The sequence below is a fragment of the Lethenteron reissneri genome, chromosome 20 (genome assembly GCF_015708825.2).
Source record: "Lethenteron reissneri isolate LAM-NWPU_2019-01 chromosome 20, ASM1570882v1, whole genome shotgun sequence".
NCBI classification, from domain to species: domain Eukaryota; kingdom Metazoa; phylum Chordata; class Hyperoartia; order Petromyzontiformes; family Petromyzontidae; genus Lethenteron; species Lethenteron reissneri.
This window is the reverse complement of record NC_083798.1, coordinates 11,619,975-11,763,332: the sequence shown is the minus strand read 5'-3', so window position 1 is coordinate 11,763,332 and position 143,358 is coordinate 11,619,975. Positions and strand designations below refer to the sequence as shown.

Genomic DNA, 143,358 nt, shown 5'->3' with positions numbered 1-143,358 from the left:
ACGCAGGAGTCCACGGGCACGTGACCTGGTTCGATGAAATGCAAGCGGAGTGCGGAGTGTATTTTAGTAAAAACAGCAACACTTAATACACATTGCAAAATTACCATCTGAGAAATTCTGATTTTAAGGCAATTATTGGAGGAAAAAAAACACATACTGATTTTACTGCGTTTCCTTGTTCAATGTTATCACACGTTCACTGGTCGGCATGGTTACAAGTCTGTATTGGCGTATTTTTCCGCATAATAAATGCATATACCTTTGTACACAAGACAAATATACTCGTGTAGCCTTAACAGACTGTTGGGGCAAGTACTGTTAACGAGCACTATGAAGGCCACCGCGGCACACCAGGGGGGTGGGTGGCCAGCACCACGCCCGGCCGCCTTTGTCTCCCCCGTGGCGATGTTTACACACCACACCGGGTAGTCGTTTGAGGCTGAGTCGATCTAGGGGAGCCCCATTACCGGTTCAGATAAGCCTCACTGGTGTTGGCCGTGGGCGGGAATCGAACTTGGGTCGCCGGGTTCGTAGTGCAGCGCCCTAACTGCTGCACCACGGCTCCCCACACACCCACAAACATTTGGAAACATAAATATAGAAACACATTTTAAGATGTCATTTCCATCGTAAATATAGCGGAGCAAAACACGGCACTTGTCTGCGCCAAATGACCCTGTAATGGCTCGTAATAAATGTTTATGTATTGTGCGCACCAAAGCCCAGGCAGACGCACAATCCGCACGAGGAAATGCTCAATTGTCATTCGACGGCGATGCTAAAGCTACCGCCACTCTTGCCTGCAGTTGGCGTCGGACGCACTCGATTGGGTGATTAAAGAGGAAATGGGAAGACGACGGGAGGCCGTAAATGTTGGCCGCGCCGCTCGACTCCCGTCAATCAGCGCGCCCCGTGGGCCGCCAAGAAGCCCTCCCGCGTGCAGCAAGATGACGGACGGCTAATGAATGAGAAGGGACGTGCATGCAGGACAGCGAGATAGAGAGAGAGGAGGGGGAGAGATGGAGTCACGTGGCCATGACTCCTCGATGAGAAGAGATTGGTCTGACATGACGGGCATGAAATGTCAGCCGGCAACATCATTCGTTGACATTTGGTTGTTCTGCGCGGCATCGCCTCGAAGTTTCCTGCCTCAAAATTAAAACTCCACATCGGGCGCCTGCCGGTAATTTGGCCGCTTGCATTTAATAGCCTTAAGAGGGATGCTGCCCAGGTTCAGAGCAGCCTCGGCATGGATGCAATTTATTGAGTAATTCGCCTAATCACGTGAACAAATCAGTCGTGCTGTCCAGTAGTAAAAATCAATTGTGAATGCAATTTTGGAATTTAAAAAAATATTAAAGCACTGATTTGAGAAAGGCTGCCATTGCCAAGATGCAATAAGAGTAGTGGGTACGGTGTTCTGTGCCGACACGCCGGATCATAACCTTACGTGCCAGCCGACACATTCTCTTTAGCACGTCTCGACAAATCGAGGGAAAACTTTTTTTTTTTACATGGTAACAGGCACTGGTACACCGCTTGGATGCCTGAATGTTATATTTTTGTCCTGGTGCAGTTTGAAAAATGCCGGCGATGTGCAAAAGGAGTAATTTATTCAATTTAACATTGCCACCAAGTGATATGGCGGTGCTGTGAGTGTAATTGAACCGTTTTGCATTTATTTGAAAAGTGAACGCCCGCGCTGGACAAAATGATGCATTGGGTGAGTCGACTAAACGCGCGCGGGAATGAGTGTAGTAGCTCTTATCACATCACCATAAAATATAATTCATTGTCCAGGTCGTAAATTATACATTTGCTCTCTTGCCAGAACATACCGTAATATTTCAAGTAAATCAAACTTTGTAGTCTCAACACATAAAACAACTTTTTTGTTTCTCACCACATTCTATTTTATTATTATTATTATTTATTTCCCCGTTACAAAATTAATTCAGGTTTTTTTTCTGTTACGGCCACCAGAAAATTGCACGGTTTAGGGGCACGGCCAACGGAAATGCATTTAAAGACCACAAGGCACAATTGCCCAGTCCGTGAAACGTAGAGCTCCCCGCTCTTTCCCAAATCTACGGCCGCTTGCGAGGAAAACCCCAAACGCGGAGAGGCTCATGAATCATTCATCTCGGCAAAGAGCAGCACATTCGTAGAAGTGTATTACTCTGCCGGAAATTAGGATTCACACCCGTAAATGGGGAGTACAGCATATTACATTTTCCCGTAAGAATAATGTTGTGCGCTCTTAGAATAACCATGGAATACTCTCACACACACATATACACACACACTGTATATGTACAATTTTAATAGTTTACAACGAACAAGGAAGCGGGTGGGGTGGGCGTATGTAGTGGAGGTGGGGGGAACAGTTTACAAAGGGATATGCGGTATAATCTGAATACAAATCAAGTGCGGCGTAGGAGAGGCAAACGTCATCAATGAAGAGCCCTACACAGGCGGTGGGTACGGCAAGATAATGTGGGGGGGGGGGGGGGGATAACCCCCAGTGACCGCCTGTTACAAGCGCTGCTTTTAACATTTTTGTTCTTGAATTAAGGTGCATATGAGCTGAGCCGCCGGCAGAAAGAGAGGTTGGGTGGGCGCCCTGCCACGGTCACCCCGCAGGCATCATGAACCATCAAGGAAGCGGAGCTAATAGGCAGAAATACGAGGAGCATTACAAAGAAGACCTCACTCGGAAGCCACCACACCTATTACAACGCGTGGCGGCGTTTCCCCGTGACAATAACGCGTTCGCATCACTCACATTCCCTGCTGTATCGGTTTTTTTTCACTTACGGTTCCAAAAGCTGTCAGCACCATTTTGCCTTTACACGAGGAAAAAGTTTTCTCACACACGCAGCAGCTACGCAGCGTGAAATCGCATTCCGAGTACATACGGGAGGATGATGTTTGTTGGAAACTTCTTTAACACCTAGGCTTTTGCGACCGGTATTATTCATATTATCTGGTTCTTTCGGTAAAGTCACATAGATAGAAAAAATAAAATAATTATAAAAAATACAGTTAATGAAAATAAAAACTAAAACCACGACGTTTCGATCGCAACACAAGCAGTCGTCATCAGGAAAAGGGGGAATAGCCTCTAAAGGCAAACTGTTTATAGAGGTTTAGAGATGGGCGTAGCCCACGTGTGTCAGCAGCGTGGGCAGCTGATGTTAATGTAGCCCAAGTGTGTCAGCAGCGTGGGCAGCTAATGTTAATGTAGCACCAAGTGTGTCAGCAGCGTGGGCAGCTGATGTTGATGTAGCCCAAGTGTGTCATGCAGTGTTGGCGGGGCAGCTGATGTTGATGTAGCCCACGTGTGTCAGCAGCATGGGCAGGGCAGCTGATGTTAATGTAGCACCACGTGTGTCAGCAGCATGGGCGGGGCAGCTGATGCTAATGTACCACCACGTGTGTCAGCAGCATGGGCAGGGCAGCTGATGTTAATGTAGCACCACGTGTGTCAGCAGCATGGGCGGGGCAGCTGATGTTAATGTAGCACCACGTGTGTCAGCAGCGTGGGCAGGGCAGCTGATGTTAATGTGGCCCACGTGTGTCAGCAGCATGGGCGGGGCAGCTGATGTTAATGTAGCCCACGTGTGTCAGCAGCATGGGCAGGGCAGCTGATGTTAATGTAGCTCACGTGTCAGCAGCATGGGGAGGGGCAGCTGATTTTAATGTTGGCCGGCAGTGGGTCTCCACCGAAAGGGCCTCCAGGCAATCACTGCACCTCGCTCCACACACCCACACTGCTGACGGTGGAGGTTGACAAGAAAACACAAATCAAGTCATGAACCAAAGTGGTTGATGACATCTTTCCAATGATTGCTGAGTTTATAACCATCTTCTCGGTTGAAATTGTGTCTGTGTCTGTATATATGGATGGCTTCATGAACGGATCTTTGTTGATATCCAGGGGTGCTTGTGTAAAGTAGGAGCCGACACCAGATTGCAGGGGTCTCGTCCTTTATTCCTTTCCTTCCACCCACACCTGTCCCCAGCCGTCCCAATCTCGTTCCCGCCAAAGGCCCCCTCTTCCCGCCCGTTCTCTCCTTATATCTCTTCGATCACCCCTCCCACTAACCCATCTATTGGTGGGAATCCTTCCCCTGACACCCCTACATCACCCCCCCCCCCCCCCCCCGGAGAAAAATAACCGTCCTCGGTTCTGCCTCCCCCATGGACCATTTAAATCTCCCCATGCCTCCCCCCACTGACAGTGACGACAGCCCTTACCCCCCCCCCCCACAACCATACAATGCAACATAACACAACGAAATCAATTGCGCGGCCTGCCCAGGTCTCCAGCCAGCATCCCGTAACAGCCCGGACATCCACAGGCAGCAGATGACCGTGGCGGCCCCCTCCTTCGAAGGCCCTCTCGTCGCGGTCCCTGGTTCGGTGGTGCCGGTGTCGCCTTGCCTGGCGCCGCTGTCTCTCCGGCCCCCGCTCGTGCCGCCGCTCCGTCAGGCCTCACATGGGGTGCTGTAGGTGACAAGGGAACACAGGGCACCGAACCCCCTGCCAGTCGGCGCGTGGTGGTCGGCGACCTTGGCCTGGGTAGGGATGATGATGATGTTGGCAGTGATGTTGGTGGTGATGTTGGTGAAGATGACGGTGGAGAGATGTATGGCTTAAGGCGGGTGGGGTGTACAAACCATCGTCGCTTACCCAGTTGGACCTGGACGCACTGCGGTCGGAGTGCTTTAATGACCTCGACCGGCCCTTTCCAGGGTCGGTGCAGCTTTGGTGAGAGGCCAACCGGCACCTGAGGACAGTGTAGCCATGCCTGGTCCCCGACTTTGAAGGGCTTGGCTGTCACTGTCCTCTCCCGTATCCGTACATTACTCTCTTGGCTCGTGGCCGATGCGGCCTCAGCTGCTTGGCGGGCCTCTCTCAAATAAATGAGGGAGGTCTTTAGTGCCTTCGGCCATGCGTCGGCTCTTGCGGGAATGTCCGTCAGCTGCACCTCAATAGGCGGAACGGGATCCCGTCCGTACATCAGGAAAAACGGCGAGAACCCCGTCGCTGCATGTGGGGCCACCCTGTACGCCGCTAAGACAGATGGAATGTGGAGGTCCCAGTCGGAATGGTTTTCGTCCACCACTTGGGACAGCATGGTCGCTATGGTGCGGTTAAGCCGCTCTACCATCCCATCGGTCTGGGGATGATACGGAGATGTTCGGACCTTTTTAGTGCCCAGGATAGAGCAGACGTCCTTCAATAGCTGTGAGGAGAAATTCCTGCCCTGATCCGTGAGCAACCGCTCCGGTGCCCCCTTATCAAGGACATAGCCTCCCACGAAGGCATCGGCGATGGTCTGTGCCGTTTGGTCCGGGAGGGCCCACGCCATCGGCCACCTCGTGCAGTACTCGACTCCGACCAACAGGTATTTATTTCCCCGTGGCGTGACCGGCAGTGGTCCCAGGATGTCCAACGCAACCAATTCGTTGACCCTGGTCACCATGATGGGCTGTAGGGGCGCCCGGCTTACCCGGGGTAGCGGCTTTCGCCGCGCACATTCGACGCAGGTAGCAACCCATCGATGCACGTCAGTGGTCATACCTGGCCAAAAGTACCGACTCTGTAATGTGTACAGTGTCTTCCGCCCCGCCAGGTGCAGCAGCTGGCGGCCGTGTACGTCCATAACCAATTGTTGACGCAGCGACTCCGGAACTACCAGGCATCGTCGGCGCCCTGTCGGGTCCCATCGCATGAGGAGGTCCTCCCATACGATGTACTCCTCCCCCCCTGCCTCTGCTGAGGCGCGTAGCGTTCGCAGTGGGGCTTCCTCCAGCTGTAGCCGTCGCCAATCGTCCAAGGTCAGCCCCAGGTCATGGTCGGTCAGCTGGACCTCACCCTGTGCGTCCTCCGCCGTGCGTACGGGAGCGATGACTGTCCCCTCCGGCCTCGCCTCCTTGCAGCGTGCCCCGCCTGTGGTGCATGCACAAGGGCCCTGGGGCGCCAGTCGGGACAATGCGTCTGCGTTGGCATGTCTGGTCCCTTTGCGATGCACTACTTGGTACCTGTACTCCTGCAGGCGCTCTATCCATCTGGCCAGCTGGCCCGAAGGCTGGTCGATGCGGAGCGAATACTGCAAGGCCGCGTGGTCAGTGCGGACCGTAAATTTGCGACCATACAGGTAGGGTCGAAATTGCTGCACGAAGTGAACGACTGCCAGGAGTTCCCTACGTGTGATGCAGTAGCGCTGCTCCGCTGATGAAAGCACGCGACTACCATAGGCGATAACCACCTCGCGACCCTGCTGGACTTGCGACAAAACACTGCCGATGCCCACATCGCTGGCGTCCGTGTCCAGGATAAAGGGGAGGCCAAAATCCGGAAAAGCCAATGGTGGTGCATCTGTCAGACGTGAGCGCAGCTGCTGGAATGCCTCTTCCTCCAGAGGGCCCCAATAAAACCTCTGGTTCTTCACCGTCAACACGTGCAAGGGCTTGGCAATGGTTGCGAAGTTGGGTACGAACCGGCGGTAATAAGAAACGAAACCCACAAACCGGCGTACCTCTGGAACCGTTGTGGGAACAGCCCAGGCCCTCACGCAGGCCGTCTTTTCCGGGTCTGTAGCCACTCCAGACTCACTGACGACGTGGCCCAAGTAGCGTACCGACGACTGCATAAGGTGGCACTTCGACGGCTTGAGCTTCAAGTTCGCGTTCCGGAACCGCAGGAAAACCTGACGTAATCGGTCAATGTGTTCCTCGAATGATCGGCTGAAGACAATGACGTCATTCAGGTAGATGAGGCACGTTTCCCATTGGAGGCCTGCTAAGGCCAACTCCATTATGCGTTGGAACGTCGCCGGCGCAGTCTGGAGGCCCATAGGCAGGCAGTTGAACTCGAACAGGCCCTGTGGTGTCCGGAACGCTGTTTTAGGCCGGGAGTCCGCGTCTAGTGGGACCTGCCAGAACCCGGACAATAAATCCAGCGTACTGAAAAATTTTGCTCCCGCCAGTGCATCCAATGAGTCGTCAATACGTGGTAGGGGATATGCGTCGGCCAGCGTGACGGCATTGAGGCGTCGGAAGTCCACACAGAATCTCAGTGACCCGTCTGACTTCTTGACTAGGACCACCGGTTGCCCCCCAGGGACTCGAGGATGGAGAAATTATGTCGGCCCGCAGCATCTCCTGCACCGCTTGTTGAATGTGCCCTTTTTCCATTGGGCTCATTCTATATGTGTTTTGGCGCAGGGGTGCGGCATCTCCCGTGTTAATGTGGTGCTGCGACAGATTTGTGCGCCCTAGGTCGAACGGTCCCCGGCTGAACACGTCCGAGAACTCATGCAATAATGAGTGCAGCTGCTGTTTCTGGTCGGGCGGCAATCCCGGCTCAGGCCCCGCCAGCTGGTCCATCCACGATTCGGCCCCTCTGTCCTCGGACTGGCTGATACTGCCTACAAGCTCGGGCTTTGTCCCTGGGGCTCCTAGTGACAAGGGACTAACGTGGGCCAGAACTGTTCCCTCCTGCACCGTCGCTGTTCTATCGGAGGTATTCAGCACCTGAATGAACAGATGCTGGTTCCTCTGTACAATAGTTTCGGCTTCCACCAGCGCATGGCGATCCATGGCAGCTGACGCCGGAGACACCAGGATGGGTGAGTCTGGTCGGGCTGTCACGAGGGGAGACCGATATTGCAGCGGAATCAGCATCTGGGCTGCCGGGGGAATGGAGACAGACTTACTGACCAGAGCCTGCACGTAGGGTACACCCCGGCTGGCCCCCTCCGCCTTTAGGAAATGGAGATGCGTTCCCTGGACTTCCACCCGCCCATTGGCCAGATCGATTTTCATTGGCATCCGCCTCAGAAAGTCCGTCCCCAACAGGCAGGGTACGGGCAACGTTGCGGAGACAAGGATGGGTCCTGCTACCGAAAGCTGCCCAATCTGTATCGGGGCTTCAACCTGGCCCAGGAAGCCCATGCTGCCTTCATTTGCTGCAATGAACGTTGTCTTGACGGGGACTAAAGGTCGGATTTTATCCGGCAGCATCTCGTGCATGGTGCTCGAGATGATCGTGGCTGATGCCCCCGTATCCACCAAGATACGTGCCGACACTCCCGCGATTTCACCGACCAGGACCGAGGTTCCTGACGTGGCCGCTACCACCCGCCTTGCCAGCTTCCTCCATTGTGTGGCTGAGTCCGGCCACTGACCAGGCGGCGTCTCGTTATCCTGTGGTGCATGGTGAAATGATGGGGGATGGATGTGAATGGACTGAAGATGGGGTTCCTCCCTTTGGAGTGCGTCGCAGCAGGGTGAACGCGCCCTTGTTACATAGTGTGGGCTTACCCCTGGGTTGCGGGCTGGGCTCTCTATGTGGTGCAAATTGCCCCCCTTTGGTGACGTAGGATGGGCCCCCCTTGTGGTGTGGGGGGCCCCCCCCATTGTAGGGGGCAGTGGGGACTGGGGGGTGGGCCTTCCCGTGAGCCCCTCCCTTCTCCCCTCCCTTCCCTTTGTCACGGGGGCGTGGTCCCCCTGGTTCCGTCTCGATCTGCTGCAAAGCGGTGGTGAGGCGGCCCGTGGAACTGCTCCAGGGCGCACTGTCAATCTTGTGGGCTGCCTCCGCCCCCGGGCCGTTGCCCCTGGCAACTCGCCGGCATCGCAGGCAACTGGTGACGTCACGCCCGCCGGCGACGTCACGCCCGCCCGCGAAACCACGCCCGCCCGCGACGTCACGCCCGCCGGCGACGTCACGCCCGCCCGCGAAACCACGCCCGCCCGCGATGTCACGCCTGGCCGCGAAACCACGCCCGCCCGCGACGTCACCTCCGCCCGCGACGTCACCTCCGCCCACAACGTCACGTCCGCCCGCGACGTCACCTCCGCCCGCGACGTCACGTCCGCCCGCGACGTCACCTCCGCCCGCGACGTCACGTCCGCCTGCGACGTCTCTCCCGGCCTCGGCGCGACTCCCGACGCGGTCTCCGGCCCCGGCGCGACTCCCGACGCGGTCTCCGGCCTCGGCGCGATCCCCGACGTGGTCCACGGCCCCGGCGCAATTCCCGGCGCGATCCGCGACACCACTTTTGGCCGCGACGTCACTCCCGGATGCAACGTCACGTCCGTTCGCGACGCCACTCCGGGTCGCGACGCCACTTCTGGTCGCGACGCAATCCCAGGCCCCGGCGCTATCCCCGGCGCGATCCCCTTCCCCCGACCCGGACAATGGGGACCGAGGAGACTCCCGGTAAGTTCGCGGCGTCGGAATTATAATTGCTCGGCCCGACCGAGAGGCCGGGCGGGACGGCGTCACTCGCCTGGATCCTGTCGGCGTTCGGCCCCGGCGAGTTCCAGGTGACGTTGGCGGCCTCCGGCTCTGTGCGGCACCCCCTCGCCACATGCCCCTCTCGCCCACAATGGTGGCAGACCCACGGGGCGTTCCGTCGGGGGGGCTCGGCGCGATGTTGTAGAGGCGGCTGCCAGCGACGCGGCGGTTGGTCGCGCCCCTGGTCCCTCTGCTCCGCCAGTCCCCGGATTGCCGCGTACACCTCCCGCAGCGATGGCTCCGTCTCAGACGTCGGGGGTCCGTCCCCAGCTGCTCCACAGGCAGCCTGTGGCGACGGTGCAGGTTCGGCGGTTGGTGTCGCTGGACCCAGTAGCGCCGCGGCAACGGCTCGGCTGTTCCCCCCCGCCGCGCCAGCCACCGGGCCCACGGGTGGCGCCCGGCCCATGACCTGCTCGTGGGCTTGGATGGTCCGGGCAGCCCACAGCGAGGTGCGTTCCCCCGGCGTCACCACGGGCATTACAACGCCGGCGCGGCAAGCGTAGGCGAATGAGGTGCTCGACCACGAGGTCCTCGAGCGCTTCTTCAGCCAGGCGAGGGAAAGCTCTCCTCGCCAACACGAGCAGTGCACCCCTGTAGGCTAAAGGGGATTCTTTAGCCCCTCGCTGGCGATCCTGGAACCGTTTAAAGGCTCCTTCCGCCGGGCAATAGATCTCCCCCAAAGCCTCGTAGGCCGCCTGTAGCGTGGTCTTGCTGTGCGAGGGAAGGGAGGTGTAAGAGGCGAGTGCTTCCTTGCCCAGAACGGATGGCAGCGCTCGTAGTGCCTCTTCGTCTGTCCACTCGAGAGCGTGGAAGGCAGCCTCGAATCGGCGGACAAACTCCTCCCAGTCTTCTTCCTCAGCCACGAACTTGTCGACGGGCCCCAGCCGACGCAGCCGTCCGGCCACCTGCTCTCCGTGTTGGGTGGTTAGCCCTGGGGGTTTTGGCGGGACCGGCGGCGGCTGGCGTGACGAGGTTGGTTGCGGCTCTTGCCCGGCCGGCTGGTCGGCCTCCGGGTCCCGTGGCCTCTCCTCCCGTAGTACGCGTGGGGGTGGGGGTCCCGGTGCTGGCGGGCCCCCCATAGGGAGCCTCTGTAGGAGCTCCTGGAGTGCCCTCTCCACGCGGGTCATGCGGTCCTCCATGGGGTCCTCCAGGCGATCCGGGCCCCCTGCTGCTGCTTCTGATAGCAGGCCCCCTTGTTGCCCGGGATGGGAAGGATCCCCGGCCCCTGCTTCCTCCTCCCTTGGCTCTTTCCCGCGGGGATTTTTCTTTGTAGCCATGAGATCCCACCGCTGCCACCAGATGTAAAGTAGGAGCCGACACCAGATTGCAGGGGTCTCGTCCTTTATTCCTTTCCTTCCATCCACACCTGTCCCCAGCCGTCCCAATCTCGTTCCCGCCAAAGGCCCCCTCTTCCCGCCCGTTCTCTCCTTATATCTCTTCGATCACCCCTCCCACTAACCCATCTATTGGTGGGAATCCTTCCCCTGACACCCCTACACTTGCAAAGTACCATCATCTTAGATAAATCAATTTCGTGTGAGCCAGCTGCATTAAAATAATGATCAGCCACGGCAGAAGTATTGGTCCTACCGTGTTTTGTAATCTGCCTTAAGCTCACGAACATGGTCTGAGACATGTCGCTTAGTTTCCCCAATGTAATTGCTGCCGCAGATACCGCTTAGTTTGTAGACGCCAGGATACTGCATGTCCTCGAGCCGCTCGCAGCATCAGTGTGATGCCAGCGAGTGCTCACAGTGTCCACGTGACGCCGTGAGTCCAGCTTCGAGTGACTGGGTTCGTAGTCAAGCTAAGCCCTTGTTGCGAAATATTTCCCCTCCAGGTAGTGTGTATTTGCGCCATGAATAAACTTTAGTTCAGAGTATCGGTGCAGTGTGGTTTCTGTGTGTGTGGTTAGAACCTCGGCGCGGTGTTGGTAATATGAGCGTGTGTGTGTGGCGCGCGTGTATTAAAGGATACACGGCCGCCGATGCTGGCGCGTGTGTGAAACACTAGTGCCTGCAGTGTGCCGCGTGAGTTATTAGCGCGGGGTGCGATAAACCTGCTCGCCGGCGTTTACACGGCGTGTTTACACAGCAGCAATAGCATTAACGGCGAGGCATAAGCGCAAATTCATACAGCCCTTTAGCATTAGCCTTTATGTGCAAGCGGATTAGGGCTTAGCCACCCGGAGGTGCGCGTGCATATTCATACCGCCGTTTTCTTTAGCGCTAACCTTTGCGCGAAATAGGCGCCTGCAGGGGCACGCGCGTGCACGCCTCCGCGTCTGTGGTGGTGTACGTGGGCGCGTGCGGGATAACCCCAGGCGGTGGTGAGCTAGCCAATCAGCTATGTCCCTCATAGAGGACGCTGGCACGGGGGGGCCGATCACCCGATCGGCGGGTGCCCGGCGAGAGGGGCCAAACGGCGCGGTCGAGGAAGGAGTGGAGGAGGGAGTGGAGGGGGCAAACGTTGCGCTCCACCTGCCAAACGGGGTGGACGTCGGCTCCCACAAAGACAGTGTCAGATGGTGAAAGTCGAAGGAAAGAGATTAAACGTGTTAAAGACTGAATGGCTACAATAATGCTCAAATTAACAGAGCAATGAATGCCAAACCAAGACCGAAGAACAATACTGCTGAAAGTGATCAGATTATCAAAACAATTACAATACCATATGTCTCGGGAGTTACTGACAAATTAGCCCGTGTTTTGCAAAAGCAAAACATTAAAGCGAGATTTGGTACGGTACACAAATTTAAAAACTTAGTGTATTGCACTAAAGATGAATTACCGAACTTATCAACAGAAGGTGTATATCGGATCAATTGCTTATGCGATATATTTTATATTGGACAAGACTGAAAGAACACCAAAAAAACATTAAATTTTCCCAAACACAGCTGTCAGCAGTAGCAGAGTGTGCGTGCCAACAAGGACATTAAATTTATTTTGATGACGTTGAAGTGTTATGCAGAACTAATTATTACTGGCCAAGACTAGTTAGATAATTAATCGAAATTGAGACGAATTCAAATAATTTCAACCGCTGTGATGGCTACAGACTCAGCGCAGCCTGGAAGCGTATTATTAAGTAATACACAACACATTGCAATTCCTTACAGGTGAGTCACATGCTAAGTGGCTGATTACTGATCTATTACATAATTGCATACACCCCCACCTCTAATCTCGATACGTGATGGGGTTCAACAATGATGACGTCTCCGGCACTATTTAAGACCGGAAGCAGGTGGATGGCTTCACTATTGTGGCAAATCGCCCGACGATGCTGATCGCACCGAGCCGAGCTGGATCACAGGTGGCTCATGCCCGTGACCCACCGAGCCGAGCTGGATCACAGGTGGCTCATGCCCGTGACCCACCGAGCCGAGCTGGATCACACGTGGCTCATGCCCGTGACCCACCGTGCCGAGCTGGATCACACGTGGCTCATGCCCGTGACCCACCGAGCCGAGCTGGATCACAGGTGGCTCATGCCCGTGACCCACCGAGCCGAGCTGGATCACACGTGGCTCATGCCCGTGACCCACCGTGCCGAGCTGGATCACACGTGGCTCATGCCCGTGACCCACCGAGCCGAGCTGGATCACAGGTGGCTCATGCCCGTGACCCACCGAGCCGAGCTGGATCACACGTGGCTCATGCCCGTGACCCACCGAGCCGAGCTGGATCACATGTGGCTCATGCCCGTGACCCACCGAGCCGAGCTGGATCACATGTGGCTCATGCCCGTGACCCACCGAGCCGACCTGGATCACATGTGGCTCATGCCCGTGACCCACCGTGCCGAGCTGGATCACAGGTGGCTCATGCCCGTGACCCACCGTGCCGAGCTGGATCACATGTGGCTCATGCCCGTGACCCACCGTGCCGAGCTGGATCACAGGTGGCTCATGCCCGTGACCCACCGAGCCGAGCTGGATCACACGTGGCTCATGCCCGTGACCCACCGTGCCGAGCTGGATCACATGTGGCTCATGCCCGTGACCCACCGTGCCGAGCTGGATCACATGTGGCTCATGCCCGTGACCCACCGAGCCGAGCTGGATCACACGTGTCTCATGCCCGTGACCCACCGAGCTGTGATCTAGCAATGCCTGGTGTCAGCTGAGCCGTCGACACGACGGGCCTCCTCAATGACGACTGATGGTGTCGTCAGAAGTCGGGTGGTGGAATTGCGTAAATTTGAGACTGTTATACCCGCTGTGGGCTGCTGAGTGGTCAAGAGATGGAAATATCTTCTAGAACAGGGGTCCCCAACCCCCGGGCCGGGGACCGGTACCGGCCCGTGGCCTGTTAGGAACCGGGCCGCGCAGCAGGAGGTGAGAGCGGTGAGTCCGCACGTGGCCCGCCCCCATTGTTTTATTATTGACCAATTCCGTCTGCGCCTCTTCCCCGCACTGCGCACTTGTCTCAGTCACAGTGTTGGTAAGCACACAACGTAACCCCTAGTAGCCAAAATGAGTAAAAAAACAAACGTCACTGGAGAGCTTGTTTGCAAAGGGGAAAGACCCAATGATGACCCCCCCCCCCCCCCCGGTCCGTGAAAAAATTGTCTTCCACAAAACCGGTCCCTGGTGCCAAAAAGGTTGTGGAGCGCTGCTCTAGAATCCACCTGTGAATCCACCTTTGAGTGAGTCATCCCCGAGTGCACGGGCTTACAAGGGGATCTCTGGTTGCCTCCCAAAACACAACAAGACTCGTTATACAATACAGCACAATTGAGATCTACAAAGCGTCTAAATATCGCAGCATCTCAAGATGCATATATCTCGAGAGCTTAACGAAGAGAGCGAGGTTGGAAGATTAAATTTAGAGCAGGGAATAATGGGCACGATGCTTTGAGCCAGTGAGGTGGTAGAGAGAGCGCCACGGGAGACACATTGATGAAGACGCAGTCAGATACAGATGAGAAGTCTTGAGTCTGAACTTGAACAAAGTGGTCTCAGCAGTGTTGACAATTACAGCGAGCAAAAGTTGGCCAAGCATCTCAATGCAGGACCCTTTTGATAAATAGCGGGGGACGTCGCCATACAGACGAATGGATCACGTGGCAGTGTGGCACGCAGCAAGCTTTGAGAAACATGTCTTTAAAATGTTAAGCATTTACAGTTGATTAGAGAGAAATATATGTAGGCCCCCACATCATACATTAACGTAGGCAGCATACAACTTGCAAAGCTGTTTTCAAAATGTTATAGACGGTAGACAACCTTTGGCAGAGGAATACCTTTTTGCCAGAATGTTTTCATTAGCACAGGAGCCGGCAACTTGCTGTCCTGCAATATTTTCAGGATTCACCACGTGATATACGTCGTTTCGCTCCACGTACTGAAGGAGCTCCCACCATGTGGATCGAACGTCGGACATCAGTACAAACCGTGGACACCTGCACGGTGATATTTTCAGTCTCTGTCACAACAACAAGGTTTTTGCCAGGTGTGACTATACTTTTTTTCTGTGGGGCCATTAAATGAGAAAGAGTGCCTCTCAAATCCTAGTGGATCAATTCTGCTAAGTGTCTTGAATATCTATGACAGTGGGAGTACGCCATCTGCAACTCTTCTTCCAATAGTTCCGGGAAAAGGACAGAACACCCTTAATGAGACGAGGAAATTAATGATGCGCATTGATAATGGAAAGCAACGGGGTTTTTTTTCCCCCTTCCACAACACTCTGCAAGACGACACCCGCTTGCTTGTTGGGCTGATGCTGGAGCGTGGCGGAGGGGTGGCATGGGTGAGTGGGGAGACGCACCGGGGGCTGTGATTTTTTTCCCTCCAATTTGGGGCTGTGAGGTCCTCGCTTTCCATGGTGGCAGCAAAAGACCGTGACCCCAGCAACGACGTACATCGTTAATGATTCACAAATTTCAGCAATAAGGAACATTCTGAGTTGTTTTTGTTCCACCTACAACGATAAGCACGAAATGTATTGCAGATCAAGGTTGGCATCGGGTAGCTTCAGGCAAATGATAAATCCATGGCGAACAAATCGATGCCCGTTCTCGTTGGATATCGGATGTTGGAACGTAAGCAGGGATGATCCTGGTTAGTACTTGGAAGCATGACCATCAGGGCTCCACAGGTGTTGGATGTGTATGGCTGTGAGAGATGTGGCACACTCATACGGGTGGATTTTCTCTGGTTTCCGGTTTCATTCCATCTCATCAATGGGATAGGGCAAAAATCACAATTCAGGACCCTCCTGTAAGATTCCTGACACTCTGCGGATTTCCTGAGCAAATAATGGGCATTTCATAATAGTGGTGGCTTCCGTGGATGGTTTTCTTATTTAAAGTAATTTTTTTTAACCAGGGGAGAACTCAAGAAACTAGGATGAGTTTTATTTCCAAGAGATCCATGAGTGACCACAATTATAAAAGTGATAACTTTAAAAAGAAAACAATGACATCAAATAAAGCGAAGATAAATCAGAGGAAAAACAACCGAATAGAATTTCCATTCCGGGTGGAATCTACACATCACCTACCACTCGGTTGATATAAAAAAAAATTGTTATCATGAAAGCAAAAGGCCACTTTATACCCCAACAGCAGAAAAATTACCCGGCAGGGTGGCTGTTACTGATGGGCGCAGACAAAATATCTGAGCAAATGACAACTTCCAGGAAGATCACAAAATTCCCTCCGCGTATATTTCATTGCATCTTGCAACCCCGCGCGTGTGTGTGAGAGAGAGAATAAACAGCACAAGGCGAATAAATAATTCAGCGCATTTAATATTAATGAAGTCATCACGAACGCATTTTAAACACTGTTCAAATAGGAACATTGTCTGGCGCATCAGTGTCTGCATATAATTTGAAAGACTTTCATTGCGAATTGTTTACAGCTATTAATGTTACTGCTTCTATTGATTTAAAACGTATAAATCTTACGTGTATAACATTTATACTCAACTACAGGCGTGACAATGAATACTAACGATATAGTTATTATCGTTATTGTACACACACACACACACAAATACACATGCATATTCCATACAACACAAACACATCGACCCATCTTTATCACGCAAACTACATGTTCAATTTAACATAAGTTCAACATCACTTGTTTACAACTTACTAATTTCTATGGCAATGCCCTACACCCACCGGATGATAATAATGCGATTATGAAACACGCAATGACCACGTGCTTCATTCGGACCTCCTGCATATGTAGTGAGGGAAAAAAATTATTTTATCCCCTGCTGATTTTGTACGTTTCCCAACTGACAAAGAAATGATCAGTCTATAATTTTAATGGTAGGTTAATTTGAACAGTGAAAGACAGAATAACAACAACAAAATCCAGAAAAACGCATGTCAAAAATGTTATAAATTGATTTGTATTTTAATGAGGGAAATAAGTATTTGACCCCTTCTCAATCAGAAAGATTTCTGGCTCCCAGGTGTCTTTTATACAGGTAACGAGCTGAGATTCAGAGCACACTCTTAAAGGGAGTGCTCCTAATTTCAGCTTGTTACTGTAAATGGAACACTTCCGAGGACACGTCCGCCGTGGAGATGGAGCAATGCAATCAGCTCGTGTGCGGATGCCAGGCTGGCTTGTTGTGGTGGTGGCCTCCTTCCAGCAGTGGATCGATCGTGGCTGACGACGAACATCCGACATTCGGTGTGCTCCCAATTTCGCAACCGGACTTTGTGGAAACGCCGCGTACCCTGTTTGCGACGCAGATCTACTCATGCCGCCAACATTCGGAGGAGACAAATGACCTAAGGATTTGTTGTTCCAAAGCAGAGGAGGCATCCGAACTATAATTTGGGCCTCTTTTTTCTCTTTCCATCGCGGTTTTGCCAGCCTGTAATTGCAGCCAACGCATTGTATGGCTCGTGCAAAGAACGGCGCCCGTAATTACAATTCGCGTAAAAAAATTGTCCGTAGGATGTCCAAAGCCTTTGAGACAGCCGTTACAATCTAGACTGGTGAAAAATGGGCCCAAATTGCTACTTTGCGCAAGCAGGCACAGGCCGTATTATGCCGCGTAAATTCAGGTGTACGTCTGTGAGTTCATACGAGTGTGTGCGTGTCTTCCGTGCAGGGTACGGTGACTCGCTGGTTAGCGCACCGCGCTACAAACCTGGCGACCTGTGCTCAATTGCTGGCCATGCACACCGTGATTAATTGGATGCCGATGTTGGCCGTGGCATTATGCGAGGTAAACTCAGCTTAACGCGAGCAAGTGGTGTAATGCGTCAACATCTGCACAAGGGAGACGAAGCCGTGCTGGATCCACTACCCCTGCGGGTTCAATGCCAACCTGAACAATTGCTTGCTAATAACAATGGAGCGACTTCGTGATGTCCTTGCACAATAGGAATGGTGGGAACACAAAATGTACTGAATTAATGATATTATTATATTCTTTGGGTCTTTCGCTAAAGCCACGTAGATAGAAAAATAATAATTAAATAATAACAATATCACGATATTTCGAGCGCAACACAAGCGGTTTTCATCAGGAGAAGGGGGGTTAGCTTCTAAAGATAACTGTTTATAAAGATTTGAAATGGACGTATAGCCCAAATGTCAACAGCCAATGACAATGCAAGAGGGTGGGCAGCGACCGCGGCGGTGGTGGGGTTTCCACCAATCAGAGGGCTGCCAGGCAAAAATTTGCATGTCAATGCAAGATCGCCGAGACTTCTACACGACGAGTGCGCCAAGGCGGCGGATGTTGATGTTCGAGATTAGAATGTTAATCGCCGAGCATCCTCCATGGCAATATTAATATTAGTATTCGTATTGTTTTCTTCTCCAACAGGAAGCCAAACAGTCATTAACGCAATTGGCCAGATATCCCAACGCAGGACCCTCCTGAAGGAAATACATTTTAGTGGAGAAAGAAAATGGAACATTGCCGGCATGGCACATTTGCTCACGGCTGGGTGGGCCTTGACCTAATTGCGGGGGGCTTGTACTGCCAGGACATTGAGGTGGGATTGTGCAAGCGCACGGCCACTCATTTCGACTTTAGATATGTAAATGGCACATCCATTTTGCCGACAAACTGAAAACTCAATGGAAGGTTTAAACGTGAGCAATCATAGGCTACGGTGCCCAGTTCACCCTGATTGTGTGACCTCTCACTTCAAACGGGTGCTGCTGGCAGAGGAGGAGGTGGAAGATTGACAAGAAATCTATTCAATGCGGTGCCAGGGACAAATTAAGGTATCATCTCCCCTGGTACCAAAACCGCACACAGTTCATCTGCGTAAATTAGAAAGGGCATCAGATATTGTTAACGGGCAGAGCAGACGAGCGGTCCGTGCTCGCTGTGGATTTCCCATGCCGGTAGGATTCACAGCCAAAGGGTCTTCAGAACAAAATAACGTAAAAAAAAGTGTAATCACCAAAGGCAGCGAGTGAGAAAAGCGATTTACTCGATTACAAAATACATTACGAACTTATAGCAACAATAATCTGCAATGATTCGATCATTAATTTAATTTAAAAGCACCTTTCTACCAGTTTGACAATGGTATAATGATTGCATACGTCTAATCCTTTGTACTGGCATGTAAGTATCCATCTTTGAGTGCATTTTATTTGTTACGTTTGATGCTTTTAACGTTTCATCCACCTCGCAATCGTCCGATGGATGTGTTACAACGCAGAACCCCGAGAGACAAGTTCAAGTTCATGTATTAGGTGTAGCCCTGTGAGCCATTCGACTCTTGAATCGGGTGCAACCGCAACAAACAAAAAACAAAAACATGAACAAGAAAACATCTTAAAGTGACTATGTGACTAAGTGCAAACAGAAAATCCAAGAAAAGACAGCAAAATATTGCAGAAAAACACACCGTAACCAACGCTGTGTGCAAAAATCCCAGTAGGATTCAAGTCAAACAACAACAACCACAAGACAACTTAGATTAAGGCCATCAGTCTTACTCCGTACTACAACAAGCAAACATGGCCAAACCAGTAAACTTTTCGAAATCACCAAACTAAAGCAATGAAACAGTGATCATAGGAACTGACAGAAATTTCACAATAAACCATAAACAACATGTACTACCTGCAGCCATAGCTGACTGCATGAGACGACCACAGCTTGGGGAGGCCTTCATCCAGCAGTGGATTCAACGTGGCTGACGACGATGACCACGATGAGTGTTTCATCTTTAAGGGTATCCCTACAACTTCATTTACGTTTCGATTTGCTATCGTCTCCGTTACCCCATTAGCAGCCACTTGCTGACCCCGTCAATCTTGCCACGCGAGCAGCTGATATATTCCTCGGCGTGTCACCCGTACGGAGAATCACGTGCGGAATACAGCGGCTGACGAATTGGTATGACTAAGGCAAAGCAGAGGAGACACTGCAGAGTGCAATTTCTTTTTTTATGCAGGCCGGCATCTGTTCAGGCTGTGAAACCAGAGGGCAGATAAATTGAGATAGATTTGACAGCCGAGGGCCACAGAGGGACTGATTAGACCTCCACAATTCCTCCGCACATTGACACGGCCGTGGCAATGCATCCTGTTCCTTCCCCCCTCGTTATCCCGTTAAGACCCTGGGTGTACGTGTCATTTACTATCGAGGCCGGGCGAGGAGATATAACCAAAAGGAGTTTCTTTTCATTCCTTTTTGGTTTCATCTTCAGCCGGTGCGATGGGTGAGAAAGGTTGCACTGTTGTTAATCAGACCTGAGAAAATTTTAATGGGACTCAACTTTATAAGCAATATAATTGTGCCATTACGGGGCCTAACCCAGAAATCAACTATGTGCTGAAGGCACGGTTGTAGAGACGTATAATGTTCCTGTCTCCTCGCCCATCCACCTCCATTGTAATCGTCACCCCCATTTCGCGATTTTTCCCCTGCTCAAAGTCCACCTTGTTCTATCCGTGGCAAGCAACACCCAACGATTGGAAACTTTCTTCTTGAAGCGCATTGCTATGCCGCTTTTCACGAATCACTTGTTCGCCTCTTTGATTTCATAACTTTGGAATACATGTCGAGATGTGGTTGCTTTACGTGATTATTACAGGCCACACGTTACCAAAAAAAAAACGCGCACGTGGTGCCACATTCATTGCTTACCCTGCCTCGAGGTTACGTGACCACCACGTTGCCTCCACGATGCTCCCAGCCCTGTCCGTGGCTGCATGCGAGGCACACGCACGCGGAGGCAGCCCTTCCTGCTGCTTGTGAGCAACACGCACGTTTCAAAATCAGAATATTTATACTGGAGGAATCCAATGAGCTAAAAAGCTCTTTATTCACAGATGTCCAGTGGGGGCGGGTAAGAGCGTTACTATGAACAATACAAAAAACATGATAGTAGTGAAAAGTAGAAGAAAGGTAAACAATCCGAAACGTCGTGATTTCTTATTTTATTTCTATTAATTATTATTATTTTTCCTACGTGACTTTACCGAAAAAAACCTAAGAGTATGAATCCTTGCAGTCACGAAAGCTTCAAATCTAGAATAGGTAAACAAATCACCCAAACAGATACAAATAAAACTAAACCATCCCCATCCTACCAGACAAAGCCCACTGAGGTATTAACGTGGCCACAAATGATAGCTCAACAAAGTGGCACCATCATTTGGACATTTATAGCAGCAAAATCATCTAAATCGCCTAAACACGCGTCTCTAAATGTGGAGGAAAACACCGGAAGACCTGGAGAAATAATCGATGCGAACATGGGGAGAGAGACACGCAAACTCCAAATATACAGCTATTTCCATTCATTTCCAGCCTGAAACGTATTTTCCTGTTTTGATAAAAAAAATACATTTGGTCCACAATTTATACGGTGTTGTTGCATTAGAATTTAGATTTGAAACTAAAATCACCACACTTTTTGAAACTGCGCCTCTGCGTTTCGACGCTGAGTACATGTCAACTATTGTCCTTACGGTGCACTCCGCGATTAAAATGTACAACACCGCAGCCTCCTTCGCTGAGAGATCCACTTCTGGCCTCAATGTGGTAACGTCACTTCAGAGAGGGCACACTACGGGGGTGCCCTGTTCTCTGCTGGGGATGTTGACATGGCAGGCATTCAGCGGCCAAGCCAGGACATACAAGCTACAAGGACACCCAAATGGCACGATGACCGCATGTTTTAAACTACAATGCGATGGTTCTCCGTTACGTATCTGTTTATCACGTAACCTACTTACCAGGGGTATAATGACCACACTTCGATTCATCAATTGAAGTCGATTCATCAATTCATATCGTTCATCAACTGATGTCGATTCTAGTTTTCAAACTCTTGCTACCTGCACTGAACCGCAGGTTCAATAATTCATGTTTTTGTTATTCCATTTGCATGTTGTAATTAATTCGCATGAGCTCTTCAGCCACTAGAGGCCGCTATATCAACCACAATCTTAAACAAATTAAGCGATTTGTGAATCGCATCACAATTAAATTTAACCAAAGGGGGTTGATCCATTACAGTATATCGGTGTTACTCATACACACATTTCACAATTTCCCACGTATGTGGAACTTCTTTCGCACCGTACGTAGCCAACCGTGCTAATCGCAGGTGCAGGGGAAGGACAACTAAACACAAAAAAGCATTTCGAAAGAAATTTGTTTTTACGTATTCCTTACTTGCCAACTCACTCCTGCATCTGCTTACTCACCCACCGAACCAACACTCACAAATGTGACGTCACATAAAATGCGTAACTTTAAATAAATATAAACAACACGTTCTACTTAATTAAATTTACTTTTTAATAAATGTTTTCTCCTACAACATCAGAGTGTAGCGGCACATTAAATACGCACTACAATGACAATAGTTTAAATCGATTTGAAGCATGTGGGAGGCAGAGCTTTGTGACGTCATATTTGAGGGGGTGTCTGACTTTTTGTGACGCCGTGTGACGAGCTGGGGGGGGGGGGTCAAAAATCGTTCAAAATCGCGTGACGTCATTTATGGACGGCCCCTTATTTAATATCTTAAAAGGAAGTGATAGGCAAGGGAATAGAACGTCCCTATGTGTGAATTGGTCCAGGAGCAGGGAATTAACAGCACTGGTGGCTGGTGGGGGGGGAAGGGAATTTCAGGCTACGCGCGTAGCGGTTGACTGATTATGGCTTTCACAGAAAACTTTATAGCGCAGTGTGGAGGGGAGTAGAGATGAGAGGTAGGAGAGTGTGTGGAGGGGAGTAGAGATTAGAGGTAGGGGAGTGTGTGGAGGGGAGTAGAGATGAGAGGTAGGAGAGTGTGTGGAGGGGAATAGAGATGAGAGGTAGGAGAGTGTGTGGAGGGGAGTAGAGATGAGAGGTAGGAGAGTGTGTGGAGGGGAGTAGAGATTAGAGGTAGGGGAGTGTGTGGAGGGGAGTAGAGTAGAGGTAGGAGAGTGTGTGGAGGGGAGTAGAGATGAGAGGTAGGAGAGTGTGTGGAGGGGAGTAGAGATGAGAGGTAGGAGAGTGTGTGGAGGGGAAGTAGAGATGAGAGGTAGGAGAGTGTGTGGAGGGGAGTAGAGATGAGAGGTAGGAGAGTGTGTGGAGGGGAGTAGAGATGAGAGGTAGGAGAGTGTGTGGAGGGGAGTAGAGATGAGAGGTAGGAGAGTGTGTGGAGGGGAGTAGAGATGAGAGGTAGGAGAGTGTGTGGAGGGGAGTAGAGATGAGAGGTAGGAGAGTGTGTGGAGGGGAGTAGAGATGAGAGGTAGGAGAGTGTGTGGAGGGGAGTAGAGATGAGAGGTAGGAGAGTGTGTGGAGGGGAGTAGAGATGAGAGGTAGGAGAGTGTGTGGAGGGGAGTAGAGATGAGAGGTAGGAGAGTGTGTGGAGGGGAGTAGAGATGAGAGGTAGGAGAGTGTGTGGAGGGGAGTAGAGATGAGAGGTAGGGAGAAGTGTGTGGAGGGGAGTAGAGATGAGAGGTAGGAGAGTGTGTGGAGGGGAGTAGAGATGAGAGGTAGGGGAATGTGTGGAGGGGAGTAGAGATGAGAGGTAGGAGAGTGTGTGGAGGGGAAGTAGAGATGAGAGGTAGGAGAGTGTGTGGAGGGGAGTAGAGATGAGAGGTAGGAGAGTGTGTGGAGGGGAGTAGAGATGAGAGGTAGGAGAAGTGTGTGGAGGGGAGTAGAGATGAGAAGGTAGGAGAGTGTGTGGAGGGGAGTAGAGATGAGAGGTAGGAGAGTGTGTGGAGGGGAGTAGAGATGAGAGGTAGGAGAGTGTGTGGAGGGGAGTAGAGATGGAGAGGTAGGAGAGTGTGTGGAGGGGAGTAGAGATGAGAGGTAGGAGAGTGTGTGGAGGGGAGTAGAGATGAGAGGTAGGAGAGTGTGTGGAGGGGAGTAGAGATGAGAGGTAGGAGAGTGTGTGGAGGGGAGTAGAGATGAGAGGTAGGAGAGTGTGTGGAGGGGAGTAGAGATGAGAGGTAGGAGAGTGTGTGGAGGGGAGTAGAGATGAGAGGTAGGGGAGTGTGTGGAGGGGAGTAGAGATGAGAGGTAGGAGAGTGTGTGGAGGGGAGTAGAGATGAGAGGTAGGAGAGTGTGTGGAGGGGAGTAGAGATGAGAGGTAGGAGAGTGTGTGGAGGGGAGTAGAGATGAGAGGTAGGAGAGTGTGTGGAGGGGAGTAGAGATGAGAGGTAGGAGAGTGTGTGGAGGGGAGTAGAGATGAGAGGTAGGAGAGTGTGTGGAGGGGAGTAGAGATGAGAGGTAGGAGAGTGTGTGGAGGGGAGTAGAGATGAGAGGTAGGAGAATGTGTGGAGGGGAGTAGAGATGAGAGGTAGGAGAGTGTGTGGAGGGGAGTAGATATGAGAGGTAGGAGAGTGTGTGGAGGGGAGTAGAGATGCGAGGTAGGAGAGTGTGTGGAGGGGAGTAGAGATGAGAGGTAGGAGAGTGTGTGGAGGGGGGTAGAGATGAGAGGTAGGAGAGTGTGTGGAGGGGAGTAGAGATGAGAGGTAGGAGAATGTGTGGAGGGGAGTAGAGATGAGAGGTAGGAGAGTGTGTGGAGGGGAGTAGATATGAGAGGTAGGAGAGTGTGTGGAGGGGAGTAGAGATGCGAGGTAGGAGAGTGTGTGGAGGGGAGTAGAGATGCGAGGTAGGAGAGTGTGTGGAGGGGAGTAGAGATGAGAGGTAGGAGAGTGTGTGGAGGGGGGTAGAGATGAGAGGTAGGAGAGTGTGTGGAGGGGAGTAGAGATGAGAGGTAGGAGAGTGTGTGGAGGGGAGTAGAGATGAGAGGTAGAGAGTGTGGTGGAGGGGAGTAGAGATGAGGAGGAGATGTGGAGGGGAGTAGAGATGAGGTAGGAGAGTGTGTGGAGGGGAGTAGAGATGAGAGGTAGGAGAGTGTGTGGAGGGAGTAGAGATGAGAGTAGGAGAGTGTGTGGAGGGGTAAGATGAGAGTAGGAGAGTGTGTGGAGATAGAGATGAGAGGTAGGAGTGTGTGGAGGGGAGTAGAGATGAGAGTAGGAGAATGTGTGGAGGGAGTAGAGATGAGAGGTAGGAGAGTGTGTGGAGGGGAGTAGATATGAGAGGTAGGAGAGTGTGTGGAGGGGAGTAGAGATGCGAGGTAGGAGAGTGTGTGGAGGGGAGTAGAGATGCGAGGTAGGAGAGTGTGTGGAGGGGAGTAGAGATGAGGTAGGAGAGTGTGTGGAGGGGGGTAGAGATGAGAGGTAGGAGAGTGTGTGGAGGGAGTAGAGATGAGAGGTAGGAGAGTGTGTGGAGGGAGTAGAGATGAGGTAGGAGAGTGTGTGGAGGGGAGTAGAGATGAGAGGTAGGAGAGTGTGTGGAGGGGAGTAGAGATGAGAGGTAGGAGAGTGTGTGGAGGGGAGTAGAGATGAGAGGTAGGAGAATGTGTGGAGGGGAGTAGAGATGAGAGGTAGGAGAGTGTGTGGAAGAGAGTAGAGATGAGAGGTAGGAGAGTGTGTGGAAGAGAGTAGAGATGAGAGGTAGGAGAGTGTGTGGAGGAGAGTAGAGATGAGAGGTAGGAGAGTGTGTGGAGGGGAGTAGAGATGAGAGGTAGGAGAGTGTGTGGAGGGGAGTAGAGATGAGAGGTAGGAGAATGTGTGGAGGGGAGTAGAGTGAGGGGAGAGGTAGGGGAGTGTGTGGAGAGGAGTAGAGTGAGATGAGAGGAGAGAGATGGAATCAGAATGTGTTCATGCTAGAGGAATCCGATGAGCTATAAAGATATATTTCACAGATGTCCAGTAGGTACGGGAAAGAACGTAACAACAACGGACCTGGTTTTCACCTGAGGACGGCTGCTTGCGTTGTGGCCGAAACGTCGTGAGAATTGTTTTATTATGTTTTATTTTTATTATTTTATTACTTCCCTTCTACGTGACTTTACCGAAAGAACCAAGAAGAAAAAAACGTAACAACAATAAAAAAACACGATAGGACTGCAAAGTACAAGAAAGATTAACAAATCACCCAAAAACATTCAAATAAAACCAAACCATCCCTATCCTACCAGGCAAAGCCCAATAACTTATTTTTCAGAAGCGACCTGGTCACAAATGATCACTCAACAAAGATAGGAAATGGCAAGACCATGGCAGATCTTTCGATCTTGAAATTGATTCGGGATTGGATTGAAAGTCGTTGGGAGGACTCCAGAGTCTTGTGTACGGGTCTGGGAATTTTGTATAATCTGGATTTGTCTTTTAGATGAGGCCATAGGGGAGATAGTTGCAGTGGTCGTGTCGGGATGGAACCAACGCGTGGGTGAGGTTCGCAGCGGCAGCTGGGGTAGGGAAACAGCGAATTCGGGAGATATCGCGCAGATGATGAAGTTGTGAGTTCCTGCAGAGATAATTCATTCATTGCTTGATTTTCTAAACGGAGGCACAGCCAAGTGATCACCAGCGGAACGCATCGCTTTGGCGATCTTCCTGTGGAAAGGGTCCAGGATTTGCAATCCAGTGAAGTAGAACGGCCTCTTTGCACCAAGCGGCGGCCGAAGGAAAAAAGCCCCCTACCGACACCGCAGCCGACACTGCTGCGTGACTCGGCGAGATGAAAAACCTCCCCCCCAACGTTGTTCCCGTCCTTTCATTGTCACGGAGCACTTCATCTTAGTAGAAAGGTGCCCCCTACGGGCGATTTGGTCTCTCTCTTCAGAATAGATGTTTAGTGTTTCAACTGGCCTCAAAGGTGAGCATGTCTATGCATTGTTTAACTTGTTCTGCATAAACTGAGTGAGTCGGTTTTTTTGCTGCTGCTGCTGCTGCTGATGTTGGGGGGACGATGGCGAGGGAGGAGGGGGGTTGGAATAAAATAGTGAAATATTTGAATTTCAAAACCTCGTAGGGCTCTTTGTTGTCGCTACTTCGCTACGGATCGCCTTGTGGTCAGTAACAGTATGCACGGCCTGCACCGTTTTCGTATTCCGCACACTTAGGTATTAACTTATTTTTCAAAAGCAACGTGGCCACAAATGATGGCTCAACAAAGTGGCCTATCATTTGGACATTTATAGCAGCGAACTAATCTAAGTAGTCGAAACCCATGATTCTAAATGTGGAAGGAAAAACCGGAGGACCCGGAGAAAAAATATGCATGCGAGTGACGCGACCATGGGGAGAACATGAAACTCCAAATGTACAGCTATTTCCATTCATTTACAGCCTGAAGCGTATTTTCCCTGTTTTGATTATTTTTCTTTTGGTCTACCATTTACACAGTGTTGTTGCGTTCGAATTTATATTTGAACAAAGAAAATCGCCACACAGGTTGGGAACGCGCGCGCGTTGTTGCATCAAGAGACGGCGCCACTCTGCATTGTAATGCATTCCAAAACTATAAACAATGACGAGCGAACAAATTCAAATGGCACGAGCGGCTTTTCCATTTTTTTCCAACAACTGAAAATTATTGTACCCAATTGGACGACTGTTTGACTTGCCATTCTGGAATTACTTCATAAAAAAAAAAAAACTACAGCATGCAAATACATCGTTAGGAGCATATTTGCATGAAGGCAGATGCTTTCCATTGCCTGCATAGTGGCACATTTAAGATTGTGCATGAGCGTGTGGGTGGAGCTGTTACTGTGCCAGTGTGTGTGTGTGTGGCGAGCGGTAGCGTAGCTGCGCTGCGAACCCGGTGACCCGAGATCGTTTTCTGCTCACGGCCAACACCAGTGGCGATTATCTGAACCTGTCCTGGGCCTCCCCTGGGTCGACTCAGCCTCAATTGAGTACCTGGTGCGATGTGTAAACATCGCCACTGGGAAGACAAAGGCGGCCAGGCGTGGTGCTGGTCACCCACTCCTTCGTGTGCCGTACCGGCCTTCATTGGTGTTCGCGAAAATCGCTTGCTCCTCCCGTCTGTTAAGGCTATATGGGGGATCTTTGTCTGTGTATGTGGGTGTGGATCGGTTGTGTAGCGGTTCGCGCCCTGCGCTACGAACCCGGTGACCCGAGTTCGATTCCCGCTCACGGCCAACATCAGTGGCGATTATCTAAAACGGTCCTGGGTCTGCCCTAGGTCGACTCAGCCTCAAATGAGTACCTGGTGCGATGTGTAAACATCGCCACTGGGAAGACAAAGGCGATCGGGCTAGGCGCTGACCACACCCACCCCCTCGTGTGCCGTGCCGGCCTTCACGCGAACAGCACTTGCCCCAACAGTCTGTTGAGGCTATACGGGGGATCTTTGCCTCTTCTATGTATGTGGGGCACATATGCACGATGTCTTTTTTTCGCTGTTGCCAGCGCGTTCATCTGGTGCTGCTCTGGTAGCCGGGGTTATTTTCGCCGGGCTTCGGCTCTGACTCTGTAATGAGCTAAGTGCTCAGAAGACGGCATGTAATTGCCACTCCAATTTTAGGGTGGTATGGCCCCGTATTAACAGCAGGATGTGGTGCCTCCTAATCACGGCCCCGGTCCGAACAGGGCAATTATATAAAGACCCGCTTCAATCAGGTGCTACTCAGCTTTTGCTGCCACGAAGGGGATAGACACGAATAGGCTAAGAACTCGAGTCAGAATGTTCATATTTCATCCGACTAAACGTGAGCGATCAAGTCATATTCCCCACGTACAGTGTAACCGTGAAAGGGGTCTGAACAATTTTTTCCAAGATTACAAACGTGAATTATAACTTTCGTCAAATATACATAACAAGGTGGAGAGAGTCCTCTGAGACGTGAGGATTTTTTTATATATTTTTTTTTTTGCAAGATACCGCTTACATTCATCGTGTTCTGCAGCACAGACTACGTACGCTTCCATAAATCACGTGCCGCTTGCCATAAATTGATTGGAAAGACGAAAAAAAAGCACGCTGCGACGTTTGATAACACTGGCGCCGACATCGGCGCGGCTGTATACACAAGTAGAGTGCAACCCTGGGAACGCCAGATAAAACGTGCTTTTTTTTCTCTCTTCAAAATTTTCGCGCAAGCGTTTTAAAATAACGACGAGGCGCACTGCCGGCCCACCGAGAGAGAGAGAAGAGAGATGATAGAGAGAGGGTGCCGCACGTCTGAGCTCCACTGGAAATAGCGCTGGGCACGGGTGGAATTCCTCAGGCTCCCACAGAGGGGAGTCAGAGGACAAGTTCCTCTTGACCTCCGCTCGCGCTCAGAGTCAGAGAGTGAGCGAGAGATGAGGTAGAGAGGGCGAGCGTCGCTAGCGGGCCAGAGTGCAGGCGGTGCAACGGCGTCACCGGGGCCCGGCGGGTCGGAATCGCACCAGATGGCAGGCTAGCAATGTGGGGGGAATTGGGGCAGGGGGTGCCCATTTAACTCCTTGCAACCATGGCCCCCCATGCCCACCGTGCAAGGCCACAGATCGAGCAGCAGATGTCAAAAGCGCCGCGGGATTTCTATATTTTATACCACTCTGCCGTCTAATTTTACTTTGCAGAGACATAACAACGCATATGGAAATGATAATACTGAAATTGTGTTTCATACAGGAGAGTCTCACCGTTTCTCAAGCCACATTTTCACGAGGGTCCTGCTGCCGACGTCCATAAATGACGTTACAAAAAGTCAGACCGCCCACAAATATGACGTCACAAAGCTCTGCCCCCCCCCCCAAATTCGCTTTAAATTACTGTTATTGTAATGCGTATCTAAGGTGCCGTTGCACTCTGACGTTGTAGGAGAAAACATTTATTAAAAAGTCTATTTAATTAAGGAGAACGTGTTGTCTATATTTATTTAAAGTTGCGCATTTTGATGTGACGTCACATTTCTCAAACCCCCCACCCCCCTAGTCACACATTGTCACAAATGTCTGACCCCCCCCCCCCCAGGTGCATGACGTCATTTATGGACGGCCCCTTGGGATGTTCGACAAGTGCTTGGTATGTGGGAAGAAATTGCAGCAAAACGGTCAAAACTCTGCACAGATCGTTCAAAGAATCAATTGCTGTACTGTTATCTCCTGGCCTCCTCGGAGTGCAGGCCTTCAGGACTCCCATCTCAGTTCTGTACCATCCTGCTGAACTTCTGAGATGTGAAGCGAACCAGACAATTGAGGGTTTACTGTTATCCATTGAGACACAGAGGTGGAGCAGTGGCGAGAGACCCAGCGACCCGAGTTGGATTTCCAGACACGGCTACCATCAGAGGCGAGCTGTATCTTAACTCTTCCTGACATATTCTTGGTTCTTTCGGTAAAGTCACGTAGAAGGAAAATAATAAAATTATATAAATATAAAACAATAAAAATTATTACGACGTTTCGACTGCAACACAAGCAATCATCATCAGGTGTGAAATCCACAAAAAAATCATCATCAGGTGTGGATTTCACACCTGATGATGATTGCTTGTGTTGCAGTCGAAACGTCGTGAGAATTTTAACTGTTTTATATTTATATTATTTTATTATTTCCCTTCTACGTGACTTTACCGAAAGAAACAAGAATATGAATCCCTGCAGTCACGAAAGCTTTGAATCAAAATTTCTTCCTGACATCTCCAGCCCGACTTCGCTACATCTTCATGAACCAACGTGGTTCAGTGTGGTCCAACAACTGTCACGACTCACACAGTGCCGGCCGGGGTGGCCTTCAATCAAACGTGGATTGAGAAAAGACGTTACATTATGTTACCTATATTACTCTATTATTATGATACATTAATACGTTATAATTCATTTCTTAAGAACTGCTTTTTGTCTTTAGTTCGTTGTCCTTCCCGCACACCTCTGATTATCACGGTCGGCTATGTACGTTGCGAAAGACGTTCAACATACATACATATTATGTATCCACACATAACACCCTATACATACAGCACACTCCATGTACTTCCTCTGATGAATCAATTACGTACTCCGGTTTTTGTTTCATCAAACTCTTGCACGCCACCACGAGGGACAAAACCCCCCGGGCACTGCCGTCGTTATTACCCAACACGACGATTATAAAATGCTGAAAAGTCACTTGCTCACATTAGATGCATCGGAAGCTTTTCCTAGCAGAATAATGCTATTTATTCTCCGATGAGCGGTATGGGGTTGGCTCATTTTAAATGACTGCATTGCCTAATGCTGTAATAGGCAGTGATAATTATAATGATTGTTTTTCCCTCTATGCTTCAACACTGCCTTCACGCCCAATATTCTAACGCCTATCTCTGTCTGCTTCCAAGCTGCTTGCATGTACACACCACTCCTCAACATCATTATTATTTTACCCGCGGTGTTTCTGCAATATGAGATATCCTCGCGACACATTTGATGTATGCAAACAGCAGCACTCCGCTGCACCACACATGTGCAAACATACACACACTATCACACCCCCCCCCCCCCGTATAGTCTACACAGACTGTTGGGGCAAGTGCTGCTAGATGGCATCTATAAAGGCCGACACGGCACACGAGGGGGTAGGTGGCCAACAGCACACCCAACCGCCCTTGTCTCCCGAGTACTGATGTGTACAGACTGCATCCGGTACACATTTAATGCTCAGTCGACCTAGGGGAGGGCCAGGACCAGCTCAGATACTCGTCACTGTGGTTTTCCATGAGTGGGAATCGAACCCGGGTCGCCAGGTTCGTGGCGCAGTGCGCTAACCGCTACACTACCATCACTAAGCACACACACACAAACATAGCAACACGCTCCCAAAGGCATTGCATGATAGTAACTCACACATACATACGGTAAGTGTAAGAGGGATGGATCAGTGATGCAGTGGTTAATGGACTGTGTCAGAAACGTGGTGAACCGAGTTCAATTTCCTGCGATGACTATCAATGAAGAAAGTTACCTGCACCAATCATCAATGCCCCACTTCCCCAACAGGCACTGACCAGCATGGTGAAGTATGGTCCAGCAATGCCATTCAGGTCATGGGGAGGCCTCCATCCAGCAGTGGATTGGCAAAAGGCTGTGAATATTATTAATACAGGCACGCCTCGCTTAGCGCTCAAGATGCGTTCCTGAAGCAGTGAGCACTATTCTTAGGTTTTTTCGGTAAAGTCACGTAGGTAAAACATAAAAATTAATAATCATTGCCTCACTTGATGCAGCTAATCATTGCCTCACTTGATGCAGCTAATCTGGCTGTGACGGTCCCACCTGATGACGGAGACTTGTGTTGCCTCCGAAACGTCGTGATCTTTATTTTATTTTATTTTTATTAATTTTGATGTTTTACCTACGTGACTTTACCGAAAAAACCTAAGAATATGAATCCTTGCAGTCACGAAAGCTTCAAATCTAGAATCAGTGAGCACTAATTGAATCAGCGCTAAAAGGGGTCATTATACCATTGTATATATAGAGTTGCGTTCCCGGCCGTGTGATTTCTTTCACATGAGCAATATATGAGGGATTAATTGAGGTATCGGTAACAGCGCTAACAATAATACAGATAGCAAACATTATTTCATAAATAAAACGAATAATTTATTCTAACATCAGTAGTAATTATGTGCTGTGTTTCACGAGTACATTGAACTGCACTACTCCTGCAAGGCAATGGTGTCGGAGTTGCTGCCCTCCAAATCCGGGTCATTCTCAGGCAAGAGATCCAGTACGTCTGTGATCTTAGTGATGCCCTCTGTCTAAATATTTGTGGTGAGGTTTCTTTTAGACGGAGCCCCAGACTCTATCCTGATCTCGTGAGTTCTCACCTGGCTAAACGAACTGTAATAACATTGGAACAAAAAATAAACATCGATTTTTTTTTTCTATAGATGTATTTTAAATGTATTCGTGACTATGAATCGTGATCATCGAATCGCGAGGAGGGAGGGGGGGGCTCAGCGTGCGTCGCTCTCATTGGCTGAGCGAATAATAGGGACGGGTAAACTTTCCTTGACCAGCGTTCATCAGTGCTTTTAAGATGTTTTTATTTCATTTCTTTTGTAACAAAGAAAACACGTCTCCCGGAAGACAAAGATGGCTATAACGAATCGCCGTTCTACGGGGTCGCGTTAAGCGAGGTCCGCCTGTATTTCTCATCTGCGGAGAAAGAGCTTTATAACTCATCTGATTTCTCCAGGATAAATACAAATTCTGCTTCTGATGTACAATCGTGCGCGACAGTAAGAGGAACATATGGATCGGACACAATTTTTGCAGGTTAATGAAATAATCCAAATTGTTAAGAAAAGTAAATAAGCTTGGCCAGCACCCGGCCCTGGATGGGATGATGGACGATGTTCTCTAAATACCGCTGCAGCGGCAGTCTCTCGGGGCCCATCGAAGGAGATGGAGCAATAAAAATCGGGTTATCTTCAGTTGCCAGGTGGATTATTACATTACGGAATCGTGAGAGGCGGCAGCAGCTTGCGTAGGCCTTCATCCAGCAGTGGATTGGTGATAATGATGACGATATAAAACATAAAGCGTGCAAACACTATAAAATGGAAGCCACGCGCACAAGCGGTCGGTTGATCACAGCCTCGGTGGACCTGAGTCATGGGAAACATTGCCTTAGTTGAAATCGTTTAATGACCCTTCCGCTGAACCAGCAATTGTTTCTACTAATCTCTATTATTCTCAGACGATCTGCAGCTGGCACCTGCCCTCCAAATTCTCCCCGAGAGCACTGCGATGACGAGAGCCCTTGATTCTGATCGACAGAGTGGGTCTTATGCCGCATGCAGATTAATTGTACTGTTGATGGAGGCGGTGTGTCCTAGTGTGCGTTCGCGCGTTCCGAGTTGCGCTTTCACATTTCCTTCCTACGGTCCACACACAGCAAGCTTCATGTCAGGGGCCTTCCTTTGTCCACAATGTCGGTAATTTATTTCTCACAATGTCTCCTCTCTTCTGGAAATTCAAAAGTCAGTCCTATGGCAAGGCTTCTGTCTATCGATAGGAAAACCATTGTTGACTCGTTCCACAATTTGTATGAAGTCCGAAGGGATGATGGGCCAAGTTAACTCCAAACCGTGATTTGAAGTCGCAGCCTCGCGATTGCGAGATGCTCACTCTGCCACTGAGTCAACTGGTCAGGTAAATAATGAGTAACGTAACAGCCACATAAATCACAATGATGATGACTACTTGCAAAGATTTCCAGTCATTATATATATCTAGCATTTCTGCTTTGGAAGGAATTCGATGAAGATGGAAGCACCAGGATGGAGACCGAAGCAGGGCCAGGAAGAGAAAGTTCCAAGTGATGAACCAGGATGTGGAGGAGCCGTAGAGATGATGGCCCAGGATGGGGAGGGGTGGAGAAAGAGAAGCAGGAAGGCAGGGCCCACACGAGTGGGAATAATGCGAGAAAAGAGGAAGTTGTATTTCTTTGTGGTGTTTCACCTTACAATACATGCCCGTTTTGTAGGGGTTACTACTCAAAATGGTCACCATCTCCACACCACTGGACACACATCAGCTGGTGCTGGATCACACATGTGACCCATCGTTTTTAAGACGAGGGTTGGTGAATTCCCTAGATGTATCCTGTACATAAATGTCTCTTGATTTCGAGGTGGCAAGGAGCTGGCAGAGGAAGATGGTTTGTGTAGACCTTTGAGTGCAACCCTTTATCATACACGTGGGGGTCGGTTTTCTTCAGATACTCTTGGTTATATCCCCCACGTGTAAATCTCTGCCTTAAATAGAATTGGCCAAACATCTCAATGCAACACCCTCCTGAATTAGTTTTTGGGACTCATTCAAACTTTCCATGCTTAGTTAAGTAAATGTTATTTTTCATTTTTTTCCTGCTGTGCATACACTTGAGTGTCCATGCTAAACTATAAACTAAACAATTTATATATATATATATCTTTATTTTACCAGGTAAGGCTCACTGAACTGTAAAGCTCTTTTTCGGAAGCAACATGGCCACAAATTATAGCTGAACGAAACGACTTATCACGTGGACATTTATAGCAGTCATATACTATAAACGCATGTTTCTAAATGTGGAGGGAAAAACCGGAGGACTCGGACGAAAATCCACACCACCACGGGGGGAACATGTAAACTCCAAATATACAGCAAGCGTCAGGGTTGGGATAAAACCCACGACCTTCTGTGTGCCAGGCGAGGTAGTAAACATTTCGCTCCCGTGCATGTGTGAATGTCACTTTGCTCATGGATACTTACATATGCGTGTATTCCCGTACTAGTATGCACATGTGTGTGTGCAAGTGCATTCATGTGTATATTTGTGTATGCACGCTTCTCAAATGTGTTTAATTATATGTGTGCATGGAAATCTGTGCATGTCTTCAAGTGTGCTTAATAGGTTTATGCATATATGTGTGTGCAGTTGTCTGAAGTGAGGAGCGGTGGGACAGAGGTTAACGCATTGTGCTATTAATCCGGCAACAAAGGTTCGACGCCCGCTCACGGCCAACATCAGTGACGAATGTCTAAAAGGGTCACGGGGCCTCCCCTAATTCGACCCAGCCTTAAATAAGTACCTGGAGTTGACGTGCAAAGGAGCCGTCCATAAATGACGTCACGCGATTTTGGACGATTTTTACCCCCCCCCCCCCCTCATCACACGGCGTCACAAAAAGTCTGACCCCCCTCAAATATGACGTCACACAGCTCTGCACCCCCCCAAAACCATATTTCCATTTTGAAAATAAAACATTCTTCAAATCGCTTTAAACTATTGTGATGTTGTAGGAGTGTTGTTATAACAACTAGTGTTGTTATAACAATTCTATATTTATTTAAAGTTGCGCATTTTGATGTGCCGTCACATTTCTCAAACCCCCCCCCCCTCGTCACACATCGTCACAAATGTCTGACCCCCCCCCCATAGGTGAATGACGTCATTTATGGACGGCCCCAAAGATGAACACTTGGTAGACTAAGGCAATCCGGGCGAGGTTTTGGTCACACCACCCCCTCCTGTGCTGTGTCGCTCTTTAAAGGTGCTCGCTAACAGCACTTGCCACAACAATCTATTAAGTCTCTAAGAGTGGGGTGGTGGGGTGGGGGCACTTCGTCTTTGTGTCCCAAGTATGTCGACGCATGTGTGTCTGTGTGTCTGTGTGTATGTGTGCAAGATCCCTTACGCCCATCATCAGCCAGAGAACCTCCCCCCCTCCCCCTCTCTCTGCTCTCACCCCGAGCGGCCAATAGGAACGGGCGCGAGCTTTCTCCGACTGCTCCCTTCGCGGAGTTACACCACTCGGCCTCGGAGTGCTTTGCGGAGTAACTCACTGGGAGCCTCCACGGCACTCTGCCGACCCCCCACAACGCCGCCGCTTCGCTGGCCGTGAGACACCGCCCGATGCTCGCTCGTTCTCCGGGCCCACGCCGCCGCCGCCACGCTGCGAGACTTGGACACGAAAAAAAATAAGGCAGAGGTGAGTCCTTGCAGATTTTACTCCAGCGGTTTTCTTCATGCCATGCATAGTACTAGTGCTGTACAGATAACGTGTTGCTACATCGTATATTCGTGACAGATTGTGATGGCTTGGGAAGGCCTTCATCCATCAGTGGATTTATCGTGGCTGGCGACGATGATGAATATGTTTCACCAAACTCCGTTGTGTTTCGAATGACGTGGACTTCGTGAAGGTGTCACTCCACCGCCTCGTGCTAGAACGTATCGTGACGTTCTGCATGGATGGGTTTTCAGTGAGATGCCCGTCAACAAACCTGAGCAGGTGACAACTGGCCACGGCCATGCCTTTGTCTCACCTGGTTACATATGAAAGTTACATCGTTATTGCATCATCATCATCAGCCACGATCAACCCACAGTTGGATGATGGATGTGATCGTCATTATTAGCCATGAGCAATCCACCGCAGGTTGAAGGCCTCCCAAAGCCACTGCTACCTGTCACGGTCCCACGATGTTACCTATTACGCAAACGTGCATTGAGAAATTTGGCAGGAAAGTGACAATTGTTTTCTTTATAAAGATGGGAGCAAAAGTTCGAAATGTCGACTTGCCACTTCGGGGAATATCTCACGCAGCAAACCTCTTCATGCGTTCAGTTTCCTGCAGACGACGCGCTTAGGTAAAGCTGCACCGCAAAACGAATTACTGTCGGCAGCCGCGGGAGTTGATCTATCAATCAATCATTCCATCAATCCCATGCTAACAAGCCCAACGACGGGAACACTCGCCACTGGGAGATGGGGCTGCCTTTGTGACGCCAGGATAGCGCTGAGCGAGTGGCGTTAGGGCTTCCTGATCCAAGCGAGATTCCTGCCACATCTTGCCCGCACGGACGGTGTGAACAAGAGCGTTGGACGGAGGAGGGAGGGGGTTGCCCTAAATGTACAGTCAAAGACGAGAAACACGGATGAAAATCGACAAAGGCCAAAAACTCCTGGACTGCGCGGGGAAAATCGCCACACGCAAGGATCTTGAACAATAACAAAGTCCGAGAAAGACATGCAGCAGTATTGTGTGTGCAGCGGAGTTAGCTATCGAGTGTGCAGGCGGTGCAGCTGCACTGAGACCCGTGGGCCCGTGGTGTTCAAGCATCGGGGCTACCAAGAGGGAAGGGATATTGGGGCAGGAGGGCCCCCCTCCAATCTCAACATTCCTTGCACAAGGGCCCTTGCCGACCGTACTCCGCCACAGCTCGTGGTCATGTTTATGTGCGGCCGAAGCAAAGGCGATGCGTGCATTTAGTGATTCATGCATCGACTGCCGAATACATGTCAACATCGAGCAGCACCGGGGGGGAGGGGGGTGAAACAATACGTGCTTAAGTAAAAGGCTACACTTCTATTCTTATTCTTTGGGTCTTTGGGTAACGACACGTAGATATAATTTGTTTTTTAAATAAAACTAATAATAACAATATCACGACGTTTTGATCGCAACACAAGCAATCGTCATCAGGTGAAAAATATAGCGGCGGAGCTGCTGAGGCAGGAAAGAATGTATGTGATATCAGTGTATTCAAGTACTCTAATAACAGTTAACGTGCAGGCTGATGAGTCAATACACATACGGAAAGTGACGAGTGGAAGGAAAATGTCTTAAATACTCATTCAGGTTGCTTGTGGAACATGTTCTGCAACAGCAGGCACTGAGAAGCAGGGTCCGATCCTGCGTTTAGGATTTGTGCATCAATCACATTTCTGTGGATTTTTTTAAGCTCCTTTCACAGACAATGTATCGCAGCTCGCCCACGGACTGAAAATCCATTTGTAGTCATATATAGATGAGATATGGCAGATGCTCTTAGTTGTAGCCAGGTGAGAGAAGGAGGGCCCATTTAGGTCGTATTCAAGGGATACTCTGGCGACAAGTGACTATTGCTCTGAAAAAAGCAAGTATAATGCAAGTTCAAATTAACACAACAGAGCATGATATAAATGAAGTACAGTGCAATATAACATTAAACAGGGTATGATTTGAATGATTCAACAAGATAGAAATACACACACAACTAGGTGAACATAAATGTGCAGCCCTTTGTAATCCACTGCTGGATGAAGGGCTCCCCGTGCTTTACGGTACTGTATGTACGGTGTGTTGAACTTCTTTCGCACCGTACGTAGCCAACCCTGCTAATCGGAGGTGCGATTAACATGGTTTGCTAAACGCACCTCCGATTATATGACCAGTGACCATACTTCCCCAATTCTGGTCAGTGCAGGTTGCTGAAGGAGAGGGCCCACTATAGGACTGGTTCAGATATGACCTAATCACTGATGTTAGCCATCACCGAGAACCTAAACTTGGGTTGCCGGGCTCATTAGCACAGTGCGCTAACCACTGCGCCACCGCTCTCCCCCGTAACTTCGTGTGTAGACATTCGAGATCCACAGTACAGTGTTGTAAAACAAATCAATGTAACCAAGGCACCTCCGGTAAAGCAACTTGAACAACAGCTACCCCCAAAAACTCGACCTTCGGAATGTCAAAAGAAACCCACAGGATAATAAAACGTCAGTTACGGCCACAGTCGTGTCATTCATCATGTCACAAAAATAAAGTATAATATTCCGATTCTCCTAAACTTACTGAATGTCGTGCCCCCTTCCCCCCCTCCCCACTTTCACTTCGAAAGACATTGACAGTGCTCGCCGCATGGGTGATTAAATGGATGTAGCCACCGGTCAGCCTCGCCTTTGTAAAAGATTCCCAATTTCCCCGGAACCTATTAGAGGAAATGTGCGAGGGCTAAGCGAGCATAATCCAAAGCAACCCCCCCACCCCCCGCATGGCAGAGGTCACGACCGAGTTTTGCACTTCAAAACCCACCGACCGCTCAATACTGTAACGTATACTGCACGTGGAAAAATCTCCTTTACGCGATGGTTATCGCTCGCTGGTTAATTATCATCGCAACTCTCTCGCTCTCTCGCTCTTGTAAGACGAGCGCACGCTGCGCTACCACAGTACGTATACCGTCTACGAAGTTGCACACCACGCACACTGACAACCACCAACAAAGGCGTCCTCGGGTAGCCTAACACAGACCCTCCTTCCGATATGAGGAAGCCACTGGAGCTTATGCACTTTTAAACCTAGATTGAAAACTTCATTTAATTTAAAACTGCTTTTTGTGTTCAGTTTGTTGGCCGTCCCCCGCCACCTCCGATGAGCATGGTTGGCTACGTACGGTGCGAAAGAAGTTCAACGTGCGTACAGACCGTTGGGGGTCTGTATGTATGTTCTCGGCCACCTTTGTCTCCCCCGTGCTGCTGTTTAGACGCTGCGCCAAGTGCTCATTGGCCGCAGAGTTCTGATATCACCAGGCGCTCGATGTTAGCCATCGCCTGGATCCAAACTCGGGTCGCCACGTTCAAAGCGCGGTGTTGCTAACCGCTGCGCCAAGACGCCACCGCTCTCCACCCACACATTAGACAACCATCCACACCCAACACTGTCACCATTTCCCATAACTGCACACACCTTTAGCCTATGAATTACAATGGTCGCGGTTTTATGACATGGCACGCAAAAGAAAGGCTTGCCGTGCGCGTAATGTGCCACTGTTTCCGTGGTTTTTTTTGTTCGTCTCGAGATGATGCAGTCGCATTTGGGACGCTCTGTGAGCGGTGAGTTTATTTGATTTGTCACACATGATGATGGGGGGGGGGGGGCTTTAGCCAGTTGCCTGGCTATTTTTCACGGGTGATCCGTGCTGCGTGAGCACAGTAGCAGCAGCAGCAACAACAACAAGACAACATCATTAATATTGCAGAGAACAAGTCATTAAGCAATATTGCACGAAGTATTTAACGGTCGTAAACGAAACAACATCGCAGCGTATTGTAATGTCTGTATGTATGTTGAACCTCTTTCGCACAGTACGTAGATAACCACGCTAATCGGAGGTACCGGGGTGGGTAGGACAACAAACTAAACACAAAAAGCAGTTCTAAAGAAATTAGTTTTCAATTTAGATGTAAAAGTGCATAGCTCCGGTGGCTTTCTAAAAAAAAGGAAGGATTGTCCATCCTTACCCTTAACGGCACGGGTAGCCCAATGTCTACAGAGTGCTGCACCGTATATGCAGCCATTCGTTTTCCGAGACGTTGGCTACGTTTCACATTTCACGCGGTGAATCACCGCAGATAGGCTCCTGTTGGCGTGACCCTTTCTCGGCGCAGCCACCCAGAAACTCAAATTCCAGCCTAAATGTTTTGGCTCAGTGGAGCCTTTGCAGGGATTAAGTCAGTGCCGCCGTATAAAATGCGAGGGAGGGAAAAAAGGGTGGGTGGATGAATGGTGGTGGGTTCCAGTGACGCGCACCAAGGCACCGCAGCTGCTGTCCTATGGAGCAAGCCGCTATATGTCGGGCTGCACATTTGTCCGACTGTACTGCCTTGCACATGACTCGCTCGCCAGCCACTGAAGCTATCCATCCCGTGGCAGCCTGCCAGCGGTGGGTGTTCCATTACAAAGCAGGAAGAAGAAGGAGACAAAGGAAAAAAACATACCTCTCTTCATTATTCAGATCAAGATTTGTCCACATAATGTACTAACTGTAAGTTGAGTAACTTATCGCTTTACGGGATGGACCTTTGTTGCCTTTAAGCAGTCACTGCTCGTGCTTTCGCTGCACGTTCCTGGCCACAGCTGCCTGCGTTTGAGTACAATCGGTCACACGTTGTACACGTCAACTTCAAACTTCCGATACAATCTCGATCCAATCCAATGGGAACTCCAACTTAATCCTCGTTGTCACATTTTTTTCCCCCAACCTTTGGTTGGAACTCTGGGTCACCGTTGGGAATTAGACGATGCTTACCATGGGTTTAGTTCTCTCTTCTTCCGAATGGGTTTGTGTCTCGTCGCCTGCCGGGTGCAACCTGCGTCTCCAGAGCCGCGTGCTGCGGATCTTTATGGGGGGGCTGCTTCGCGACGTTTATTTCAGGACCCACCGCCTCGTGTTCACCACAGTGCATTGCGGCTCTTGAAATGTCGAGGGCTCTTTGTTTTCTTTTCGTTGCCGACTCGCTCGCCTGGTGAAATCAAGCTGGAAACGTATTCGCCGCATCCTAAACGCATTTGACACTATAACGGGCGCATGCTATTTTATCCCGCGTGAGCAGGATAACATTTTGTAAGAATGTATTCATGATTTTCCGAACAATTTTTTTTTAAAATTAACAGCACTTACAGCATTTGAGCAAAATAAACAAATAAGTCAATTAGGAAAACCAGTGCAGCAAATGTATTCATGCGAAAAATACTGAATAAAATGTACATCCCTTGTCAGCCCACCGTTGGATGCAGGCCTTCTCACGCCATGGGGTTGTTTGACCATACTTCACCACACTGGGCAGTGCTGATTGCACCCAGGATGGATTCAGATTTCACTGCCACAGATGTTAGTTGTGGCCGGTAATCAAACGCAGGTCAACGCTTTTTTAGCTCAGTGCTATTTAACCAGCGCCACTGCTGCACCTCACCGTGCAGTAATAGTCTTAATACACTCTAATATTGGACACTCAAAACATGTTGGGCCATTCTTCAGGGTTATGTATGAATGTATGCGCAATGTGTAAATAATAAAATATTGTCTAAATATCGCAGTACTGCACACATCGTAATGCAGAATTTGTCAGGGCATTTGGTTACCTTAAGAAATGGGGCTTCTTCTGCATCAGCCAGACATTGTACATCAGCACGACCTTTTGTAAAAGGTCATTCGAGCATTTCAGCATGGCCCGTACAGTGTTTTTAGGGGAATAAACGTGTGAACACTGTCCGTGCGTCGCCTGCTCGTGCAGTCCTCTACCTGGTCGCCACAGTGAACACGATCATAAAAACAAACCCTTCCAAACAGGAGTGTGTACACACTTGCCGTACCGCGCACTGCTCACATTTTTTACGGTTCGGTTTAAAGGAGGGCGGATTTTTTTTCTTAGCGGGGGGGGGGGGGGACTTTCTATTGTCCAAAACTTACGACGCAGAACCACGTGCTGTAAAAGTCACCCCCCCCCCCCACCCCCCTTATCACAGCGTAAAACACTTTTAACGCACTTTTAGTTGAAAATGCCTCCAATAAAAGCCTGCACCCTCACTTACCGCATGCGGGCTATTTTGGCGAAGCGTTACGGCCCGCGAAAACACAGATAACCCAGCGAGTTCAATTCGTGACGAGCGCAGCTGAGCTCACGTGGGAAAGCGAGGGGATATCTCAAAGCGGTCTCGGGCACCCAACTCACACGAAGGACGGTCAAACCAAGGGGCTCGACAGCGCTTACGGTTTCAAACAAGGCATGGGGGAGGCTTTCATCCAGCAGTTAGATTGACAAAGGGCAGTAAAGTATAATTATTCTCGAACGGTGTCGTGTGTCAACACGTGACTGTGTGGTGGGGGGCATGGTGGCCCCCGCGAGGGTGACCCACATGTGGCACAGTGGCCCTAGGGCCAGATTGAACTTGCAGAGAAGCTCACCACCACAACAAGACAAAGATGCCCCGTATAGCCTGTGCTGTTCGCGAGCACCTATGACGGTCGGCACGGCACACGAGGGGGTGGGTGGCCGGCGCCACGCCGGGCCACCTTTGTCTCCCCAGTGGCGATCTTTACACACCGCACCGGGTACTCATTTGAGGCTGAGTCGACCTAGGAGAGGCCCAGGACCGGTTCAGATAATCGTCACTGGGTGTTGGCCGGGAGCGGGAATTGAATTCCGGTCGCCGGGTTTGTAGCGCAGCGCGCTAACCGCTACACCACCGCTCCCCAAAGCTCAGCGCCACAAATACACACGCACACACTACACACACTACACACACGCACTACACTACACACACATACACACACACTCTACACGCACGCACACACTACACACACGCACACACTACACACACACACATACACACGCACACACTACACGCACGCACACACTACACACACGCACACACTACACACACACATACACACGGACACACTACACACACACACTACACACACACGCAGACAAGCAGTGGGGGAGGGGACCCCAGCGGGGTTCTGCCTGCTCAGGTGTTGGGGTTCGGCCGAAAGCGAGGGAACAGGCGGCGGCACCTGCGGCGCGTGGCGTGTGTTTGACGATCCGGCCTCAGCGGGCGCGTGACTCGTGGATTTGCCCCTCGCTGTGCGGTGGGTCGCCCACGGGCCCCGCGCTCTGTGGATCCACCGGGCCACCCGCGCGCTCGCCACGGTGTGTTTCAATTTAGCGGCATGGCCACATCTCCTTCTTTCGAGGCAGATTTTCTCCAAAAATGTTTTTAAAAATATTTTTTATAATAAAAGACGGCTGGCAAATGATTCACTTCCCCGGTGACTTCATGAAATTTTACTGTTCGTAACCCACAAATGGATTCAATATCCCAGCTGGTTTTTGTTGTTGTTGTTTTTAGGCGTTGCTTTAATCGTTTAACGTCTTTGATGTCGTTGTTCTTGTTCTGTGCCGAGGCACCATGGATCTCACTTGCAAATTAGCTGTGCAACTAGCTACACGGGATTATGCGTGTAATAAATAAACATGGAAATGAAATGTTATTGAATTGTTTAGTTCCTCATGCTTTTATCTCGAAAAAGTGTTTTTTTCATTTGCCTCAATGCATCATTGTTTTAGAATTTACATGTAAAATAAGCCTACACATTCGTCAATAAAACTGCCTTAAGAGTAAAAGTATATAAAAGGCGACGTTTCGGGCAATGCCCCTTCTTTATAGCCACACAGATAGAGAGACCAGGGAGTTAGCGCTCTCCATCTTCACAATGAGAGATTGATCCCTACCTCTCTGGCCTCTCCATTCGTGCGGTAACAAGGAGGGCCATTTCCCAAAATGTCACCGATTAGAAACTTCTCCTTTTAATGCTGCAGTGTTGCTGACAAGTGCGTTGTTTGTTCTTGTGCACCGCTGCCAACGTGCGGTTTGCTAAAATGTCAAGAGTAAATCCACGCACGCGATTGATTCAATGCGAACTCTCTGGCCTCTCTATCTGTGTGGCATGACCGTAAAGGCAGTCTCAACATGCTTTTATGTTAATGAAATTATACATTTTTACTTATCTCCCCCCCCCCCCCCCCGTTTGAGGGAATGCAGATTTGTACCTTTAAAAGCAACATGATCAGGAATACTATATCTACCTTGGCTGAATTCTAATTCGTGAGCAGAGTCCACGGACTTCAAAGGAGACCGCAGCCTTAAATTCCTCACACCAGAAAAAGTCCACAATCGTGGCAGTTACTTTTGGCACGTCCTCTGCCACCCCTGGCAGGCTGACAGACAAGGCGAGACATCTGCGTACACAAAACAGAAGGGGCTTGCTAATGCCACGGCCGGGTGTCTCGGCGTGACGTATCTCCTGTCCATGACCCATGGGGGGAGGACCTCCCCCTCCTTCTTGTTCAGGCCACAATGAGGGTAACTGTGAATCAGTACCACGCGGCAAGGAGGCACTGCTCACCTGCCCATCCGCGAGACACAAGCCAGACTCGGCATTCCGACTGTTTCCTAAGCGTTGGATGGTGACATACACCCCGTCCTCGATACGAAGGCGTTTCAGACATCTAACATTCCTCAATGCAGTATTCATTGCAAGCACCGTATAAGCCAACACACTCTTTAATGATACATTAATAGTTTTGTTTCTATAAAAGTATGGTTTTGTTGGTGTTGCTATGCATCACCTGGATTATTTAAGAACACGTGGGTACAGTTCGAAAGTTGACACGCGAGATGAGGGTGCATGCATGTGGGTTTTTGCAGGGAGTAAGTCAAGAAAAATCCCGAAATAGAATGTGCCATGGAAGTTGCGCGGCTAACCGCACAACTAAAACAAAAGCGGCGGAGTAACGACCACAACAGCTGCGCCGCCCCGCTGTGGCCCTGGGATTACGATCGAGCGAGTGGTACAAAGTCACACAGTGGCATAGCATGCTTGGAATTAGGTCTGGTGAGAATAATCTATTACAACCGTGTTAGTGCTATTTGTCGTTGGCTCGCCGTGACGTTTCTGGCCTTTGGGCCTGTGATCGGCAACTGTGTTTAAGACAATCATGGCCCCCTTGTCCTAATTTCGCCCCTGTCTTCAGAGCACGGTGCCTGTGCCCCCCACCGGCCCAAGAACCCCCTCGTGCAGTTGCACCGCCTGCACACTCGGCAAGCGAGGACGCTGAAGCCGCGGCGGGTGAGTGGATCCGTGGTGGCCCAGCCAACCCGGTGGGGCAAGCGGCTAAGCACGTGACTTTACCCGCGTCACTCGGGAGCTTCTCATCGCCAAAAAATGGCCCCCCGAAGAAACGTGGTGTTTTCATAACGGGGAAAAAGTGACAAAGGCCAGAAGCAACCAAGCCGACTGGAGGCCTGTGATAATACTGTGCCAAAGTAAAAGCACCCAGGAGCTGGCTGACTTACTGCACGACACAGTTGGTGGGTGATGAGTACATTTTCTGTTGAGTTCATTTTAAGTTCACCATGACAGGTAATGGATTAAATAAATGAAAAACACGTGTATGGTAAATGTGCACGGTCAAATCCTTATTTTTGAGTAACGTAGCGATGCTAAAGCAACACAATAGTTCACGGAGGGCAAATATATTTATTTAATCACTTCTCCTGCAGTTTCTGACCAGACAGGTTTCCCCCACCCCCAACCTGGTTCCGGTCGTAGACTTCCAGACATTAAAGGGTTAAAACGTAAAGTGCCCACCAAGGCATCTTTGCACAGAGCCCCCCCTTTGCCATTGTCTGCCCTCAGATAATAATGGGCACAGGCTCTGTTAAATCGCCAGCTGTCAGAGGTGGTGTTCTGTAACCAGGAGAAAAGGTGGGGGGGGGGGGGGGTTGGCGTGTTTTTTTAGGCTTGTTGTTTATTTATTTATTTGTATCTTGTCATCATCGTCCCCCCCTCCCCACATTTAGGTCATGCTGCTGAGACTTGCCTCAAACTGACAATTGAACCTTATGGCGGGACCCCGGGGTCCCATAAGCCCCCGGCTCTCGTACAAACTGCGTTGCGACGTCATTCTGTGTCTGTTGAAGGCGAACGACGCGGTGATCTGTTCCTCTCGACGAGCTTTACACGATGCGCTAATCAACGTTTCCGAGTTTTGTTTATAACTTACGGCAATTTTGGCAACGACGGGTGCTTGGGTGAAGAACGAGAGGATTGATTTCTGGTGGGTCGCGGCGTTCATGTGCGCGGTGGGACGGAGTCGCCAGAAATAAATTAACTAATTACGATTTTGACTTCCGTTTATTCGGGACCCTGGGGTCCCGCCACAAGGGTTCAACGGTTAGGCTTGGCATTTTGGCAACGTCTGTTGGTATTCCTTCTAAATGGAAAAACGAATTTCTTTAGAACGGCTTTTTGTGTTTGCTTTGTTGTCCTTCCCCACCGCACCTCTGAATGAGCACGGTTGGCTACGTACGGTGCGAGAGAAGTTCAACATACATACACACGTACAAATGTTTTTCACGATTCGACAAATGAAAATAAACCAACGCTGGATGAAGGCAGTACCACACCAGGTCGACCATGGGGGTCATGTATCCATACTTCACCACGCTGGTTACTGCGGAGCGGTGAAGGAGTGTGCCCGAGCACAAATTCAGATATCACTCGGCACTTAACCATGACCAGGATTCAAACTCAGGGTGCCTGTTCACAGCACACTGTGCACTAACCACTGGCGCCCCTGCTGTATTTAATCGTAGATATGTTAAGTATTTCATTGTTTAGTGCACAGTATGACAAATTACGTGAATGATCGCTGCTTAAAAAAAAACACAATAGAAGCCAAATTGTCCTGCTTCGGTTTTCACAGTTGTGCTGTTTATCAGTACGGTGTTTTTTTTCTTGTTACACGAGGCATTTGACTTGTTCCCCGACGTTTCGCTGCACTTGATGAGAGCTTCTTCACGAACTGAATAGGGCAGCTCCTGTTCGCCCCATTGCTTGCGTGCGGTTTGCTGGCCGCTGCTCTGAGCATAAAGCAGTCCCAGCGCCATGCACCCTAACCCCACGCACCGGAGGACCCACTCAGCGTCACGTTTCCCTTTCAGGTTCTCGGAAGGCTCCGCCGTGGCGAGGAAGGTCTAGTCGAGGCAGCTCTGGATGCCTCCCGCCGGCTCACGCGATGCCAACTCGGGCCGCCCAGGCTAACTGGGACCCCCCGACCCGCACCTCCGCCCTGACCCTAACCTTGACCCTCGTCCTGACTGTGACTCTATCTCCGCCACTGTCGCTGCCACCACCATCCCGCGTCTTCTGGGTGCCCCTGCTTCTTCTGGTGATCGGTTCGAGCCCCGCTCGTGGACGAGACTTCACGGCGCACGACATCCAGCGACTCTACCCATCCAGTAAAGGCACATGGGATGGGGCGAGCCGCGGGTAGTTCTCGTGCTCAACACGATCACCGTCGGGGCCACTGTCTTTGCACGGCTCCGGTGTGTCAAATCCGACCGTCGCCAAGGAGTTAATGATTCCGAAGATGTATCCAGAGCTTGCAATCCACTGCGACATTGGTGCTAAAGAGCACGTGGCATCATTTGCAAGAACGGAAAATAGCGTGCGGGTGTTACAGCTTAAATTCCTGGTTAGAATGCTGCCTGTGATTGGATAGGTAATGTTCAATAGCTGCACCTCCGTGCCCAGCATTCAAATCTCCCGTGCATAAAAGGCAAGGCAGTCTCCGAGAGCTGTCGCATAGTGAAATGTAAAGGAAAGCATTGCATTCCGACGATTTCACCCAGCACTCAAAACATTCATTTAATATTTAACACAGAAGACAAAAGGATGTGGGTGGGAGCGAGGGTTGGATTGCACCGTGTCTGGGTTGCTGGGAGGGTGGGGGGCAGGGCTGGGGTTTGGGGAAATAAGGGAGATGGGAAGGAGACAAACAAAGTGGTGGGCAAACACACAATCATAAAAGCGATGGGCGCCTGGAACTCGCGGAGAGGGGTAGAGGTCAACCAGGCTGTGAGGTTAAACACAGCAAAAGCTGCGTCCCGTGCCACCGGGTTTCAGGGTGGTCAAACAGAGTTCCATCGCCGTAAAAATTCCCGCCGTCGAATCCATTCGCTTCCCCCGCAGCGTCTTTCCACAGCCCGTGACACGCTGACAGGACTGTTGAGCGTGCAGACATTTAATTACGAGACAGCTCACTCTCTTATTTATCCTGTTCCTCCAGCAACTCCTTACCCGGGGGCCTTCAAGTGCTTTACGTGCGAGGATGCCAAAGACAACTACGAGTGCAACCGCTGGGCTCCCGACACGTACTGCCCCCGAGGTGAGCTTCCCGCTCGCCGTCAAACCAGAAGCTCGGCACGCAAGGGACACAACGCGGGCGACACAACAGCCTTTCGGCGGTGAACATTTTTTTCAAACAATTTTTTATCTGACCAAGTAAGGCCCCACTGAGCTGCTATTTAGCTCTGTTTTCAGAAGCGACCTGGCTATCACAAATGACCGCTCAACGAAGTGGCTTACCGTGTGGCAATTGACAGCCACATACTCTAAACACGTGATGTTGGTTATAAATGTGGAGGGAAAAACACCGGAGGACCCGGAAAAAAATCCACACGGCCACGGGGGAGATCGAACCCACGACCTCCTGTATACCAGGCGAGGTAGTTAACATCTCCTAGCCACCGTAGAACATCAACGCAAGTGGAGCATAGCTTCGAAATCACCGAACCAGTTATTCAGTGATGCTGCTGCTCTATTGGCACTGGCGCACAAGCACGATGAACAGCATTAACTCAAAACATTTCGTCAATGACACTGTGGCCTTTAATAGCCGACGACACAATGTCCCGTCTTCATAGGGCATGCATCTAAGCTGAGGAGGAGCCATAACCCAAAACGTCACCCGTTGTATATATTGTTTTTCTTTAAAGGCCACAGAGTGTTATTGATGACAGCACTCGCTCCGACGGTCTGTTAAAAGCTACACAGGGATATTTGTCTTTTTGTGCGTACTGTAAACACACGTTTGTAAATAATCCCTGCCAAAAAATAAATGTGATTAAGCAGCATCTGCCAACAACCTGCTGTGAAATTCATCCCCATGCACAACCACATTCACCTCTAACAATTTGCGTGATGAAAAAACAACATGTGATGATGATACTGAGGTGCGAGGCACGTGCGTTGCAGAGCGCAATAGAACTTAACAACGTGGTTCTGACTATACTGAACGTTGCAATATTGGTACTTTCTCGCTTGCGGCAATCGTAACAAGAGTTGCATGTTATGCTTGTATGCAATGTTCACTGCATCGACAATAACGTTCATTTAACTGCATAAATAAAATCTCACGTTATGGTAGTTTGCTTAAAATGTAACGATAAAACAAAAATACAGCAATGCGGTAATGGTGTGTTTATAATGAGTACCAACACAAAATGTAGTTTTGGGACCGTTTTTCCAGTATCAAAGTATTAAAAATAAGAATAGGTTTTACCCTTTCTGGAAATAAAACAGGTATGAAATGTTCAAACACTACGATCCCTTTTTCAAGGAATCTTGTCTGCATTAGCTACACAAATAATGCTGTCCGCCTTTTGGCGTCCTTTGGTCTGACACTGGTGTTACTAGGCCATAGAGAAGTCTGTATCTGGTGTAGGCCAATCAGTTTCAAAGACAATGCAGTATATAATTATCATAACATGTTTGTTTGCATGTTCACCACCAGTACGTGTAGTTAATGCAGACTCGATTCCTTGCAAAGGGCATCTATTTGGTGTTTGAACATCTTAACAACACCTGTTGTATTGCCAGAAAAGGGTTAAAACCTATTAATATATTTCATAAAGCTGAAGTTACTTTTCGGGTCAGATCGTGTGGGCATAACGTCAACAATAGCTCTTCACCATCCACCACCTGGCACAGGACAGGTGTGCCGATGGACTTTGTGCGAGCCGGCAACGTTTGTCCGTTGTCAAACTCTAAAATTGAAAAATCTCAGCCGCACGACCGACCCAAATGAAATGCTGCGTATGAGTAAAACCTGTGACGGTACTGTAATGGTATCCTGGGGTGGAGCAGTTAATTAACGTGCTGTGCCATGAACGCGGCGATATGAGTTCGTTTCCCGACCAGGGTTCCGAGTGATGTCTGAACCGTTCCTGGGCCCCCCTTTGCCCAACCCCCACTTGGTCACTGAAGTATGATCAAACAATCCCCATTACCAAGAAGGCCTTCATCAAGTGGTGGCTTTACCAAGGGCAGTAAATTATATAAATATATATTTTTTTATATTGTGCAGTATTCTAATGGGCTCTAATGGGGATAAATACGATATGCTGAGATGAAACTGCACACCTTACGCATCCTTTCTGCACTCCTTTCTGCACTCGCACTACGAATGCTCCGAGTAATGAGCAATCCTGGTCGGAATCACGATTCTATTCATGATCTCCGAGCACTTGAATGGGACTCTAACAGAGATTCTGCCATTCATTTGAATGGACCCGCAAGAATCACCATTGAAGTGAATGGGGATTGCTTGAAAGCCCAGGTGTACATTCATGTCCACGATGATTTCAGCTTCTCCACGCAAACGAATGTGACTCTCGTGGTGATTCCACGATTACCGCGACACGGCACGCTTTTCCGATTCCCCACGGGGGATTCACGAATCCAACAGTCCCGCAATTCTCTTCGGAAACCGTTCAACTCCCAACAATCGCATCTCGTTTTCCGGGCTATCAATCGTGGTAAGTCGCTCAGCACAGCGTGGTAACTTCGCACCACGTTCGACTGTGTGCGTGCACGCATGCAGAGAGCCGATACTGCTACACGTACCACCACATGAGGAGCGGCGGGAGCAGCGTCTCCGTCACGAAGCGGTGCGCCGCCCTCGAACAGTGCCTGGGCACCGGCTGCAGAGACGGACCCCTCGCCGGCGAGCAGGTGACCTCGCCGTGAATCGGCAACAAATGTGGAAACGCCACGAGACGCTGCTCCGCCAGGTTCCAATCGGGTCCCGCCTGGGTGGTGGGACCCGCGCGCACTCGGGGGCACAAGATTTAGCCGGTGACAAAATGGGGACTTTATTTTGCCCGAAGCCCAAAAGTTTTACAGCAGGGCCCCATGAAAATAACAAATTAAACTTTTATATCAAGAAAAATAGGGTTGTTTACTCATACCGTTTTTTTATTTATTAAGGTAGTATGTTTGGGAATGTCGTGTGTGCGTGTGTGGTGTTAAGTGGGGCAGTGGTAGTGCAGCGGTTAGCGTCCCGGCGCTACGAACCCAGCGACCCGGGTTCGATTCCCGCTCACGGTCAACACCAGTGACGATTATCTGAAACGGTCTTGGGCCTCCCCTAAGTCGACTCCGCATAAAATGAGTACCTGGTGCAGTGTGTAAACAGAGGCGGTATGGCGTGGTTCTGGCCACTCACCCCCTTATGTGCCGTGCCGGCCTTCATAGACGGTCGCTAACAGCACTTGCCCCAACAGTATGTTAAGGCTATACGGGGGATCTTAGTCTTTATTTTCGTGTTCAAGAGGATGCGGGGAGGAGATGGAGTGAGTGGGGGAGGAGTTGAGTGTTTTCTGCTCTAGTTTCCCAGAGTCAACGATACCTAAAATGCGCACACCGTTAAGTACAACCGATGCCGCCTCCCCAACCTGGCACCTGCCAACTTCCCGTACAAGTGCACTTCAAGCGACGTCTCGGATATTTGGGCCCAGCGAGTTTGTATTTACAGTAATTCCTCGGTGAACAGCGACATCGGTTCACGGTTTTTCGGTGAACGTTTCGCCTCCCGTAGGAGCCCATGGTTTCGACTAACGTTCACGTTTTTATGAACGGCACGTTTACGTCACGCACGTTGGGACGCCAATTTCGGCCAATCGGAGTGCTCGTAAGTGGGGCTGGGCCATGCCCTCAGCCAATCAGCGGCGCCCATTTATGAGCGTTGCGTTTAGACCTCGACTGGCTTTGTTTACATTTTGTTTTCTGTTTTGGCAATGGGAACAGCTCTCTTGCTCACTCAGTGATTTTTTTTATTTTCGACTCACAGTTATTTTGGCTTACAGCAGTTTTCATGGAACGGATAAAAAAAAAACGTTAACCGAGGAATTACTGTATACTTACGAATGTGGCAAACATCGGTGCTAATGCCGTGCGCATGCACGTGGAAGTATGGCTGCGCGAACATCGGGATTAAAATGCACACGTTCAGTGAGGATGTTCGAGTCGACCTCACAATGCTCCCGTTAAGTTGTGTGGTGCTGCTTGCATGTGCATTTGTTAACGCATTCGTCTCTGCTATGGTTACTGTGCCAGCAGCAGCGGCTGTGCTGAGCTCACTAATCCGTAGCTAATTAAGTTCAATAATGTATGCAGCTGGGACCGTCTATGACAGCTGAACGCACACACACACAATCTAAACATCCCCCCGCAAGCGTTTAATGCCCACTTCTGCTCAAGATCTCAAATTGGATGACTAATCCTGTTCTCTCTCTCTCTCTGTCTCTCCCACGAGCGGCACTCACCAAGTGTCCACTTTGTGGTCGGCAGGAGTGCGTGACTTGCTGCGAGGGCAGCATCTGTAACCTGCCCGTGCCGCTCAACGCCAGCGACTCGGTTTTCGCCACGGTCCTGCCGCTCAGCGCCGCGCGCTCTGGCACGCGTGGTGCACTCCCGCCCGGACGTCTCGCCGTCCTGGGCCTGCTGGCGGGCGTCACCGCTCTCGGCGTCTGACGCCGTCGCTCAATGCGCCACGGATTCCTCCGGATGACGGTTTCAAGGCCCTTGCAGACACAGACAAGCAACGCACGCGCGGGTACGCCGTACTATATCTTTAATTACAGTTGGCGAGCACACAGGCCTGATGGCCCAAATATGCCAAACGGCCAGCAACAAATAGCACTGTTAAAGGTGTTACAGCAGGGCTGGCCCAGAATAGAGGGGAAAATGAGCAATTTTCCCCAGGCCTCGTACAAAACAGGGTCCCACAAAGTGCGTTTATTTTGTTTTTGCTACCTATAAATAAGGGGGCCCCAAGTGGCATTCAGCCGCAAGCCTCCACGATCCTCTGGGTGGCCCTGCGTTAATAGGTGGCCGTTAATATGTTCCATGAATTGAGCAAGGTTATTATGACAACTTGGGAAGAGAGCCGATGGGAGGGAATTCCAAAAGTCGAGCAGTGTGAGGAATGAAAAAAAGGAGAGAGTTGCATTGGGACCTGAAGTGTGGTGGTGGTGGTTGTTGAATGCAGCGTGAATGAAACAAGTCAGTGTGTGCTGGTCGACCGAGTCCTCAACATGGGTGGAGAAATGAAAATGAGTGAAGTTCATGGGAACAGTAACCTTGCATGGTAGTCGTGATAGAAGAGCATCAGCGAGTACCGGATCATCATTAATTTTTCCTTGTTCAGGATTCTGTTTTTAGCGATCATTGTCACGAGCACTATTCACGTCTCAACGTGCAACACCTAAACCGGTTTTTAAACGTTAATATTTTTATGATGGCGACGTGATATTGAAACTGAACTACAATGAGTTTCAAAAGTCCCGGGAGTAATTTCAACAAAGCAATAAAAATAATGGAGTTACTACAACGGATATTCAGCATATCACGATTTTATCACATTTCACTGCTTTATAATACACTTACGAATTGATAGCCGAGTGCTGTCTTCTTTCAGATATTAGGCCCTGCACACACCTGACGATTGGTAGCAAGGGAAACTTGCATCTTGGGAGTTGCTCGGAATGGAGTTCGTGATACTTCTGAGTTGAGGCTTTAAAAAAAAGTTTTTACAATTTCACTGTATTATTGAAAAACACTCACAAATGTGTATAACTTATTTTTATACTCAAAGCGATGTAAATATGTACAGTTTTTCTTATAAAAAAATAAATACGTTTGTACCATAAAACTTGTGTTAAATTGTTTACAATTTGATCAAGGACCTGTGGACGAGCAACACACACACGTTCACAAATGCGTTCTGACAACGGCGCATTGGCAGAAGAGCCACTCCAGCCTCGGCAGTTTCACTGCCATCCCGCGTCCGTAGACAAACCGTACAGCCTCGTGTTCGCACTCCCCACAACAACAACAACCAACGACAACAAAAAACCGCGGCGATCTGAACGCTAATTCATCCCTCCTGCCAAATGTCCTGTGTGAGAAGCACTAAACGGCAAGTTCACGAAGGACTCGGGGCTCTCTCTAAGCCGTACATTAAAAGCACTTAGGTTTTAATCCCAGTCGAGTGATCCTTCCAAACATATGCGCTTTTTTTTGTTAAAGAGAGAATGAGTAAGCGGATACGCGGCTCTCCTCCCCCCCCACCCTAACCCCACCCAACCCCCCACACAGCCCCCCTCCCCACCACCCCCGCCACTAGGCCCCCCCACCACGCACCCTCGGCCGAGCCCGTGATGGCATTTTCCCCAATCCAGCCCTTAGCCGCCGTCGAAAACAGGGGCTCTCCATGTCGACGCTCTTAAATGTTAATAAACCACTTAACACAAAACAACACACACACAAAAGCGAGGCTTCGCCGTTGGCTGCTCGCCGTTATATTTTATTTGTCTGTTTTGGCCGGGTGGAGGTCGCTGGCATCAATGGGGTAAAGTTTGCGATGGCCATGCTGTGCCCTTGTTGTTGTCGTTGTCGTCATTGTCATAACGAGCCAATATTCCGTCGTGAAAATGGGCGCCGCGATGCTATAAACGTGACGGGTCTCAAACGAGCGGGTGGAAAATAATAAAAACAAAGCACACGGCCCGCCGTTGCGTGCACACTCGCAAAAAAACCACCACACAACCCCCATCAACAGCGTTTTCTGAAGACGCTCATTTGCGGTCCCCCTTTTGTCTTTGGCAATCGTCAGGATAACATTTGCGCAATTCTGGCAGCAGAAAGTGATGCATAAATAGACAACTGTGGAACCGGTTTTTGCCCTCATCCAGACAGCAGAGTGACCAATGCCCTATTTTGCAAGGCCTGCCTCTGGCGACCGTCCATGTGTGGATGCCGCACTGCCACGCCGTGAGGCCCCCGCTAGCTTGGCGAATGCCGACAAGAAACAACTCTGTGAATGACGACAGAAACCCATGATCTTCATAACAGAAAAAAGAGTGCAGGGCATGAAGCTATGAGCTTCAAACAAGGCACAAAATCAACGCCTTTGAAAAAGCACCCTTGTCCAGCCTGCGCTGTAACCCTGTTCTACTCGTCACGTACAGATTTGATGTCAACGTTTCAGGGAATGGCCCCTCTTCAGAGCGGCGTCTTGCTGTAGGTGCACAATGCAACCCTGAGGCATTGCCCGAGGACACCGTGCGGTGCCTGGCCCCGATAGCGGGTCGCGCGTGAATCGGCATCACCTGCCGCCAAACACAGGTGCTCGTGACAAGGCAAGCGAAATAATCATTTTTAAAAAAGCGGACATGGGCATGAAAGGGCAGCAGTGTGGACTTCGAGGCTCGGTGGACGGCTTGGCCCGTCGTCAAGGCCTTCAAAACCGAGAGCCCCCTCCTCCCCCCGTGGCCGTGAGCGAGCAGCCTTCGGCCGTGCTCGCGTTGATTACCGGGGCCCCCACTTGGGCTGCGGTATGCGGAATGCGGGGGCGCAGCTGCCTCTCTGCAAGTGGAGGTGTCGTTTGGCACGGGAACTGAAGAGGGAGGGCATTATGGTTGAGACGAATTGCCAGCTTCGATAGTGTGGGGGTTTTGCTGGAGGGGGGCTGATTCACCCTCCTTCAACTATTTTTATTTTAGCAGGTAAGGTTTATTTTGCGATATAGATGTTTTTCAGAAGCGACCTGGCCACAAATTATAGGTCAAAGAAGTGGCTTATCATGTGGACATGTATCGCAGCCAAATACTCTAAAAGCGTGTTCATTCTAAATGTGTAGGGAAAAACCGGAGGACCTGGAGAAAAATCCACATGACCGCGGGGAGAACATGCAAACTCCAAACGCACAGGCGTTAAGGGTCGGGATCGAAACCCACGACCTGTAATGCCAGGCGAGATAGTTAACATCTCGCTACCATGGCACACCTATACCCACGTGTCTCACATATTGTACTGACTGCTCACACACGTTGGCTGGCCACGTGCAAGCTTTACGTGATGACGACGATGACGACGATGATACACAAATACACAAACTACCCGCAGCAGTTGCAGCGGGCTGGACACACAGTACGGTGATGAGCGTTGCAGGGTGTGCGTACCAGAGCAGAATGCACGACAAACAGAAGCGGATGGTATCGTTGCCCATCGTGTTATTTGGCGTTGAGCATGCGTTTAAAGTTTAACATTCACTGAGTTGTCATCGTCGTGATGATCCCCCCAAAGGTTTAAATTTTGTATGCAGCACACTCCCCACCCCGTCCCCCAGTCTTTAGACGAGGTCACGCTGCACGGCTGTCGCGTGCGCTGGGCTCAGGGTGTCGTGGGACGGGAGGAAGGGGGCAGAGTTTGGTGTGTGGGCACGCGCTCGGCTCGGTGGCAGCAGCGGCGGCGGCGAGAGCGGCGATCGCCACTCGCCGTCTCCGTGCTCCGCTTGCTGATCGCTGCATTACCCGCACTCTTTCTGGATGGCGAGGAGGAGGAGGAGGGGGAGAAAAACAAAGCAGCGCCATTCGTCTGACCTCTAAAGTGGTGACGGGTTGATATTCTCGACTCCAGGCAGCGCTCCAGCAACTTTGTATGTGCATCGCGGGGCTCTTTCTCGTCTTGCAAGTCGGAACGTGGTGCTGCTGGGATTGAGGCCGGTGCATCTCGGTGGCAAACGTACGGAGGGAGCGGGGGAAACAACGGTTTTACAATTGACACTCTCGCACGCCTGGAAATAAATACCTATTGTTGAGCACCTTGGACTCTCACACTGACTGGCCATCATTGACGATTGGTTTTCTATCATGGGACCTCCTTTTCCAGTACCAAAATATGAGAATAGGTTTTCCCCTTTTTGTCTGGCAACAAAACAGGTGTTAAAATGTTAAAACACAAAAATGAAACCTTTTACAAGGAATCATGTCTGCGTTAGCCACAATGCTTGTGGTCAGAATACAAACAAAAAACATACTCTGATAATATATGCATTGTCCATGAAACTGATTGTGACGTTTCGCGCGCCGCGTTCCTGGCGGATTCATCTGGAACCGAATTCGGAAAGAGCGTTGGAATGACACGACGGTTGTACACAACGCACGCTTGCGTTTGGTCCCATCGATATGTCAAACGCCTTCAATACAAATAAACGGTACTGACTCGAATGGAAAAAATAAGTGAATTGGAAACACGATCAAACAAATGACGAGTGAATCACTGCACTGACAAATTACTACCCCCATCCCCCCGCTCCATGAAGGATAATTGTTGATCTTTTTTTTCCTATGAGCATTCATCAGTGACTGTGCCGCGACCATAAACGTCAACGCTGCACTGAGAACCCGTGCACACAGAGTGACATACTGCGCTTGCCTGCCCCGGGGCCTGTACACTCACGGCTTGGAGAGGTCATCATCACGATCCATGACCCGTAGGTGTCCACTGTACATCTCGTCATTTGTTTCCCACTTTCCTCTGTCTTGTGCCAATAAGTGGTGGCCGCATCTTTCTGGCACCGATCTCTTGCGATGTCGTCGTGGAATCTTCCTCTCATTTCTCTGAACAACAACACACTTTAAATGTTCCTGTTGTTGTCCATCCTGCGTGTGTCCAAATAGTGCCAGTTTCCTTCTCATCACTGCCTGCATCAGTAGTTTTTCTATATGCAACCTTTTTCTTACGACTACGTTGGTCATTCCTTGGGCACAGCTAAGATGCAGTGTCCTTCTGCAAGCAATTCATTTCGAGTGGAGAGTTGCTGGCTCTGTAATAATCACTGACTTTGTGCAAGTGCCTCTATTTGAGTCTCTGTGCCACAGTGTCTGGTTGAGTACAGCTCTCCTTGTTAAACTTGATGTTTACAAATAATCTCTCTGGCAATCACACCCAGAGTTTCATTTTAGCCGGGTCCATCCAAGTTGGTGACCCAGAAAATATTTCCGCACCCAACGCCCCACGTCTAGTAAAGAGCTCTGCTGTTTTAGGGTCGTACCTGCGTGTTGTTCGATGTTCGACGTTTCGCTTCAAAGTTGCTGGGGTAGCTTCTTCAGCGCATGCAGTGAAACGTCAGACATCATGCCAGAACAGCACTCGGAGAGCTCAACAGCACAACCACAAAAAAAACCCTCCACGGTGGTTCATGCAGTTCATCTCTTGCTATGCGCCACGTGCCACCCTCCTGCAGTCTACAAGCAACTTGGAAAAACAAATTGTCCTGATATCATCTCTCCACCTTGCGAAGGGCCATATGTCACGAGCTGAGCGACACGTAAGTGAGGAATCATCATTCACCCCGCTCCCCCGCCTGCCGTCTAATGATGACACTGCTCACCTAGGCGTGAAAACATCGAACGGGCGCTGCGGCCCTCTCTCTCTCTCTCTCCCTTGCTCCCCGAAGCTCCCACTTTCCCCCGGAGGTCAGGAATGAGCCTGGGTGTGACTCCTCGCATCCGTCACTCACGGGACACACAGGCGGCGAGAGCAAAGTGCCCTCCGGCTATCCGCAGCGCGTTCAAACATTGCCCTCCTCACTGCACGCGTGTGTGTTTACGGTAATTGCCGGATTTCTGTGCTCTTAAGGGGCCGTCCATAAATGATGTCACGCGATTTTGGACGATTTTTGACGATTTTTGTCCCCCCCCCACCCCTTCGTCACACGGCGTCACAAAAATTCAGACCCCCCCCCCTCAAATATGACGTCACAAAGCTCTGCCCCCCTCCCCCCCAAAAAAAAAAACATGCTTGAAATTGCTTTAACCTATTGTCATTGTAGTGCGTATTTAATGTGGCGCTGCACTCTGATATTGTAGGAGAAAACATTTATTTACAAGTCTATTTAATTAAGTAGAACGTGTTGTCTATATTTATTTAAAGTTGCGCATTTTGATGTGACGTCACATTTCTCCCCCCCCCATCCCCATTGTCACACATCGTCATAAATGTCTGACCCCCCCCCCTCTAGGTACGTGACGTCATTTATGGACAGCCCCTAAGTTTCCCCACTTGCATCCCCGTGCCTGATTACACATTCGAGTAGACGAGGGAGTCGGCAACCAACAACACAACAAGAAGAGACTCTGTTGTTGTTGTTATTCGGCAAAGAAGTCAATGTTTCACGAGTCGCAATGCGCGTGAACAACAACAACAACAACACAAAGTAGTCGTTCAAGAGCCGCACGCCGCTCCAGATCCGCGGTTTGCCGGCCACCATCAGTCGGCCGTGAAAATGATGCGCGGCTTCACATCGCAGTGCCAACGCGCGTGCCTGTAACTTAAAAAAACACACACACACACATTGGTATTAAGGGGAGTTGAATAATGGGTTAATTTAATTTGTTATCGTAATTGCTGCAGTTTAATGCATTTACACATTACGTTTCAATATAGCAATAGAAGAAAGTAAAACACATAATTAAAACTCGTTTTCAATGCACATTATGTTTCTTCTAAATGGGAATGTTAATGATTAATTTTAGTATTTTTTTTTAGCGTGACTGCAGATCATTGCCCTTATTTTTTGTAGTTTGTCATTTTAAAAAATCTCCGATTTCCCCCCCCCCCCCCCAATTAAAACGTCAGTACATTAGCATGTACGTTACACATTTAACTTTCACGTCAAAGATTTAACTGTTAAATAAAAACAATTATTTAACCGTGGAGCCAACCTAAAACGATGAGCTTGGAGAGCCGTAAGCGTTGACGTTGAGAACACATTAAGAGCAGACACTGGGCGTTTATTCGCTCATCTGCGGTCGGCTAAAGTGGGGGCGGGGGGGGGGTTAAAAAAAACTCGTTTTTTTAAATGAAAAGTCCGGCCGCATTCGAGCCGTCTCATCTTACCCTCTCCGTTTCCTAGAGACGGTGCCGTAATGATGAGTCTGCACGCGAGTCGGAATAAACAGGAGCCCCTGTTTCCCTCTCTCCATTGCAACAGGAGCCCCTGCCAGCGCAGGTCACTTTGTGCGCGCAGGGCTTAGTGTGAAAAGCCAAAAGAATACGAAAGAAATCATCCGTACTCAGCTCATAATTGGGCTTCAGCTCATCTGATTAAGGAGGGAGTTATAGAAAAGTATGCTTTTGGATGTCACAGAAAAGGACTGTTTTGCACTGACGGCCTGGGGAAAAGCCATTAGATGTGCCACAAGTTTCGTGACTGCAGGGATTCATATTTTTGGTTCTTTCGGTAAAGTCACGAACCGAAAGAAGTGACTTTACCGAAAGAACCAAGAATATGTGCCACAAGCTTGAGAAAACTATCATTCCTGGCACGTAAATGACACTGCCGTGGTAAATCTCACGTTCCGGTCTGTAAAAGAACAACTCCTCACTCAAACGGAAGTGGGCATAATGCGCAGGTGGTGACAAGTAACGACTGGCGATCCAGTCTTTAGGATTGACCTCATTTGTTTAGAAAAAAAAAGGTCACGAACATGCGCTAGCGAGGGGGATACGTGTCTCTGGGCTGAGATTAAAACCAGAGAAACCTTTCTTTTCCGCAATGAAATTCTCTCACCGGCCGAGCGTGACTGCTCAGGCAGCACGCTCCGCAGATGTCTCCCTCCCCGTAGGTGCGTGGCCACCGGGGGCCTCAGACGTGAACCTACGTTGCCCTGTCAACTCCCAGCATCAGCGCCAGCCATGTCTCTTCCTGTGGGGAGCCAGATCATAATTCTCCCACGTCCCCTCTGTGCGCCATCGGTGATTTACAGCAACAGGAGTTGCACTTGTAAATACGCAACATTAAAAGTTGATGGACATTATTCATGGATCGGCAAAATTTAATTGCAGTGATTTTTAAGTTGATGACGTTTGATGCGGCCAGGTGGCTCCAGGAGACATCTGTTAAAAATAGCTTTATAGCTCATCAGATTCCTCCAGTATGAATACACATTCTCATTCTCCAGGAGACATCTGTTAAAAAGAGCTTCATAGCTCATCGGATTCCTCCAGTATGAATACACATTCTCATTCTGCACTGCTGGAATCTTGGGTTCAAATCCAGTTTCAGTTTCAAGTTGATTCTGTTTCAAAAGTTGAGAAATCGAGAGGTCAGGATGAGTTTCATTTGTAAGAGTGACCTGGGTCACCCATAATTACAAAGGGCAACCGAATAAAATAAGGTCACAGCAATTAAGCAAAGTGAAATCAGGGAAGAAACAACTGTGCCACACGATGCCAGGCAGTGGACCAGACTGCAGTGTGCGATGGGTGAGATGCATTTACCACCCCAAACGGCATAACCTTGAACTGGACAGCAATGGACAATTAACGTATTTCGCGAGCAGGGTGTGTGGGGGAGTGGGTTACTGAGCCTACGAATTTAGAAGTCACTTTAAGAGAATTCATGGGCCTGGCGCTAGTGACAGTGCATTCACCACTTTGTTGCAGCGGTTTGAGGTTCAAATGCAGCGGCCGCCCCCCTGGTTATTACTGCGGGTGCGTTAACAATAAAATACCTGCCGCCTGCTTCAAAGTGGACGTTAAAAGATTCCGTGACGAAATGCGCAAGAGTAGGCGATTGTGGGCCGGTGTCATGGTCCACATTTTCCAAACTCTAAAACAGTCTGCAAAATTAATCAATGCTGAATATACAATCCTCGCTTAGCACGACCCAGGTCGAACGCTCACTCGTTATAGCGCTCACTTCCCCGGGAATACATCTTGAGCGCTAAGCGAAGTCTGCCTGTACGTAGCAACCATCGCCCCTCTATTGGCAGACCACAGAGCTTAGGTTGATTATTGGCACCAGTTCTGGCTGCCTTTCGGCTTATCGGGAGTTTCCCGCACATCCGTTCAGAGTCAGAATCTTTATTTAGACTGGAGGAATCCGATGAACTACAAAGCTCTTCGTGACAGATGTCCAGTAAGACATCGTTCGAAATATGCGCGCTACAAATTAAGCAATTTGAATGAATGACGCCGTATAAAATCACACGTTACATTAACCCTCGGTGAAGCACATGTTTCTTTCGCAAGAGACTTTCTGCCAAGAGATGTTTCGTCTTATGACTACTCTGCCTGCTGGGATGTGGCAGCAGTGGCCCTGGTTCATCAGCACTCGCTGGCTCCAGCAAACATCTCTCATTCATCCGTGGTGGTGCTCAGACTAAAACGAACCTAACCACTCACCATCGTCATCACGATCACTACATGCCTTTAAACAGACCAAATATACACAGCTAAATGCAAAAGCAGAATATAGAGCTCAACAGCTGCGTATGGGATGAGCTCATCGGCTGACGTGCAAGAGATGGATTGTGGCACCCATCACAGGATTGGTCGCGAGAGATTTCAAATGGCATGGGAATGCTTTGAATACAGCATTGGATAGACCGTAGCTCAAGATGATGATACACACACCTAATTTGGACATGTGTAAAATATGGTTTCTAAATCAGAATATGTATTTATACTGGAGGAATCCGATTAACTATCGAGCTCTTTTTCACAGATGATTGACCATTCGACAAAGCCAATTAATCTTCGTATGAGTGCATTTTGAATTTGTTAAACGGCAAAACGTACAGGGACCATTTGATTTTTCTGGCTCTACATGTCTTATTCATTAATGGTCACTTAATTTTTTATGCACGAGTCTACTGCGCTTCTCACCTTTGTGAAGGTGCCCCTGAGAACAGCAGCAGCAGCAGCTGTTGCTGCCGCCACTGGCCTCAGCTGCGGCCGCTGCCCACTGTGTAATTTGCAGGATAAATGTTTGTGCACGCCCTGGTCATAAATTCCCCTGCTTGGGTGCCCAGGCTGAGCCCCAAAGAGCACAAAGCCCCACGGCAGACGACAGGAAGCCCCTGGAGATCCCCAGCCCCACTTTACGAGGAACGGCTGTTGACAATTGCGCCCTGCGCAGCGGACCCCGCCGCCTTCTCCCGCTGTTACTCATTGTCCGCGTGGAACTATCGGCAATTGGTAAGTGCCACGAATTGGCCAGCGCCGGGGTGAGTAAATGGAAGAGGAGGAGAGCCTGAAGAATGGGAGGAAGTTTCTGCTTGAGACCTGGGAAATTCAACACGCGAGGGACACTTTGCGGAATGGAGAATAATCTATAGGTGGGCTGAAAAGAGGGATCTTTAATACAATATATTTATAGGGGTTTTTGTTCCAATTTATTTTTTTGCGAGTAAAAATCTGATTTTTATTTTTTCATTTTCCATGCTTTGAACTAAACACCTCAGAAAGTTGGCGCCAGGTTGGGGAGGCTTTCATCCAGCAGCGGACTGACCCTGGATGATGAACAAAACACACATGCGTTCAAATTTCAATAATTCACAACCGTTTCTAAGTGCCACGGTGGCGAAATGTTAACTACCTCGCCTGGTATACAGGAGGTAGTGAATTAGATCCCGACCCTGACGCCTGCTGCTGTATATTTGGAGTTTGCGTGTCTCTCTCCCCGCGATCGCGTGGATTTTTCTCCGGGTCCTCCGGTTTTTCACTCCACATTTAGAAACATGCATTTGGAGTATTTGGCTGCTATAAGCTTCCACCTGATTAGCTGCTTCGTTAAGCTATTATTTGTGGCCGAGGTCGCTTCTGAAAAGAGATATATAGCTCAGTGGGTCTAACCTCGTGAAAATACACAATTCGTTCAGTTTAGTTTTTTTTATCCAGTATTGAAGGCCTCCCCACGCCGTCTCGGCCATGAGGGTTGTTTGAACATACTTCACTGCGCTGGTTAGGTGCCAACTTGTGAAGGAAGTGTGGGGGCAGAACTGGTTGAGATTTCGCTCGCCACGAATGCCATCAGTGGTCGCGAATTAAACTCGGGTCTGTCGGGTTCAGAGCGCAGTGAGAGAAATATGTTGCCAAGGCTCCCTCCATGACCATAACACACACAGTTCTAAAATTATTAAATTTATAAACGTGCATAAAAAACACACAATCTCATACTTTTTTTAAAAAGTCATATACAAACCTTGCACGCCCATTCCGCTGTTAAAGCTCCAAGAGGATATTGGCACAGCACGACTCATTCGTATCGTCGATATTTACACTCAATTACTTTTGTTTAAATTGCCATGAAGATCGACCCCCCCCCTTCCCCGCCGCTTCGTGTCAATGTGGAATGAGAGCAGCTGACATGACAACTCCGAGACGGCGTGATCGGGCGCCCTGGTAAATACGCGCACGCAGGACGCGCGCACGCACCGCCGACAAGGCCAAGGCGCCCAGCGAGTGGAAGAAGCTGCCTCCAGAGGAGGCATTGGTCCCCCCCCGCCCCGAGTACAAAGGGACGAGCCGAGAATCTCCGATCACAAACATTCCAGAGCGGCCGGACACGGCTTGTCGGAGACGTGGCGCGTCCGCGCTGCTTCGCAATCACCGTGAGAGCGACGTCCTGCGACGCGCCAGAGAGAAAAGGGGTTTGCTGCGCCGTGGAAAATGAGCGCTTCCATGTCGGTGAGCCACGGCTCGCCCGAGTCACGGCGCCTTCAAAGAGCCCCGTGGCCCCGCCACCCCCTCCACCACCCCCCCCCCCACGCGGTCAACAAACGTCGGGCAGCAACCGCTCGCGGTGACGTGAGACCTCGCGGGCTCGGCGAGGTGCCCATCAAATGCCAGCCTCGCCGCGGTAGCAAGCGAAGACGTTGCGAGTGCATGGAACAGCAACATGGCGACAATTGGCGTCCAGGGCGCAACGACTCGCGGCTGTTCCAGTGACCTTTGAAATAAAACGCACATTTGGACAAGCGGGTGCACGTCGTGAAATAATACGTGTTGAACGCGAGAATTGTAAAAATAAAAAATAAAAATGATTTCCGTGCGTGTCTGCTTCGGTTTTTTTGTTGTTGCAAACTTGCAATGCTATCGTTCGCGGTTCGGGACAGCAAATGTGCAACGGTCGCCACTTTGCAAACGCTAACCTCACACGCCAAAAGCGAAAAGGCAACCGCAACACCTCGTTCCAAAAACAAAAAACGAAAGATGTGGCGTAAAAGTCGCGTGCGTTGTCAAAAAAGCATTCCTTTTTGGAACCTTACTTTGCACCACTTAGTTCCTGCTGAAACCGCCACCGAGCGCTTGCCATTGTTGCCGCCAGGTGATGAATAAAATTGCACCAAAAAAAATATTTCCACTGTTTTGTCCCAAATAATTATAATAAACACACAAGACGCAGAGGGGAAAAAACTCCCCTGCTGGGAGCAGCAAGGCACATACTCGGCCTGTACTGGGTTACCGTCAATCATTGCAGAAAACAGTAACTGGTTCTCAGTAACGCAATACCTCAACCCCCCCCCCTCTACAGAGCCCAGCTATACTTGGGGCAGTCGCGGCCAGACGATGCCCACAGCCGAACCCTGGGACCCGCACCGTCACGCGCACCTGGAGCATTCATCTTCATAATAATAATAATAAGCAGCAGCAGCAGGTGATGGATGCTATCTCGTCGGTCGCAGATATGTTCACAATGATGCGTGAGACAGCATGCACGTGTTTTCGTTTGGCTACAGACAGCGGCCCGCGGTAGACGAGTCGCGAGTCACAACAAACTGACCGTGACTCGCCACGGTGTTTGTGACCTTGCGTCCAAAGGGAATGGCTGAGATTATTTCTGCCGGCGCCACGCTCTCGCCTGGTTTCCAGTTCGCTTTAGTTTGCTGAAAGTAGACGAAGAACATTTGTTTAGGAGGGGGTGGGAAACCGAAAGGATGGGTAAACGTGGCTGAAAGCACGTCCCTCCTGTCGTAAACGTCGATACAAATACTGCACATACATTGAGGATGATTTGATTAGGTTTAAGTGGAAACAATCTATGACACGGTTGGCTTCGTACGGTGCGAAAGAAGTTCAACACACTGTATAAATTCTACTGAATGTTGGCTGTCGTGATTAAAGTTAACTTTATAAGTGTCAATACAAGCTGCGGAAATTGAGTCTCATAGTAATTCAGGCCTGTGTAAATTCACTGCTAGATAAAGACCTTATTCTGCATAAGTTATCGTGGTTCCTTGACCATACTTAACCACTCCGGGTCAATGTAGGCTGGTGAAAAGGGGCGAGGGGGGGGGGGGCAGACGGGAATGGTTCAGAAATCACTTGCCACTAACGTTAGCCATGGCCGGGAATCGAACTCGGGCCGCCAGCTTGAGAGTGAATAAACTACTGCGCCACCGCTCCCCCCCTACGTACACAGTAAACGGTATGAAAGAAAAATCGAAGTAGACTTTGGTGTTGTTGCTGCACAATGTAACGTTACGCTGAGCCATGGGGTTATTTACCAATGAGGAGCACCTTTTCACATCGAATTTCCAAAATGTTCTCAGGACCTACGAGACCCCGACCTTCCCAAACTGCCCCCAACCCCCTCCAGACTCAGAGTCTGTCGCTCCAATAATCTGGTATTGAATCACGCGTTCATCCTGAAGCAGAGAAGAGAAGGCAACTCTCTCCTGTGAATCGCAGGTAACAACCGTTGAGAATCCAGGCCAATCCAACCGGCAAACCATGAACACTATTTTAATTATATTGTAGTAATGTCAATCCACCAGAGCAGTGGTTCTCGGCTTTTTTCGCCTCCTGTACCCCTTGTTGAATTTTGTTTCAACCCAGGATCCCCTTGCCTGACCCAACATTGTGCTGAGAAATAAATGTACAAATAATGATCATCAATAATTATATAAGCATATTAAGCAATGAAATGTGACCGTCTAAGGCACATTTATAAATCAACTCACGTACCCTCAGGGGCTCTGCATACCCCCGGTTGAGAGCCACTGCACGATAGGAGCGAGGCTTCGTCATGTTGGTCATGGCAGCGTATTCTACCATGCGTCACCGTGCTAGTTGTTTAGCTTGGTGAAGGGGGACGGGTGTGTGGCCCAGGAATAGGTCAGATGTCACTCGCCACTGGCGCTAAAGCAGCAACCTGGATTTTAACTCAGATTTCAGGTTCATAAGGCATCGTACTAACTACTGCAACGCCGCTCCTCCCAATGTTATGAAATGAATGTCCTTTGTTTATCCAGGGAAACCTCACTAGCTCTTTGGACTCTCCTGGAAGAGGATACTGCCTTTTTGGGATGCTTGGTCAATTCCGTGAATGTTTCGCATGTGAAAGAGCACACAGAGAAAAATCCCCACGCCCGTGAGCGGACAGCACTCAAAGCACCACACAGAAGCAATAATCCACTGCTACACAACCATCCCTTGCAGTCTGCCTGGCAACCCTGCGGAGGTGAGACACCGCCAAATTCCAGGCTTCGTGTGGCAAGAATCGAGTGAGAACCCCCAGTCATGGAAAGTGAGAGGAGTGGAAGGGGTGGTTTTTTTTTAATGACACGATTGTGACGTTCAACCTGTTAGTCGATCCACTGCTGGATGAAGGGCTCCCCCGCTTCTGGGTGAGTCGTGGGAGTTCTTTGACCACACTTCAACCATGCCGATCACTACCGGGTTGGTGAAACGGGGTGCCCAATGCCGCTTCAGGTACCACTAGCCGGCAGCAACGTTAGACTTGGTCAGGAATCTAATTCTGGTCGCAGAGTTCATAGCGCTGTGTCACCCACTCCTCGGAAGACGGTTATGCAACCTGATATGTCAGCCTCCTCTTGATAATCACCCCGTGCATCTCAGCTAAAGAATGATTAGCCATAATGGTGCCTGTAACCCGAGCGGCTCCAGTGCGTGTACAGACAGGCAGGGCTGTGTGTTCATTGTGCGCAGACATCCATACAGTGCTGTATGAATACATAAAGTAAACTCCAGCCATTCTCACTCCATAGCTGAACGAAGGCCTCCCCCACACCATGTTACAATATGCAGTTGTTTTACGACCATACTTCGCCACGCTGCAGGTCGGTGTGAGTTGAAGAGGGTACACGGTGGAGGAAAACAAGTAACACACTCGCCACTGATGTTAGCCGTGGCCGGGTTTTGTGAAGAACATCGCGCGCCAAACCCCTGCCACCACTGCCACCCCTGCTGCACCCGGCATACCGCAGCCTACGGGGCGGGTCGATCACGCGTGGCGGGGTGGAGAGCGGGGTGGAGAGCGGGGTGAAGAGCGGGGTGGAGAGTGGGGTGGAGAGCGGGGTGGAGAGCGGGGTGAAGAGCGGGGTGGAGAGCGGGGTGGAGAGCGGGGTGGAGAGCGGGGTGGAGAGCGGGGTGGAGAGCGGGGTGGAGAGCGGGGTGGAGAGCGGGGTGGAGAGCGGGGTGGAGAGCGGGGTAGAGAGAGGGGTGGAGAGCGGGGTGGAGAGCGGGGTGGAGAGCGGGGTGGAGAGCGGGTGGAGAGCGGGGTGGAGAGCGGGGTGAAGAGCGGGGTGGAGAGCGGGGTGAAGAGCGGGGTGAAGAGCGGGGTGGAGAGCGGGGTGGAGAGCGGGGTGGAGAGCGGGGTGGAGAGCGGGGTGGAGAGCGGGGTGGAGAGCGGGGTGGAGAGCGGGGTGGAGAGCGGGGTGGAGAGCGGGGTGGAGAGCGGGGTGGAGAGCGGGGTGGAGAGCGGGGTGGAGAGAGGGGTGGAGAGCAGGGTGGAGAGCGGGGTGGAGAGCGGGGTGGAGAGCGGGGTGGAGAGCGGGGTGGAGAGCGGGGTGGAGAGCGGGGTGGAGGAGCGGGGTGGAGAGCGGGGTGGAGAGCGGGGTGGAGAGCGGGGGTGGAGAGCGGGGTGGAGAGCGGGGTGGAGAGCGGGGTGGAGAGCGGGGTGGAGAGCGGGGTGGAGGCTGGAGAGCGGGGTGGAGAGCGGGGTGGAGAGCGGGGTGGAGAGCGGGGTGGAGAGCGGGGTAAGGGTGGGGTGGAGAGTGGGGTGGAGAGCGGGGGTGGAGAGCGGGGTAAGGGTGGGGTGGAGAGCGGGGTGGAGAGCGGGGTGGAGAGCGGGGTGGAGAGCGGGGTGGAGAGCGGGGTGAAGAGTGGGGTAGAGAGTGGGGTGGAGAGAGGGGTGGAGAGCGGGGTGGAGAGTGGGGTGGAGAGTGGGGTGGAGAGCGGGGTGGAGAGCGGGGTAAGGGTGGGGTGGAGAGTGGGGTGGAGAGCGGGGTGGAGAGCGGGGTAAGGGTGGGGTGGAGAGTGGGGTGGAGAGCGGGGTGGAGAGCGGGGTGGAGGAGCGGGCTGGAGAGCGGTGGTGGAAAGCGGGGTAAGGGTGGGGTGGAGAGCGGGGTGTGGAGAGCGGGGTGGAGAGAGGGGGGGAGAGAGGGGTGGAGAGCGGGATAAGGGTGGGGTGGAGAGCGCGGGTGGAGAGCGGGGTGGAGAGAGGGTGGAGAGCGGGGTGGAGAGCGGGGTAAGGGTGGGGTGGAGAGCGGGGTGGAGAGCGGGTGGAGAGCGGGGTGGAGAGCGGGGTAGAGAGCGGGGTGGAGAGCGGGTAAGGGTGGGGTGGAGAGCGGGGTGGAGAGCGGGGTGGAGAGAGGGGTGGAGAGCGGGGTGGAGAGCGGGGTCAGGGTGGGGTGGAGAGTGGGGGTGGAGAGCGGGTAGAGACGCGGGGTGGAGGAGCGGGGTGGAGAGCGGGGGTGGAGAGTGGGGTGGGCGCGGGTAGAGCGGGGGTAAGGGTGGGGTGGAGAGCTGGGGTGTGAGAGCGGGGTGGAGAGGGGGTGGAGAGGCGGGGTGGAGGAGGGGGTGGAGAGCGGGGTGGAGAGCGGGGTGGAGAGCGGGGTGGAGAGCGGGGTGGAGAGCGGGGTGGAGAGCGGGGTGGAGAGCGGGGTGGAGAGCGGGGTGGAAGAGCGGGGTGAAGAGCGGGGTGGAGAGCGGGGTGGAGAGCGGGGTGGAGAGCGGGGTGGAGAGCGGGGTGGAGAGCGGGGTGGAGAGCGGGGTGGAGAGCGGGGTGGAGAGAGGGGTGGAGAGCGGGGTGGAGAGCGGGGTGGAGAGCGGGGTGGAGAGCGGGGTGGAGAGCGGGGTGGAGAGCGGGGTGGAGAGCGGGGTGGAGAGCGGGGTGGAGAGCGGGGTGGAGAGCGGGGTGGAGAGCGGGGTGGAGAGCGGGGTGGAGAGCGGGGTGGAGAGCGGGGTGGAAGCGGGGTGGAGAGCGGGGTGGAGAGCGGGGTGGAGAGAGGGGTGGAGAGCGGGGTGGAGAGCGGGGTGGAGAGCGGGGTGGAGAGCGGGGTGGAGAGCGGGGGTAAGGGTGGGGTGGAGAGTGGGGTGGAGAGCGGGGTGGAGAGCGGGGTAAGGGTGGGGTGGAGAGCGGGGTGGAGAGCGGGGTGGAGAGCGGGGTGGAGAGCGGGGTGGAGAGCGGGGTGAAGAGTGGGGTAGAGAGTGGGGTGGAGAGAGGGGTGGAGAGCGGGGTGGAGAGTGGGGTGGAGAGTGGGGTGGAGAGCGGGGTGGAGAGCGGGGTAAGGGTGGGGTGGAGAGTGGGGTGGAGAGCGGGGTGGAGAGCGGGGTAAGGGTGGGGTGGAGAGTGGGGTGGAGAGCGGGGTGGAGAGCGGGGTGGAGAGCGGGCTGGAGAGCGGGGTGGAAAGCGGGGTAAGGGTGGGGTGGAGAGCGGGGTGGAGAGCGGGGTGGAGAGTGGGGAGGAGAGAGGGGTGGAGAGCGGGGTAAGGGTGGGGTGGAGAGCGGGGTGGAGAGCGGGGTGGAGAGAGGGGTGGAGAGCGGGGTGGAGAGCGGGGTAAGGGTGGGGTGGAGAGCGGGGTGGAGAGCGGGGTGGAGAGCGGGGTGGAGAGCGGGGGTAGAGAGCGGGGTGGAGAGCGGGGTAAGGGTGGGGTGGAGAGCGGGGTGGAGAGCGGGGTGGAGAGAGGGGTGGAGAGCAGGGTGGAGAGCGGGGTAAGGGTGGGGTGGAGAGTGGGGTGGAGAGCGGGGTAGAGAGCGGGGTGGAGAGCGGGGTGGAGAGCGGGGTGGAGAGTGGGGTGGAGAGCGGGGTAAGGGTGGGGTGGAGAGTGGGGTGGAGAGCGGGGTGGAGAGCGGGGTGGAGAGCGGGGTAAGGGTGGGGTAGAGAGCGGGGTAGAGAGCGGGGTGGAGAGCGGGGTGGAGAGAGGGGTGGAGAGCAAGGTAAGGGTGGGGTAGAGAGCGGGGTGGAGAGCGGGGTGGAGAGCGGGGTGGAGAGAGGGGTGGAGAGAGGGGTGGAGAGCGGGGTGGAGAGCGGGGTGGAGAGCGGGGTAAGGGTGGGGTAGAGAGCGGGGTGGAGAGCGGGGTGGAGAGCGGGGTGGAGAGAGGGGTGGAGAGAGGGGTGGAGAGCGGGGTGGAGAGCGGGGTGGAGAGCGGGGTGGAGAGCGGGGTGGAGAGCGGGGTAATGTTGGGGTAGAGAGCGGGGTGGAGAGCGGGGTGGAGAGCGGGGTGGAGAGCGGGGTGGAGAGAGGGGTGGAGAGAGGGGTGGAGAGCGGGGTGGAGAGCGGGGTGGAGAGCGGGGTAAAGAGCGGGGTGGAGAGCGGGGTAATGGTGGGGTAGAGAGCGGGGTGGAGAGCGTGGTGGAGAGCGGGGTGGAGAGAGGGGTGGAGAGAGGGGTGGAGAGAGGGGTGGAGAGAGGGGTGGAGAGCGGGGTGGAGAGCGGGGTGGAGAGCGGGGTAGAGAGCGGGAGTGGAGAGTGGGGTAAATAGTGGGTCAATCGCACCTCTACCAAAGGCGTTGTGACCAGCGTGGAGGAGACGGGAAAGAAGAAAAAAAACCTCGCCGAGAGGCTCTTCCGCCAACGGTGGCGTGAGCAAAGGAATTGCAGGCCTACTCCTTTACCTGTTTAAGCACCGTGTTCTCGGGATTATAAAACACAGCCGAAATCAAATAATCCGGTAGGTGTGTGTGTGGATTTGCATGTCTGGTGTTTAATAACTTTTTACGACCACCGGCCACACGTTTTGGGAGTGCGACTTATGTTACAGAGCATCTTATAATCCGGAGAAAATGGTCAGAATAATTTTTCTTTTTTTTAAAACCTGAGTTGCTTGAACAGGTACAGGTGGTGCTGCCCAGCAGTTGCCCGCTCATGCCACTGCTAGAGGAAGGGCCTCCACTGGAGGAGGTGGCTTCTTTGGAAGTGTTTGGTCGCCTCTTCCATATTGGCCAAACGTCTTGGAAGAGGTGGCAGTTCCCACACCTGACCCCAAGACGCGCAACCTGCTGCTGAGCGTACATATGCACGCATGTTGAACTTCTTTCGCGCTGGACGTAGCCAACCGTGCTAATCGGAGGTGCGGGAGAAGGACAACAAACTAAACACAAAAAGCAGTTCTAAAGAAATTAATTTTCAAAATAAGTTTAAAAGTGTATAGCTCCAGTGGCTTCCTAATATTGGAAGGAGGAGCGTTCCAGACGGCTGCAGAAGCGCATCTGAACGCGAGCGATGCGGTGACCATCTTTGTTCGATGGGGAGCCACAAGCCGCTGTGACGATGACCGGAGTTTCTCGTGATGGTTTATGCTCCTTGACGAGATCACCAAGGCATTGGCGGTTCATGTGTGGCAAACACTTTGTGTGTAATCGACTAAAGGTGGTGTTTCACCTTTATTCCGCTGGCAGGGGAGAGGCGAGAGGGGAAGTCAAATAAACCTGCACCATACATTGCTTCGCCTGCCACGCCAGGAGATTGAATAGAACCCCAGCGACCATCTTGGATGGCAAGTCCCGTGTGCCTTCCATTGCTTTCTTAAACCGCCCTGAAATCACTAAAACATTAAAATGCCACCGCTTTGAAAGCCGTCCGCTGTGCAAACTCCACACCGATAGACGCCCAGCACGCATCAAGTCACGTTGAGATGCACCGCGACTCCGTGAAAACAAAACCTCTTTAAAGATAACACAAACCCCGGTGCCTTCTTTCCGTGGTCTCGGCTGGGCAACAGAGCGACTCTGCGTCGCGCGTGTCAACTTGCAAAACACACATCCCCCTTCCCCACGACATTCAACTCTGCCCAGCACACAGCGGCGCACGGAGCACGATAATCCACGGAGAGGAGCAAATCCAGCTCAGAGGGGTCGTGGTGCAGGGAGAGGCGGGATGGTCCGAGTTGTTTAAGGTTCTGTTGGTCATTAATGTAAATGCTGCGTTGAGATCGCGAACATATACCCCGACGCTCCCATTCCATCTCTGCACCTGTGCAAAAAATAATGTTTGAGTCCATCTGCCTGTTGGCTTTCCAGACCAATAGTGCTGATCAGACTCTGTTTAAAGGAGACATGCAGGGTCTCGTCATTAGCAGTCAGACTTGTTAAACGAATACGGCTGGATTTATAAATGTAATTGGCAAGAGCACTCAACATACAGGGTGTTTCAAAGAGATGGACCCAATTTCAAAGCAGTACTGTTTTGAAATTGGGTCCATCTTTTTAAACACCCTATATAATATGGAACTCCCGTTCAACGGAAAAAAACAATGCCGCACACACACCCATTGTACGCTGCTGTGGAGCTTGATATTATTGGTTTGGAAAAGCCAATAAATAGGCTGCTGGTAAGACCAAAGCTCTGCTTCTATTTATAAGTTTTACTCATTATGCTCCACTGTGACGCAAAATGAGTGTGTGCAAGAGAAATTAAACACGTGTTATTTTTTTCCCCCGTGTATGCCAACCACCCTCTTGTCTAAACTAAAACTAAACTATTGTTTTTATCGTACCGTGTAAGGCCCATTGAGCTATATCATTCATTTTCACAAACGACCTGGCCACAAATGATAGCTCAACCAAGTGGCTTATCACGTGGACATTTATAGCGGGCAAACACTCTAAACGCGTATTTCTTAATGCGGAGGGGAAAACTGAAGAACGCAGAGAAAAATCCACGCGACCACGGGGAGAACATGCAAACTAAAGACGTATATATACAGGCTTCAGGGTCTGGATAGAACCCACGACCTCTTGTATACCAGGAGAGGTAGTTAACATCTCGCCACCTTGTCTACATGATGCACCAACCGTGGATCGGGTGTCTCTCTGCCGCATCCACGCAGCTCATCTGACGTAATGCGCGCAGTCGAGGCCACTTTGGCTCAAACTGGAGCTTTGTGTCGCTGTAAAATACCCGCAGTGTGGTCATAAAGTGCACGGTTATATGGGGCGCCCACCGTCCTCCTTAACCAAAGACAGAGATCCCCCGTATAGATATCACCAGGCTGTTGGGGCAAGTGCTGTTAGCAAGCACGACACGATCACACGATGCGGTGGGTGGCCCGGCCGCCTTCGTCTCCCCAGGGCTGATGTTGCATGCACGACACAGCCATCGTACGCTGCTGTCGCGAGGGCTGCATCGTGGGCAGTTGATGAAAACGGATTGCTGCGTTGTGCTTCTACGCGCCCACGAATAAGCTGCCAGACATCCATCTCCAACCCGCACTGACCAGCGTGGCACTGTGCGGTCCAGTAGCCCCTCGACGACTTACAAGTCATGGGAAGGCCCTCATCCAGCAGTGGAGAAAGCCTACTTGCGGGAATACCCACAATTTTCGCTCCTACATGAGCGTGTTACCTCTCGTTGCAGCTGCGTCTCGCGACGCTCCAGCGCGCTGTGAAGCTGTGCTCTAGAATCTGAGAGAGAAGAGGGAGTGCTCACCTCCGATTGGCACGGCTGGTTACGCACGGTGCAAAAGAAGTCCACCGTACATGCAGTACATACGTACTGGGCAGTGGGTTTCACAGGCACCGGGAGACCGTCAGGAGGGACAAGCGCTTACTTATTCTAGCGCGCACGTGTGCCATCAACGCAACCGCAGCGCGTCACATGCGTGTCAAGTGGCCCGTCGCCCGCGATGGAATTTACACATGAACTATGATGGAGGTCAAAAGGTCGAGCTCCACTATAAAGGTGCAGCCTTTGCAAATGGCTGCTCACGTCACATCTGCCGGAAGGGCTTCCACGAGAGGAAGCTCTCACGATCGAGCCACCTCCACGGAGGGTGTTTTGGCTTACTCTTCCATGCTTGCCAGAATCATGAAAGAGGTGGAAGCACTCACACTTGACCCAACTTTAATGATAATTTCATTTTATATACGGTCATTCATGCTAATTACGTCCCACAAGGCTGTACATCTCCATATATAGAAAAGGCAAAGTTGTGATTATGTGTGTCTGTTCAAAATGTTTAGCGTACTTCCCGACATGCAACAAACTTGAAATTTGCCATGTGAGTACTTTCCATACTGTACACCTATGCAAAAAATATAAAAATACACTTTATATTTTTTTATGGGGGGGGGGGGGGTAGCTCAATAATGCATATATGTTTTGCACGGCAAGTGAGCTGTGACGTTAAATCTGTCACGTGACCCGCGCATGTGGAAGCGTCACGCATTGTAGTGTAGCGGCTAGCGCGCTGCGCTACGAACCCGGCGACTCGAGTTCGATTCCCGCTCACGGCCACCACCGGTGACGATTATTTGAACCGATCCTGGGCCTCCCCTAGGTCGTCTCAGCCTTAAACGAGTAACTGGTGTGGTGTGTGAACATCGCCACTGGGGAGACAAAGGAGGCCGGGTGTGGTGAATCCAAGTCCCGGGCGAAGCCGGGTAGTACAGATAGTTATATATATAAGGGCCGAATCTTACATATGGAAACTACCAAGCAGATAACCCCCCCCCCCCCCCCCATAAAAAATGAATCGTCAAATCAAGAAACGGCAAAAGGCACAAACGCAACAAAGTAATCACAGGCGAGAAATGAGTTTCGTTAAGTAGCACCCCACTAAACGCAAACCACCCATTCAACTCGCATACCGGGAGACACAATTGGGCCGAAGACCTCCTGCTTTCAAGCATCATTACGCTGAATATTAATCACAACAGACGTCGTTGTGATTAACAGCTATAACGTACTTATACCACATTTAATTCCGTTTAGGAACATTAAGAAGGAGCAAATTTTAACTCCCGGTAACATTGCAACCGTTTGCAGTTTTTTTATTTTACAGTCTGCAGTATTTCAAAAAAAGATTGTGCGTTAAGCTCACACGGCGTGCAAACACCGCTCGTGTCATCATGCCCGAACTGGCAATTGCAAGCCATGAATGAATTCATCATAGCTTACCACGTCGACGTTTAATTGGTATTCATTATCACATTAGGGCCGTGTGAGCAGAGTCATAAAAAAAACGCTGATTGTAATTGGACATGGGACGTGGAGTTACGCGCGTTCGTGATGGATGGACCGCTGGTGGTAATCGGATCGGAATGGACAGAGTCAGATCGGAAACAAATCGGATCGGGACAAGAGCCGGACAATCAGTGCATCGAGCGTGATGGGTGTCTGATGACATAATCTAAGAATTTAGTTTCAACAACAAATATAATGTCATTTATCCCAGCATCAATACTATTTTTAGCAGAAAGAGTCCTGCATATTTTGAATGCTTGAACAATCCTATTTGTTAACTAAGCATTTGTGTAGATAATGACACTGCAGTGCCCGGAGAAACTCTCAAGCATACGAGAGGCTAACGCGCCGACAGTATTAATCACGGCGGCCGCTGTATTTGAACCGTGAACCTCTACAACAATCTGTGAACGCGCTACCGCTGAGCCGTGTTGCCGCCCCACCCGGGGGAGGGGGCAGGGGGGGGCGATGATGATGAATCTGGGAGTATTTTCGGCTCATCATCCTTCCAAGGTAATTGCAACGCGTGGCGGCCTGCAATCTTTCATCCGCGACCACGCTGCCATACACTGATACACATTCGCATTCACGGGCTCAGCAAAGCGACAATGCCCAGACAAGTCCCACATCGAGGCGTGCATGACGCGCTCTAAACTAAACTAAGAGTAAACGATTTTTTTTTTATTTTAACCAGGTAAGGCCCACTGAGCTATATAGCTCTTTATCAGAAGCGACCTGGGCCACAAACGACGACTCAACGAGGTGGCTTGCAATCGTGTGGAACGTTTAAAACAGCCACACACTCTGAACGCACGTTGAATCTAAATGTGGAGGGAAAACCCGGAGGACCCGGAGAAAAATCCACGCGGCCACGTGGAGAACGTGCAAATTCCAAATTTCCGGACGTCAGGGTCAGGATGGAACCCACGGCCATCTGTATACCAGGCGAGGGAGTCAATATCTAGCCGCTGTGGTGCTCCATTTCCAAGGCAGGCGTCACGCTCACCGCCAACGCCCACATTGACAACCGCAATCACAATCATGGAAGTAAAAAAAAACACCACAGTGGTGGCACGAGCAACATACTTAAATCTCAGGGCCTCAAGTAGCCCAAGGGATCCTGGAATCATGAAAATATAGATGCACCGAAAAATCTGCTAGAATTCAGATGTTAATAAACATTCACTTTTGACAATTAGCAAAAGCGAATTAATCATTATAGACCTTCTTGTCTTCAGTTCTCTACTCTCATCTTGCTACATCTCTACATTGTGTCTATATATCTCTTCTAGCATCTCACACTCCGCTGCTTCTGACGCAGTTATCTGGCTTGACCACCTGAATGTGAAAGTGTAGTCGTTGCTCTCCATCTACATCAGCCATACGAAAGAAGAAGTGTATACATTGAAAAGGGGCCAGGTACATTAATGGGAAACCACCACAGCATGAGTCTGGCAGCACGGCTAACTGCTCACCCACTCGCACCCACGCTCTCTCTGTTCCTGCTGCGTCATCGTGCCCACCACTTCCCTTTAATTGCGTGGACGGGGTAGGAAAGTTGGCCACGCATGGGTTGGTAGAATCTGAAATACAGAGCAAGAAAGATTAATCACTTTTGACTCCATCAGTCATGTGGTTTTTTTTGCTCATTGCTATTCCCAACCGTGTTTAGTTTTACCTGCCGGTGCCTAAAATAAACTCCATATCATCATCATCATTATCATTGTCGTCGTCGTCATCAGAGCTGTCTCAACAATAAGTGGGCCCTATGCAGACAAGGGGAAGAGGGCAGCTAAGTTGGAGCACCGGTCAGACACGGAGACACACACGGAGGTAGGGAGAGAGACGGAGAGTCACGGAGATTATGAGACAGAGATGCAATGAGAGGGAGAGACACCCACACGGAGAGAGACACGAAAAGACAGAGACTCCCGAATAGACACGGAGAGAGACACACACAGAGGATGGGGCCCTACTTACTGTGGGGTCACCCGCACATACGCATCGTCCCTACACGTGCGTAGGGACGATACTGATCATTATTATCATCAGTCACTTTCTCATTATTTTTTCAATGATAATCGTTTGCCTTTCCACATCATGGCCAAGGTAAAACGTGTGCCTTAGTGGCTACGACACGTAATGGATGGAGGCTTATGCCCTTCATCAATGCACCCCACCGTTTAGCCCAGGGCCACACCGCATGCTGTGTTCGAAGATGGAATGCACGGAGGTTACAAATATTTTAAAAAACGTATCTTTCGTTCCGAAACGCATTTCCCGGGACCAGCGGACCCTCAATAACAGCGCTGTAGTTGAATCAATGGGTACGGTTCCTAAGTGACCCCCCCCCCCCCATCGCCTCTGTCCACGCAACAATATAACTGGGTACACCACAGTAAGTCGACAGACTTAATGTCGCGTGTGGTGGAGTAAAAATATGGAGGCATTCACACTTCTTTCAAGACATCTGGCGCATTTGGCATGGGAGAGTAGGCCAAACGTTACCCTCTAGCTACTGTGAGGCCCCCAGTAATATTTTCAAAAGGAAAAAAAGTTAAAGAAAAATAAAATGTATTTTTACAAGGCTAACAACAAATAAAATTCAGCATTCACAACTGAAATAACTTTTCACTTCATCTCTGGAGGTCCTCCAAGCTGGCGGAGGCCTCTGGCTTGCAGCCCCTAATGCCCCCACGCCTTAATCCGGCCCTGCCTCTCGACCAGGGGTCGGCAATCTGCGGCTCCAGAGCCACACGCGGCTCTCTGCGGACAGCTTCGTGACGTAATGTATGGATGTATTCACATGCATTGCGGCTCTCTCTCTCTCGAATGATTGAGTTTTGTATCGAAATTCGAACAACAAAAATTGTCCCTGTAATATTTTTTCTAATTTTCTTGCTGTGTTTTCCACACCTGATGATGATTGCTTGTGTTGCAGTTGAAACGTCGTGAGAATTTTATTTTTAAAAAATTGTATTATTTTGTTGTTTCCCTTCTTCGTGACTTTACCGAAAGAACCAAGAATATGAATCCTTGCAGTCACGAAAGCTTTAAATCAAAAATTGTCCCTGTGATGTTGGGTCGCCGACTCCTGCTCCGGAACTCTGGAAGAGCTCTCTCGGGCACCCTCTCGTGCGGTGGCTGTGTTCACCAGCAGTGGCGTGCGCAAGCAATTTCAGAGCTGCTGCTGGTACACCCGGGAAGGCGGGGGAGGGGGGGATACTGCCCTCACTGGCCTCACCGATGCGGTGCCGATCTCACCGCGTTCGCACACGCGCGTTAGCGGGCACGTGGACGGGGACGCGACGCAAGGACGAGTGGGGTAATTGGGCGTACCGATGCGCGCCGAGGTTAATCGGCAAGGGCGTCGCCTGCCCGCTCCATACATCACGCCGCTAACGCGCCTCCAGCCAGCTGCTGGCTGCAACGGAGACACTCAGCTCCCGCTTTGAAACGGTGACCCACGCGCCGATTTAAAAGGCACTGGAACGCGACGTTCAGCCGACATGTCAGCGCGCAGCCGAGTGCGTTTGGCGCGTCGTCGTTTCACACAATAGGCTCAGAGGAGAATATTATTTATAGAGTACTGCCGGCGATGGAACACCGTGTGTTGACGAACATCAATGGCGGAAGAGATTCGAATGAGCGGTGGATGGAGTGGAGTGGTCTCAAGTGCAGTGATTCACAGCAGTCGCCCCTGGACGAACCTGGCACCACACCCAGGCCATTGCCAGGGCGACCAGATTACCAGGTTATTAGAATATTGCTCACTGCAGGAGATGTATTCATCCTCATCCATTATACCTTTTGGGCAAAGTACGTACTCGGCAAAACTGAATGTTTTTTCTCTCCATCCCACGTAGCGATCGGGACTGCTAAGTGGCCCCCGCTGCCCGTTGTTTGTGAACGGATAAAAAATGCGCAAAATTGTCAGTGCCTTCGTCCAGGCGCACGCGACCCGCCCAATGTGCTCTTATTTCTCAGTCGTTTGTCACTGAAATTGACCATGCGGCAGGCAAAGTACAGCGGCTGCTGATTAAGTGACGGTGTCTCGTTTCAATCCAGAAAATACTGAAGAGGAAAAAAAAGTCCGATTGCTTAAGCGATGCCGTAACGCGATTTGTGTCGGGCAAGCAACGCAGCTTCTCACGTTACGCATATCTTGCACGCCCCGTGCCAATGCCACTTTGGGCGTTTAACAATACCGTACCATAACGGCTGAGTGTTAATAATCTATCATCGCACAAAGCGAGAACGCGTGTTTGTCATTTGCTGTTAAATTGCCCAGATTAGGCCCATTCATCAGCGCGGCTGATTTATTACCGCGCGCCCCACGCGTTGCCGCCGCCACTACCACGACCGGCACCACCATCATCATCATCAGCTCCCTTGCGCTCGCCTGCTTCGTTTAAACGAGGCGCGCCCCCTGCCTGGAGGCGCGTGCGTGTTCGGCAGTCGCATAGACGCGTATCCTCTCATCGCGGCGGCAGTTGTATCCTCGTAAATATACATTTAAAGCACCCCCCAACCCCCGCACGACCGAGCGCCAATCCGCATCATCCACGCCGCGATTTGCGCCAGCGCGCTGTGGCGAGCCGAACGCGTCTCATCGCCGTGGTGACGGTGACATTCATTGACCGCACCGCTGCGCGTGGGATTAACGGCGGTCGCGCTGCCGTGTTTAGCTCGAGCCCCGGCGATGCGTTGTCGAGTCGTGCCGCGTGCCGTCCGGAAATGATGACGGACGGTGCGCTCCGCGTGCTGGGAGCTTCGTCGCTTGGAGCGAAACGTCGGACATCGTGCCGAAACACAGGCGGTTACGACCGTGGTTTTTCGCATTCTTGCGTTGTATTATTTTGTGGCTCAATACGAAAGAGACGTTTAGTGTTGTCAGTATAACTATAAATTATATATCGTTGTGTGTGTGTGTGTGTACGGAGCGGTGGCACAGCGGTTGGTTCAACTTTGCTTGAACCACGTGAAATGAGTTCGAGTCCCGGTCGCAAACAACACCAGCGGCGAGTGTTGTCTGTGCCAGTCCGAGGTTCGCTACCGTTACCAAACCCACACTCACCATCGTGGTGAAGTATGGTCAAACAACCGCCATGTAAATTATTGGTTTTATGAACACGTGATCCTGAACTTTGAATGTGGAGCACGTTGTTTAAGAACCTTCAAAACTTGCTCAACAGTTTGGCGCGAAGCATTCCAATGCAGTAGGACCTGGATAAACAATCCAATAGTCGAGTCGACAGGTCCAAAGCACAGTGCGCTGACCACTGCACCACCGCTCCAACCCGTATAAAGGACATTGTGGCTACAATAGAATCACTCAAGCGTTGCGCCCCCGGTACAATTAGGAGCTGTTACATACGACAGAACACAGCCCTTGCCGCGCCAGCAGCATTTGCCATCTGACCGACACGCGATGCCGCTGGTCACGGCTGCGAGTCCGTGTCAAATGCAACCCCCAGGCGCACAGTCAGTGGCCCCGTGTTGGCGTTCTCTCTCCGGACAGACGGGAGAGAGGAGGGGTGGTGTAGCCCTAGCGACAAAGCGAACCGTGGTGGCCAACAACAATTGTACTGCCCGGCTCGGTTGGAGATGACTTGGCCGCGTGAGGGCGACTGATATCCGGGCCGAGCCATCAAATTAGCACGGGTGTTGCCAATCAGGCTGGCCCGCTTTGTAAGTGGTCGTGGTAACGCAGCATTGTGATTTGGACTGAACGCGTCTCAAGCGCAGCGCTGTGAGCGCGAGAAAGAGGCCCTGCAGCGCACTCTTGTGGCGAGCCAGAAGCAGAACACGACAGGAGAAGAAGAATAATAAGAAAAAAATTAACCCGTAAAAACAAAGTTTTTCACTATAAATCCTTTATATGCGTGGCATCGGTTTTATTTTATTATTCATTTCTGTTTTTATTGAGTAAGAGTTTCATTTTTATCACATTAGTATTTTAAATTAAATATAAGGAAAGTCGTATATAAGGATTATAAGGTTTTCAGTTTTTGTATGATTGTTTATATTGTACATTTTTGTTGTTTTCTTGAATAATTTTCTGTGTTTAGGAAAAATATATGATTGTGTTAGTGAAATTTTTTTTTCCTAAAAAGTGGAAAATTTTGGAATTTTTTTTTCACGAAAATAAATTGTCACGCACAACGAGTCTGTGTGCAAAATGTCAGCTCGATTGGGATCACGGGAAGGGGGTTAAAAAACGACAGAAAGATTTGCACGGTCGTAAGCGCGCAAGCAAGCAAGCAAGTGAACTTAATATAAAGGATTTAAAAACACCCAAGCACATGTTCTGGACTATACTGGGTGGGGAACGTCCGGCCCGCGGGCCGTATAAGGCCCGCGAAGTCATTTGGTCTGGCCCTGCCAAGGCTAACCGCAGGCGGGACTCGAAATTCAATAAATCTAGGAGCAAACCTGGAAAAGCAGTTGCGAGTAGCAACATCATCAATACCAGCTAACATCACCACGCCTCGCCAAAGAGAAGCCATCACATCAGGGGTGAGTTAATTAAATGTTTGACCAAATATAACGGGCTAATTTTAAGTTGATAATTTTGTATAAATAAATTTGTATAAATATCCAAATGGCCCTTGGCAGATAAAAGGTTCCCCACGCTGAGTCTCGAGGTTTAAGTGCAACCCAGGGTTGTGTGTTCCGGCCTGTCCGACACGAGTTGGAAGAGACTTCTTGAATGACAACAAAATGCTTTATTTGAACGCGTGGTCATTCATTACAGCGCTCTCGTAACGTACGAGGTGAATAATAATAACTGAAATGTTTAAAGCGCCCTTCAGCGATCGTTCTCATGGTGCTATTCATAACAAGGCGGGAATAATTAAACAATGAAGCAAAGATGAAACTTCATTTGGAGCTTTCGTGACTGCAGGAATTACTCTTTGGTTCTTTCGGTAAAGTCACGTATAAAGATAAAATAATAAATTAAATACTAGCATGCGACGTTTCGATTGCAACACAAGCAATCGTCATCAGGTATAAATGAAATAGAAACACAAATCTAGTATACTTAGAAATGTAATGTAATACAACAGAGAGTCGGATAACATAACAGTCAACACCCTACCTGGTTGAAACACAGAACCAGAGACATATAGACATATATGGCTGTCTATATATCTGTAGTTCTGTGTTTTATCTCTCTCTCTCAAATTTAGAATTCTCAGGAAGAACGTAATCAACCAGGTAGGGTGTTGACTGTTATGTTATCCGACTCTGTTGTATTACATTACATTTATAAGTATACTAGATTTGTGTTTCTATTTCATTTATACCTGATGATTGCTTGTGTTGCAATCGAAACGTCCTATGCTAGTATTTAATTTATTAATTTATCTTTATACGTGACTTTACCGAAAGAACCAAAGAGTAAGCAAAGATGAAGTCAGAAAGACGGTTGAAAATAACGAAAGAGAGAAATCCATTTTGGTACGACAGTCAGCCCACTGGCGTCTGAGCCCGGCCACCCCAAGTACTGTTCTGGGCCACGGCTATAGGGGCCGTCCATAAATGACGTCACGCACCTAGGGGGGGTGGGGGGTCAGACATTTGTGACGATGTGTGACGAGGGGGGGGGGGTTGAGAAATGTGACGTCACATCAAAATGCGCAACTTTAAATAAATATAGACAACACGTCTACTTAATTAAGTAGACTTTTTAATAATTGTTTTCTCCTACAACACCAGAGTGCAGCGCCACATTAAATACGCACTACAATGACAATAGTTTAAAGCGATTTGAAGCATGTTTTATTTTGGGGGGGGGGCAGAGCTTTGTGACGTTATATTTGAGGGGGGGTCTGACTTTTTGTATACTGCAGAAGCACATCCTTTATCGGTTCCCTCTTCTCCAAAACGCGTTGACCCCCGCGGTGAAGTATGGCCAAACAACCCCGTCACGATCGACACGGGGTGGGGACTTTCATCCAGCAGTGGGTTGACAAAGGGGATTGTATTCAAGCATTGTTGTTACGCCAGCCTGAACGCTGTCTTGATGCTATGTTTACCTTCATGGCTCCGGGTCGTGTGCAGTTGCAAGGGGGGATGATGATCCCATCATCTCAACTTTTGCAGCGCCACCTACGGTTTAAGGACGGAATCATCTGGATAAGGCCCGGGCTGTGGATAGTTTCTGGTTACCTGCTCGGGAAATAATAATTATTCAACTACTACTATACGGTAAAAAAAATATTTAAAGCTTTCGTGACTGCAGGGATTCATATTCTTGGTTCTTTCGGTAAAGTCACGTAGAAGGGAAATAATAAAATAATAAAAATATAAAACAATCAAATTCTCACGACGTTTCGACTGCAACACAAGCAATCATCATCAGGTTTGAAATCCACATCAAAAAAATAAAAAAAAATCATGATAATTTTATTGTTTTATATTTTTATTATTTTATTATTTCCCTTCTACGTCACTTTACCGAAAGAACCAAGAATACTATACGGTAGTATTATTACATTCAATTATTATGGCTATGGAAATATAATTTCCCTGGAAATACGGCGAATGCAGTATAAACAGGGCTAGCAATTACAGTGAACGTCTGGTCACACGAATATGTACACAGCTATTCCTGATGCTGTGTCTTCTATCATGACACACAGGTGGGTCTCATTTCAAACCGTAAAAACATGTACAGTAAACCCTTGGATTGCGAGCATAATTCGTACCGGAAACGTGCTTGTAATCCAAAGCACTCGTATATCAAAGCACTCGTATATCAGATGTGATCACGTGACGCTCGGCAGACAAAGCGTATACACGTACTACTCGTATTGCAAAACCTCGCTCGTTTATCAAATTATTATTTAATTACAATTTTTGCTCGTCTTGCAAAACACTCGCAGACCAAGTTACTCGCAATCCAAGGTTTTACTGTACTTTTCCACACGCGTGTCGATATTGGCAGTGTTGACATTGGTTGGAATCTCGGTGTGAAGACTCTGAATTGCTTTGCATTGAATTAATTTTCAAGTTTGTAGATCGTTTCGCGTTACCGTGGAGAGACCGCTGCAGCTGAATGCTAACGTCACGTGAATGCAAAGCACCTGGGAGTTTCGTTACGCGGTGCATGGTAATTCCGGATGGGTCATTGAATTGAATCAGCAAAACGATCGTAGCACGGAACGTGTCTCAGTTGTGCTTGAGTTGGTGACAAGCGACATCTCAAGCTGTCTCTCATTGATGCCGTCAAGGATGACTTTTCATCACATTGCTGCGTGCATTATCTGTGCCAGTCTGGCACAAACATTAACCACTGTGCCTGAAGTTGGTTGATTGAAAAGCAGTAAATGAACCAAATTGGGATTATATATATTTTCTTTAAACTAATGATTTTCAACTATCAGCTTGCCGCAGTATTTGCTCACTGCCGTCGACAGAGAGGACCACTTCGAGGAGCTAGCAGGAGCCACGACCGAGCAGGAAGGCAGCCACACAGTGTGAGCGCGCGCCAGCAAATGAGAATCTGTATTATAATACTGCAGGAGGAGGAATCCGATGAGCTATAAAGCTCTTTTCCACAGGGGCACAGGGTAAGAACGTTACAACAAACAAACAAAAACATGGTAGGAGTTAAAAGTACAAAAATGGTAAACAAATCACCCAAACAGATACAAATAAAACTAAACCATCCCCATCATACCAGACAACGTCCACCGTGGCGTTAACTTCTTGTTCAAAAGCGACCTGGCCACAAATGATAGCTCAACTAAGTGGCGTATCATTTTGACAAGCTTTGCCGTCCCCAAATATATTAAGGTGCAATCTGCCGATTAGTTAATGTTTATAAACATACAATACCACTTCCATTGGCCTTCCAAATGGACTGGGTCAAATAACTGCATGGATAGGATCTCCTACAGCAGTGAATTGTCAAAAAAGGTATGCACATGTACATATAAGTGACTTTGTCAAGATGAAATACAAAATATTTAACAACGGATCTTGCAACAGGTTTCACATTGTCTTAATAAGCTTATATGGTATATTTTCTATGTATTTATTGTATTATTTCTCTTCTACGTTACTTTACCGAAAGAACCAATAATATTGCTTCTATGGTGTCTAAACTAAAGGCTTACGAACGGATGGCTCCGTAATAGCCACTGAAGGCAAAACTTTAACATTGTATTGGGCGTCTGCTTTGGGTCACACGACTAACTGTGTCCTGTGTGTCACAGTCCTCTCTCAGGTTCCACGTTTAAAAATACAGCACCGCATGAACAAGGCCACCGTGTGGTGGAGTGTTGTTTTTATTATTTTATTATTTGTGGAGTGTTGGCTACCCACACACTACAGTAAATGATAATTCTACATGGCTAGCCAGAATACATGTTTTTGGTATGTGTTGCAAAGCGGATATAGCAAAGATGCCCGGCCATTACTTAAAGGTCGCCCAATGTGCCTCTGAAAATAACGCATTCACTTCTTTAAACGAAAGCGTGCCTAACACTTCAATGGGCTTCCTTGTGAGACCCTTTAAATTACTTAGAACCGAGTTCCTCAATTGGTCCTTTAAATTACTTAGAACTGAGCTCCTGGATTGAGCCCTCACGTTTGCATGCAGCCTGAGCAGCAGGTTCACCGAGCCCCTCTGTGATCTCTGAGTGAGCAGAAGAAAATTCTTCCGCAGTTGAAGTGCTGGCACCACCAAGTCACTGCTCGGCACGGGGTGGGGTTCGATGCTGTTGGCACACACACACCCACAAAGCGCCGCTCGGCACGTGATAAGATCGGTGGCTTCGAGGCCGCGGGTTACATTTCCGCTTCGGTTCACAGGAAATGGTTTTTCACGAGTACAGTCCCAGAGTTGCGCACGGCGTGAGCGTTGTTGTCCCACCCCTCCTCCATCCCTCTTCGTGAGCTATCCGGGGACCTTTGCCTTTCGTGTCTGGGAGTTGGCGTTACTCCTGCGCGCACGCGCGCCTGCCTGGACGTTAGTAACACTCCCCCAGCGTTCTTTGTGTGGGGGTCACACAGAGGTACACACACACGCATCCTCGGCGTGCCAAGATAGCTGAACATTTGGGAGATTCAAGCGGCAGCAAGCATAGCTGGTGAGCCGAGGAGGCGGCTAACCAACGCCATGTAAGTATTCACTCCACGGCGAGTGGTTGTGTATGGCTTTAAACATTGGCTCGCGAGGCCACCACCCCATTTGTATTTGCCGTTTTGCTATCGCGACATTTTTGTTGTCGTCGAGACAATATCTCCGTTTTGCCGGTACAGAATAAGATCGTTAGCTCCGTCGCATGAAACTCCCTAAGCCGCGCAGCGTCGGTCGGCGTGTTGTTCGCTCTCCAATTGTTAGGCGCCTGTTGATGGCCACGGGGGCACGGGGCCCTCTTTGTTTGACCTCGAGCAGAGTTCGCCATTCCGGTCAGGGCGGGTTTGGTGAAGATGTTGTGGGGGAAGGGTTAAGAAGGGCGCGTTAGGGGTTCAGGACATCACTCGCCGCGATAATGGTTACGTTTGTTCCCAGTGACTTGTTAAAACAAAAGCACAATCCACTAATTACGGAGCCAAACGAGCGTGTTGATGTATCTGCGAAGCGTTAAATAGAATAAAACAAACGTGTCCAAGAAAGCCTCACAACGTCTCATTACGTGTTTTTGTTTAGGACGATGCTGTTGAGATGTTTGCTTTAACCTTCCCCAGTGTTTTATGAGTTTGTTTTATGACGGCTCTGTCGGGTATTGGATGGTTATATTAATCATTGACATCATGCCGAGACTGTGATCGAAAATGTATGCACGAAAATGAAACTTGTAATGCAAAGAGTTGGAAAACGTGTCGAGTCAGGCAGGTCCTGCTGGCCAGGACTGCGAGAAAATGGTGGTCGGAGCCAATTTTACTGCCACCAAATAAATGACTCTTCGGATTATTTCAGATGCCCTGTCATCACCAACCCAGTGGGAGACTCGTAGTTTGGAAGGCTCTTAACTCTACCGTAGTTTTACGCTCCGCCAACGCCGAGGAAGATGAGGAATTGGCAAAACTACACGAAGCCTTCTTAATCTCTCTGCTCAAGCCCTCTCGTCGTGGTGGCTATGATACCTCGGCATTGGCATGTATCTCCCGAAACGCACTGCCGTACACAAGAACAGGATAGTGGGCAGGCATGTCTTTTTTTTAAGACGGCTAATTGGTCATATATTTTTTTTGTATCATAAAAAATCAACTCTATAGATGTATTTTTGTTTTGTCTTTCGCTGTGTTTTTGTGAGCACCGCGTGAGCTTGCTTTTTTTTATCTGCACATCGGTATCGAATGCACCGTGTACTGGTTATGTATTACAGAGACCAGCACCACAAATACTAAGATCCCCCGTATAGCCTTAACAGACTGTAGGGGCAAGCGCTGTTAGCGAGCACCTATGAAGGCCGGAACGGTACACGAGGGGGTGGGTGGCCAGCACCACGCCCGACCGTCTTTGTCTCCCTAGTGGCAATGTTTACACACCGCACCTGGTACTTATTTGAGGCTGAGTCGACCTAGGGGAGGCCCGGGACCGGTTCAGATTATCACACACAGACACACACAGATACACACGCACACGGTCAAAAAGTGTGCCCCGTAATGGGCAAGGGTCAATCTTCATTCTCCTTCCACGTGTCGTGCCGCACTGCTATACAAACACACGTGATGATGCTTCGTCATACCCATCGTATCTCGACACACTCGTCAACAACATTGCCTTCCAAGAAAAAAAAAGAAATCGGGAGACGTTTCTGGCAATAGCCCTTCTTCAGAGCATCATGTGCGTGAATAGGAATCGGAGAATGGTTTACGCACTGGTTTATTCTTCAACCCACAGCAAAACTCGGTCCCAAAACCAACCGCGAACGTGCGTCTCGTAGCCTCAACAGCACGCCGGGTCCGTGTGACGTCAGCGCCCTTTAACCCGTGCGTGTGATGGGTCCGTGCTATGCTGAGTGCGGAGATTTCATGTCTGCGTGGTGCGAGTGCGTGAGGATGGCTCGCAGATCACTTACATGTGAATAATTACAAGTATGTATAGCTTTTACAAGGCTTCAAGTCTGCGTTAACCACACATACTTGTGGCAAAACAATGCATTTATTATAAACATGTCCTGATAATTATCAGAGCATGTTTGATTGCATGTTTCGCCACATGTACTGTGTGTGGTTAATGCAGACTTGATGCCTTGAAAAAGGTTCCTGTTTGGTGTTTGAACTTAGTAACCTCTTTTATTCCAGAAAGGGTAAACAACCTTGATTTGAAGCTTTCGTGACCTGCAGGAATCCATACTGGTTGTTTTTTTCGGAAAGTCACGTGGGTAAAAAAATAAAATTAACAAAACATAAGAATGTTTCGTGCAAATTAGTTTATTTATTTTATTTTTTGCCTACGTGACTTTACCGAAAGAACCAAAGAGTATGGTAAACATCCTATTCTTAAATTCGCATCATTTTGGTTACATTCCTGGCAAAAGGGGTCCCCATAAATAATATACAAGAGTATGTGTGTATAGAAGTAGATATACATGAGTATTGTCATCACATTTAACTGGTCTCGTTTTCTTTAATGGCCGCGACTCGCCAAGGCTTCCCAGAGAACGCTGTTTCTCCACAACAATAGAAGCCACGATCCATCTATTGTTGGGAAAAAGTCTCTCAAAGCTGTTGCCTTCCCTCGCTGTCATGCATAATCGTAGGCAATAATGGTAATATAAAAGGGAACATTGGTTTTTTTTATCGATGAAGGCTTCATTGAGTCTTCTTCAAACGATGTTTCCACTTTAGAGTCATGTTTTTGCCAATTCCATTATAGATTCGTTTTTAGTAGATTTCGTGGTTGCCTTATGTTACTCAGTTGCCAGTCTTGAAAACCTGACCCAAACACACACCCCCTGCCTTGCTCTTAAAAATAGGAATTCAGACAGCAAATACGTACATGACGCTTTAAAGGTCAAACTCTGTTTGGTACAAAAAAAAACACATTTGTTGCAATCCCATTGAAGGCGTTCCTCATTCTACTCTGGAGAACTTGTTAACATGAACACCACACAGCTGCAACACGTTCCTCCACCACATGGGTTATGTTCGGACAGAAGCTACCGCCGATTGCGTTGACACTGGCCTAATATTTGTGATACTGAAGTCGACATAAACCCTGCACATGCTGGGCAGGTGTACGTAACACATGGTATAATGTTACATTGTTGATGCACACTCGCAGAGCTGTCTCGACAATAAGTAATATTTAAAACAACTTTTTGAAAAACACGCTTTTATTAAATGTACTAGTAATGGCAGAACTCCAGGAAGTGGCCCCGAAGCTTGCTATAACGTAAGGGACCATGGCCAATTACAGCCAACGTCATTTGATTGTGGATAATTAGACCCAAGCCGAAACATAACATATAAAAAATAATGTTTAAAAATATATATTGTTTATGATAGAAAATAGTATTGTCATCAGTATGACATAAGTATACCAAGTTTACACTATGAGACCTCCTTTACCAGTGGCAAAATATAGTAGTAGGTTTTTACCCTTTAAACTGGTACAAACCTGACACCTTTATACAAGGCATCATGTTTGCAATAACCGCAACACAAGCAGTCAAAATGCAAACAAAAAGAAACAACTCCGATAATGGTAATGATATGCACTGTCCTTTTGGCGTCATCTGGTCTTTTGGCGTCATCTGGTCCAACACCAATGGAGACTAGGCTCGAAGGAAAGCTGTCTCGGGTGTGGACCAATCAACTTCAAGGACAGTGCATCATTACCATTATCAGAGTTGTTTCTTTTTGTTAGCATTTTGACTGCTTGTGTTGCGGTTATTGCAAACATGATGCCTTGTATAAAGGTGTCAGTTTTGTACCAGTTTATAGGGTAAAAACCTACTACTATACCAAGTTTGCAGTCGATACCACATTGGGAAGTGGGTTAAAATGAGTTACAAGATTTGAGGATACTACAACAACGACAGCAACAACAGACAGAGTAAATTAAAAGAAAGCGTGTGAAAAGTAGGGCAGTAGTTGAAGGTTGGAGACGCACAAATGTTAGCCCAGTGCGGTTATGTTTGTGATACGTGAACAAGGTCGAGACATGGAGAGACGCAATAGACACAGAGTTTAGAGGCCTATAGAGAGAGAGTCACCGTAGCTCAGTGGGCTTCACCTGGTAAACACAATACAGGCGTGTCTCGTCTAACCAGCGTTCTTTTATACGAGAATTCGCTAGAACGAGCAATTTGAATTTAGAGCCAATTTGTTTGCAAAACGAGCAAAATGTTCGCTTATTGAGCGGAGACCGACCCATAAATATGCTTCCCCTGACGGCAGGGGGCGCACTGCGGCCCGCCAGTTTGTTTACCAGCTGTGCTGCATGAAGCGCGTGTTAGGGGCCATCCATTGAGTACGAACGCAAAAAATCTTGTCAAAACTTGACCCCCCCTCCCTCCCTGTACTCACGTGTACTTTTTACACCCCCCCCTACCTACGTACGTACACTTGACGCCCCCCCCCCCCCGAATCCTATAGAACGGCCGATATTTAATCCACGCAGAAACGATCAAGGATAAATAATATTCACGTGTTTAAGAAAGCAGTCCACCGCCGGACTATCTAACTCATTTAAAGGCCAATGTAGACACATTATTATCGAGGCTTCACCCCCCCCCCCCCCCCCGTTTGCTATACGTGCATACATTGTCAGTAGACCCCCCATACGCAAGCTACGCATTTGGGTTAACCCCCCCTCCATGCGTACGTACTCAATGGATGACCCCTTATCATGGGTGGCTGGGTGGGTGCCGGGAGCGGTGGTGCAGTGGTTAGCACTACGCTGCGCTACGAACCCGGCGACTCGGGTTCGATTCCCGCTCACGGCCAACACCAGTGACGATTAACTGAACCGGTTCTGGGCCTCCCCTAGGACGACTCTGCCTCAAATGAGTACTTTGTGTGGTGTGTTAAACTTCGCCACTGGGGAGACAAAGGCAGCCGGACGTGGTGCTGGCCACCCACTCCCTCGTGTGCGTATCGGCCTTAATAGGTGCTCGCTAACAGCACTTGCCATAAGTCTGTTAAGGCTGCACAGGGGATCTTGCACTGTGGTTCTTGATGTTTGGGGTTACATTTGATGTATTACTTTATTTTAAAATCATAGTGCTGTTGATTTCTTACGTGAAAAAAATTACCAAGAGCAGAACATTTTGGGCGTGACACGGAGCCCAGCTTTTAACACGGCAGTCACCGGGAAAACGACGGTCGTTTGACGAGTTTTCTCTTACTGACCAATTTTCGCGGAACGTATCTTGCTCGTTAAGCGAGACACGCCCGTAGTTTAAATGTTGTGTTTAGCTACAAACACACTTACTTCACAATGCTCGCCAGTGTGAGTTCGTGCAGGGCTAGGACTGCTTCAGAAATCACCACTGATACGTATCTTGGCCAGGTATCGAACTCGGGCCACTGGTAAGTGCGGATTGTGTGAAGGGCAAGGAGCGAGGCAGCATGACTGAATCTTGCATCACTTTCCGCACCTGTCGGCCATGGCTATGAATCAAACTCGAGTCGCAGCGCGCTAACCACTGCACCCACCGCTCCTGCGTGTACATACAGGTCAGCAAATTGAACCTACGTGAAGCCCAGCGGTGGGGGTGGTGCCCCTCTATCGGCCGCGTCTCGCTGAGGGCGTAGTACTTCCCCGGGAAAAGGATGGAGGTCGAGGAGGGCAACGCTCACGCCAGTGAGAAGTCGCCGCTGCTGGGCAGATTGCCCAGGCACAGCTACGCGTGCATTAACAACTGCCCCACGTGCCGAGGCACTGGCCGCGTTCCGAGAGGTGAGATTCCTGTGTGTTGGATAACAGTCCAGTACTTTGGCAACTGCTCATGGTTTTTTGCACAATGTGACAAAGGATGAATGATTTTGGTACTCGTTTCCGTGTGTTGTTTGATACTCGTGGTTTTCCGGCCTGCGCTATATTTGATTCTCTTTTGATGGGTTCTGTTGTCATCAGGGTATGACAAGTATGACAAAGTGTAGCGAGTTGATGGCCTCAGCCTGGTCACCAATGATTGCACATGACATTCGGGTTTGCACTTCGTTCAGAAAATTCAAACAATTTAGAATTTTAAAAAATATCAGTTTGACTCGAATGCAACAAATACTTCTCCCTGTGGTTGAAAGTGCTTCGTCCTTACCGTTTGGACCAGATGCCACTTAAAGGGACATCAGAAATAGCTCTGTGATGTCCACCTCCGTGGGCCGTACTAACACAAAGGGTCGCACTGCTGTGTGAGATATCCAAATGGATTATCTGTATCATGCCATGACTCTGATAGCACAATTCTGATCAAATTTGGGGGGCAAAGACTGAATATTTATTTTATAAGACCAAAGGTTATTTTGAGCTCTCAAGCGTCGGGGCATTTTCCATCTATCATGTGTACGAGTGAGTTGCATTAAAAGTGCATTGACAGTGTCCTGTGGTGCACTACGCAATATCCCCCCTGTATGTCTCTCCCGTCTCTCCCGTGTCCCCTGTGCAATGGCAGACGAGGCGAACAGGCTGGTGGCACTGATTCCACTCAATGACCATCGCCTAACGCCAAGCAAAACGTAAGAGCGCCGGACCTCCCAAGGCCAAGAAGCTAACCCATAAAAATCCAAATTTGGCAATAAGTGTGATCCCTAACTCTAACAAACTAGCCAATCGTCCGCTAATGCTCACTTGCAATTACTCTAACCCTAACCCTAACCTCACGTTCAGCACATTGACTGGTGGTTGATGTTAACTACCTCGTCTGGTATAGAGGAGGTCGTGGGTTCGATCCTGACCCTTGACGCCTGCTGTATATTTGGAGTTTGCATGTTCTCCCTGTGGTCAGGTGGATTTTTATCCGGGTCCTCCGTTTTTTTTCCCCTCCACATTTATAAACGTGCGTTTCGAGTTATTTGGCTGTGATACATTTCCACGTGATAAGCCACTTTATTGGGCTATCATTTGTGGCCATGTCGCTTCTGAAAAAGAGCTATATAGCTCAGTGGGCCTTATGGTAAAATAAAAAAATAGCTTCATCGTTGAGTTTTCATGTTTTTGTCCACTTTTCAATCCTGCTCATCACGGCATTTCATACTTTCTCCGCCATATGTCAACGCAGCAACCGAGCAGCTCTCTCTCCAAGCAGTGGGGCCTCTGAATGTTTCTTCAATGCATGTACATTCTACTCTGCACGCACTCGCGCGAGTCGGGTGCATTGTTGACCAAGTCTGAATTTACTGGTAGGAACCACCTGGTTCCACCAGCCCACAGGGGATTATTGTGTCCGTCCGTCGCGCAGGGAGGGGCTGGGTGGGGAGGGAGGGGCTGGGTGGGGAGGGGCTGGTCAAAAATAACGTAGTGCCCTTATACAACTCAACGTTTAACCTACTCACGCCGGCTTGTGCCCGCCCTCACAGTCAGCCATATTTGCGGAATACACCACGCCGCCGTTGACCCTGGCCATTGACCGAGCAACCCAACGTTCCTACCAGCTCCCTCCGCAGGAATGTGTTATAAATGAGCATTCGGAGGTGGCTCAGAGTTCAGTGCCAGGAAGCCGCCTGTGCTTAAACCAGGTTCTTAAGAGGCGAGAGCGTTGGTAGCCTCAGCCAGGTCACCAATTGCTTAATTTGGCAAGAAATTTAGCTCTTGAGAATTAAAAATATAAATTTCACTGACATTAAATGAATTCTCCATTTCGGGGCAGGTGCGAGAGTGCTGCCCCCTTTCGCGTGTTTCAGAGGTCACTTGAAGGAATCTCAGAGGGATATTATATTCGCGTTTGCGGGGCCGATTGCAAAATCAGGATATAAACTGGGGGGAAACACGCAAGCAATATGCAATATTGAAATACAATCTTTTAATTTACGTTGTGCTTAAATGTCTTGGCATACATATCAAAGCACCCTACACCACGTGGCAGCTGTCCCTGTGTGGCACGAGATGACTCGCTTGTCAGCACTGGCAAACAAGTGAGCATTAAATCTGCCAATAGGGGGTGATAGTTGCAATATAGAATCTGAATTGAATAATTTGAAAGTAATTGTTTTTCAAATTTTAACACGGGTGCCCCCACGCATGCATTAGCATACTCTTTTCGAACGAAGTCACGGGATCTTTAACATCCACTGTGAAGAAGATGGCACCAATTTTACGGTGAATGCTCCTACAGTATTAACCAGGGGCAGCCTGTTGGATTCGAACTGCAAAAGAAACCTTTACGACAATCTGCGAAACGCGTTATCATCGATCGGGTCACGTCACGGGTTCTTTTCTGCTCGGCGGGGGAGGGGGGTGTGTCCCGCGGCAAGTCGTGCGCGCGATGGCAGTCATACGAGAATGTATCCCCGTGCCCTGCAGGTTGCGGTACGTCCTACTCTCCATGCTCACTTGCCTCTTGATGTCGGGGCTGCTCATCTTCTTCATGTTTCCCCGCTCGGTGCTCGTGAGCAATGGGGACATCGAGTCTGTCTATGTCTTCTTCAGCGAGAACAGCAACACCGTCATCATGAATGTAACGGTATGTTGCCCCGTCGTCTCTCGGTTACAGAGAGTGTCCTCGGCAGTGCTTTTGTTTACATAAACGTGTTTTGGATAGACGTGCAAAATATTGCACGACTGTCGGTGTAAGGACTGGTGAAGATTGGTAATCACGAAAAGGCGGAGGGTTATGGAAGACCGCATCGTACGTAGCCAACCGTGCACATCGGAGGTACTGGGGAAGGACAAACTAAACACAAAAAGCAATTCTGAACAAATTCGTTTTCCATCTAGATTGAAAAGTGCATAGCTTCAGTGACTTCCTAACAATTTGGATTTGAGAAACACTGGTCTAGAAGACATGCTACTAAGGGGGCAAGGAATGAACTTTTTCTCATCCTGTTCTGTATGTAAGCATAAATAAGAAATGTAACTGCGTATGAAAAATTGCCTTAATTTACCCTGGAAAGCCTCACATTTTCCAGACTAATTTTTACTCACTTTTTATTAACTCACTCTGTCTGTTGTTGTCGTTGTTGTCGTATCCTCAAATCTTGTAACTCAATTTTAACCCACTTCCCAATGTGGTATCGACTGCAAACTTGGTATACTTATGTCATACTGATGACAATACTATATTCTATCATAAAAAATATAAAACATTTTAAAAAAAAATGTATATGTTATGTTTCGGCTTGCCTCTAATTGTCCATGCTCAACTCACGTTGGCTGTAATTGACCACGGTCCCTTACGTTATGGCAAGCTTCAGGGCCATTTCCTGGAGTCGTGGAGTTCTGCCATTACTAGTACGGTACATTTCATTAAAGCGTGTTTAAAAATTTTTTTTTTAATATTACTTATTCAGGAGGGACTTGCATTGAGATATTTGGTGATTGTGGTGGTGGTGGTGATGTTGATGATGAATGGGAACTTTTGTTTCCCACACAGACCAGCATCGTCATTGAGAACAGCAACTACTACCCCATCGACCTTTACAGCACGTGCATTCAAATTGAGTTTGGTCACAATGTGCTGAACAAAACCTGCTTCGACAAGGGCCTTGTGGTGAAGCCTCATAGCCAGGGTCAAGTAAGAAGCGCACGCAACATTTCCAACACTCGCTTCGAAACACTGTTTCGGGAACAAGTGCTGTGTGGTATTGTTCTAATGTAGCTTACCAAATGTATGATTTTGTTTTGTTTCTCTTAACCTCTTGGTTTCTTTTGTTTAGGTAAGACTATCCATTATTCTGTCGATATTTGGGATATAGTAAGTATATTTAGATTTTTTGTTTGCACACAATACGGATGATATAATCCATCATGCATAACAGAGCATCGCCGAGTATCTAAAGACTTCTTTTCGGGAAGGTCTTGCTACCTTTGGGATGTTTACATAATTTCATGAACAAGTGTTGTTTGGCTTCATGTGGCAGGACAGCAGAGTGTCCAGATAAACCCCACCACGCATACTAAACCAAACCTTGTAGCTCTTTTTCAGTAGCGACCTGGCCACAACGAAATAGCTCAACGAAGTGGCTTATCCACGTGGACATTTATAGCAGCCAAATACTCTTAAATGCGCGTTTCTAAATGTGGAGGGAAAAACCGGAGGACCCGGATAGAAATCCACGCGAACATGGGGGGAGAACGTGTAAACTCCAAATTTATACAACGGGAATCAGGGTTGGAATCGGACCCACAACCTCCTGTATACTAGGCCAGGTAGTTAACATCTCACCACCACGGCGCTTAGCACGGATGGATTCAATAATCCATTGCCATACTGCCGTCTCCTAGAGCAACCTCGTAGCCCTATGTACACAAAAACGCACACATATACTGAGAGTGTGATCGTCACCATTCTTGCGTTTCAGTGGATACTGCTCCAAGCCAACAATCAAGGTCCACAACGTGTTCTTCAAACTGCAGTAAGTGGAAATGTCACCCGTTTAAAATTACTCCTCAGTGTTCGCCTTGAATATAAACGAACCTTGACAACGCAGAAGTGCGTACGCCGATTCGGGTGAGTGAGGTGGGGAGCAGTGGTGTCGTGGTTAGAGCTCAGTGCTCACGGCCAACACGGGTGACGATTATCTGAACCGGTCCTAGGCCGACTCGGCCTCAAATGAGTACCTGGTGCGGTGTGTAAACATCGCCACTTGGAAGACAAAGGCGGTAGGGCGTGGTGCTGGCCACCCACCCCCTCGTGTGCCGTGTCGGCCTTCATAGATGCTCGTGAACAGCACTTGCCCCAACAGTCTGTTACAGGCTACACGGGGGGATCTTTGGTGCATGGTAAGTGGAGGCAGTAATGTAAGGTTAGCACGCTGCACTACGAATCCCGCAATCCAAGTTCAGTTCCCACTCGTGACTAACGCCGGTGACGATTATCCCGGACCAGCACTGTGCCTCCTCTCAGTGTGTTCAGCCTTAAATGAGTATCTGGTGCCACATGGAAACATCGCCACGAGGGAGACAAAGGTGGCCCGGGCATGTTGTTAGCCACCGAGCCCCCTCGTGTGTCGTGCCGGCCTTCATAGGTGCTCGCTCTGTTTTTTTCGAGGCTATATGGCGCATCTTTGTCTTTCTCTTTGCTTGGTCCTGTGTAGCACGACGGCTGTCATGGATGTGTTGAACAACCACCAACAGAAGTCGACCGTCGACGACTTCCGCTACTTCGACTGCGGAGCGAACGTGACTCATCCCGTGCCTATCCACATGAAGTCGTGGCTGCCAAAACTCTACTAATGACCCCCCCCCCCTTTCTCTCCGGCTCATTAGTACTGACCAATAATCATCGTCGACACATAGTCACTTGAATTTGTTGGACAGATCGTTCAAGATTGCCACGTTATTTTTTCGTTAAAGTTGTAAGCAGTAGTTGTATTTGTTTAATCCAGGGGAGGGGAACGTCCGGCCCGCGGGCCGTATAAGGCCCGAGAAGTCATTTGGTGTGGCCCTGCCAAGGCAACCGCAGGCGGGACTCGAAATTCAATAAAACTAGGAGCAAACCTGGAAAAGCAGTTGCGAGTAGCAGCATCATCAATACCAGCTAACATCACCACGCCTCGCCAAAGAGAAGCAGTTCCAGCCATCACATTAGGGGTGAGTTAATTAAATGTTTGACCAAATATAACGGGCTAATTTTTAAGTTGATAATTTTGTATGGCCCGCGAATGATGTTGTAAATATCCAAATGGCCCTTGGCAGAAAAAAGGTTCCCCACCCCCCCTGGTTTAATCTAACGTGAGAAATCTGCGATGACCATTGTTCCACCTCGGAGCCCGAGCCTACATGGACTGGTGTTCCCAGGCAGGCTCCCATTCGTGTACGGATCAGACTGTGAAATACACCTTAGCTACCGATAGGGCACGTTTAGGTTGAGTTTGTCAACTGCTTTAGGCCCCCCCCTGGAGGCTGGTGCAAATCCGGTAGCGCCTCTTTGCAGGCCAAAATATTTCCAACGTATTTAGGACGACAGTTGTTTACAGAGGGGTAGTGTTTGTAAGAGGGCACGCAATCCAGCTGTGTCCGCCCTGTGTCTCGGGTCGCACCGCGTGTTGTTCGGCGCGATGCCCGACGTTTAGTTTCACTTTTTAGGAGCTTCAGGTACAGCCTAAACAATGCATCAGGGAGAGCTACAGGATGAGGCAGAAAACTCTATGCAATAGGAGGATAAGCACACTGCTGGAGGTCACTTTATAAAGTTTGCAGCATATCTGCTCTTTTTGATTCAAGACTGGCTAATTTATGCGTTGGGTGCTGCTTTTTTATCGTGCATAATTACGCAAGACTAAATGGTTTTCTGTTAATTGCATGTGTAATTGTATTCTTGGAGCATTATTTACCACATTTGTGTGCGAGATTGTTGAGAGTGAAAGCGAATCCAGGATGTGATGTGATTTTAAGCTAGTTTTCACTGCACGTACTGCGTCAAAAAATACGTCACTTTCTATGCACGTGTGGTCCTGGAGAGAGCATTTTCTGTTACTGTTTTTCAATAAATTTTCACTGGTGACCATTTTAAAGACGCATACCGTGTACAGTGCATGCTTCCTGTGCAAATCAAAATTGTTTACGTTTACCCGAACGTTTCGGGTCATGTTGTTCTCATCGGGTTCCCCCGTCACTGACACTCGCCAGCACTCGCATCTTGCCCGACCCAAATATCTCACCGTTCCGTGGCGTCAACAAGAAACCTCCTGATTTGAAGCTTTCGTGACTGCAGGAATCTGTCTTCTTTGGTTATTTCGGTAAAGTCACGTAAGTAGAAAATAAATATTTCGGTAAAGTCACGTAGATATAAAATGAAAAATTATTTTATACCTACGTCACTTTACTGAAATATCCAAAGAGTAATGAAACCTCCGACTCCTGACCGCACAGAACTGGCCCCAGACGTTTCCCAGTTCCGACCCGCTCCCCTCCCATCTCCCATCAGCTGTGTGACCGCAGCAGCGTCGGGAGTCCTTGCCATCCAACGGGATCCTGCTCGCGGACACATTCTCCGCTATATATATCCCCGTAGTCCCCGGGCAGCAGAGGTGGTGGGGTGGGGGTCTGCAGCCAACCTTGCCGTGTCCACAGCGCGGGCCACACACTCGACCGAGACGCTCGTGCCCCGCGTGTCCTTCATTGCTGTGTCCACCTCTTCGAAGCAGCGAACTCGTCTTTTGTCGTCCACGTGTCCCATCGCCATGGCCACCATGGACAAGAAGCTCCTGGAGAATATTTCCGCGTCGGGACGCTCCATCGGAGTCCTGACCAGCGGTGGAGATGCGCAGGGTGAGAGCGGGGTTCAGAAGCGCCCGTGCCGCGTTTGTGCCAGTGCTGGGTGGGCTACCGCAGCGGGCTAAGATGCTTATAAATAACAGGAGAGATGGGGTTGAGATATTGAAACGGTGCTCTAACGCAGGTTGATGCGAAAATAATGACAATGTTTATCACTTTTGTTTTGGATATTAATATTTTGCTTATTTAATTAACAAAAAATTGTTTGGTTAACACTACCCTAACTCTAAAATCTAAATTCCCCCCCCCCCCCCTCCTTTAAAAACATGTATAGTTGCGTTTAAAAAAACTTTTTCTGTTCCGGTAACAGGATTATTTTTTTATTACTAGTATTTACGGAGAGAAGTTAATGCGTTTTGTCACCAGGGAGATGGGGAGCTGGGTGGTCGGCGCATCTGTTTGCATCGGCTGAGTGGTCCCTTGGACCAAACAATTTGAGACTCGAGAGGAAGCTGTGGCAGAGGGAACGTGAATCTCCAATGTGAATTTACTGAGATGATCGCCGCATGGAGGTTTGTGCGCGCGCGCCCGTCTGCGTCCATCAGGTATGAACGCGGCTGTGCGCGCCGTGGTGCGGATGGGCATCTACGTGGGAGCCAAGGTGTACTTCATATACGAGGTGAGCGGGTGAGCATTCCTGGCCACAAAGGTGAGCACCAAAGATGCAATCAGGCAGCAGCAGCAGTAGCAGCTAATTGGCACAAGAACCCGCGTCGCGAAAGCAATTGACTCAGTCAATGTCACAGTAAAAAAAAACTTTTAAAAGTTTACAGAACAAGACTTTACACAAACGGAATTGGCCAAAGATCCCAACACAAGAACGCTTCCTGAAAAAATAGTCATCAGATTCAGTGACGCTTCTCCTGGGTTAAATACAGTGAGGGAAAAAAGTATTTGATCCCTTGCTGATTTTGTACGTTTTCCCACTGACAAAGAAATGATCAGTCTATAATTTAATGGTAGGTTTATTTGAACAGTGAGAGACAGAATAACAACAAAGAAATCCAGAAAAACGCACGTCAAAAATGTTATAAATTGATTTGCATTTTAATGAGGGAAATAAGTATTTGACCCCTCTGCAAAACATGACTTAGTACTTGGTGGCAAAACCCTTGTTGGCAATCACAGAGGTCAGACTTTCTTGTAGTTGGCCACTAGGTTTGCACACATCTCAGGAGGGATTTTGTCCCACTCCTCTTTGCAGATCTTCTCCAAGTCATTAAGGTTTTGAGACTGACGTTTGGCAACTCGAACCTTCGGCTCCCTCCACAGATTTTCTATGGGATTAAGGTCTGGAGACTGGCTAGGCCACTCCAGGACCTTAATATGCTTCTTCTTGAGCCACTCCTTTGTTGCCTTGGCCGTGTGTTTTGGGTCATTGTCATGCTGGAATACCCATCCACGACCCATTTTCAATGCCCTGGCTGAGGGAAGGAGGTTCTCACCCAAGATTTGACGGTACATGGCCCCGTCCATCGTCCCTTTGATGCGGTGAAGTTGTCCTGTCCCCTTAGCAGAAAAACACCCCCAAAGCATAATGTTTCCACCTCCATGTTTGACGGTGGGGATGGTGTTCTTGGGGTCATAGGCAGCATTTCTCCTCCTCCAAACACGGCGAGTTGAGTTGATGCCAAAGAGCTCCATTTTGGTCTCATCTGACCACAACACTTTCACCCATTTGTCCTCTGGATCATTCAGATGTTCATTGGCAAACTTTAGACGGGCATGTATATGTGCTTTCTTGAGCAGGGGGACCTTGCGGGCGCTGCAGTATTTCAGTCCTTCACGGCGTAGTGTGTTACCAACTGTTTTCTTGGTGACTATGGTCCAAGCTGCCTTGAGATCATTGACAAGATTCTCCTGTGTAGTTCTGGGCTGATTTCTCACCATTCTCATGATCATTGCAACTCCACGAGGTGAGATCTTACATGGAGCCCCAGGCCGAGGGAGATTGACGGTACTTTTGTGTTTCTTCCATTTGCGAATAATCGCACCAACTGTTGTCACCTCACCAAGCTGCTTGGCGATGGTCTTGTAGCTCATTCCAGCCTTGTGTAGGTCTACAATCTTGTCCCTGACATCCTTGGAGAGCTCTTTGGTCTTGGCCATGGTGGAGAGTTTGGAATCTGATTGATTTCTTCTGTGAACAGGTGTCTTTTATACAGGTAACAAGCTGAGATTAGGAGCACTCCCTTTTAAGAGTGTGCTCCTAAACTCAGCTCTTTTATACAGGTAACAAGCTGAGATTAGGAGCACTCCCTTGAAAAGTGTGCTCCTAATCTCAGCTCGTTACCTGTATAAAAGACACCTGGGAGCCAGAAATCTTTCTGTTTGAGAAGGGATCAAATACTTGTTTCCCTCTCACTGTTCAAATAAACCTACCATTAAAATTATAGACTGATCATTTTTTGTCAGTGGGCAAACGTACAAAATCAGCAGGGGATCAAATACTTTTTTCCTTCACTGTACATGCTTGTGAAGAGAATACGGGACTTTAAAATCAGGAAGAGTCTGCACCATCGATACATCTGTATTCTGAACATTATTTATTTTCCTTTTAAACATGAAAAAAAGCAGTCGGTTTTTTGTTTAACCACAATCAGAAATGTCACAATATAATTATCATGCAGCCTTCACGGCGTGCCTGTATTGAAGTCGACATGGCCTGTAATCGGCAGCGCGAGTCGCCGCTCCGAACCGATAGCGTGTTGCTGATTGTAACGTGCTTTTGAAGAGCACCGCATCTCTGCAAATTAAAACCACCTCGGAGGTTGGAGACGCGCAAGTTTATGTGGGCAGTGCGCCACGCCTGCAATTGCGCATCTCTGGGGGGGGGTCTCTCCGGGGGGGGGGGGTCTCTACGGGGGGGGGCTCTCTTGGGGGGGGTCTCTCCGGGGGGGGGGGGGGGGTCCCAGGCGCGATCCAGAGGACGCTGCGGCCCCGTGACTCCACTGTCGGCGTCACGTTCACCGGGACTTTGTTGCAGTGACAGCTTGAGAAGGGGGGGGGGGGGCTTTCGTTTTTTGTTTGTTTTATTAAACCTCCCCCCGGTGGAGATTAAACTGCTCGCCGCGTGCAATATAATAACTCTGTACAATAACTCAATACAATAACTCTGTACACTAACTCTGTACATTAACTCTGTACACTAACTCTGTACATTAACTCTGTATAATAACTCAATACAATAACTCTGTCCAATAACGCAATACAATAACTCTGTACATTAACTCTGTATAATAACTCAATACAATAACTCTGTACAATAACTCAATACAATAACTCTGTACAATTACTCTGTACAATAACTCAATACAATAACTAAATACAATAACTCTGTACAATAACTCAATATAATAACTCTGTACAATAACTCTGTACATTAACTCTGCCCAATAACTCAATGCAATAACTAAATACAATAACTCTGTACAATAACTCTGTGCCGTTGAGTGGGTAGATTTTTTTTTTCTCCAAAGAAACCCGGGTTTTTTTTACCTTTGCTAACGAATGACGGTGAATCATATTCAACAACAACAACAAACTCATTTTCATGACAACTCAACCAGACACTTTGCGCCAACAGCTGCATCACTGCAGTGTTGCACGGCTCATACATTTGCATAATTCGCCGGTTCTACTTAAAGTCATCCTACGAGCAGTAACGGACTGGATCGTAGTTTTTAACACACAACGTGCACCTCCGATTAGCACGGTTGGCTACGTGCGGTGCGAAAGAAGTTCAACAAACGTGCATGCAACGTCGCATATCCGACTCGCTGGGGACTGATGTGTCGGCTGATCTGTGAATATCACCGTGCAAAACCGGGGCCATATAATAGGGCCCACGTATAAACAAACAAAAATGACCATTTTTAATTTTAGTTTCAGACTCTGCCTTATCGACAGACCTGTTTTCCACCTGAAGACGGCTTCTTGCGTTGTGGCCGAAACGTCGTGAGAATTATTGTTATGTTTTATTTTTATTATTTTATTACCTCCCTTCTACGTGACTTTACCGAAATAACCAAGAAGAAAAAAATGACCATGTTATTTTTATATTTGTATGATAACACATTTTTGTTTACCAAGATATCTTCTTCAATAAATCTATTTATATAGTAAGGATAGTCGCAGAGTTTCAAATTCAATCAGCTTATCTGCGCCACACGGCGAACGAGGGCCCAGACTAAATGATGAACGGCGTCAGCGGTAGCGACGTCTGTCCAAGCGGCTAGACGATCTTCTTGGTTCTTTCGGTATAGTCACGTAGAAGGAAATAATAAAATAATAAAAATAAAACATTAAATAATTCTCACGTTTCGGCCACAACGCAAGTAGCCTTCTTACTTGCGTTGTGGCCGAAACGTCGTGAGAATTATTTGATTATGTTTTATTTTTATTATTTTATTATTTCCTTCTACGTGACTATACCGAAAGAACCAAGAAGATGAATCCCTGCAGTCACGAAAGCTTTAAATCGGCTAGACGATGTTGAGATCCCAGCGGAGTGACAACGGCGGTAGCAGTAACGTGGAGCAGCAGCAACAGCAACAACTCTTGCAAAAGTTTATCACCGAAGGCCGACGAAACAGAAGCGCCCCGGGCCTACGATAACCTTAATCCTGCCCTGCGTGCAACACTCAGTTAAGACCGGACATAGGTGCAGTGCAAACTGCTTAGACATCGGTGAAGTGCTTGCACTGTGATTTAGAAGCCAATACACGCGGGGTTAGTTCGGCACACGCCAGAGTTGAGCCACGCAGAAATACTGAACTGGGTGTTTGTTGGGCAGTTAATTTGACAAGGTGGATAATACGTGTCGGTCAGATATACGGCGTTTTACTATAAATACACCACATATCGAGAGTATATTTTTTAAATGTTGAGTGCCCACTTTAAAAAAAAAAACGACGAAAGGGCCTTGTATAGCCGGTTGGACACCCACTGCTTTCGGAAACTCGATCTGAACTTAAAGGTCACTCGGGAAAGTCGAGCTGCTGCAGACTGTGTCTGGGTGCGGGCAGATCGTGTTCAATCTTTATATAGCGTGTGGGAGGAGGGGGAGGAGGGGAAGGAGGGCCATCGCATGGCCGTTGTGCCTCCAGCCACCACCCCCTGGCACCGGCAACTCTGGCAAGAGACGAGTGACACAAGCGCGCGGTGCTGCCCGGCTGTTAGAGTAACACATTTAGTCAGCGGACAATCGTCACCCCCACCCGCTCGCACCCCACAAGTAGATTCTTTTTGTTACACAACCCAAAAACGTTGATTATGAACAACACATCAGCCACAAGGTCCCCCGAGAGCGCACAAACCTCGTACACAAGCGAAACTCTGGAACCGGTCTAGTCAGCAGTCAGGCCCACTTGAACCAATTTGGTGGCAGACGATATATAGTCAGTTAAGAACCCTTTCGTTAAAATATGGGTTCCTAGTTTGACACAAAAACCATACGGCGCTCTCTCAAGGAATCTATTGCTATATCATTACTATACCGATTATAATAGATTATATAATCGGTATAGTAATAATTGGTTCGATAGATGGATTAATCAGATAAGGCGAACATTTTTAGAAATAATAAAAGGTATCGCCTCTGTTCCCACGTGTGACGCTGGACGGGAGGTGGTATAGGTGGAGGTATGGTGATGTCTTTCAGCATCATTAGCCACGTGACGATAGGCGTGGCTTGGCGGGAGAGGGTTTCCCTCCTTCGGGAAGTGCGGTGTAAGGGGGGGGGGGCATTGTGGGGCCCGATTAATTCACAAGAAAAAGTAGTTTATGCATTTGAATCAATTCATTCACTTAATTGACTTATCGTAACAACGCTCTCTCTCAGTGTCAAGCCTTCTCACAAACCAGTCGGTGCTGAGCTGATGTAACGCTCACATTGGAAATAGTAAATAGGTTCGATTCCTGGACCAGTCAACGCAATCGCTATTCTAGAAATAATCTGTCCCGAGAGTTTGATAACTACACTTAGGGGCCATCCATAAATGACGTCACGCACCTAGGGGGGGGGGGTCAGACATTTGTGACGATGTATGACGAGGGGGGGGGGGTTGAGAAATGTGGCGTTACATCAAATGCGCAACTTTAAATAAATATAGACAACACGTTCTACTTAATTAAATATACTTTTTAATAAATGTTTATCCTACAACATCAGAGTGCAGCGCCACATTAAATACGCACGACAATGACAATAGTTTAAAGCGATTTTAAGCATGTTTTATTTTCAAAATGGAAATATGGTTTGGGGGGGGGCATAACTTTGTGACGTCATATTTAAGGGGGGTCTGACTTTTTGTGACGCCGTGTGACGAGGGGAGGGGGGTAAAAAAATCGTCCAAAATCGCGTGACGTCATTTATGGACGGCCCCTTATCCACTCACATGTTCTCGTTTTGACAATAATACTCTACAATATATAATTTTTACATTGTCTCTAGGGGCGAAGTGGTGGTGCAGTGGTTAGTGAAATGTTGTCCCACCGCAGCGAGGATGAACCTATGCCCCCCGAGTTGAGTTCCAGGCCAAGGCCAATGTGAGTGGGTTGAGTGATATTTGAGTCACATGTGGAATGTCCACCCCCAACCTTCACCAACATCGCACTGACCAGCTCAGTGATTTAGGATCAAACAACCCCCCTGACCAACACGAACGTCGGGATTGACATCATTGTTGCTAATCATTATAATGACTGTAGTTTTTTAAAGCATTGTCGAAGATGTTTCTTTTTTGTACGCACTTAATGACAATGTGTTGAACATTCTCAGGAGGGTTGGGTGGGGTAAGGAGGCCTTCGTGAGGTTAAAGGCCTTTTCTGTCCTGCTGCTCTGTGGGTCTTTTGTTTTCCTGGTGCCATCCTGCTAACAGGAATGATGCCATCAGTCATCACCAGGCTTGCGGTGCAGACTGGTGTCCTCCCTGGAGGATCCGCTGCTAGTTTTTGTAGCTAAACAGACAAATCACATGCGAGCACCAGGACATAAAAATGCCCTTTAACCCACTTGGGCTTCTTACATCACCATACACAACTATTTGCTTAAGTCTCACGCTATTACGCGATGTTTGTGTACTTAAGTCGTATTTCTACTTTGGTGGGTATTTTCCAAATGTGGGATATAATTTCTGGCAGTGAGACTTGTAATGCATTCGGGCTGAGACACATCTGGATGGCTTTGGTCATGTCTTGACTGGCTGCGTTGGGGGACCACGTTTTCACTCAGGGATACCAGGGGATGGTCGATGGCGGCGATCACATCAAGGAGGCCACCTGGGATGACGTCTCCAGCATTCTGCAGCTGGTACGAAACGAGTGCGCGCTCACACCATTCACGTGCAATCATTCCATATTATTGTGATGGATATGTGTTCACGAGCTGAATGCCAACGTCGGGCTCTGCTTTGCCACGAGAGGGCTTCAGTAGACAGTTGGTGAAGTTGCTGTTACATGGCCACAATCATAACAGTAATGTTGATATCCTATAGCCGCTGCCTTTCTCAAAAACAAATGTCCCAACGCACTATTACGTATGCACGTATGTTGAACTACTTTTGCACCGTACGTAGCCAACCGTGCTAATCGTAAGTGCGGGGGAAGGACAACACACTAAACACAAAAGTCAGTTCTAAAGAAATTAGTTTTCAATCTAGAAAGCAATAAAAAGTTTGAATGAAATTACCAAATACGTGATAACTTCAGACGCAACTATTCGAAATTCAGTTAAATGTGCAGGTAGTGTCACAAGCTAAAAACGTTAAATGTTGACATTTAACTCTTCATAATTAACGTTTTTGGGTTAGATCGCGTTATTTATAAATGTGTCGTAACCCTCCACTACCCGACACGGCCAATCATCAAAAAAGTGTCACATTGACAAAAGACAAATAGTTCACTACTTTAGCCCACCGGTGTTTTGAAGAGTGAATCCACAACATTAACAGTTTATTGATAAATAACGCGATCTAACCCAAAAACGTTTATTATGAATAATATTGGTCGCGAAAGCCTACGTGTTAAACTATTTAATTATTGATTAAATGTAATACTACTTGGATTTGCACAGCGCCTAAATGTAACCGTATATCGCACGATGCTGTAGAGAGTTGGTGGGACGTGGCGCATCCTGGGGTAAAGAGGCAGAGTAAGAGGCAGTCAGTTATAGCCAAAGGAAGGACTCGAACCTGGATTTGGACAGGGACAGGAAGTCGACAGCATGGATGTCTGTGGGAGCAGCAGAGGTGAAAAGGGGCCTCGCCCCAGTGAGCAACGACTGACTGGGCACTTCGACAGAAGGCCCTGGGAGTTTAAGGAACGAAGTGTGCATTGGAGGGGAGGGGAGTCGAGTGAAGTGAGAGCAGAAAAAGTTGTCAGGGGTGAGTCTGTAGAGGACTCACACATCATTCCAGCCTTCTACCGCACATCACACACACTATAATACTTGAGCAAAAGGGATAACCAGCAGAAGAAACACGCACTTAGGGTTTGTGCTATTAAAGTATGACCTTTTGGGAATGTCCTGCTATGGCAACGGTGAGTCAAGGAGATCCCAGGAGGGGGATTTTGGAGGCTTAGGGCATTGCCTGCTTCTCAGCTGACATTTTGACATGCGTAAATGGCCACTATCAGAACACTTCATTATATTCATTGTGAGCAGAATCTATCCACTGTTAAATGAGTACGGTACTTATGTCCAACTCAAGTGTTGCACTTTTCAGGATTATACCAGTTGCAGAAGGGCACTTGCAAGGCAGAACCAAAGTGCTACTGCGTAGGTCTTCGCGGCATTTGCTGCATAGCTCACCCATGTGCTTTCATAGCGTGCGCCACGATCTGACATCACGTCGGAGAGCCTGAGAACACGTCATAGCCACAGACAGACAGCCACTCTACCTGACCCAGCTGTTAAAGCTCAATATCCAGCGTCCAGACGACACGGTCTCCCTCTACACTTGCCGCTCATGAATCTTCACCGTCCCCCACACGTGACCCTGGGGCGTGGGCACGGCCGTCAGCAGCAGTAGATAAAAAATAAAAATGTACTAAAAGTAATAATATAAATAAAATAATAAATCTGTGATTTTATATTAGTGATTTATTATTGTATTTTATTTCTATAATTACTTTTAGTAATTTTTAATTTTACTTTTCACCTACGTGACTTTACCGAAAAAACCCTAAGAGTATGAATCCTTGCGGTCACGAAAGCTTCAAATCTAGAAGCAGCAGTAGACTTTGGGATGTTCCATCGGCACAATCGAGCGTTCCGGACGACGCGTCCGCTTGACCCCTACGGATTCACGCGCAGCTTGACCTCTCTCGCGCCCTCCCTCCCCTAGGGTGGCACGGCCATCGGCAGCGCGCGGTGCATGGACTTCCGCGAGCACGCGGGCCGTCTGAAGGCGGCCCACAACCTGCTCAAGTGCAACATCACCAACCTGTGCGTCATCGGCGGCGACGGCAGCCTCACGGGCGCCAACCTGTTCCGCGAGGAGTGGAGCGGCCTGCTCGCGGAGCTGGTCAAGGCCGGTGAGAGTCGAGCGTGGGGAGAAGAGGGGGGGCCCAATGTGCCGAGCTACCCAAGAGCAGGGGGGGGGGGGGTTGGATGGGAGGGACTGCCGGGGGGGTAGGGGAGAGCTTCATTTAATTCCTTGCGTCAGGGCAACATGCCAACCGCCGGGTGAAGCATGTTGTCCGTGTGCTCCGATCAACGTTGCTCTCTCTCTTCGTTGCTGCGCATTGTAATGTATCACCCCACAAACTTCCCCAACGCGGTCCGGCTGTCCCTTGTCTTGTCGGGCGCCTCGAGCTGCAGCAGCAGCATTTTGGCGCCGAACAAATGTAGCCCCTCATCATCAACTGGCAAGGGGCTAGACGGGAGAGGGTCACGGTGGGGGAATGGCATCGATGAGCGGACCCAGCTGGGCACGGTGAACATCCAGTGCCGGATTATCCCAGTAGCACAAGTAGCTACACATGTAGTTACTACATATGTAGTAGCTACATGTGTAGTAGCTACACGTGTAGTAGCTACACGTGTAGTAGCGACATGTGTAGTAGCTACACGTGTAGTAGCTACGGGCCCCGCACTTTCAAGGGCCCCACGCTAAATGCTTTCAAGCTATCAATTCCAGTTCGGTGATTCTGCACTTGCTCTATTACTATAGTACTATACTGCCTTCAACTTTTATGAACGACTGGGTGTTTAAGGTTAGCGATTTGTCGTATTATCTGGCTGTACAGCAAATGAAACAATACAATTACTTTACTATGCAAGGAAAAAATGTGTGTTTTCATATTTATGTGTTTTTTCTTATTTAGCCCCCCTTTATAACATATGCTACAGGCCCCACACTAGCTTAATCCGGCACTGCGAACACCGCGAGAAGATTGCGCCGACGGGAATGCAGGCGTCCAAATCTGCGAACCCAAAGCTCACAACTGATGAATGTTGGATTGATGGAAACCCCTCGGCCGGTCGTGGTAAGATGGGCGAATCGTTTTGTTCGCGGTGCATGTGTCACGCGTCCCAAACGGTGTCTCACGTCCGCAGGCAAGATCACGGCGGAGGTCGCCAAGAAGAACTTCCCACCTCAACATCGTGGGCATGGTGGGCTCCATCGACAACGACTTCTGCGGCACGGACATGACCATCGGCACCGACTCGGCGCTGCACCGTATCATGGAGGTGGTGGACGCCATCACCACCACGGCGCAGAGGTGGGTGAGCGTTCGCTCGAGCTGTTGCTGTACGGTGATTTTTCTGCAATATTTTGCTGTCTTTTCTTGGATTTTCTGTTTGCACATAGTCACTTTAAGATTGTATTCTTGTTCATGTTTTTATTTTTTGTTTGTTGCGGTTGCACCCGATTCAAGAGCCGAATGGCTCACGGGCTCTACCTAATAAATGAACTTGAACTTGACAACCGTACGCCCGTCGAACAGATTTCACAAGACGCAACGAATTGAAACTTTTTAACGGGCAAATACGCGTGAACGAAATCGTGTATGTTTCTTAATATACGACACATCCCATGCACGCGAACGCGTTGAAGGACGCGAATGGAAAATCACTTAGCGCCGGACAGCGGAACCCAACGTGTGACGCGCTCTCTCTCCCTTTGGCAGCCACCAACGCTCCTTCGTTTTGGAGGTCATGGGAAGACACTGTGGGTAAGGACCGCCACTTCACCCGCGTGACTTTCCTTCCTCTTCTGTCTTATTCGTGAACATTCCACTGCCGAGCAAGCGTTCTCCTCCAAAGTCTTCCGCTCTGCACGATCACACGCCTCAGATTAGCACGGGTCGGCTACGTACGGTGCTAAAGAAGTTCGACATCCATACACTTACCAACTCCGTCCAGTGTACTGCTCAAAATATTAAAATTTCAAACTCATGTTATCATTGCAAACCTCTCTCCTCCCTCCCTCCATTCGCCGCCATTCCATCGTTAGCTCTGCCCGTCTGCCACATGATGCCCCCTGCGAGATGTCCTGTCTATTTTGTTTCCCACATCGTAAATAACATCAGTAATCCCAGTTTTGATTCTCAATCAAATCATCGTTCACAAATGTGTGGCTCCTCGTTACAAGTAAAATTCTACTTTTCATTGCTTATTTATTGTTGATAATATTGTTTTCTCGCTCGCTGCTTCGACCCTCTATCCCCATTCAACCCTCCACCCCCGTGCCTGCGTTGCTCTTGCGGTTGCACACACACAGACAAAGCTCCCTGCCCCCCAATATAGCTTCACATAGACCGTCGGGGCAAGTGCCTACGAAGGGCTGGGCATGGCGGCAGGAGGACGTGGTTCTGGCGTGCCGGAACCAACACCCGACCGATTTTGTCTCCCCTAGTGCTGACATTGGCAACACACACACACTCGTTCACATACTCGTCCGGAGCCGAGTGGACCTGTGTCGCTTGCACGCGCGCACACACACGTGGACGCGCGCACGCACCCCATGCCACGGGAGGAAGTGCCGACGGCATCGTCTCACGCGCCCCCCCCCCTCCCCCCCCGACAGATACTTGGCGCTGGTCACGGGCCTCACGTGCGGCGCCGACTACGTGTTCCTGCCGGAGATGCCGCCCGCCGACGGCTGGGAGGATCAGCTGTGTGCCACCCTCACCGAGGTGGGAGTGGGACGGTGCGATCGTTCACCACGCTCGCGACAACGCAGCAGTTGCCCGTGGTGGCTTTTCTTGGTGCCTGCTAGAAACTTGAGAGACCCCCTGTGGGATCTCGGCATTGTAATACTGCAGTCCACTCTTGATTACTCGGGGTAATGGGGAAGGGGTGGTTGCGATAAAATAAAAAAACACGGACAATGCAAAACATATGCATTGTGTACCTACCTGGAATGGGGGATGTGGATGTAAAAATGCAACGTCTGCTTTAATTATCTTAAGAGTAACCGGATTGCAGTCACGTGTAACACCCGCGTCATTGACCCTCGATGAGTGAGGAGCAGCCGATGCGTAAAACCAAGGTACGAATAAGCACGCTTAACATTGAACCCGGACAATCTGCCTACGAATAATCGACGGCTGACTAATTGGAATATTTAAAGAAAAGGCCATATCAGCTGGAATGCGCCATGATCCCAATGGGCCACGGGAGCACATCAGGGCTGTGCCTGATCAGCGAGCACACAAAGCAGGCGGGATAGGTGTCAAGAGGGCGGGGGAGGGCATCTGCTGTTGTTCTGCACCCCCCTTCCTCACCAACCTGCCCTCACCGGCATGGTGAAGCCTGCTCAAAGAACGCTGACTGCCTCCACAGCGTGAGCAAGCTATCCTTGCCCAGCAGTTTGCTGTCCTTCCCCCGCACCTCCGATTTGCACGGTTGGCTACGCACGGTGCGAAAGAAGTTCAGCATACATACATATATGCATACATACATGCATCCATGCATGCACCGACCCTTCTTCTTTGTTGTCTCCGTGACGCCTGCAGACGCGCAGCCGAGGGGTGAGGCTGAACATCATCATCGTGGCGGAAGGAGCCATCGACCGGCACGGGAAGGCCATCACATCGGATGGCATCAAAGACGTGAGCGACGCCGCGCTGTCAACGACGGGGAATAATGAAAGCCCGCTCGCCTTCCTGCTGTTGCGAGCGATCCACGCGCTGCTCGTTTGTTTTTGCAGATGGTCACCAAGCGGCTGGGCTTCGACACGCGTGTCACCGTCCTGGGACACGTGCAGAGAGGCGGGACCCCCAGCGCCTTCGACCGCATCCTCGTGAGCCCCCACCGCCGCCGTGACCGCCACCACCATCGCTATCGTCAACATCACTACGGTCTTCAACGTCGTGCTCATTACCTGCCGTCGTCGTCATCAAGAAGCATCGTGTTTACTGCCACGGTCCTGGTTGAGCCCATTCCATTAATGGTAGAAAAACCGAACCGTCGAGAAATATAAAGATGACGGGAAAGACCACGCTGCTCTGCGGCTTTCTGGCAGATGGGCAACCATGGTGGTTATGCCGCCATGCCATGCGTGCGATGTCTCCGTGGTATTTGTGCCACCCTGCCATGCGTGCGATGTCTCCGTTACGCAGGCGAGCCGCATGGGGGTGGAGGCCGTGCTCGCTCTTCTGGACGCGTCGCCCGAGACCCCGGCGTGTGTGGTGTCGCTCTCGGGGAACCAGGCCGTGCGTCTCCCGCTCATGGAGTGCGTGCAGATGGTGAGCGGCCGGTGCAGCGCGAGCGCCGATGTCACGTTGCCCAGATTAAACGATGGCACAGCATGAGTGAGCTACAGAGCTGGTTCTGATGATACAAATAATAATTGGTTGTCCCTGGATCCTGCCTAGGTTTTTTTTTCTTTCAAAAGTTATTGCAATTGTGATATCGGTGTCGTGCCAAGACACCAATGAGACATCTCCATTTGGAGCTCTTGCAGTAAGCAGCGTGGCATGGCCTAGTGTGTCAAGAGAATGGCCCCGTGAGATGATGTCATGTGACCACTTCTGAAGTCTTCTTTCCATTGACCTCTTTATCCACGTTTGTCAAACGCTTGTCATATGCCCTGTAAGCTGTATTCAGCTTAGCCACTGCGGGCAATCTTTGGCAGTGAATGAAAACATCAAGCCTAAATCTTATTTTTTTTACTATTTATTCCGAAGAGCCACAAACTGCTTCGTTAAGTGAAATTACCAACATCTTGACTCGGCAACTGCTACATACGTACATCACACACTGCCACTGAAGTTAAATTTTTTTTTTAATGTTGCAATGTACGTGCGTGCACGCGTGTGTGTGTGGGTGTCCTTGTGTGCTTTGTTACTTCTTTTAATATAGACTAAAGATGTGCAGAATGCCATGGACAAGGGTCAATTCAATGAAGCAGTCGAACTCCGTGGCAGGCAAGTTTACACTAAACGGCACCGCGTACAGAACGCCGTGAGTGGGGGGGGGGGCCGTTAAAGGAGGTCACGTGGGAGATATGAAGTGATGTTTACATTTTTTTTGTTACTTTTATCGTGGGTAAAATATCCGCACATCGTTTCAACTAACGCTTCGCCCTCCGCAGGAGTTTCGAGAACAACCTCAACACGTACCTGATGTTGGCCCACAAAACGTCGGACAGAAAAAAGGTACATCGCACTCGTTTTTGACACCACAAATATTGTGCCAAACAAATCCACCCATCCACACACGCAACCTGCATGCAACCCTACACCGCTCGCGTTGGCCTTTACATCTACACAGAGAGTAACAAAAAACGAAGACCTGCACTTATAGGCAACGTGGAAAGATAATATGGCATTGTTGAATAAAAATATCATGCCTTGTTTTCAGCAGACAATCACCCCTATCCTCCAACCAGCCATCTTTCACAATTTCACCATAGCACCTCTGAGTAGCACAGTTGGCTACGTACAGTGCAAAAGAAGTTGAACAACACATGTAACATACATGATGACTGTCCAAACGGGAATTCTCCTGGTACCACATCAGCGCTTGTTGGCAGGGTGCCCACTGTGCAACCGAGCCGTCGCATTCGAGGGGGGTTCGCTTACCCAAAAGTGCCGACGTCAGGCATTACAGGGATTCTCAGCGCCAGGCTATTCGGATAGTTTGATTTACAGTTTGCGTTCATTCAATTTGATAGTTAGGAGCGGCTGTTTCTATATTTGGCGGTGGTGTTGTTGTGATGACGCCACGCCTCACCGAGGTCACGGCCAGCAGACAGAAAGTGCTCGTAGCCACAGTTCTCTGCCTTCTGTCATCATCATCATCATCAGCTATGGTCCAGCTGCTGATGGATGAAGTCCTCTCTGAGTCGTCGCCACCTCTCACGGTTCTGCGATGTAACAATCCATCGAGCTCCGCCATCTTCCTGGACACGTTCCCTTCTTGTAAGAAAACAACGGCAGTCGATTGTCCACCATACAACTCACCGTGGCGCTCACAAGGCCTTTGAACACGTTTTCCGAGCATCGGGCACATCCCACGTGCCTTCGCCAAGGGCGTTCATCCAGCAGTGAAGGCGATTTTCATGAAATGTTCAGCAGACATCTCTCCTCTGTGCCTTCGGGTCGGACCGCCTGTTGTTCGGCACGATGCCTGAAATGTCACTCCACGTCCTGGGAGCTTCTTCATCAACTCAATCGTGGACGTCGGTCATCGTGCCAAACAACGCGCGGTACAACCCGAAAACATCGCGCCGGACGATCGTTTCGCCATTCACACGTTTGGGTAACGGCCGCACATGCATTTTGTCAAGGACGCGATGTCTCACGTCTGAAGAATCCTGACCTCCTGGGACTTGTAAAGGGCGCTCTGCTTCCTTTGGCACGAGAGGGCACTGAGATGCAGGCGGGCGGGCGGGTGGTCGTCCTTGATATTTTTAGCAGACGAGAGGCACGTCTGCTGCCTGCTTGCCTCGCAAGAGAAATCTGAGCGGATCGTTTGCGTGCGCGGGCTCTGTGCGGCCAGATTAAGACTGCCCTTTTCTGAAGTCATCTTAGCCTCATAGAACGAGTATAAATGAGGAAACGCGTCCAGAATCGCTTACCCAGAAATATTTTTTTCGCAAACTAACGCGACCCACGCGTTTGCACGGGATCCAAGGCTGGGGTGGAGGGTGGTCGGAGGGGGGCGTGACGTCATTGCGCAGGTGTGCTTGCAGCCAGCCAGCCAGCAAAACTTTTTTTATCGTACCGTGTAGTACATTGTCAGGAAAACTGATCAATGATTCATGCTCACAATTAAGTCTCCCCTGATTGGTCAAGGGAAAAGTATTGTTTTTATGTTTCTCAAATGAGAGCCCAGGTTTATTCCGGGACACATCAGAATCAATCAGGATCAGAATATGTATTTATACTGGAGGAATCCGATAAGTTTTAAAGCTCGTATATTTCGATTTAAAGCTTTCGTTACTGCAGGGATTCATCTTCTTGGTTCTTTCGGTAAAGTCACGTAGAAGGGAAATAATAAAATAATAAAACTAAAACATAATATTAATAAAAAAATATCACGACGTTTCGGCCACAACACAAGCAGCCGTCCTCAGGTGCTGTCTTTCCGACAGCTCTGTTTCTTCACATGAGGACGGCTGCTTGTGTTGTGGCCGAAACGTCGTGAGAATGTTTTATTTTATTATGTTGTATTTTTATTATTTTATTATTTCCCTTCTACGTTACTTTAAAGCTCTATTGCACAGATGTCCAGTAGGCGCGGGTAAGAACGTTACAACAACAAACAATCCGAAAACACGATAGGAGTTCAAAGTACAAGAAAGGTAAATAAATCACCCAAACACACACAAATAAAACTTAACCATCCTACCAGACAAAGCCCACTGAGGTAATAACTTAGTTTTACTCGTGTGTTGCATTGTTTCCCTGCCTCTGGAAACACGGACACATCCAACATACACGAGGAAAAGTTTTGCCAGGAAATTGTGCGTCTGTAAACATGTTGCCTCGCATGTTTTATAGAACACAGCACCAACATTCATCAGGCAAGCCAGCAGCGTCTGTTGATGATGAGACTCAAAAAGTCAAAAATTATTCCAGTGATTTTCCTGATTCAACAAATGTTGCGGGAAAAAGTTGGACTGGAGTGCCAATATGTTGATCTATTTGAATGCTGCGTTGTTTTCAGACGATGAACCACAGACCCTTGTCTGTTTATTGACTATGGGATACCGCTGGTACCGCGTAAGATTGATCGAATCGCCTCCCATGGGGGGGGGGGATTAGCTGGAGAAACGATAAGCCAGTACCAGTGTAATGCGGGCGCGGGCGACCTCCCGGATGTGACGTCACGGAGAGGTGGAGTTAGGTGACGTGGGAGGAAAGGTTGAGGTTCTTAAGGGAGAAGACCGGAAGAGGAAGGCAGAACGAGTGGGACTGGACCAGAGTAAGGCCACGTGGGCAAAGCCAAGGGGTGGCAGCGGCGGCCAGCGGTGGCCAGCTAAGGGAGCAGCCAGCGGAGCTGCGAGAGAAGACAGCGGTGGGGCGGCTGGAGAGAAGGCGGACGAGGAGCTGCGGGGAACACAGCCGGCGAGGCTGTGTGTGAGGGAGAGGCTACGAGAGCGACGAGAGGAGAGAGAGGCTGAGAGAACGACGAGGGGAGAAACTGCAGGAGAGCAGTATCAGTGTCAGTATAGAGTCTTATAGAAGGACAGCCGTGCGGGTTAAGAGAGAAGAACCGAATAAAGGACACCAAGCCAGACATCGTGGTCGAGTCCTTTATTACATTGGTGTCGGAAGTGCAACGGCATGTCGAAACAAGTGAGAAAGAAAAATGTTCCAGCGCCGGCATCGGCTTCTTCGTCCGAAGACGAAGACTTCCCTCCAAACATGGATCCTGCCAGGGTGGTGGAGGAGAGCCCTGCTGAAACGAGTGCGGGGACGGGAGTGGAAGATGTAGCCACAGTGTCAGGGCCGCCGACACCATCAGACGCTGATCGGCGATGGCTGCAGGTGGCTGAGCAACTGGAGACTCTCAAGGACGCCCTGGGCCAATTGTGTCATCTCGTCACCCCAAGCACGGCGACGGAGAGAGCGGAGAGTGCTCCACAGGCCGCCACGGGTTCTTCACTCCCGGCGCCATGGGCCACGCGGCAGGAGGCCGCCATCTTGCGCGTGCCGCGGCGGGAATCCGCCATCTTGACCACGCCGCGATTCGACGCCATTTTGAATTTGCCTCCGGAGGAACCATCGGCGGAGGGCGGAGTGAAGCGAAGTCGGAGTCGCCATCTCACCACGGTCAAGGAATTCGCCATTGGGGGCGACTGGAGCGCTTTCGCCTGCAGATTTTTAGCGGCGGTCCGTTCTGCGAGATGGACCGATGCTGAGGCCTTGGAAGTGTTGCCGACTCTTCTGGACGACGAATCTGTTCGTTTTTTTCGCTCCATTAAGGCCGAGAAGAAGAGGACATTATATGGAGTTTTTCAAGAAATGGCCGACGCCTACGAGCCACCTGACGACGCGCATCGGCGATTCGCTCAACGACAACGAGCGCCCGAGGAGTCGCCTGTGGCGTACAGGGGTGCAGTGCTTGATTTGGCTATGGCCGCGTATCCAGATACAACACCTGACCTGCTCGAGCCTCTCATCTTGGGCAAGATGCTCGAGCTGTCGCGGGATCTTGGGATTCCCATGCCGGTGTGCGGGCATGAGAAGCTCACCTCCCGGGCGGCGGCGAAATGTCTGGATGCACAATTCAACCTACGACGATGGAAACAGGTCACGGCGTGGACAGGGGGGCCCGTCGCGGAGGGTGGCGCTCTGGGTTGGGACCCTACGAAGTCGGTATACGTGCCGGATGAGCGGGGCCCTCAGGAGCTGACGGCCGCCTCGGTGCCATGGTCAGGCCGCGGTGGACCGGCCTCTCGTGCTGCACCGCCGATACGCGGGCGGCGCGATGCAAGGCCTGCGCTTCGGCGCAACGACGCCGATTGCTTCCGCTGCGGACGGAAGGGCCACTACGCGAAGGACTGCTGGGCCCGCATCCCGGGTCCGCCACAACAGGAGGCCTCATTACCGGCCAAGCCGCCCAAGGATCCACCGAAACAGGCAAGTCGGCACGCACCAGACACCCGGCAAGGCTTTACACCTCACCCATCACCTTCGTTGTGCGGTCATAGTGTTGTTGTTAAAGAGGGACCTTCGACGGGGCCTTGTCGCTCTGTGACGCAGTGGCGCAAATTGGCACGGAGGGTTGTTGCGGCCGCTACGGGTTCGTCCACCGTGCCGGGGTCTATACAAGGGGTGGACGTGCGCATTTTGGTCGATTCCGGGGCGTCCGCGACTATTATTTCGGATGTCATTTTTCATCTGTTAGGCATCCCACCCGGGGCCGTGCGTCCGGTTTACGGGTCGTGCGTCGCTGCGAACGGGGGTAGTATGGGCATCGTGGGCCAGGTGGACGCTAAAATATCTATTGGGGATGTGTCGGCCTCGGGCGTTGTGTTGATTTCAAGATCCTTGGCAGTTCCCTGTTTATTGGGCACTGATTTTCTGGCTAAGATGCCTATTTTGATCAAAATTAATGAGAATTGTATTGAACTGCCGGGTGGCCGTCAAATTTCGTTTCTGCCGTCGCCCTGGGGGCGACCTGCTTCGGCCGTACAAGTGCAGGCGCTATCCGTGGCATCTGTTGATATTCCACCTGGTTCACAGATGCTTATTCCCCTGCGGTATCGGAAGCCCCTGCCTGGTCGGCTGGGAGCGGTTGGGATCTTGTTGTCACCTTCAGCCTCGATAACGGCCGGATCGGCGCTGGTCGGAGCGCAGACCATCGTCCGGCCAGATCAATTACCGTTTTTGCAGGTGCTCAATGCGGGTACGGAAAATGTCTGTGTCCCAGCCGGCACGGTTGTGGCACATGCCACCACGGCATTTACGGCTCACGATTGTTCGCATAGCCAGGGAGTGGTTGCTGGTGTTTCCGAGCCTGTGGCTTCGGATGACCGCTGGATTGCTAGCTTATGTGACGGAAATTCTTCCCTGTCTGTGGATCAACGGGGTGCGCTTCATAAATTGTTATTGACGTATTCCGATGTGTTCAGCTCCAATGATTTGGATTTGGGACGCACCTCATTGCTTCACCATCACATTGCTACAGGCGACGCTGCCCCTATTCGGTTGAATTCGCACCGAATGAGTCCGGCCGAGCGAGAACACGTTCGGGGGGCAGTGGAGGATATGTTGGCTGCGGATATTATATCGCCGTCGAACAGCCCATGGGGCGCGCCTGTGGTTTTGGTTAAGAAAAAGGATGGCAAATTGCGATTCTGTGTTGACTTTCGAAAATTGAATAAGATATCGGTGGCAGATGCGTATCCCCTGCCGCGTATGGACGACTCCCTCGACGCATTGTCGGGGGCTAAGTATTTCTCTACACTGGACCTCTCTTCGGGATTTTGGCAGCTTCCCCTTGACGAGCCCTCACGGGAGAAGACCGCATTCCGTACGCCGCAGGGGTTGTTTCAATTTAACTGCCTTCCGATGGGGCTGAATGCGGCCCCTGCCACATTTCAAAGGCTCATGGAACTCGTTTTGACGGGGTTGCAGTGGGAGACATGTCTCATATATTTGGATGATATCATCGTCTTCAGCCGCACATTTGATGAACATTTAAGGCGGCTGGAGACGGTGTTCGCGAGGATGCGCTCCGCGAACTTGAAATTTAAACCAAAGAAATGTCACCTACTGCAACGGTCCGTCCGTTATTTGGGGCACATCGTGAGTGCTGAGGGGGTGTCTACGGACCCGGAAAAAACGGCGTGCGTCCGAGATTGGCCGACTCCGGTCACCGTGGGGGATGTACGTCGCTTTCTGGGATTTGCCTCGTATTATCGAAGATTTGTACCGAATTTTGCGACCATCGCGAGGCCCTTGCACCTCCTTACGGGTAAGGGACGTAAGTTTGCGTGGGGACCGCCGGAAGAGGCGGCCTTTCAGAGTCTGCGTAATCTGTTGGCTACCGCCCCAACATTGGATTATCCGGATTTCAATCAACCGTTCATTCTTGATACGGATGCGAGCGACACAGGTATTGGCGCGGTGTTGTCTCAGTCTAAAGGGGGCGTAGAGCGCGTCGTTGCGTATGGTAGCCGGGTCCTGTCGCCCGCGGAAACACGCTACTGTGTCACTCGCAGGGAACTCTTAGCCGTTGTTTTTTTCCTACGTCAGTTTCGACCGTACCTGTACGGCCGTTCCTTTATCGTACGTACGGATCATGCGGCCTTGCAATATGCCCTTAAAATGGATCAACCTTCCGGCCAGCTGTCGCGTTGGTTGGACACGCTGCAAGAATTTTCATTTCAAATTCACCATCGTAAAGGGGTGCGCCATGCGAACGCAGACGCACTTTCTAGGTTGCCGCAGCGCTCCCCTTGCAAATGTGCGTCGGGGACGCAGAGATGTGCGCCCAGCCTACCCCCCCCTCAGCCGGTGGTATTGGCTGTGGAGAAGTCGGATGCTACTGTGGAACCGGGGCCGACTGATGGGGTTTTGAATCTGCCACGGTCTGTTTGGATAAGGGAGCAAATGATGGATGAGTCGTTAGTGTCCTTGCGGAAGCGATCCAAAGTGGAGGTTGGGGGTCCGGTTACGGAGGGTGCGCCGGAAACCGCGGTCCGAGATGGTCTGCTTATGTGGAGGGAAAGTCTCCAGGAACACTGGCGTCTAGTGGTGCCTGCGTCCCTCCGATACGAGTTGATTAGAACTCTCCATTGTGACACGCTATTACATCTGGGTGTGCAGAAGACCTTGTTGACGTTGCAACGTCATTATTTTTGGCACGGCATGTCGACGGATGTCGTGGGGCACGTCCGCGCGTGCCCTGACTGTGCCCGGCGTAAGCCTCCTAAACATCCTTATGTGCCACCCTTACAGTCAATTCGGGTGTCTCGGGTCAATGAATTGGTGGCACTGGACATTTTGGGACCTTTCCCACCTTCGGCGAGGGGTAATAAATATTTGCTGGTCGGGGTTGAGTACCTCTCCCGTTGGCCGATGGCCTGGCCGTTGCCCGATCAATCGGCCGCGGCCATTACCGACGCCTTTTTGTTCGGATATGTTATGGACAAGGGTGCGCCGGAGAGACTCCTTACGGATCAGGGCCGAAATTTTTCTTCGAAATTATTGGCGGAAGTATGCGCGGGCCTAGGGACTAAGAAGGTCCGGACATCCCCATACCATCCGCAAACGGATGGTATGGTTGAGCGGCTAAACCGGACATTGTCTGCCATGCTGTGCCACACGGTGAGTGAGCAACAATCGGATTGGGACCTGCACATCCCGGGGGTGCTTTCGGCGTACAGGATGACTCCTCATGCGGCTACGGGTTATTCGCCATTTTACCTTATGTATGGTCGGGAAAACGTGCCGCCAATGGATGTGCAGATGGGAACCGGTGTGAGGGGACCTTGTAAACCGCTTCCTGACTACATTCGGGACACTGTTCGCCGGGTCTCGGAGGCGCGGGAGAGTGCCCGTGTGGCTACGGCCAAAGCTCAGGCCCGAAATGAGAGGTACGCACGGCGTTCCAAAGGGGAGTGCCCCTGGAAGGTTGGGGACCTGGCCTGGCTCCATTGCCCGCAGGTGCGGCCGGGTACCTCTCCCAAATTTCACAAACCTTGGCGAGGGCCTGTCCGCCTCATTGAGGTTCCTAATCCTCAGTCGGCGCGTGTTCAAATTGGTTCTCGCCGCTGGTTTGTTCACACGTCGCGCTTGAAACCGTATGTTGCTCCCCTACATGATGCATCATCTCCCAATGTTGCCTTGCCGGGGTCTGTTGCTGCCGACTCTCCCCCGCCTGCGTCCATTGATCTTGCTAGAGCGCCTGTCGTACCTGTTCCAGGCAGGCCGGCCTTGACACCGGAGGGGACGAGGCGCTCTGCTCGGAGGGTGCCTGCCAGATCTGCGGGTCCTTCGAGCCCTGCAGCCCTTCCGACCCCGCTGCAGACGCATCCGCGGGACAAGCCCAAGACTGATCCTTCAAGGACACGGGACGTTGGTGGACTTCCAACAGCGACAGGGGGATTTCACCCTGTCGCTCCTCAAACTCAATCACGTTCCCGTTCCGCGGATGGGCCGCCGACCGTCCGGGACGGGCCGGCGACCCGCACACGCTCTAAATCCCTTGTGTTTCGTTGATTGTTATGTTGTATTGTTCTTACTGTGTATTTATTGCCTGCTTCTGCTACGTTATTGATTGTTGAGTTGTGTTGATTGTTCTTACTGTTATATTGCATGCTTGGTGTCCTTTGGTGTGTTACGCTCGGGTTCGCCCGCATTACTGTTGGTGTTGTTCAGCCGAGGTCGGCTGGGTTTTTCTCCACGGGGGAGGGTGGTGTAATGCGGGCGCGGGCGACCTCCCGGATGTGACGTCACGGAGAGGTGGAGTTAGGTGACGTGGGAGGAAAGGTTGAGGTTCTTAAGGGAGAAGACCGGAAGAGGAAGGCAGAACGAGTGGGACTGGACCAGAGTAAGGCCACGTGGGCAAAGCCAAGGGGTGGCAGCGGCGGCCAGCGGTGGCCAGCTAAGGGAGCAGCCAGCGGAGCTGCGAGAGAAGACAGCGGTGGGGCGGCTGGAGAGAAGGCGGACGAGGAGCTGCGGGGAACACAGCCGGCGAGGCTGTGTGTGAGGGAGAGGCTACGAGAGCGACGAGAGGAGAGAGAGGCTGAGAGAACGACGAGGGGAGAAACTGCAGGAGAGCAGTATCAGTGTCAGTATAGAGTCTTATAGAAGGACAGCCGTGCGGGTTAAGAGAGAAGAACCGAATAAAGGACACCAAGCCAGACATCGTGGTCGAGTCCTTTATTACACCAGGAACGAATTCTATCGAAAGTCCAAGTGCACACACAATTTTACACTTTAACAAGTTATGCTTTTCAACGGTAATAATCGATTTCGGATTTTAACTTTCTTTGTTTTCCCATAGCCAACCGTGCAGTTGAAGCCCTTTGTAACACATCATTTTCGCCGGTGGTTTTCAAAGTGTGGACCCCGGGATCCAGCGCCAGTAGATCCGCGACGGTCCTCCTGGTGGGGCCCGCTGGGCTGTGATGCAAATGCAGGTTGACCCGGAAATAATTACATTAGTTATTTTTTTTATTCATGATATCTAATTAAAGAAAACTAAATTAGGTAAACTAACCTGGTGAAGCTACCCCTAACCCTAATATTTAAATGCCCTCCCCCCTAAAAAAAAACATACAGTTGTGTTTACAAAAAAAAACATGTTCTGGTAATATGAATCACTTTGTGTGAGTGGTATTTAGAGAGAAGCCAATTGGTTTTGCCATCAGGAGTAGGGGGGCTGTGTGACCAGCGGCAATGTTTGCATCGGTCCGCGGGCTAAAACAGTTTGAGAAACACTGGCTGATGCTGAACAGCTCGATATCACTAAGAAGACACGAATGTTTATCCCATCTCGATGCAGAAACGCTCCATTTCTCATGATGTCCTTGCCGACAATATAAATGTTTGTTGTCTCTCTGTATATGTCTGTCTGCATGTCTGTCTCATTGGTTACCTGTATTATGGCCTGTCTATTGCTCCGTCTCTCTGTCTCGCTGCCTGTCTATTGTTCCGTCTTGTCGTCTTACCCGTCTGTCAATCTGACCGGCTGATGCACATGCCCGCCCGCCCGCCCGAGTGTTTGCCTGTCTCACCATCCTCTCCCCGCTAACCCTGAGTGTCTGCCTATCTTTCCTGCCCGATTGCCCGCGGCTCGTCTGTCCGTCCGTCTCTGCCCCATCCCAAGACGAACTTTGCGCTCGGCGTGCTGTGCGTTGGCGCCCCGGCGGCCGGCATGAACGCGGCGGTGCGCTCGGCCGTGAGGGTCGGCATTATGGAGGGGCACAAGGTCTACGTGGTGCACGACGGCTTCGAGGGGCTCGGCAAGGGCGAGGTCCGACCCGGCTCACCGACACCGTTTGCACAGCAGACGTGGCTCAAGCGGTCGCTCATTCCTACCCCCCTCCCCGCTCCTCACCGCTGCCTTCATAGCCTGGGCCCCCCCCACCCCCATCATCCGTACTGTTGACATCCTGCTCCTGTTCAAGTCCAGGTGCCAGACCTTCCTTTAATTCAGCACAGCCCGTTCCCATCAACCAGGGAAGTTTGCACAGCTGTCGTAGGTCTATAAACTCTCAACTATTCATAGTTTATATAAGGCTATAAACTATTTTTGTTTTGCCGGGTAAGGCCCACTGAGCTGTACAGCTCTTTTTCAGAAGATACCTGGCCACAAATGATAGCTCAACGAAGTGGCTTATCACGTGGAAATGTATAGCAACCAAATACTCTAAACGCATGTTTCTAAATGGAGGGAAAACCCTGAGAACCCAGAGAAAAATCCACGCACCCACGGGGAGAACACACAAACTCCAAATATACAGGCGTCAGGGTCGGGATCGAACCCACGACCTCCTGTATACCAGACGAGATAGTTAACATCTCTCCACGTGGTACGATAGAAAACTGGCAGTAACAACTCTCTCTCTCTCTCCTGTTTCTCACCATTTACCGCTGTGAATCTCACTGTGGCTGAAAATGTGTTTAGCGACAAGAATCCCACTCTGAACTAGGTCTCCAGTTTGAGCGTGGACCTTCTAAACTCTGTAGCTGCTGACTTGCCCCCACTGGACCTCTGTTAAAAGAGAGCTGTGTAGGCCATCGGATTCCTGATTCTGAGTTGTCATTGGTCCCGAGCTCCCGTTCTCTTCCCGCACACCTCAACTCTGCAGGAACCCCAGCGCCACGTCTTCACGGATCGTTGAACTTCTTTCGTGCCATACGTAGCCCAACCGCGGCAATCGGGGGCGCCATTTGCGCAACACTTCCCCCCAGCTGTCAATGAGATGCCTCATCCACGCCCTCCTCGTCAAATCTCGACTCGTTCATATTGCGTCTCCGTATCCAGGCAGTGGATTGACACAAAAAAACTGCTTTAAAAAAGTTTTTTTTTTTTTAAACAACGGTTTTATTTACAACTTCGTTTAAAATATTCTTGGTTCTTTCGGTAAAGTCACGTAGAAGGGAAATAATAAGATAATATAAATATAAAGCAATACAAATTCTCACGACATTTCGACTGCTTGTGTTGCACTGCTTGTGTTGCAGTCGATACGTCGTGAGAATTTTTATTGCTTTATATTTATATCATTTTATTATTTCCCTTCTACGTGACTTTACCGAAAGAACCAAGAATCTGAATCCCTGCAGCCACGAAAGCTTTAAATCAAAACTGCGTTTAACTCACGGTCGAGAAGTACGTCAATGATGTGGCACCTGCTCCCACATCAACACTTGAATTAATTGATTACTTCTGTAACTCGTTCACACGGAGCAGGCACGCCTGAGACACCTGGCGCCGGCTTCTTGGGCGAGGCGATTCGAGAGTTTATGGACCGCGGCATTTTATTACCTACACAAATAAATATTTTATTAATACGCCGTCCATACAAAATGTTAATTGCTTTTAAAGAGCCAATTGATACAGGCATGCATTGTACGTGTGCAAAGTTTGGAATTGATTGGACAACAGGAAGTAGACTAACTTTTGATTACAAGATTTGACCACGACAAACGCAAGTCACACAGGTGCCTTGCCAATGGGCGGTGCCCCTTTCTCCTCACGCGTGCCCTAGATTGAGGAGTTCACCTGGGGAGACGTCGGTGGCTGGACGGGGAAAGGTGGCGCCAACCTTGGGACTAAGCGGTGAGCGGCCGTGTCGCTCGCGGAATCAACGCCCCCAGACGCCACCGAATGGCTTTCCTACTAACTCTGTACAAGTACGCAGTGAATAAGTAATATTGAAAAAAAGTTTTTTTAAACCACGCTTTAATGAAATGTACCGTACGAGTAATGGCAGAATTCCACGACTCCAGGAAGTGGCCCTGAAGTTTGCCATAACGAAAGGGGCCGTGGTGATTTACAGCCAACGTGAGTTGAGCGTGGACAATTAGACCCAAGCCGAAACATAACATATAAAAAACATGGTTTAAAAATATGTTTTGTTATTTTTAATTATATAATATAGTATTGTCATCAGTATGACATAAGTATACCAAGTTTGCAGTCGACACCACATTGGGAAGTGGATTAAAATAGAGTTACAAGATTTGAGGATACAACAACAACAGAGTGAGTTAATAGAAAGCGTGTAATAATAAACCCCGTCCATTGCTATCACAAATGGCCACACGAGACGCAAGAGGGATCGCGCGATGCCTGTGTGTGCCTCTCTGTACGTTGTGCCTGTATTTTGTGCCTTTTCACGTGTTCTCCGTGCCTCGAGTTCGCGTGGCTTGGCGCAGATGCCACGGTGAAATCACCGCCAATTAGCGGACAAAGGCAGCTGTTTATACGCATGCGTGCACGTCTCTATAGTACTTGCATTCATATTTTAAGTCTTTCCAGGACTTTTTAAAAATCATCACTGAATATTTTTCATGTGACTGGTGAACTGGAGTACGCACAATGATCTTCTTTCGCACCATACCTAACCAGCCACGCTTATCGGAGGTGTGACTAATAGTGAGAAGTATACTGGATGAGGTGCTCCGGATGCATCCATATATTTTGGATCGCTAACCTGGGACAGACCCAGCTGAATATTCGCCCTGTGTGTACCCATAGCACTGGCTATGTATGTATTTACACACCAAACTGACTGCTCGTTTGCCCGGCCTTCTCTTATGAAGGGGACCTGAATATTCGTTTAAGAATCTATATATGTACAAAAATAACGTATCTTACGTATTTTTTTCAGGACCCTACCAAACACATGCATGGCCGGAATCGTGGAGCAGATTAAAAAGCACAAGATATCAGCCCTCCTCATTATCGGTGGATTTGAGGTGAGCTGTCACGTCCCATCATGTTTGGCGTTTCATGTACACTTTTTTTGCCGTTGCTTTTAATAATAATTATCCAAACAATTACGTTTGGCATTTACGGAGTGTACTGCGTGTGGGGTTGAAACTGCAGTAGCCTACAAAAGTACAAGACTCAAAGGTTTGAACACCTCTTGCTGCACCGCCATCTTCTGGCAGACTCCCAGCTCTTTGGACTCACTCTCACGAATCTTGATCCACCAACGTTTGCCACCACTGCCAACCCTTGTACCCGTTTTCAGCAATATTGACGTTTAGATCGTTGTTGTTGCCCCTGTGCCCATGCAGCACCACGCACCTCCCGTCTAAGACAGCCGGGCAACTGGCTAAACAGGACCATTATTCGTACAAAACAAATCAAAATTAACTTCGGGAGCCACTGGGTCACTGACATGCGCCACTGCACCCTGCTGACGCATCGTCTGGCTTGCGCCCTGGAAATCGTTGCTGAGCGACGTAAGCGGCCGCCCGTGTCGTTCCTGGCGTCCGGGTTGTACGCTCAGAACGGCAGTGGAAGACGCTGGGGTCACGTGTTATGGGTGTGTGTGTGTGTGTGTCGCACAGCACAAGTGTGTGCATGTTTATCGCACTGGCAGAGTGGGGAGCACCGTCGGCGGTGCATGTGCCCATCATCTCAGTCAGTGAAGCCATGACCTCCTGGGTCTGTCCATTGAACTTGCCAGCGAGCCTTTGACACGCGTGACCTCCTAAGCGCAGCTAGACTGGCGCACGCACTGCGGTGATGTCGCCGGAACTTATGGACGAATGGCGGCTTTTGCGCCCCACGAGCCTCCAGCTGGGCCAGGGGCTGTCGACGCATTAGGCAAATTAGGCAGGGTCCACTTTGATGGGAGGTGTCGCCATGCTGGTAACTTGAGCCAACGCTGACCACCGTGACAGAGAGTGGCGCTGGTGTTGATTGAGTGGCCGGTCGAAGTGGGGCCTCATTTGAACTTTGAGGTCAATGTCCTTGAAAACCACGTGGGCCAGTGTCGCCTGGCTCGGTGAGAGATTAATCTCGCAGGCGTCCCCGCCAGGCCATGGAGGGCGCGATGCAGCTGGCGAGCGGTCGCGAGCAGCACGAGGAGCTGTGTATCCCCATGTGCGTCATCCCCGCCACCATCAGCAACAACGTGCCCGGCACGGACTTCTCCATCGGAGCCGACACCGCCCTCAACACCATCGTCGAGGTAAAAAGCACCCTCTCCTTCCGTGTGTTCATTCAATGTCCCGGTTACTGATGCCACAAAAGCTTAAGAGAGGCAACTGCCCATTAATTTCGGGGTAATTCTGGAATGATGTGGATGAGTATTTAGATCAGCCGCCGACGTGTATTGTGGCACTAACCGTCGGCGAGTGAGCAGTGGTCCGTAAAGGTGTGAAGGGACACGGTTCATCAGCAGCCCAGATAATCCACGCACGGGGAACCGAGAGGTAACTCTCCGGGAAAACGTGTGGCCTGCTCATGTTCGGTAAAGCTACGCAGAATATGAGAGCAAAATCAGTGGCTCGTTGCAAGAATCAGCTAAAATGGAATTTCGCTTGTATCGTTATTAGCTGCAGTATAATTTTACGGTGGGGGGGGGGGGACTTCACGTATTTTATACATCTGGCCACAGAAGCGCTGTAAAGGAGAGATCATGTTACTTACTATACATCCTAAATATAAATGAGTGGGGGGGGGGGACCTAATAATGGCAAGTGGTAACGATGAGACCTACGAAGTGGACCTTGGAGATTGAGTGTCACATTGGAACGTGCGAGGGGTGTGGCACCTTACAAGAGGAAGTGCCAGCCACTCAGCTACTCACTCATGAACTCACGCACCTATCCACCCATTTGAAGTATGTATGTTGAACTTCTTTCACACCGTATGTAGCCAACCGTGCTGATCGTAAATGTGGGGGAAGGACAACAAACTAAACACAAAAAGCTATTTTAAACAAATGAGTTTTCAAAGACAAAGATCTCCCATATAGTCAGCACCTATGAAGGCGAAAGCGGCACACAAGGGGGTGGGTGGCCAGCACCACGTCCGACTGCCTTTGTCTCCCGAGTATAAATGTTTACACGCAGCACCAGGTACTTATTTGAGGCCCAAGACTGTCACGAGTGTTGGCCGCGAGTGAGAATCAAACTCGGGCTGGCGGGTTCGTAGCGCAAGCGCGCCAACCGCTGACACTACCACGACCCACCCACCCATCCACCCACGCCACCCGACCCAACCCGCTCGCACTCATTATTTCACCCACCCACAGTGGTGCCGACGATGCATGATATCTGTGAAATCTCCGCGCCTGCCCCGCGCTTCCAGACCTGCGACCGCATCAAGCAGTCGGCCAGCGGGACCAAGCACCGCGTGTTCGTCATCGAGACCATGGGCGGCCATTGTGGGTATCTGGCCACCATGAGCGGCCTGGCCGCTGGTGCCGACGCCGCGTACATCTTTGAGGAAACCGTGACGATCCACGACCTGCAGGTAACGAAAAGCCCCGAACCGTTCTCGTCGATAACGGCGCACTTCCCTTCACGACCAAAAGACACCTGGCCATCCTGGAAGAGCAGGCCAAATACCAGCCAGAGTTCCCTCTAGTGGAGGAGGCCCTTCCACCAGCAGTGGTGTGAGCAAGCAAAACCAAAAGCTATGTTTTAATTCACCAGATAAGGCCCATTTGACCTGGCTCTCACAAATGAGAGCTCACCGAAGTGGCTTATCACGTGGAAATGCATCGCAGCCAAATACCCGAAACGCACGTTCATACTAAATGTGGCAATTCCAGTTTTTCACCATTTTACCTTTCCACCTATTGACGAGCAAGTTGGGTTTTTGTTAATTGTGCTTGTGCACCACCACGGACGCAGCATGGCATGTTTGTTTATCGTAAAATCTCCGAGACCTGCAGGTGCAAGCTGCCACCCGGTTTTTAGAGAGGCCGTTACGTTCATCCATTTTCCAGAGTAGGGATTAGCTCTCGGCGTGTTGTTCGGTACGACGTCCGACGTTTCACTCCACTTGCCGGGACAGCTTCTTCAGGAACTGAATGTTGGAGAGAAAAAGCTGCACATTTGCAAAAGCCTTACGCAGCAGAGCAGAAACTGGTACCACATGAGGTCGCAAAACTTTTAAGTGATACCAATTTTTTTTTATGACCAATAAAAGTGGTCATAATTGAGTGAATTATACGATAACCGACTCGTTTCAGAAGGCTAACACGTATTACATTTTTAATCCTCCTTGAAATTACCCCCTATGTACAGGCCCGGCAATTTGTGCAGCTTTTTTTGAGATGCGGTCGCAGAATGATAATTCCCCATTTTATTATACTGCAATGTAATTCACTTAAATTTGTCGTATTCACTCAATTGGTACGACGAACCTTATGTGGTACCAACTGGTGGCATACTTGAATCTGTGCTCGGTGATGTAAAACATCTGTCGTGGCATCGATGACAGTGGTACAGGGAAACAACACTCAGGGTGTTTTACAGAAACCACTTGACATTGGTTCTTGATCTCACAGAAAAAAACGGATCGAATTGCGTGTGCACCAATCAATGGTTATTTTTATTTTCGTGTACCGCATGTTGTAGTTGATAAAAACAAAAATCAACACATTCCTCGATAATGCCGTGGAACTTCAAAGGAGAAATGTATAATGGACGACGTTTTGGACAATTTTGGAGTCCATTTGATTTTATGTAACTCTCCGCAAATGACGACAGCGATAGAAACATTATATTACTAGGTGACTTTTGTGGCAAAGGCTCTTCTTCATAACCGATAAATCCACTGTGGCGATATCGCAATGGAGGCTTTATACGACCCTGGAGAAATTCGATGCTTAATAAATCTGGCGTTCACTGCAACGGCACAATTGCAGCGGTACAATTACAAATATTTTCAAATCCAATCTGTAAATTTAATTAGATGCTTGTTATTGTAGCCATGAACTTGTAACAGAACATCACTTTAACGTGACACTAATTGGTGCATTGCGAGTAATCAACGCCACGATCATGACGTGGCCCTCTCTGCTATCTTTGCGTTCAGGCCAACGTGCAACATCTGACGGATAAAATGAAGGGCTCGGTCCGTCGCGGTCTCATCATCCGGTGAGTGGCGCTCTCAAGAGCACAACGCTGTTTCAATCGCGCGTCGCGGATGTGGCTGGGGCGTTTTGCCATCACCTTGGCGCCGTTTCACTCCCCGCGCTCTCGTCACGACAGCAACGAGAAGTGCAACGCCAACTACACCACGGACTTCATCTACAACCTCTACTCGGAGGAGGGCAAGGGCGTCTTCGACTGCCGCAAGAACGTGCTGGGCCACATGCAGCAGGTGCGCGTGGGACTTCCCCTCCTGTGGCGAGACGTGAACTCCCTCACCTGGTGTACAGGAGGTCGTGGGTTCGATCCCGACCCTGACGCCTGCTGCTGTATATTTGGAGTTTGCGTGTCTCTCTCTCCCTGCCGTCGCGTGGAGTTTTTCTCCGGTCCTGCGGGTTTTCCCTCCACATTTAGAAGCATGTGTTTAGAGTGTTTGGCTGATATAAATGTTTCCATGATGAGCCACTTCGTTGAGCTACCATTGGTGGCCAGGTCGCTTCTGAAAAAGAGCTACACAGCTAAGTGGGCCTTACCTGGTAAAATTAAATAGAATGGAGTTTTTAGTTTACAATTTAGACTTTTTAGCGCTTGAAAAAAGCAAGAGGCTACAATTGTATATTTAATGTTGTAAGCCATTCCACGGCATCCGGGGTGGTGGCTGAGTGGAGTAGTCGACTCTAGTTACACCACAGAATGTGTGATTAGATTGGAAAACTGAGTGGAATAGTCTGTTAGTTATACCAAAGTACACGTGGTTGTATTGGGGTAGCTGAGTGGAATAGTCCGCTCGTTCCACCAGGGTACGCGTGGTTTTATTGGGGTAGCTGAGTGGAGTAGTTCAACCAGAGAGCACGCGGTTATCTTGGGCAGCCATCAGTGATGTGCGCCTGATGGTTTGCACCTCACCGCATTCGCAAGTTTGGTGGGGTCCCTGATCGTTACGGTTATGTAGAAAATATCGACACCTTGCACGTGTAGTTCGGACACAGTTGAGAGCGGCCCACTGTCCGCTCACCTATTTACCAGTGGCATAGCTATCAAGTGTGCAGGCGGTGCAACTGAACAAGGAGCCCTCGGGGCCAGAATGGTCCAAGCGCCGGAATGCGAAGGAGAGGACATTTGACAGAAGGTCCCATTTTCACTCGTCGCACAGAGGGCTCATGCCAAGCACGCAAGGTCATACTGCTCTTTATCATTAAGTTATCTACGAACTGAACCTAATTGCATTTTGCTACCCTTGACATAACAATAGTAGTAATGTAATTGATTTATTCAGGAATGCCTCGTTTGAATGATTACTCCTCAATTACCGCGGTATGCAAATTGAAACTACACTCCATGCTCAGAATACGCACGTAAAATAGATTTATCGAGTCATGTTAACAGTGTATCGCCATTGCTTCGTGGAAACTGTGTGGCCACTACATATTCTGCTTGCACTGGGCCGTGGATAAACAATTATGAAAGAATATGTTCGTAATAACAGCGCAGGCCAGAAAAGCATACGTTTCAGACAACACACAAATGTGTGTGAAAAGCACGCGGCCGTTTGTGCACATGGGGAGAAAAAAAATACCCATCAGCATTTCCTGAAGTCTATTCCATCCTGAAGTGCTGATGATGATGATTATTATTTTTTTGCCTACGCACATATGGCCGTGTGCTTTTTATTCATTTTCCTATCTTGCTTGAAAAACTGATGGATTGATAGAATCATGACCCTGACACCATGACAATTCACTACATCGTGACAGAAGTCAGTCAGTGCATCGCCATTGCTCAGTAAAAGTACCGCTTCGCCCGTACCATGATTTATTCGATGGAGTAAACACAATCAGAATTCTGGGGGGAATAATATGAGCTACTAACTATACTACCCGGCTTCGCCCGAGACTTGGATTCTTGTCTTGGATTAACACACGGCCTACGCGGAGGGTGCGGGGGGGGGGATGCGTGATGTCAGCAGGCACACTGCGTGACGCTGCCGCATGCGGGTGACATCACAGATGTGACGTCACCGCTCACTTGCCGTGCAAAATATATCATTATTGCGCCCCCCCCCCCCCCCAAAATGCAAAAGTCTATTATTATACTTTTTGCATTGTGTACAGTCTGGAAGCTACCACATGCCAAATTTCAAGTTTGTTGCATGTCGGGAAGTATGCTAAACATTTCGAACAGACACACACATTCACAAATTTCCATTTTATATTTATAGATCAGTGGTTCTTAACGTGGGTTCGATCGAACCCCAGGGGTTCGGTGAGTCAGTCTCAGGGGTTCGGCGGAGGTTAAGACACACACCCGACTCGTGATTGTGCACCAGTAAAACATATACGTATGTTTTGAATTTGAAAAAATATTTTATCTTTCCAATTAAGAAGGGTTCGGTGAATGCGCATATGAAACTGGTGGGGTTCAGTACCTCCAAAAAGGTTAAGAACCACTGATATAGATATATACAGCTATTTTTCACATATGCCCAGTAGGGGCGAGTCAGAAAGGTACAACAACAAATCAATACGAAAACACGGTAGGAGTGTAAAGTGTAGGAAAGGCAAACACATCACTAAAAATATGTTTATTTCACCAGGTAAAGCCCACTGAGCTATTGGGGGTTTTTATTGTCAGAAGCGACCTGGGCGATCGTTAACCTTCTGCTGCGCCGCTGTTTGCGTGCCCACAGGGTGGCCGCCCAACCCCCTTCGACAGGAACTTTGCTACCAAGTTGTCTGCCAAGGCGGTGATGTGGGTCTCCAAGAAGCTGGATGAAACCTTCAGACAAGGTGAATGACAGCAACTGTCCCCCCACCCACCCACCCACCACCGCTCTCCTCTTTCACCTTAGGCACAGCAGCAGCCTGCTATCGTGCCTGATGGTATTGAACAGATCGTGCCGTCTCGGAGTGAGAGTTTTTGTGCCCACAGATCTCCATCTTTGTCCTCCGCCGTCCTCAAACATTCTCTTCTGTCTTGACATCTCTCCGCTCCTTGATGTTTATCAATCAAGTTTGTGTTTCTTCGTCACCCTCGTGCTCCTTATTCTACATGCCGTCTCGTGCACGTGCAGAGATGTTGACAACCATTTCATTGGGTTTTGTTTTAGCAGTCAAAGAGGAAAAGCATGCCACAGGCCAGAGTGGAAAAATTAATAACACGGTGGGGGTATTGGGAGGCCCTGATCCAGCGGCATCGAGTACATTTTCCATGCAAGGCGAAACTAATATTGCAGTGTAGACCGAATGTGACGGTGCACATCGATGAGACGAACTGCAGGTGGCAGTGAATTCCCTGGCGTGTCTCTGAAGGCACGACACAGGGACTGAAGACACCAGAGGGCGGGCTCGCTCTATGATATAACCAATGACTTACATTATCCCTCAAGCTGAGTGGAGCCGTCAAGTCTCACGCATTCGCACACACGCAAAATCATTGCTCACATCAATCCACTGCTGGATGATGCAGGCCTCCCCATTCACTGCTATTGACGAATGTGATACGATTTTGGTTAATTGTTTGCAACTGCCAACGCGCAGTGCCACCAAATCATTTGTAGTTCGCGTGAGCTCTTCAGCCGCTAGAGACCGCTACGGTCATCGCAATGCCAACATTTTAAATCGACACTTGAATGGAATTGTTACGTAAGTAGATGGACGCTTCGCCAATAGCGACCTCTAGTGGCGATGACCGCGAACTGATCGGGTTCGGCATTCGCACAGGCTGCGATCAACTTTCTAGTACGGAGGGTGAAATAGAATGTTCACTTGCCCACAGTGACCGGTGTGGTGAAGTATGGTCAAACAATCCCCATGACCGACACAGCATGATGTCTTCATCCAATATTTTTCGACTGACATTTAACTGAAAATAATATCACGTGAACGCGTGGAGAGGCGGTATTGCCTGAATGTGTGACATGCACTTTGAAATAATTATATGAATAATTATTACGAGTTTTACCTTGGGAAGCTTCGCGGAGTCCAGTGACTATTTTTCAGGAGGTTCCTGCTGCAAGAGCGACACGGTGGCTAGGAGATATTAACGACCTCGCCTGGTATACAGGAGGTCGTGGGTTCGATCTCGACCCTGACGCCTGCTGTATATTTGGAGGTTGCATGTTCTCCCCGTGGTCGCGTGGATTTTTATCCGGGTCCTCAGGGTTTTGCCTCCACATTTAGAAACGTGCGTTTGGAATATTTGGTTGCTATAAATTTCCACGTGATAAGCCACTTCGTTGAGTTGTCAATTGTGGCCAGGTTGCTTCTGAAAAATAGCGATATAGTTCAGTGGGAATTGCCATGTACATTTTTTTAAATTGTTCCTAGTTTCATAGTTTACATTGGGATATGTGGCCAACTCCAGAAATTAGTGTTTGGCTTCTTGTGGGAAAAAAAACAGAGAACCCGGGGAAACCCCACACGCATAGGAGGGGGTGACACTCAAAGCTCTGTACAGATAGATTCAAGAATCCATTCCTGGTGTTCTCGCAGCCAGCCCCAACCCTACGACACCTCGGGTCTGAGTCCAGAACAACGCGTGCAAATGCTAGAAACGGCATAATTTAAGACTCCTCGTAACTCACATCCGATAAAGACATTAAGACAAACCTCATCAAGTTAGGAGGGAACTTAGGGATGGTCATTTGTCAGTCAAAAAACATCAACCAATAACTACTAATATAACATCATTGATGACAACATTAACATCACTAAGATTTATAAAAGTAATACCATTAATAACAAATATAATCAGCATTCAAAGTGTATCAACTTGCCCTAGACTGGCTAAAACGCAGAGGGGGGGGGGGGGTGGTGATGTCACGGCTGCTGCTTTGTGACGTCATGACGGCAATATTGCTTTTGTGACATCACAGGGTGGGGGGGGAGGTGTTCCTGGCAGCTGATTGGCCGGTGCAGTGGGGAGTGATGACGTAATCTGTCGCAACCATGCCACGCCCACAGCATTGCAATCACACGACGACGTCTAAATTTCGTTTGAATGTGTTTACGTTTTCTTGGTTCTTTCGGTAAAGTCACGTAGAATGGAAATAATAAAATAATAAAAATAAAACATCATTAAATAATTCTCACGACGTTTCGGCCACAACGCAAGCAGCACCTGAGGACGGCTGCTTGCGTTGTTTTATTTTTATTATTTTATTATTTCCCTTCTCCGTGACTTTACCGAAAGAACCAAGAAGATGAATCCCTGCAGTCACGAAAGCTTTAAATCGAAATGTGTTTACGTTTTTTTCTTGCGACATTTCCGATATTACTATCTCGTCTTGTATAGATTTATGCAGCGCTTTACAATACATTAATTCAAAAGTTGTACATTCGATGCTAGTGGTGAACATAAAGAGTTAAAAAGTGGTGGTGTAGTTATAGTGACAGTAATGATAGGTGGGCGTCGTTAAGGAGGGGTTGGGGTAGGAGTAGTGACAGTGGTTGGGGTAGGCCTGATCATAGCTGGGGGGCCAGGTCAGGGAATAGCAGCCGTAGGATTTGGCAAGGGGATAAGAGATGGGGGTTGTTACTGGTTGGAACCTCCTGGTTACACCAGCCCACAGGGGATTATTGTGTCCGTCCGTCCGTCGTGCAGGGAGGGGCTGGGTATGGAGGGTGGGGAGGGGCTGGGTGGGGAGGGGAGGGTGGGGAGGGGCTGGGTGGGGATGGTGGGGAGGGGCTGGGTGGGGAGGGGTTGGGTGGGGAGGGTGGGGCTGGGTGGGGGGTGGAAGGGGTGGGGCTGGGTGGGGAGGGGCTGATCACCCCGTGGTGCCCTTATAAAACTCAACGTTTAACCTACTAACGCCGGCTTGTGCCCGCCCTCACAGTCGGGCATATTTGCGGAATACACCACGCCGTCGTTGACCCTGGCCATTGACCGAGCAACCCAACGTTCCTACCAGCTCCCTCCGCAGGAATGTGTTAAGGGAGGGACGGAAGCAGGTTATGGTGAAGATGATTGTTTGATGTGCTGCAGTGGGAGGTTGTTCCCTTGGAAGCGGAGCGGGAAGGGAGCATGAACGAGAGAGCGAGGCTGGGCACAGTGCGAGGGAGGCACAGAGAGGGACGCTAGAGACTGGGAGCGTAGAGGGCGGAATGGGGGACAGACTAAGTAAAAGATGAGAGAAGCAAGATATGGTGGGTCAAGGCAATGGGGGGTGGGGGGACGTTTGTAGACGAGAGTGATGAGTTTCAAAAAAAAGACAGCGATAGTAGACAGGGAGTCAGTGGAGTTGGGAAAGTCGAGCGGAATTGTGGGGGAAGGTTTTAAAACGATCCGGGCCGAGGCATCTTGTGTTTGAGAGGAGTGAAGATGGATACAAAAAGGCCAGATTTTGCGTGTTCAGGCCCCTTGCTACTAATCCCAAGCCACCCCTCAATAAAACACTCACCTGCCTCAAGACTGCCGTTGTAAATTCAAAACTTATTATGAGGGTGCATGCATTTATCCAGGGGGATAAGTAATGATCTACCCTGAAGGTGCAATTCCAGGGGATGAAGCAGACGTTATTCATCAAATCACACCCTGCATTCATGCATCCCATACCCTGAGTGCAGCACATGTACAGGCCTTTGTCAATTCACTGCTGGATGAGGGCCTCTCCGTGCCATGCAGTTCGTGGAGGCAATTTGTCTGCAATTCAGCACGCTGGTTCGTATGGGGAGTTGAATGTGGGGAGCGTATACCGTGGTACATAGAAGTGCAGTCCACCAATGGATTTTGCTATTCCGCCCTCGGCTGCCAAGAGCATTGTCCTGCAGCAGTCTATACCATCTGTGTTGTGCATGGTGGTCACCCACAGAAGCACAATCCAGGCTCACGTCTGCTTGGCTTCTGATGTCAAGTGATTTGGTTATAGGCTTTGTGCAGGAGAGAGAAAAGATATTGTATTTCTGTGGGTTCCTCATTTCCCTTTAAATGGATGGTGTGATGGATGTATGGATATATATAACCGCATGAGATCCTACACCGAACCCCTATCTCCACATTCCTCAGCGAAGCCTCACTTGCAGGCTCAAGGAAGGTCAAAACACCAGCCAAATCAAAACACTCCACACAATCAAAACCTTTACAGAGAACTGGTAATGCCAGTCATCATTCACCGCAATTATTTAAATTGTCAAGTCATTAATAATAACTGCAGGGATGGAAGCCTTCCCGTGCTGTGTCGGGCATCGTGGGTTTGTCCAACCATACTTCACCACGCTGGTCAGTGCTGGTTGGTGAACAGAGGAGCCTCGGCCGAGAATTAAACTTCGCTCGCCGGATTTATAGTGGAGAGCACTAAAGACTGCACCACCTGCAAATGTAGTAAGTCATTCAGCATCACGATACACTTAGCGGTGTTGGGCAGTGGTTGGTTGTAACAGTGCATTATTAGCCTGGCAACCTGGGTTCGATTCGCAGCAAACAGCAAATATCATTTGCGAGTAATATCTGAAGCTCAAACTAAAAAATATGAGACCCCCTTATTTTTAATTATCACGTTCCGATTATGCAACAGCACTCCAACCGCACATTTCTTTCCTTTTTATAGTCCCCTGCAGTCCGCCTTCAACGCCAATTCTAGGAGTATGTACGATTCCAGCTGTGCCCGTCCCGAAATTATCTTCGTCTGTTTAGCGGACAACAATTGCAAATCATTTTGAAAGTGACAAAAGCTTGGCATTCCAGCATCAGGGGCCCTCCGCCTTAGCGAATGGAGCCACGCCTCAACTCTCAACGGTTCATCCCCCGCAGCAGCTGCGGTTTGTGACACGACCGATCGCTGCCCGTGCTGTTTCCCGACAGGCCGCGTCTTCGCCAACTCGGATGACTCGGTGTGCCTGTTGGGCATGCGCCGCCGCGCGCTCATGTTCCAGCCCATCAACTCGCTCAAGGATCAGGCCGACTTCGTGTGAGCCTCCCCGCCTCGGCCGCACCACGCACCGACGGCGCACCGACGGCGCAGCAACGCCTCGCGCAGATCTCGTCACGTTTACGTCCACCGCTCGTCGTGCACCGCAGATATCGGCTTCCCACACAGACGGACAGCATGGAAGGACGGGCAGATGAATGGATGGATGGACAGACGAACAGACGGACGGACAAAAATATATGGGCAGACGCATGGATGGATGTATGGATGGACAGGTGGACAAACACACGGAAAGATGTCGACATCAAAGTACAAACGGAATGCGTGAATATTCAGATGAGCAGCCAGGCAGATTGATGGATAGACTGGTAGATATATGGACAGCCATACAAGAGCTGGTTTGTGAATGTGTGTGTGTCCCAACAGACGCCGCATTCCCAAGGAGCAGTGGTGGCTGAAACTGCGCCCCATGCTCAAGATCCTGGCCAAGTACAAGATCAGTTACGACATCACCGATCTGGAGGGACACCTGGAGCATGTGCAGAACCGCCGGGACTCCGAGTCCACCAAGGTGTAATGAAGCCGGCCTGGCCACGCTGGCACCCGCGCCCACATTTAGACTGACACTCACGCTCGCGCCGCACCCACGTGTCATTCGAACGGCACTCACAACACGCCAATCAAGGGATTCATTTCAGCCGGGTCTGTCTGTGGGTTGGGAAACTCTTGCACAACACATTCAGTTTACCTCTCGCTTTGGATGTGGCTTCTAGTGACATTTGGAATGGAACTCAGCCACCTTAGTTCAATTCCGGGCCACGGTCAACATCAGTGGGGAAAATCTGAACCAGTCCTGGGGCCTCACCAAGTGAGAAACGAAGCCCTGCACTCACACTGCCACTCCTCCGGCGCATCATTCACACCGTACTCGACTCGAACCACACTCACAACACACTTATCCATTACTCCACTCGCATTTCATTGTGTTTTCTTCCTCTCTGAGTGTTTTGTATGGCTGCACAGCAAAGCAATGAGATGCATTGGCAACGCATGGCATGTCGAAAACCGCACGACTTCAGAAAACCAAAACACCGTCGCGATGACAGAATAGCAAGGTGCAGGCACGCTTCAGCAAATACGGCCCCTCTTAAAAAGGGAGAGCAAATGCTGCTTATGCCTGCGTGGCAGTCAGATACCATCCTTACTTTTGAGCGTCTGACTGCGAGGCCATCCACAAAATAAACAAACGCAGTAACGTTAGGTGGCTATCCGCAGCTTCCTACAGAGTTTTGAAACCTCTCCTAGATTCTGCGATGCCAAATTCTTGAAGCCGGTTCATTGTAAATTCGTGAAACAATCGTTAAGGAAGTTGAGACTCCTCTCTGCCACTGTTTTGAAGTTTTACTGCATCCAAAATGTTTTATTTAAGAGGGTCTCTTCCAGCACATGGGCCTCGGCTCCGGCTTGGTCAGAGGAGTGATGGCACTTGTTATCCCATCGTACCCCTTTCGAAATAAGCAGACATTTACCATAATGTATTACGTCTATCTGCACGTGCTGAACTACGGACACCTTATCTATTGTAATTAGAAAATATTGAAGTGATACTTTTACTGCGCTGTGCGATTGCCTTTACATTTGTGTGATGTGTTTCCCGGCTGCGCCGCATGTTGTCTGCGGCGATGTCTGACTTCGCGAGCTGGACAGCACCGCCGAGAAAACCTACACCACGCATAGTTGTTCAATTAAATGTATCCTGAAAATTAATGTTCAAAAATAACAACATGAACATGCTCGCGTAAAAAACAACACGTGAAGCCTTGTGCAACTTGCCTTTATCGGCAGCGAGACGTCGTGACGCTGAATGTATTCAAGGGGCTCTGTAACGGCGCACGGCACGGAAAGCAGCTGAACATCAAGCTTCTTTGTTTGTAACTTGCGTGGCGCTAATTTATCAAAAATTGTACATTGATAGATTGGAAATGTGCGACGAAATTCACTGAAAATAAAAACGCAACTAATATTACGAAGCGCATTTTTTTGTTTTGTTTCTGCGTGTTTGTTAGCAGTGAACTAAACATGCTGTGTTGTGCTTGTACAAATCTCGCACTCAAAAATAGGGGCAACGTGTGTTACTTGGGTTTCTACAAAAATAACAACACTACGATAGCCTCTTCTTCTTGGTTCTTTCGGTAAAGTCACGTAGAAGGGAAATATTAAAATAATAAAAATAAACCATAATAAAATAATATTATAATATAATACGATAGCCCTCTGTCAATTCACTGCTGGATGAAGACGTCCCCATGCCGTGTGAGTGACCGGGGATCTTTGACCATACTTCACCACGCTGGTCAATGTGGGTTGGTGAAGCGGTGACCCAGTACTTGATCAGATATCGATCGCCAAAGTGAGGTCATCCATGGCCCGGGAATCGGATTCAGGGTTCAGGGTTCAAAGCACGGTGGGATTTTCCCCTGGGTATACAGATATTCTGAAGGGTAAATATCAATTCAAACAGACGTTGTTCAGTTTCTCGTACGATTCCGATTAAGTTACTGTACTCAAGTTGTTCAACCTCTCACTCTGCCAACCGACCACACAGTGACAGTGATTAATCATCATAATAATGATGTTGAAACAGCAACGTAGCAATTTGCTTCGAGGAGAAAGTGTTAAATCAGTCAAGTTACAGACATCGCATTGGCAATTAAAGAATCAAGTAGAATTGGGCAGGACACGTTGCAAGAAGTGATGATAGCCGGTCGTCATGACCTAACGACAGGGTCATGGGCAAAGCAGGGAATTGAGCTCAAGAGGACGTCCACCCCAGAGATGGAGTGATAAGATCGGCTCGTGTGCCGGAGCTAGACAGATCGTTGTGTCGCAAGGCCGTGATTAATCGGAGGCTTTCATTTTGCATCGGATAGATCATCACGTCTGCTGATGATGTAGATGACAACCACATATAATAAATACATCATACTTGCGGTACTGGGTGTACGTGGATTAAACGGAAAAAGCTTTCATCT

At 49.7% G+C, this 143,358-nt stretch overlaps 2 protein-coding genes and 1 pseudogene across 4 annotated transcripts; all 3 read left to right on the top strand.

Annotated features, from left to right (window-relative positions):
- The first annotated feature begins 35,883 nt into the window (after positions 1-35,883).
- Positions 35,884-54,088, top strand: LOC133344761 (ly6/PLAUR domain-containing protein 6-like). 3 transcript variants are annotated; one of them, XM_061554896.1, is made up of 6 exons: positions 35,884-36,041; positions 45,195-45,289; positions 47,167-47,469; positions 48,294-48,392; positions 50,889-51,019; positions 52,637-54,085. In XM_061554896.1, exons 3-6 carry the CDS (start codon positions 47,241-47,243, stop codon positions 52,817-52,819), a joined length of 642 nt encoding a protein of 213 aa, XP_061410880.1. In that variant the 5' UTR covers positions 35,884-36,041; positions 45,195-45,289; positions 47,167-47,240; the 3' UTR covers positions 52,820-54,085. The 3 variants fall into 3 exon arrangements, with proteins under 3 accessions (XP_061410880.1, XP_061410882.1, XP_061410879.1); XM_061554898.1 differs by having other exon boundaries at positions 35,885-36,041; positions 47,167-47,463; XM_061554895.1 differs by lacking the exons at positions 35,884-36,041; positions 45,195-45,289 and having other exon boundaries at positions 47,295-48,392; positions 52,637-54,088.
- A 32,832-nt stretch (positions 54,089-86,920) lies between these two features.
- On the top strand, positions 86,921-99,716 carry LOC133344760 (transmembrane protein 106B-like). Its single transcript, XM_061554894.1, has 8 exons — positions 86,921-87,260; positions 92,775-92,997; positions 93,713-93,776; positions 95,560-95,719; positions 96,629-96,769; positions 96,912-96,949; positions 97,557-97,610; positions 98,292-99,716. The coding sequence occupies exons 2-8, from the start codon at positions 92,871-92,873 to the stop codon at positions 98,428-98,430; spliced, it is 723 nt and encodes a 240-aa protein (XP_061410878.1). The 5' UTR covers positions 86,921-87,260; positions 92,775-92,870; the 3' UTR covers positions 98,431-99,716.
- Positions 99,717-100,222: 506 nt separating this feature from the next.
- On the top strand, positions 100,223-142,352 carry LOC133344759 (ATP-dependent 6-phosphofructokinase, muscle type-like; annotated as a pseudogene).
- The last annotated feature ends 1,006 nt before the right edge of the window (positions 142,353-143,358 follow it).

Coding starts and splice junctions, on each gene's coding strand:
- LOC133344761 (XM_061554895.1), top strand. CDS start 47,900: ATGTGGGTGGGAGCGAGGGTTGGATTGCACCGTGTCTGGGTTGCTGGG. Junction 48,393..50,888: donor CGACACGTACTGCCCCCGAG/GTGAGCTTCCCG, acceptor GCACGCATGCAG/AGAGCCGATACTGCTACACG. Junction 51,020..52,636: donor GACCCCTCGCCGGCGAGCAG/GTGACCTCGCCG, acceptor TGTGGTCGGCAG/GAGTGCGTGACTTGCTGCGA.
- LOC133344760 (XM_061554894.1), top strand. CDS start 92,871: ATGGAGGTCGAGGAGGGCAACGCTCACGCCAGTGAGAAGTCGCCGCTG. Junction 96,770..96,911: donor AGCCTCATAGCCAGGGTCAA/GTAAGAAGCGCA, acceptor TCTTTTGTTTAG/GTAAGACTATCCATTATTCT. Junction 96,950..97,556: donor CTGTCGATATTTGGGATATA/GTAAGTATATTT, acceptor CTTGCGTTTCAG/TGGATACTGCTCCAAGCCAA.